General features: G+C 43.5%; 4 protein-coding genes and 1 long non-coding RNA gene across 10 annotated transcripts; 1 reads left to right on the top strand and 4 right to left on the bottom strand.

Moving 5' to 3' along the window:
- Positions 1–15,064: 15,064 nt before the first annotated feature.
- Positions 15,065–17,636, bottom strand: LOC115055748 (uncharacterized). Its single transcript, XR_003841719.1, has 4 exons — positions 17,500–17,636; positions 17,136–17,198; positions 15,743–17,006; positions 15,065–15,628 (listed from the first exon to the last, which is right to left on the bottom strand). It is a non-coding gene; the product is annotated as an uncharacterized LOC115055748 (long non-coding RNA).
- A 2,463-nt stretch (positions 17,637–20,099) lies between these two features.
- On the bottom strand, positions 20,100–26,941 carry LOC115057649 (kinesin heavy chain-like). Its single transcript, XM_029524832.1, has 25 exons — positions 26,816–26,941; positions 25,939–26,026; positions 25,678–25,751; positions 25,051–25,155; positions 24,912–24,960; positions 24,770–24,825; positions 24,609–24,696; positions 24,407–24,531; positions 24,229–24,333; positions 23,990–24,138; positions 23,439–23,587; positions 22,886–23,067; positions 22,735–22,803; positions 22,439–22,645; positions 22,200–22,352; positions 21,923–22,120; positions 21,718–21,835; positions 21,576–21,643; positions 21,390–21,490; positions 21,215–21,316; positions 21,077–21,137; positions 20,798–20,869; positions 20,607–20,711; positions 20,284–20,500; positions 20,100–20,185 (listed from the first exon to the last, which is right to left on the bottom strand). Exons 1-25 carry the CDS (start codon positions 26,939–26,941, stop codon positions 20,100–20,102), a joined length of 2,853 nt encoding a protein of 950 aa, XP_029380692.1.
- Positions 26,942–31,706: 4,765 nt separating this feature from the next.
- Positions 31,707–52,896, bottom strand: mbd5 (methyl-CpG binding domain protein 5). 2 transcript variants are annotated; one of them, XM_029520824.1, is made up of 11 exons: positions 52,791–52,824; positions 48,496–48,538; positions 45,649–46,279; positions 43,305–43,407; positions 41,111–41,282; positions 38,225–40,633; positions 34,608–34,828; positions 33,379–34,512; positions 32,761–32,834; positions 32,227–32,302; positions 31,707–32,108 (listed from the first exon to the last, which is right to left on the bottom strand). In XM_029520824.1, exons 3-11 carry the CDS (start codon positions 45,759–45,761, stop codon positions 32,046–32,048), a joined length of 4,365 nt encoding a protein of 1,454 aa, XP_029376684.1. In that variant the 5' UTR covers positions 45,762–46,279; positions 48,496–48,538; positions 52,791–52,824; the 3' UTR covers positions 31,707–32,045. The 2 variants fall into 2 exon arrangements, with proteins under 2 accessions (XP_029376684.1, XP_029376673.1); XM_029520813.1 differs by lacking the exon at positions 48,496–48,538 and having other exon boundaries at positions 52,791–52,896.
- orc4 (origin recognition complex, subunit 4) lies at positions 52,842–60,022 on the top strand. Of its 4 annotated transcripts, XM_029520847.1 has the most exons (15): positions 52,842–52,904; positions 55,466–55,471; positions 56,449–56,511; positions 56,621–56,697; positions 57,336–57,426; positions 57,553–57,628; positions 57,768–57,853; positions 57,935–57,983; positions 58,073–58,224; positions 58,334–58,507; positions 58,599–58,685; positions 58,791–58,899; positions 58,989–59,084; positions 59,309–59,376; positions 59,476–60,022. In XM_029520847.1, the coding sequence occupies exons 1-15, from the start codon at positions 52,842–52,844 to the stop codon at positions 59,656–59,658; spliced, it is 1,380 nt and encodes a 459-aa protein (XP_029376707.1). In that variant the 3' UTR covers positions 59,659–60,022. The 4 variants fall into 4 exon arrangements, with proteins under 4 accessions (XP_029376707.1, XP_029376724.1, XP_029376716.1 ...); XM_029520864.1 differs by lacking the exons at positions 52,842–52,904; positions 55,466–55,471 and adding an exon at positions 55,784–55,799; XM_029520856.1 differs by lacking the exons at positions 52,842–52,904; positions 55,466–55,471 and adding an exon at positions 55,784–55,872.
- A 1,611-nt stretch (positions 60,023–61,633) lies between these two features.
- Positions 61,634–105,391, bottom strand: LOC115051689 (activin receptor type-2A-like). 2 transcript variants are annotated; one of them, XM_029515265.1, is made up of 12 exons: positions 104,379–105,391; positions 86,263–86,470; positions 84,647–84,780; positions 82,789–82,943; positions 77,998–78,021; positions 71,983–72,126; positions 71,703–71,846; positions 68,653–68,798; positions 68,446–68,560; positions 67,753–67,891; positions 67,524–67,654; positions 61,634–67,259 (listed from the first exon to the last, which is right to left on the bottom strand). In XM_029515265.1, the coding sequence occupies exons 1-12, from the start codon at positions 104,431–104,433 to the stop codon at positions 67,065–67,067; spliced, it is 1,590 nt and encodes a 529-aa protein (XP_029371125.1). In that variant the 5' UTR covers positions 104,434–105,391; the 3' UTR covers positions 61,634–67,064. The 2 variants fall into 2 exon arrangements, with proteins under 2 accessions (XP_029371125.1, XP_029371116.1); XM_029515256.1 differs by lacking the exon at positions 77,998–78,021.
- Positions 105,392–111,768: the final 6,377 nt, after the last annotated feature.

The following is a 111,768-nucleotide window of genomic DNA, read 5'->3' as shown; positions in this document are numbered from 1 at the left end:
GAGTCTGTCCAAAGTCGACATCGCCACCAACACAAAACTAGAACACAAAAACAGTCTAAACAACACAAGGTGAGAATATGAACACCTCAATGTTTCCACATAAAAATACACACTTTAAACTTACCCATCTTCAACCCGTTGATTGGCAGCCCCCTCTTCTCCAGCACCAACAGACCTGCTTCCAGAGGGAAACAAGACAGTCCAACAGCACATGGTGAAAAGATGAACACCTCAGTGTTGTATTACATGTTTCCACATAGAATCTCATCCTCTGACAATGATTGTGAGCCTTTCCCAAATCATCAGCAGACCTCCAGCTGTGGGTTACGGCCTCTCTGAATCGACCAGTGTGAAGATGCAACATAGTACTCGTGCCCATTCATTCCGACAGACATTGCTTAGTGGCACACGATGCCGATAAAGTTTTTTTTTTTTTTTTTTTTTTAACTGGTGTCATAGTAGGCATAAAGATACCCAGATCATCCACATCAGTTACATTGAAATTTTGGAACACTTTATTTACTGTTGAAAACTTTACAGAGCTATTTCTGTGTTTAAGCTTTCATTTAACTTTATGACATGCTGCTGAGCCTGGGAGCTCCGTGCACTTTTTGGTAGAATTGTAAAACAAAGATGACTGTTGTCTAAGACAAAAAATAAAATAAAAAAAAAACAACCTATGACATGTTGCAAATCAACAACCAAACAGGGCTACAGGAGCACAGACTTTACACATAAGCGAAAACAAATGTAGGACCCACACCTACATTTCACTGCAATCACAAAAATAAAGCAATGCTTACATTTTTGCCTTGTACATACCCTACGCATCAGGATCTGCATCCAGAGGAGGAACACCAACAAGGTGATCAGCATAAAGAGGATGAGCTGCAGGATTGTCATGGTGAGGAGCAGCTGGAGCAGCCTCAGTGGTTGGGAGACAGTCTGCCACCTCAAGGCCACTGAAAGGACAAACAACCAGCCAAGGACACAAACCACTGCTCTGAATTGAATGACAGCCACTCACCACACCATCTAGTTTCTTCAGACAGGAGGCAGCAGTACTGCTGAAGAACACAACACTTAATGACTGTTGACATTTCACAGGAGGGAAAACACTTGCAACTGTCAACTTACCTTCAACGCCTCAGCACTGCTCCTACGCTAGGACAAAAAGGCATGTTCACGTACAACCACACATTTACTGCACCACATGTGACACCACTCGCTGTGTGGCTAAAGAAGATGCATGCAGAGAGGTGTGTGCAAACCTTCCGGCTCCAACTGCAGTCAGGGAGACATGATGATGAGTTCACCTAAGCGTCAATGGATCAAGAACAGCTCCGAAAACATGGAAATGAGACCAGAAAGAAGAGTAGTTCATGAACACAGAACATAAATTGTCTCGACAACACAACTTCTGTCCAAACACTAAAGCAGATCACCAAGACCAAAGCTAACCACCACTGGATAGACCGCATGCGCAAAACCTTGAGCCACAACCGCAAAACCACCAACCACCAAAACCACCAAAGGGCCAACACACAACGCGCTTTTCAACAAAGTTAAATGTTGGAGTTTCTATTAGCGAAAATTTTGAGGCCAATATTATCCCTTTGACTGCTAATTTATATCTGCCTCCTTGATTACTAATAATCAGTATGGGCCCTGAAAAAACCACATCGGTATATCGCTAATTTATACTGACCCCCAAAATAAATCTACTTCAGATTATTTTGCTCTCCATTAAAACATCTCCTGTCAATTATAATTAACACTTCCTAATATTAATGGCGGTGCAACATAAAAAATCAATAATTAATAACAAAAACAGACAGACAATATTGTCTGTTTTTGTTATTAATTGTCTTCTTGGGGAGCTGATGTCGCGGTAATTAATAAAATATTACAAAAACACACTCTGCCTACTCTTTTTACCTTCACTGGACTCCCCGTTGTCTTTTGAAACAGACAAAAGAAATTGCTTAAAAAACACGTTTTCCCAAACATGTTCAAATATGACTCACCGCCATTACGTGGCTGTCCAGCTCGGCACGAGACATTCACAGACATATTCATGTATACGTTAGCAGTTAGCTTTGTCATCAGCGGCAGCTAAGTTAGCTTGAGATCATCCGCCATTTTCACTTCACATCAACGTTCATATCCTGACGGGTCTTGAGCTTCACAATCACTCTCACTACATTAAATACAATAAAGAAATAACACAGTTCACCGATTTCTGACTAAAACTCCTGTCCAGTCAGCTAGCGTCAGGGAGCTAACTCACCGGGATGATCCGGACCAATGGAAGAACCGCCACCGGAGTTCCTCGCGGACACTTCGCACTCGGGAAGGTCCTCTCGGTGTGGACACCATCAGACTTCGTCCCTGTTCCACAAAGAAGGGGAGTCAGTGAGCTCACTGACCGACCACATGATACTTTGGCCCCGACTGTCCACCGTTCATGTGGACCTGCTGATCTCCAGCCGGATAGAAACTGATTCTCTGATGTCTATTTCACTGGATTTGCTTCAAATAAAATAGAAATCATGGATAATGATTACTTTCTAAGGAGTGCTGTTTTAGAGAGTACAGCTCCATACACACAGCAAGAGGCTGAAAATTAAAATGTACTTTCTATATTACTGACTGCTTCTGCAATCCTTGTGGGAACAACAAAGTTTGGGTTTGTGACTTTGGTGTGAAGGTCTTTTTTAATTTAATGTATCTGTCGGTGATGTCATCATCCTACTCTGCTCTATAACATTCCATCGCCTTTGAAGTGACTCTGTTGCCTTTGAAGTGACGCTGTGATGTCACTGGCTCCGCCATCATTCCTTGTAAATACCAGCTGGCACACACAGTCCCATCACAGTACATGCACAGCAGCACTACAGCGTTTGAGAAATCAGAGCACACACACTCAAACATCATGCCAAAGAAGACAAAGAGCGCACGGGGACGCCAAAATAACGCCGACGCAGCAGAAGAAGGCCGGCTGAGAGAATTTGAAATTCTGAAAAGGGTTCTGGAGAACGAACAGGCCCTGAGAGCGGCTGAAACGCAGAGGGCCCGAGAGAATGAGTCCAAACTCAGGGAGGAGCTGCACAGGGTGAAAGTGATGTTCTCCAACTACATCAGGTACGATGAGATGCTCAAAAAGACAGAGCCACCCCAGAGGAGATCATCTCCAAACACCTCACAATCCTCAAAGAAGGACGCTCAAGAGCCAGAGGACGACTGTGGAGAGACTCAGAAACCAACAGAGAGGGAGCAGAGGTTGATGACGTTGGTGGAGAATCTGACAGAGTCCCACAAAGAAATCAGCAAGATGTACAAAAACGCTATGTCTCTGCTGAAGAAGACCAGAGAGCTGAACGACGCCACTAAAAAAGACGTCGACTTCATTTTCACATTGGAAACGCAGAACCGATATATTCAGAGGCAGCTGCATTTGCAAAAGAAAAACGGCAAACTCCAACCAGAACACAGGTCCAGTCTGATGGAAATGAAGGCCAGCATACAGGAAGTGGCTGAAGTGACCAAAGCCAACAAGCCGGAAGTGGTTATCATGACTGAGGCCAACAAACAGGAAGTGGTTGAAGTTAAAGAGACCAACAAGCAGGAAGTGGCTAAAGCGACCGAGGCCAACAAGCAGGAAGTGGCTGAAGTTACCGAGGTCAAAAAACAGGACATGGTTTTAGTAACTGAGGCCAACAAGCCGGAAGTGGTTGAAGTTAAAGAGGCCAACAAGCCGGAAGTGGTTGAAGTTAAAGAGGCCAACAAGCAGGAAGTGGTTGAAGTTAAAGAGGCCAACAAGCAGGAAGTGGTTGAAGTTACAGAGGCCAACAAGCAGGAAGTGGTTAAAATGACTGAGGCCAACAAGCAAGAAGTCAATGACAACCAGACACCAGCAGAAGATGTGAGGCCTGGACCAGCACCTTCAAATCCACAGGCCAGCTCTGAGCCGCTTCCAGACGGACCAAGGAAGAGGAAGGAAAAGACGAATCACACCAACAGCAACCACAACAACTCCAGATGGAAGAGGTTCATTGGCTTTTTCAGCTTCAAAAAAAGAAACAACTGAGTTGCTGGAAATTCATCGCCTCACCTGCAGGAAATGACTGAGCTTCCGCCACCCAGTTTAAATCCAACTGACTGCACGCAGGAAGAAAGTCCATAACCAGTCAAACTGCAAAATAGGGAACAGGAGAAACATCCAGCCTTCCCACACAAAACCCCTTTTTTCTTTTTCTCTTTCCTTTTCCTCTCTTTTTATCTCTTATTTTTTCCCCCCTTTCTCTTTCCTTTCCTCTTCAAAAAAAAAAAAAATAAATATCTAAACTCAAAGAATGTCTTGCTTTCTATTTTGGTGTCCATGTAAGCAGCTTGGAGCTACCGTGATTTACTAAGTGATGAACGGAACCCCTTTATTTCAACTGCATTTGCATAGGAATGATTGCAGGCCAAACTTCTTGATCGCTACAACCCATTGATCACTGAAAGGGGAAGCGCACACACGCCCCAAAATACAAACGAGAATCCAGAATTGTTTACAAGTTGCTTGTTTTGAAAACTCATTGACATATTGAACCTGTAACTAACGACGTCTATAGGTTAATAGCTATGAAACAACATGAATTATGAAAAGAAATAAACATGTCATGGTGCTTGGTTTGTGTCTGTTACTTTCTTTGATTACAGCCACACTGTCCTCTTTTTCTTGCATTAACTTTTTTCTTCAACTTGAAGCTGGTTAAATACCTTCAATAATCAGGTAGCAATTTGTGCTTTACTGTTTCTAATGTTAAAATGCTTGAAAGGGGAAAAGAAGGCGGGGGGGGGGGGGAGGGAACAAAACACAAACAGAACAGCTTTGCCCCTTTATAGCCACAAACAAATGTGCCTCCCAGCTGTCCAACCCAAAAAATAAATAAATAATATAAAAAAAACAAACAAAAAAAAAAAACAAAAAAAAAAAAACACATTACATGTCAAAGTGGGGAAGGAGAGAGAGAGAAAAAAAAAAGTTTGGACTACATTAAAGTATGGCAAGACAGACTAAGACTAAAAGAACCAACCCCGCCCCCCAAAAAAAATAAAATAAATAAAAAATAAACACACCTACACAACAGCTGCTTTACAATCATTACTTTGGATTTTATTGGTTCCAAAAGGCAATTCACTTTCAACTTCTCAGACATTAAATAGCCATTATAGCACTCAAACATTTCACATTACATTTTCATTTACAAAGAAGATACTCAGTCTTTAACATTTCCCTAACAATAAGCATGCAGCTTTAAATTCTACCATTAAATTCTCAGACATACAGCCACAAACTAAACAAACCAGTCACTACTACACACAATACACTTGACATTTCATTTAGACCACAGCACATGTAAATGGGCCAATTTAAAAAAATAAATAAATAAAAATAAAATAAATAAAAATACAATAAATAAAATACAATATCCCCAAATCAAATGGCCTAGACACTACACACAAGCAGTAGCACGTCAGAGCCAAACAACGACAACTGCACTTTAAACTACTCAAACCATGAACCAGGCCACACCAAACAGGGCTACAGGAGCACAGACTCTTAACACGCCACAAGCCACATACATTTCACTGCAATCACAAACAAATCAATGCTCACATTTTTGCCTTGTACATACCTGATGCATCAGGATCTGCATCCAGAGGAGGAGCACCAACAAGGTGATCAGCATAAAGAGGATGAGCTGCAGGATTGTCATGGTGAGGAGCAGCTGGAGCAGCCTCAGTGGTTGGGAGACAGTCTGCCACCTACAGGCCACTGAAAGGACAAACAACCAGCCAAGGACAAACTACACCAAATTGAATGACATCAACTCACTACACCATCTGGTTTCTTCAGACAGGAGGCAGCAGTGCTGCTGAAGAACACAACACTTAAAGACTGTTGACATTTCGCAGGGAGAACACACTTGCAACTGTCAACTTACCTTCAACGCCTCAGCACTGCTCCTACGCTAGGACAAAAAGGCATGTTCACATACAACCACACATTTACTGCACCACATGTGACACCACTTGCTGTGTGGCTAAAGAGGATGCATGCAGAGAGGTGTGTGTAAACCTTCCAGCTCCAACTGCAGTCAGGGAGACATGATGATGAGTCCACCTAAGCGTCAATGGATCAAGAACAGCTCCGAAAACATGGAAATGAGACCAGAAAGAACAGTAGTTAATGAACACACAACATAAGTTGTCCCTACAACACAACTTCTGTCCAAACACAAAAGCAGATCACCAAGACCCAAGCTAACCACCACTGGATAGACCGCATGCGCCAAACCTTGAGCCACAACCACAAAACCACCAAGGGCCAACACAACACGCACAGTCCAAACTGACTGCTGAACCAGAAGACAGACAAACCAGACCACATTACTACGCAACCACCTATTACAGTATAACCACTGGCTATGCATGTACAAAAAAAAAATAAAAATAAATTAAATAATACAAAATAAAAAAAAAATAATAATTTTGCCCATTTACAACACACAAATCACACAATTAACAATGTCAACAGTTGATCTGTCCAACGACGATGCTGACTGGCCCCTTCCGTCACACTGGTACTCTGCAAGGAGGAAAGACGTTCATTATCTAACCAGTCACTGTTACTTCAACTGAAAAGAGAGCCTTTCTACTTCATTTCTTAATCAGCTACGGCAGAATTGCTGCTTGTACATACCTTCAGCCAACCCTCCCTGCTGAGGTTGAACCTGAAAGCAGACAGCGGCAGTAAATGGAAAACCATGGCTGGGAGTTTACCTGGCAAGTTACATAACGGCACCGACTCACCAAATGGACACGAGCAAAGCAGTCCATCCGTCCTGGACCGGGAAGGTGGACGAGGTCACTGATTCCTGGGACCACACATCATGCACTACTTCCATTGCGGGGAGGGGGGCTGTGGTGTGACACACAAAATTACTGTCCAGAAGAAGGACAAGCAGTAAATACTACAACCACCCCCGACAAAACAAAAGCCACGTGACTACCCAACACCAAAGGAAAAGTGACAACCCACTGATGCAATAATACAGCAACAGACATCTTGTAAACAAGTTCAAGCTCACCTGCTGGCCCCAACGACTGCAGCAGCACAGCTCCCACTTCAGGGTACAGCAAGTCAAGGTAGGCATTTACTACACTGCTATTTCTGAAAACAAATAAGACTCTTATCTGAGTGGGAGTGGAGGAGAGTCCTGCTCCAGCTTTGGCCCCTCAGAGAGGCTCCATCACAGCCAACATGAAACTGGGGGGAGGGAAAAAAAAAAAACAAACAAAACAACAACAGTCCAACAGCACATGCTGAAATTATGAACACCTCAATCTTGTATTAAAATGTTTCCACATGATTACACCTACCTGTTGATTGGCACCCCCTCCTGCTTCTTCTCCAGCACTAACAGAGGGAAACAATAGGATTAAATAAAGCTCATGTGCACCATTTAAATTTAACGACATTTACTCTACCATTACAATCTCACACCACTATCAGCCCACCCAAAACCACGACGCAAGCTGACGAGCGAGAAACAAACGGCACGCAAAGTGGAAGAGTCAAGCGAAAGTCAAGTCAAGCGAAAGTCAAGCGAAACCGAGCCAAAAAGAAGGGACCGCACAACCAACACCCTCCCTCCAACGACAACCACAACCCGTCAAATTCAGTGCCAGGTTCTTCCCTAAAACTCAGACATTATTTCATGACGACAGCTACTTCAGTGAACAGAGAACTCAGACTCTTACCTGAGGGAGGGTCCCTGCCCAGGTGTGCCCCTGATGGGAGATTCAGGGAAACTGCTCCAACATACATTACCATCAAAACATTAAGCAGCTGACTGAATTCATTTCAAGTCAACTGATCCTCATGTTTAGTCCTCCAGTTTGTTTCACCATTGTATTGCCTTCTCAATCCATAAAATAACCTGGAGAGAAAAAAAACAAACAAACACATTTTAGCTCATAACATTTGGTGCACGCACAACAAAATGCTAAACATTTCATAGCTCACAGAAGAGCTATGACATGACGTCACTTCCTGTCTTCTCCCACCTACCTGTTGGACTTCCGGGCCACGAGCCTGAATCCGGATTATTATTTTTTATTTTAACATGTGCTGCGGAAAAAACAAACACAAACAGAGTTAAGACCACTCGTTAAATCCGTGTAGACATCTGCATGTGACTGACAGCATCTGCTAACTGGAAACAGTGAGACAGGTGCCCGGTGAACCCCTCCGTGGTGCACACAGTGTGAAAAACACACAAACACTCACACAACAGCAGCATCATCTAAACGATAAAGAGTCTGAAACAAACAACGCTGCGGACACGGCTGAACTGGTTTGCTGTTGCCGGCAGCCGTAGCTTTGGCGGCTAAAGCTACCTGAAACGACACAAAGCCGACCTACCTGTCGTCCAGAAGCAGAGAGCCGAGCCGAGCGGACTGCTGGCTTGTTCTGACTGAACCAAGTTCAACGCAGCTCGGTCTGTTAAACACGCCGTGACAGCAGTCCTGGTTCAATCCGAGTGAGTCTCACCGGCTGCACTGACTTTAAGAGGAGCCGGCAATTAGCAATCAGCACACCTGTGGGCGTGGCGCACACGCGCGCATGCGCACGCTCTCACACTCACTCACTCTTCAGACATCTCAGTCGATCAAACGCTCACACGTCACTGTGAAGCTTTCATTCATTTCGTGCCCTCCGTCGCCATTTATGTTCAGGAAGGAAAAGCATGGCGGACATTTGACCGGTTCTCTCAGCCGGGATAAACAGCGATAAACATCGTCTCGCGCTGCTCCTTCACCTCGCTGCCCCCCGCTGCTGTCGAGGCACTTCGGAAGGAAGGCCTCTGTCTGAAATTGAACGCTGTTCAGTAGGAGATGAGTACGACATTTGATTTGGCACTCATCGTGCTGATAAGTACTGTTTGTATTCTTCCATTCAATAAAACAAGTTCCTCCGTGTCCTTAAGCCTGTGCACAACTTGGCCATGGTGGAACTCCCGGTTCCATTCCTGTCTTATTATATCAGGCAAAACACATATATTATAACAACAAAGGGGTGAGGGTAGGAGGGAGTAGTCTTTTCTCCAAACTCAACACGTTAGGAAAGAGAGGGGGGTAAAGTCCACATGTCAAGGTGAAGACAGAGAGTGTGGAAGAAGAAGAGGCTTTAGATTCCACTTCAGGGTACAGCAAATCAAGCTGGACATTGACTACACTACTATGACTGAGAATAAATAAGACTCTTGTCTGAATGGGAGGAGAGTCCTGACCCAGCTTTGTCCCCTCAGAGAGTCTGTCCAAAGTCGACATCGCCACCAACACAAAACTAGAACACAAAAACAGTCTAAACAACACAAGGTGAGAATATGAACACCTCAATGTTTCCACATAAAAATACACACTTTAAACTTACCCATCTTCAGCCCGTTGATTGGCAGCCCCCTCTTCTCCAGCACCAACAGACCTGCTTCCAGAGGGAAACAAGACAGTCCAACAGCACATGGTGAAAAGATGAACACCTCAGTGTTGTATTACATGTTTCCACATAGAATCTCATCCTCTGACAATGATTGTGAGCCTTTCCCAAATCATCAGCAGACCTCCAGCTGTGGGTTTCGGCCTCTCTGAATCGACCAGTGTGAAGATACAACATAGTACTCGTGCCCATTCATTCCGACAGACATTGCTTAGTGGCACATGATGCCGATAAAGTTTTGTTTTTTTTTTTTTTTTAACTGGTGTCATAGTAGGCATAAAGATACCCAGATCATCCACATCAGTTACACTGAAATTTTGGAACACTTTATTTACTGTTGAAAACTTTACAGAGCTATTTCTGTGTTTAAGCTTTCATTTAACTTTATGACATGCTGCTGAGCCTGGGAGCTCCGTGCACTTTTTGGTAGAATTGTAAAACAAAGATCTCTGTTGTCTAAGACAAAAAATAAAATAAAAAAAAACAACCTATGACATGTTGCAAATTCGATGAGCTGTTTCATAAACATATGCTTAAAGGTATTTCAACAAAGTTAAGTGTTGGAGTATGTATAATTTAAAATTTTGAGGCCAATATTATCCCTTTGACTGCAAATTAATATCTGCCTCCTTGACTACTAATAATCGGCATCGGCCCTGAAAAAAACCACATCGGTATATCGCTAATTTAAACTGACTAAATGCTCTACCAACGACCCCCAAAATAAATCTACTTCAAAATATTTTGCTCTCCATAAACTGAAAATATTGTAATTGTTATATTCCTTAATTACAGCCACATCAGCTCCACAAGAAGACAAACACACACTCAGCCTCCTCTTTTTAACGTTACTGGACACCCCGTTGTCTTCCCCGCATCTGTATCACATGAAATGGACAAATGAAGTTATTTTCCCAAACATGTTCAAATATGACTCACCGCCATTACGTGGCTGTCCAGCTCGGCACGTGACATTCCGACATATTCATGTATACGTAGCATTTAGCTTTGTCATCAGCGGCAGCTAAGTTAGCTTGAGATCATCCGCCATTTTCACTTCACATCAACACAACGTTCATATCCTGACGGGTCTTGACGCTTCACAATCACTGAGTAAATAGAAAAAAAAAAAAAAAAAAAATCAGTTCGGCGATTTCTGACTAAACCTATCCAGTCAGCTAGCGTCAGGGAGCTAACTCACTGGGATGATCCGGACCAATGGAAGAACCGCCACCGGAGTTCCTCGCAGACATTTGTCTTCCCCTACTAAAAAAATAAAAAATAAAAAAAATAAAACAAACCCACACACCCTTTACCTGGTCTATAAGGGTGTCGAACTCAAATGCATGGGCCGAAACTGAAAAATTGGTGAAAGGGTTCAACGGTGATTGAAAACTCACTGAACTGGAACTCACAAAGCCTATAGGTTAATGGCTATGAAACATGAATTATGAAGAGAAATAAAAATCATGTCATGGTGCTTCATGTCTGTTATATTCTTTGATGACAGCTACACTGTCTTTTGTTGCAACAAAATAAACAAATTACACACAAAGTGTCAAAGTGAGGCTAAAGAGAAAACAGAAGCAGAGTAGTGTGAAATAAACCAAGTGTGAGGACTACATTAAAGTATGACAAGACAGACAAAGACTAAGTGTGAAAATGCTAAAGGACCAAAAATACCCCCCCCCAAAAAAAAAAAAAAAAACACAAAAAAACTAACACCACACAACAGCTGCTTAACAATCATTACTTTGGATTTTATTTGTTTCCAAAACGCAATTCACTTTCAATTTCTCAGAATTTAACAGCCATTACAGCACAAAAACATTTCACATTACATTGTCATTTACAAAGCATATACTCAGTCTTAAACATTTCTAACAAGAAGCATTCAGTTTCAAAGTCTACAATAGCATTAAGTTGTCAGACATACAGCCACAAACTAAACAAACCTCTATTTCACTGGATTTGCTTCAAATAAAATAGAAATCATGATAATGATTACTTTCTAAGGAGTGCTGTTTTAGAGAGTACAGCTCCATACACACAGCAAGAGGCTGAAAATTAAAATGTACTTTCTATATTACTGACTGCTTCTGCAATCCTTGTGGGAACAACAAAGTTTGGGTTTGTGACTTTGGTGTGAAGGTCTTTTTTAATTTAATGTATCTGTCGGTGATGTCATCATCCTACTCTGCTCTATAACATTCCATCGCCTTTGAAGTGACTCTGTTGCCTTTGAAGTGACGCTGTGATGTCACTGGCTCCCCATCATTCCTTGTAAATACCAGCTGGCACACACAGTCCCATCACAGTACATGCACAGCAGCACTACAGCGTTTGAGAAATCAGAGCACACACACACAAACAAACATCATGCCAAAGAAGACAAAGAGCGCACGGGGACGCCAAAATAACGCCGACGCAGCAGAAGAAGGCCGGCTGAGAGAATTTGAAATTCTGAAAAGGGTTCTGGAGAACGAACAGGCCCTGAGAGCGGCTGAAACGCAGAGGGCCCGAGAGAATGAGTCCAAACTCAGGGAGGAGCTGCACAGGGTGAAAGTGATGTTCTCCAACTACATCAGGTACGATGAGATGCTCAAAAAGACAGAGCCAACCCAGAGGAGATCATCTCCAAACACCTCACAATCCTCAAAGAAGCACGGTCAAGAGCCAGAGGACAACTGTGGAGAGACTCAGAAACCAACAGAGAGGGAGCAGAGGTTGATGACGTTGGTGGAGAATCTGACAGAGTCCCACAAAGAAATCAGCAAGATGTACAAAAACGCTATGTCTCTGCTGAAGAAGACCAGAGAGCTGAACGACGCCACTAAAAAAGACGTCGACTTCATTTTCACGTTGGAAACGCAGAACCGATATATTCAGAGGCAGCTGCATTTGCAAAAGAAAAACGGCAAACTCCAACCAGAACACAGGTCCAGTCTGATGGAAATGAAGGCCAGCATACAGGAAGTGGCTGAAGTGACCAAAGCCAACAAGCCGGAAGTGGTTATCATGACTGAGGCCAACAAACAGGAAGTGGTTGAAGTTAAAGAGGCCAACAAGCAGGAAGTGGCTAAAGCGACCGAGGCCAACAAGCAGGAAGTGGCTGAAGTTACCGAGGTCAAAAAACAGGACATGGTTTTAGTAACTGAGGCCAACAAGCCGGAAGTGGTTGAAGTTAAAGAGGCCAACAAGCAGGAAGTGGTTGAAGTTACAGAGGCCAACAAGCAAGAAGTGGTTGAAGTTAAAGAGGCCAACAAGCAGGAAGTGGTTGAAGTTAAAGAGGCCAACAAGCAGGAAGTGGTTGAAGTTACAGAGGCCAACAAGCAGGAAGTGGTTAAAATGACTGAGGCCAACAAGCAAGAAGTCAATGACAACCAGACACCAGCAGAAGATGTGAGGCCTGGACCAGCACCTTCAAATCCACAGGCCAGCTCTGAGCCGCTTCCAGACGGACCAAGGAAGAGGAAGGAAAAGACGAATCACACCAACAGCAACCACAACAATTCCAGATGGAAGAGGTTCATTGGCTTTTTCAGCTTCAAAAAAAGAAACAACTGAGTTGCTGGAAATTCATCGCCTCACCTGCAGGAAATGACTGAGCTTCCGCCACCCAGTTTAAATCCAACTGACTGCACGCAGGAAGAAAGTCCATAACCAGTCAAACTGCAAAATAGGGAACAGGAGAAACATCCAGCCTTCCCACACAAAACCCCTTTTTTCTTTTTCTCTTTCCTTTTCCTCTCTTTTTATCTCTTATTTTTTCCCCCCTTTCTCTTTCCTTTCCTCTTCAAAAAAAAAATAAATAAATATCTAAACTCAAAGAATGTCTTGCTTTCTATTTTGGTGTCCATGTAAGCAGCTTGGAGCTACCGTGATTTACTAAGTGATGAACGGAACCCCTTTATTTCAACTGCATTTGCATAGGAATGATTGCAGGCCAAACTTCTTGATCGCTACAACCGATTGATCACTGAAAGGGGAAGCGCACACACTCCCCAAAATACAAACGAGAATCCAGAATTGTTTACAAGTTGCTTGTTTTGAAAACTCATTGACATATTGAACCTGTAACTAACGACGTCTATAGGTTAATAGCTATGAAACAACATGAATTATGAAAAGAAATAAACATGTCATGGTGCTTGGTTTGTGTCTGTTACTTTCTTTGATTACAGCCACACTGTCCTCTTTTTCTTGCATTAACTTTTTTCTTCAACTTGAAGCTGGTTAAATACCTTCAATAATCAGGTAGCAATTTGTGCTTTACTGTTTCTAATGTTAAAATGCTTGAAAGGGGAAAAGAAGGCGGGGGGGAACAAAACACAAACAGAGAACAGCTTTGCCCCTTTATAGCCACAAACAAATGTGCCTCCCAGCTGTCCAACCCAAAAAATAAATAAATAAATAATATAAAAAAAAAAAAAACAAAAAAAAACTAAACACATTACATGTCAAAGTGGGGAAGGAGAGAGAGAAAAAAAAAAAAGTTTGGACTACATTAAAGTATGGCAAGACAGACTAAGACTAAAAGAACCAACCCCGCCCCCCCAAAAAAAAAAAATAAATAAAAAATAAACACACCTACACAACAGCTGCTTTACAATCATTACTTTGGATTTTATTGGGTTCCAAAATGCAATTCACTTTCAACTTCTCAGACATTAAATAGCCATTATAGCACTCAAACATTTCACATTACATTTACAAAGAAGATACTCAGTCTTTAACATTTCCCTAACAATAAGCATGCAGCTTTAAATTCTACCATTAAATTCTCAGACATACAGCCACAAACTAAACAAACCAGTCACTACTACACACAATACACTTGACATTTCATTTAGACCACAGCACATGTAAATGGGCCAATTTAAAAAAATAAATAAAAATAAAATAATTAAAAAAATAAATAAAATACAATACCCCCAAATCAAATGGCCTAGACACTACACACAAGCAGTAGCACGTCAGAGCCAAACAACGACAACTGCACTTTAAACTACTCAAACCATGAACCAGGCCACACCAAACAGGGCTACAGGAGCACAGACTCTTAACACACCACAAGCCACATACATTTCACTGCAATCACAAACAAATCAATGCTCACATTTTTGCCTTGTACATACCGTACGCATCAGGATCTGCATCCAGAGGAGGAGCACCAACAAGGTGATCAGCATAAAGAGGATGAGCTGCAGGATTGTCATGGTGAGGAGCAGCCTCAGTGGTTGGGAGACAGTCTGCCACCTACAGGCCACTGAAAGGACAAACAACCAGCCAAGGACAAACTACACCAAATTGAATGACATCAACTCACTACACCATCTGGTTTCTTCAGACAGGAGGCAGCAGTGCTGCTGAAGAACACAACACTTAATGACTGTTGACATTTCGCAGGGAGAACACACTTGCAACTGTCAACTTACCTCCAACGCCTCAGCACTGCTCCTACACTAGGACAAAAAGGCATGTTCACATACAACCACACATTTACTGCACCACATGTGACATCACTCGCTGTGTGGCTAAAGAGGATGCATGCAGAGAGGTGTGTGCAAACCTTCCAGCTCCAACTGCAGTCAGGGAGACATGATGATGAGTCCACCTAAGCGTCAATGGATCAAGAACAGCTCCGAAAACATGGAAATGAGACCAGAAAGAAGAGTAGTTAATGAACACAGAACATAAATTGTCTCTACAACACAACTTTTGTCCAAACACAAAAGCAGATCACCAAGACCCAAGCTAACCACCACTGGATAGACCGCATGCGCCAAACCTTGAGCCACAACCACAAAACCACCAAGGGCCAACACAACACGCACAGTCCAAACTGACTGCTGAACCAGAAGACAAACAAACCAGACCACATTACTACGCAACCACCTATTACACTATAACCACTGGCTATGCATGTACAAAAAAAATAAAAATAAATTAAATAATACAAAACAAAAATAATAATTTTGCCCATTTACAACACACAAATCACACAATTAACAATGTCAACAGTTGATCTGTCCGACGACGATGCTGACTGGCCCCTTCCGTCACACTGGTACTCTGCAAGGAGGAAAGACGTTCATTATCTAACCAGTCACTGTTACTTTCACTGAAAAGAGAGCCTTTCTACTTCATTTCTTCATCAGCTACGGCAGAATTGCTGCTTGTACATACCTTCAGCCGACCCTCCCTGCTGAGGTTGAACCTGAAAGCAGACAGCGGCAGTAAATGGAAAACCATGGCTGGGAGTTTACCTGGCAAGTTACATAACGGCACCGACTCACCAAATGGACACGAGCAAAGCAGTCCATCCGTCCTGGACCGGGAAGGTGGACGAGGTCACTGATTCCTGGGACCACACATCATGCACTACTTCCATTGCGGGGAGGGGGGCTGTGGTGTGACACACAAAATTACTGTCCAGAAGAGGGACAAGCAGTAAATACTACAACCACCCCCGACAAAACAAAAGCCACGTGACTACCCAACACCAAAGGAAAATTGACAACCCACTGATGCAATAATACAACAACAGACATCTTGTAAACAAGTTCAAGCTCACCTGCTGGCCCCAACGACTGCAGCAGCACGGCTCCCACTTCAGGGTACAGCAAGTCAAGGTAGGCATTTACTACACTGCTATTTCTGAAAACAAGTAAGACTCTTATCTGAGTGGGAGTGGAGTCCTGCTCCAGCTTTGGCCCCTCAGAGAGACTCCATCACAGCCAACACGAAACTGGAACACAAAAAAAAACAGTCTAACAGCACACGCTGAAATTATGAACACTTCAATCTTGTATTAAATGTTTCCACGTAACATTACACCTTCAAACAACCCCATCTTCAACCTGTTGATTGGCACCCCCTCCTGCTTCTTCTCCAGCACTAACAGAGGGAAACAACAGGGTTAAATAAAGCTCATGTGCACCATTTAAATTAAGATGTTTAACATTACAATCTCACACCACTATAAGCCCACCCAAAACCACAACACAAGCCGACGAGCGCAAAACAAACAGCACGCAAAGCGGAAGAGTCAAGTCAAGCGGAGGTCAAGTCAAGCGGAGGTCAAGTCAAGCGGAGGTCAAGTCAAGCGGAGGTCAAGTCAAGCGAAACCGAGCCAAAAGCAAAGGACCGCACAACCAACACCCTCCCTCCAACAACGACGACGAGTCAAATTCAGTGCCAGGTTTTCCCTAAAACTCAGACACATTATTTCATGACAACTACTTCAGTGAATAGAGAACTCAGACTCTTACCTGAGGGAGGGTCCCTGCCCAGGTGTGCCCCTGATGGGAGATTCAGGGAAACTGCTCCAACATACATTACCATCAAAACATTAAGCAGCTGACTGAATTCATTTCAAGTCAACTGATCCTCATGTTTAGTCCTCCAGTTTGTTTCACCATTGTATTGCCTTCTCAATCCATAAAATAACCTGGAGAGAAAAAAAACAAACAAACACATTTTAGCTCATAACATTTGGTGCACGCACAACAAAATGCTAAACATTTCATAGCTCACTGAAGAGCTATGACATGACGTCACTTCCTGTCTTCTCACCTACCTGTTTGACTTCCGGGCCACGAGCCTGAATCCGGATTATTATTTTTTTTCATTTTAACATGTGCTGCGGAAAAAACAAACACAAACGGAGTTAAGACCACTCGTTAAATCCGTGTAGACATCTGCATGTGACTGACAGCATCTGCTAACTGGAAACAGTGAGACAGGTGCCCGGTGAACCCCTCCGTGGTGCACACAGCGTGAAAAAACACACAAACACTCACACAACAGCAGCATCATCTAAACGATAAAGAGTCTGAAACAAACAAACACAACGCTGCGGACACGGCTGAACTGGTTTGCTGTTGCCGGCAGCCGTAGCTTTGGCGGCTAAAGCTACCTGAAACGACACAAAGCCGACCTACCTGTCGTCCAAAAGCAGAGAGCCGAGCCGAGCGGACTGCTGGCTTGTTCTGACTGAACCAAGTTCAGCGCAGCTCGGTCTGTTAAACACGCCGTGACAGCAGTCCTGATTCAATCCGAGTGCGTCTCACCAGCTGCACTGACTTTAAGAGGAGCCGGCAATTAGCAATCAGCACACCTGTGGGCGTGGTGCGCATGCGCACATACTCTCTCTCTCTCTCTCTCTCTCTCTCTCTCTCTCTCTCTCTCTCTCTCTCTCTCTCTCTCTCTCTCTCTCTCTCTCTCTCTCTCTCTCTCTCTCTCTCTCTCTTCAGACATCTCAGTCGCTCACACATCACTGTGAAGCTTTCATTCATTTCGGGCCCGTCCGCCTGTTTATGTTCAGGAAGGAAAAGCATGGCGGACATTTGACCGGTTCTCTCAGCCGGGATAAACAGCGACATCCTGAGGGGCTCATCGTCTCACGCCGCTCCTTCACCTCACTGCTGCTGTCGAGCCAGGTCGGAAGGACGGCCTCTGACTGAAATTGTGGATTTGGCTGCAAAAGTAGCCTGGACACATATTTCACGTGTATACCGCTGGACGTCGGTATTTAGAGGACTCAAAGCTTTTTACTCCTTTAATCCTGGATCACACAGTCCAGCGTTTGTGTTTTTGGGATGGAAATGATCAACACTTCTTTTTCTCAAATGACTGTGTTCAAAGAAGTACAACACCCAAGTAAACATCTTGATAAACATCAGCTTCTTGACTCACTAAGTCAATAAAGAATAGATTATTTCTCTAAACCTGAGTCACTGTGAATCATCTCCTGCTGCTTCAGTCCATAAATCAAATGAAGCTCAATGTCCTGGTCTGAACTCATCTGATTCCCAGGGAGGGCTCTGCAGTGAACTGTAACTTAATGATGTCAGCAGACCCAAATTTCTGATTACATTTTTTCTGTACTGTAACAGATTATAGTTCCATTTGTTTTTTTTGTAACCTAATCACATAAACACTGTCAGACCCCAAGCCTGTTGACGAGTCAGGCAGTGTTGTGCCCTTAAACAGGGAAAATAGTGAAATGAGAAGGAAGTTCATCTTGATTGAATGTGTTAGAGATGGAACTGATATTTCTCCTGCAACTGCAAGTTAGTCCCGGCGCATCATTTAGAAAGTTAAATTGCTTGTGAAGTGAATTCTTTATCTAACGTGAGCTCGAGTCAATATGCGTGAACTCAGCCAAAAGAGTCGCTCCTTGTTCTCCTCCTGATTTATTTTCACTGTGGGAATTTGCTGTGTCGGACTCATCCAGGCCCAGGTGGAGGAGAGGAGGTGCAGGTGACAATAAACCTCAGTCCTGAACTTCTTCAGATCACAATCACTCCCTGCTCTCATCATCATGTTTTATTAAATGCATCACCCTATTAAATAAGGTGCTGCATACGCTGTACTGCTCCTTTTCTTCCCCCTACACTCAGTCCAGTTGCTGAGACTGATGATGATGATGATGAGGGAATACATCAGGGACCCCAACGATGAAAGATTACACCGTGGCAATCTCAACAAGTCGCGCCTCTCTTCTTTTACAACACACAAACCAAAGGTAAATAGATCTTTATTTGCTTTAATTGCATCTTTTGGAGATATAATGCCGCAACCAAAAGAAACAAAGGGAACACAAACTAACACAAAAACAACTCCAGACGTACACTGTGATGAGGCCCTTTGCCTCAGTCTGTCCTCCCTGAGCATGCCTTAAACACAAGCTCGAGCCCATGCAGTTACATTCATCTCTGCGTTCGTGCTGCTCGCCCAAAAAACTACAATCCGACGATTCCACGACAAGCAAGAGTCTCTGTGTCCCCGACACCTCGACGCGCTGTGCAGACTAATGTATCTAGGATTAGAGGAGGGCGGAGGGGGGGGTGTCTCAATCTACAACTTTTGCTTCAAATGGAAAGTTATCTGCTGACGGGAAGTTCTTTTGGTGGTCCTGGTGTTTTCCGAAGGCACGAGGTGTGGCCGAGTGACTTTCGGCTAATCTGGAAAATGACTGTTAGGTTTGTCTGCTTTTTGTCGTTTGCTCGTTATCCTGTCTCTTTGTTGTGAAAGTCTCTGAGTCGCCGATGGGGACATTTGCAGAGTGAATCCAAAACAACCGACTCTTGTCCATCGAAAGGGAACATCTGATTGGCTGGTCAGTGTTCCCGTCGACCTTGCGCTCGGTTATGTCGTTCGCTTTTGTTTAAGGGTAAAAGTCTTTTTTACAAACACAAGAACAAACTACTGTCAAACTCTTCCTGGCCGTTTGCTGTTGGAACCGTACAAATATATGTCACTTCAATCTGTTGGAAGGATTTACAACATAAAACACATTAGGACGTCATCTTATCTACGTGTAGCAAACGTCATATGCTGGGATTCTGGGCACGATGATCAGTCCGTGGTGACGGTCTCCTGCCGCTGATCCGGCAGGAAGACGGGTGGAGCGTGTGGTTCCGGAAAGGCATGCTTTGAACTGTTGATGGCGTGTCTGCGGGAAAAAACGCATCAAGTTAAGGTGTAATAGACGTGTGAACATTGTGGCTATGTAAAGGCCTTACAGGGCTGACTCTGCTTAGTCGTGGGCGTTGATGATCCCGGCTCGGACGCAGGTGCTGACGGGTGAGGCCAGAGGATGGTGGCCTGGCCGGATGGGCTTTGCTATAACACGCACGCACAAAAAGAAGATAAAGCTAATTATTTAACTGGACCTGTCAACTGTACTTTTCATCGGTGTGAAGAAAATAGCTCCATCTCACCGATCTGAGCGGAGAAGCCCCTCCTGGCCATGTTCTTGCCCCTCACGGCCTCTTTGATGCGGTCCACCTCCTGTTGGTAGCGCTTACGATCCCTCATGGCGTTCTCCTTGGCTTCCTTCAGGGCATTCTCCAAGGCTTTCACTCGCTCCGCAGTGGCGCGTAGGCGCTTTTCCAGCTTGGGCAGCTGGCAGCGCAGGTCTGCGTTGTCTCGAACCAGCTGAGGACATCAAGCGTATGTATTACTCAAGCGGGTTTGTTGATGGGCATCCCAAATTTGATGCATTGGGATGACAAAGGCGGGTGTCGTGAAGGGACGGTCGTACCTGCTTGTGGACTTTGGTCAGTTGCTCCAAGTTATTCTCCAGGAAGGAAATCTTCTGTTTCTGGGCAACATTGCCGAGTCCCTCCTCGCAGTCCAGTTCGGCGCTCTGTCAAAGATAAGATTAACGTGTTACGTTCAACTGGCTGCTAGTTCAGTAGTCCAGCCGAACCTTAGCGGGGGGAAAGAGCGTACTTTTTTAACCCGCGCGGTGAGGTCCTGGATGAAGAGTTTCCGGAGGCTGTGCAGAGTCTGCAGCTCTTTGGCCTGGAGGAAATAACAAATGATTATTATCCCGCTCTAATGCGCGGCAACAGCCGTGTGTTGGCTATTTCACCCAAACTGTGGCTTTCTGTGTGCGTGCCAATGAGTTGACACACCATACTAACCGACTGCGTACAATCCAATGTTGCCAAAGCATATTTACGCATACTATATCATTATAAATTACACTTTGTGCGAGAGTAAACTCACCACAGTCTCCTCCAGCCCCTTCAGATCCTCTCTGGCCTGTTCCCTCTGCTCATTCTGCAGCCTGGACACAACACATCTCATTCAAAACACAAACCTCACACTCAGCCAGTTGGGCTTCTGTTGACCTGTGCGACCTACATGAGCTCCTGCAGCTTCACTTCCTTCTCCTGCTCTTCGGCCTTCGCCTTCTCGTAGTCTGACGCCAGTCTCTCCTGCTCCAGTAACAAGCCCTGGTTTAGACTTGGAGAGAAACGCAAGTGGTGAAGAGCCCTCGCTATTGCGTGTGTCTAGTTCAACTTTGAACTGTGCTCACTCTGTCAGCTCGTCCAGCATCCTCTGCTTGTCTTCGATCTCGTCTCGTAGGCGGCTCAGCTGCTTCTGGTGAGCCTCCCTGTGGTTTTCCTCCAACGTCTTCTGGGGGAAAAGAAGAAGAAAAGTGCTACACGTCGGGTAGTTTGACCCAGCAGCCCCTGCTGTGAAAATTCTATTTTTAGGACACCTTGATCTCCTCGTCATCCAGTCCGCCGATTTCCTTCTTCTCCTTCTCCAGCATCTCGTGTCTTTTCTCTGAAAAAGAAGGTTTTCTCTGTCATGTGTGGATGTTAGGGTTAGGGTTAGATTACCTCGATATCTCTACCGACCCCGAGCGTGTAGTTTGGCCAGCTCCTCCGTCAGAGCGTCTTGGCTCTCCTCCAGCTGCCTCTTCTTCTGCTCCATGTTCTGCATGTAGTCCGTCAGAGACTTGATCTTGGCCTGGTGCTGGTCACAGATCGCCGTGGAGAAATGAGCGCGACTGTATCGGCTTGACGCCCGAGTCAAGTAACTCGTCCCTACCGTGACAGTTACCTGGGAGATGAGCAGCTGACAGGACGCCAGCTCCTTCTCGTTGACCTGGATCTTCCTGTGGGCGTCGGCCTGAGCGCTCTCCAGCTGCTTGCTGCGGTTGACCAGCGACTTGACCTCGGACTTCATCTTGCTAACGTAGAGGCGGGCGACGGTGAACTCCTCCTCCAACGCTGAGCCGTTCCCCTTTGTCTCTGAGGACTGAGAGTGGAGGGTTAATGTGCAAAGTGACCGACCAAACTGTGTGTGTGTGCGTGTGTGTAAGTGCATCTGTCCTCACCATGGCGGCCTTGACATCGCAGGTGCCGATGATGGCGCCAATGTCGGTGAGGTCTCGCAGCAGCTGGTTCAGGACCTCGGCGGCTCTCTTTCTCTGCAGGCCGTTCAGCTCCTGCAACTGACTCAGCTCCAACTGCGCCGCCGACAGCAGCGCCTGGCCACCAGGTGCACGTGCGTTAAAAAGCCTCTGTACAGGAAACATTTAAAAGACGTAAAAAAAAAAAAAAAAAGGTGACCCACCTTTTTGTGCTGCAGCTCCTCGGTCAGCTGCAGGTTGGTCTGCTCTCGCTCCTCCGCCTCCAGGCTCTTCCTGTCGTAGTTAACGGCCAGCTCCTCCAGCGCCTGCAGCACCTCCTTCACCTCCTCCTTGGCCAGCTCGTTCTCCGTCTGCAGCCGACACATCTCCTCTTGGATCTTGTCGTAGTCGCGCCGCGTTGAAGCCAGCAGCTGTGGGACGGGATGGCAGGGTGTGAATAATTGGGCGGACAAATCGAGCATGTGCGTGTATATATGTGGCTTGAAAGTCTTCTTCTGACCTCCTCCTGATCCATCATCTGCTCCTTGAGCTTCTCCGCCAGCTGACTGTGCTGGTTGATCTCATCATCCTGAAAAAACACAATTAGATATACGAGTTTGTGTATTTATATGTATGTGTGTGTGTGTGTGTGTGTGTCACCCCGGCCTCACCTTGTCATCCAGCTGTTTGTACAGGTTGCTGATGTCCTCCTCGTACTTGCTCCGCTCCTCGCTGGAGCCCGAGACGCCTCCTCTGGCCGGCAGCAGGTTGTCAATGACGGGAGTGTTGTCGTACGGCTCGGCGCTCTTCTGGTCTTTGGAGCTCAGCTGCTCCTCCTCCGGAACGTTCTCCCCTGTGGGAGGACGCCCAGCTCAATGACTGCATTGTTTTCAAAGCCTCTGTGGTTTTCAAGGCTTCGGTTTTGTGATGAGAGGAAATGAGAAGATGGAGAGCAGGGACTGAGGCGGTGGACTGCTGCTCGCAGGAAATGGCTCGGACTGAAGACAGCGGCTGACTCGTGTCAGAAAGACAGCGTCTGCGTTATGTGTGTGTGTGTTGTAAACAGCGTTGGCTTCAGAGGCTGCAACTGAGCAAATGTGTTGCTAAGGAGTGCGATCAATATCCAGGGGAGTTACAAAATAAAGAAACAGCGAGGGAGGGTGGGAGAGGGCACACAGAAGGAAATGGAAGTTTTTTTTTTTTTTCAGGCTTTTTGTATCTCACCGTTCCTCCAGCGGTTGAGCTCGGCCTCCAGCTTCTGGATGATGCTTTTGAGGCCTTTGTTCTTTTCCTTCTCCTTCTCGTATTTCTTCTTCCACTCCTCGGCCGTCAGCTCCAGGTTCACGCACACTGTGTTCTTGATGGTCTTGGCTCTAAATGGTAGGGGACGGAGAGTGGTGTCTTTTTCTTTTCGCTGTATTTATGAAACAAACTTGTTCACTGGACGCAAACTGTGCGTCTGCCAGCCAGAGGAACTCCAGCTCTCGACGTCTTTCCTTTAATAACGGAAATCTCATTTCATACCGAAGGAGCTGCACTTTTCTAAAGTGTCGTTCCGGAAGTACGACTAGAAAACTGCGCTGTCACCGTGTCGCTGTCTGAATTTGCGGAATTCGCGAAGGTGGCGGTTTGGTTGGCTGGCTGGTGTGAGCACAGGAATCTTTAAATAGCAACAATGCATGGCAGGAAACTCAGAGCCATCTGGCTGCTAGTTTCCAATAGCCAGTCACTCACACACACACACACGCATGCATGCATGCACACACAAAGTGTACCTCTGCCCAAACATGAGCGTGGACTTGGTCTCGGCTTCGTTGTAGATGGACGGTGAGCAGCAGATGATGATGGTGGTGCGACAGTTTCCTCCCAGAGAGTCCTGCAGGATCCGGGTCATCTTACTGTCCCTGTAGGGCACGTGGGTTTTCTGAAACATAGGATTCAGCGGGTTGCTCGGTGCAGATTGTGGTAGACGGAAGGACGGACAGACTGAAGGACAGAAGGACGGCGGACTTACCGTTCCCTCGGCCAGAGCTGAGATGACGTTTCCCAGCGCGGACAGAGATTTGTTGATGTTCTTGGCCTCATCCAGCACGGCTCCCTCAGCTCCCGTCTTGCTGACCTGTTCAAACAGCGGTCTCGTCACCCATAAAGCTCCTCTCTTATCAAACCTCTCCGCTCTGTTTAAGACTGACCTTCTCGCTGCCGGCCAGGTCGACCAGGTAGAGCTTCCCTGACAGCTTCTTCTCCGTCTCAACGTTCTCCTGCTTGATGTTGATGAGGAAGATGCTGTGGCTACGAGAGCTGTGCTCATTCATATCTGGAAAATAGATATAGACCTTTTGTTTGCTGCTGGCGGCAAACACAACGGTGGAAAACTCCCGCTGAGATACGTACTGGTCACAGCCACGTGCCTATTGGCCTTGCCTTCGTCGATAACGTCCATCACCTCCTCTGGACTGGACACAAAACGCTCAGTGCAACCCTGGAAGAAAACGGGAGGCGGTCTCAGTGCGGTGACATCAGCCTCGTAGGATTTTGAATCTCATCTCACCAACCTTGACGTAGGGCACCCTGTTTTTATCCTCGTGCACAGAGAGGTTCATCTTTGACACTGTCAAATAGAGCAAAGATCGCACAAGTCACAATCTATCGCTTGATTTAAATGACTGTGATCTGTCCTGAGCGTTGAAAACTCACCATCCAGCAGGTCTCTGATCTTGTCCAGGTAAATTTCAAAATAGGAGACCTGCACAGAGAAATAGGTCGGAAGCTCTAGATTGCTGTTTTTTCCTTTGAAGATTTAATTTGGTTGTTTTAATCTTTTTTTTTTTTTTACCTTGATGTGGAACTCCAGGTTCTCATCCATGGAGTAGATGTGGTCGAAGATGTCGTGGGCGATGCGTGGGATTATTCCCATCAGCTGGGGGTCGTGCAGTTTGCCCTGAACGCGGGACAGCGGAGTTGACACACAGGTTTAAAGAACAAGCTCAGGCTACTTGGCGGGATTCAAAGTCAACATGTGGAATTAAAGCTGGATGTAAAGACAGCGAAGCAGATCACATCAGAGAATTAAAGGGAGGCTTTAGGTGGATTAGTCCACTGGCTGCTGAAGCCATTTGCACTCATGATGATGCCGAACCCTGCCGACAGTTTGTCTGTGCCGCCAATTCTATTTTTCACTTTATCTGCAAATTACACTCAAACAAACACCGCGCTTTAGGGCGTCGGTGCCTTGCTGAAAGGCTTTGTTGTTTGAAGGAATCAAACAGGCCTGACACAGACTGAACTGCTCCGACAGTCCGTGCATGGTTTTAGTGTTTGGGATAGGTCTGTTACACAATGGCTGACTGGTGATATGCTCCAAACAAAGGTCGCAGTCACCCTCCATTACAATATTGACCAAATGACAGTAAATCCAAACAGGGTGGAGGAGATTTGGGAACTTCTCTATCATCGGTCCCACCTCCATGGTGTGCGTCTTCCCCGAGGACGTCTGGCCGTAGGCGAAGATGGTCCCATTGTAGCCGCCCAGCACATCTGGAGAGGCGTGAAAAACGTAAAGGGGGGAAATTGTGAGCGCAATTTGTTCACCGCTTCAGATATTCAACAACGGCGAGAAAATATCGCAGCGCCTGTGAAAGACGCTGGGATCAAAGATGGAAGACAGATTAAGTGTGTGCAGACATGCGGCAGATTAAGGTTACATAAGAACAATCGTACGTACCTTTGACTATCTGTTTGGCACACTGGTCGTACACATGCTCCTGCGACGTGTTTGGAGGCAGCACCCGATCAAACACGTACGGTTTCCCCTGTTTCAGAGCAAAACGGTGCACGTGAACAACAGGAGGACAACAGCTGGGCTTTGTGTCGTGTGCTACACAAATCCTGTCTATGGTAGAATTCGTTTAGTTCGATATCATGGAAATGATGATGTAATGTGCAGAGTCTTGAGCTGTAAATGCTCCAACAAGTCTGTTCGGCCATCCATCACTCCTCCTGTCCTTGTCCAACCACTGACACTTTTCCCTGGGGGGGGGGCTGAAAGCATGGCTGCTGTGAAAAGCAGCTCTCAGCACTTGGAGGTGGCGGCAGCAGCAGCCTGAAACCTGAAAAAACCCTCAGTAATGTGTTTCTGCTGTTTGATTGATGACATGCAGAAGTGAGAAGGGCTGCTCATGGCCGAGGTAGGTGGGGGGGGGGGGGGGGGGGGGGGGGATACAACATCGTAAGAATGAATCAACAAATAAACGACTTTCCAGTGAACGTTAGAAATAACATGAGACAGCTCATCGTACTGTGGGTCTGTATGACATGAAGCACTGTATTGATGGACCCCCCCCCCCCCCCCCCCCTTACTTCCTGCGGCCTCCTGAATCAGCACATTGAGGATGGTGAACTGGCGTATCACATCATCGCATCGGCCTTTGTAGAAAAAAAAAAAACCTCTGGACACAGCTGGACACTCTTAAATAATCCTGCAGCAGACTTTGACCTAAACAGATCAGTTCTCTGCCTGAATTTATCCATCTGGTATCGGGGGGGGGGGGACAGGCCGATGGCGCACTCGGCAGGGCCGCAGATCTGCAGTGAGCACTCACCGTGATGACCACCGTGTCGTCCTCCTTGAATTTGGGGATGTATTTGTCTCCTCTGTTGATCTCGGCCTCGTTGAGCGGCCTGAAGCGGCACATCACCCTCACCCCGCACTCCGCCGCATCCGCCATGGCTGCTGCTGCTGCTGCTGCTGCTGCACCGCCCCTCCGGGTAACGCTGGCACAAAAACAAACAAACAAACAAACAAACGGACAGGGAGGCTCAGGCAGGGTGGTGCCCAAAGTCCTTGATGGAGGTCCGTGCGGCGCACACCGTCTTCAAACACGGAGTCAGTTCATCATCTGCCACACCACACTGCCCCCCCCCCCCCTCCGGTCGGCCTCTCTCTCTTCTACACCGAGAGACGAACTTTAGAAACGTCGGCTGCGCAACGAGTCCTTCATCCCAGCTGACAGAGTCCGAGTCCCGCCATGACGAACCGGATCCACCGCAGCGCTGAGAGGAGCTGGCCCTCCCTCCCTCTCTAACCACCACCACACCGGGAATCAGGCCTCTCTCCGGGCACGGAGCTGACTCTGCGGTCCGTCGGTGCTGGTTAGCGGCGGCAGACTGGGGGTGCTGAGGCCGGCGTGCGGAGGGAGGAAGCCGGGGAGGATGCGCACAAACAGCCGCATCGTCCTCAAAGGCGCGCTCCCGTCACGATTGCTGCGGCGCGGTCCCGTGCTCCGCATCAGCACCATCACAGAGCTGCGAACGCGCGCGCGCGCGCGCACGCAAAGCTAACAAACACGCAAATAATATTCAGATGTTTTTCTAAATAACGTTGTTCATTCAGCTCTAAATCACATTTAAATGGAAATCCTGTTGCAGGAGCTAAACCAGATCATAAACTAATTAGCCTCGTCATCATGACTCATGAGGGGGGTCAAAGGTCACTTTAAACTCAAACACCGACGATGGGAACCCAAAGAAGGAACTCTGCAGGACTTTTTAAATCAGATCTCATGTTATTCAGCAAGACGTGCCTCTTTTTTTCCTTTCTTAAATATTATTTAAAGTTTTCGCTGGAGGGACAGGATGTGATGAACTTCAGCTGATGATGAAGATCCTTGTCATATTAGTGAGTCACTAAAATGGGTTATTTTGAAAGAAGACACGAAGGATGCTTCTTTATAAATAATGTAGATTCCTAATATTTCCAAACTACACTGTTAATTACTCACCTATTTCACACCTGAAGAGTGCATCTGCTGCCGTTTTCATGTCACATTTCCAACAATTATCACAATTTCTCATCTGGATTTCACACAACCACAGGCGAACCATTACAACAGCTCTGTACTTAGCCACTAGGCGGCAGTGTGCTACAACAAATACTGGATCTGCCACCAGCTTAACAAATAAAATCATTAGACAACTGAGGAGAAACGGACATAAAAACATGATACACACCAGATTGTTCAAGTAAGAGTGACCATGTTTTTAATATCTTAAACATCTGTGCAACATTGTTCAAAATGTTACATCACTGCATGACCTGTAATGTTTCACAATATTTACAAAAAAAAAAATAAAAATAAAAATGCTGCTTACATCAAACCATTAAAAAAAAGTCCAAACAATCTCAAAATAATGGACTCTGACAAACTATCCCTAGCCCACATTAATGCAAAAAGAAAAATAAACAAGAGCAATCAAGTGCACATCATACTTCACGCAAGTCTATTTTTTGTAAAGTATATATTAGTGAGAAAATATATACTTAATTACAAGTTGGAAAAATCAAATACTGACAAGGAAAGGGTGGAAAAGGGAAAATGAGATTAAAGAGCAGAAAAAAAAAAATCAAAATCAAAATCACACTCGCACACAAACAATTGCAGGAGAAGGAAGGAGGGTGGGTGGGGGGGGGGGGGGCAAAAAATAGACTGCACACAAAAAAAATTCTTTGAACTCTTGACCACAAATAACATGAAACTGATATAACAGATCCATAACACATGGGTTCCCAACAACAGACTGGGTTCCTGCATGTCATTGCACAAAAAAATGGGGGAAGAGGCAGAATGAACTTTACCGAAAGAGCTCACGTGTTCTCGACACAGAATGTCACATTTTGAAAAGGGCCGGAGGATTTCCTTGCCGCAGATTACAGTAAAAATTCAACTGAGGTTACTTAAAAGCGGGCACACTGGGGGAACAAAAACTGGGACATTTCGAAAAAGACGGACTTCAAGGTAATTTAGCTCAAACTGCATTTTTAGCGAGACACAGTTTGACTTCATTGTTTCAAAATGCTCAATAACCGCATTGGCTGAGCTGACACCAATGTCTGGCATTTGTCGGTGAGCGTTACATGTCTTCTTTACATTGCTACAACTTCAGGACAGAGAACAATCGTTTCCAAAATGTTCTCCAGTTTTTCAGTGTGCGCACAACAAAAAGGGTCAAAAGCGTTTTCAAATAAGTCAGATCTCGTCAGAAAATACAGTACAAAAGTGTGTACACAAACAAACTGCTGACATTGTTAACTTGGCTGTAGCATCCTAGTTTTCAGGTTAAAGAGATTTCTCTCCGGTTGACCGATGAACCTGATGTCTTTGAGTGACGACAAATGATCTGTTGTCACTCAGACGTCGCAGATGTGTGTTTGCTGAGTGTGAACGGAGAGAATCTTACAACAACGTACTGGACTGTTTTAAATCCAGCCTGTAACAGACTTGATTTTGGAGGCTTCAGGTAATTTGATCATGGATGATTAGTACATATTAGAATCAAACTTTTCCATCGGGGTTAATGTTTTTTTGCATGAAAAGCTGCAAATAAATACTACTCCTTGGCTCTTAGGACATGTGAAAAGGTGAGTACAGGCTTTACCATCCATTGATTATATTGCACAAGATAATTCTGTAGTGTTTTCAGGTTGTTGGTGGATTTTGATCTGGAAGAGCACCCATGTTTGTGTGTGTGTGAGAGAGAGAGTGTTTTCCGCCTCAGTTTCCCAATAATGTGTGTCACAGCCAATTTTCAGTCCAATCAAATGACGGTTCTACTTTTGGGCTTGAAACGTTCATGACGGTTTGTAGTGTTAAAGCTGCATTTATTACTAACATAAACACTGTCCGCTTTTTCACACGTGCATATTCATAAATAGTGTGATGCTTTCTTCAATTGAGAAAGCCATGACACAAGCTGAGAAAGCCTCACTGTAAAAAAAACAAAAACAAAACAAAAGGCGTCATCTGTGATGCTCACTTAAATAAAAAGGGAACAAGACCTTTGTAACGGACTATGAATACATGATCTATTCAGTTGTTAAAAAAAAAAAAAACAACCCAAATATACATATACACATATAAGGCTTGAGTTCTCAACTCTTGGTAGTATTATTGCCATCTAGCATATTTGTAAAGCTTAAAATAAATATGGAGTACTGTACATAAATAATTTACATCAACAAGCAAAACAAACAAAAGAAAAGTAAAAACACAAGGCCCCTAAATGTGAGAAATGCTTTCACCCCGCTCTCAAAAAGCGTGTTAGTGTTACTGTTTCTAGACTCTGACTGAGGTTGGTTCCTCTTCCTAAAGCTATGTTGAGGCGAAAACAAAACAAACAAACAACCCCCCCCCCCCCCAAAAAAAAAACAAACCAAAAAAACAAAAAACAAAAAAACAAAAACAACCAACCAAACAAACAAAAAACAACCCAACACTGTACAAATGAGCACTAGAACATGATCACAACATCCAAATGAAATCATTCATCGATGCAGACTGTGACTCGTGGTCGAAGGCGCAAGGGAAAATCCACCCAGCTGCACTGTGTGTGTCGCAGTTCAGGGTTTGAGGTGTAAGTCCAGGCGAATCTGACGACTCCAACATTTCCTGTTGCTCTTCACAATCGCCTTTTATCAGTCTGCCAATTCCTTAAACAGCACGTTTAGTTGAGCTAAAGCAGAGTGACACACGAGTCGCCTCCGAATGAGACAGTTAACACAGTTAACCTGCCAGAAAGAAGCATGTTGTGCTCCTGACACAGTTAAAGCGTGCAGGGGAGCGGTCTGAGCTAACCTGCTGCGCGCGCAACAGTCAGCAGGTGAGAGATGTCCCGATATGGCTACATGTTAGCTAGCTGTCACTTAACGCGCTGTACGCCGTTATTGCAGATGATTTCTCTCGTCGAGCCAACGACTGCAGGGTGGAGAATTTATCAATTTATGGATTTCGTTTCTGCAAAACTCTTGAAGCTCGTCCAACAAGACAAAACACAAAAGCGCCTGAAGGTGGATTTTCCCTTCTGATCATCAGGTAACCAGCTCGCTGTTGTCTGCCAGTTACGAGGGTTAGAGAACCCAAAGAATTCCCCTGCCAACCAGACTCCCTTCTTTTTTTTTTTGGTTGTTTCCTGCCCTGCTCAGAGGAACATTGGACACTCTCTGCTGGTAAAGTTCATTCTGTTTAGTTTTTTTTGTCTTTTTCCTTTTTTTTTTTTTTTATGTTTTTATAAGCTTTCTTTGTTTTTCTTGCTGTTCCCTTCCATAAAAAAAAATAATAAAAAAACAAAAACAAAACAAAACCCAATAACAACCAAAAAAAAAAAAAAGTAATCAAAGCAAAACTAAAAAATAAAAATAAAACAGCACGTCTTACAGTTCATCATATAAAAGCTTTAGGCTGTATTCTTATTTATCCTATGCATGCGGCCGTATGCAACCGCATTTCTGAATAGAAACCAAGACATTGGTACACTTCTTCTGCTTTGTTTTTGTACAATAAAAGATAAAATGTGCATTAGGTACGCTTGTACATGACACTGTACAATATTTACATACATTTCTTAATAGCATGAAATTTCAGGATTATCTATATACATATTGAAAATGTATCAGAAATATTTGGACTGTCTATTTTTCTTAAATATGTAAGGTAATGCTTGTAGCTTTTTTTTTTTTTGTTTATTTTACTATTTTATACTAGAAAAAAATAGTTAATTCAGTGAGCTGTAGACAAATTGCAACCATTTTGTTGTTTTTTTTTTCTCTATTTTCTCTATTTATTTATTTTTTTGTCTTCTACAGTTAAAACTGTATTGGTGATTGGAATATCCAGCACCTTCTGTGTTCAGTCATTAAGTCAAGTTGATATCATGGAACGAGGATGTACCACTGAAAGTCCATGTGTAGCACCTGTTAGAGAGCTCAGATCGCGTCGAGGCTGAACGGACAAAGTCTCCGAAGGCTTTGAGGACGTTCTTGGGCCGACACATTCAATGTTATCTGGATATTTTCCTCCTCTTAGGCTTGGGGAGCTTCGCTTGACGATCTCTCGACGGGATCTGATGGCAGACGGACACAAAGACGCGTCATGGTGCAGGTTGGACAGGTGGGTGGGGGTGAAGAGGAACGTGATTCGGTACATCTCTCTGACATCAGCAAAAAGGTGAAAATACTCACTGTGCCTGACATCTTATCCAGCTCGGTCATGGCCTCGTGGATAGCAGCTTCCAAGTGATTATTCAGTTTCCCTGGTCTGTTGGGTGACATTTACATGTTACATTATTTACATTTACGCCGATGGAAGGAGGGATTTGGGCGGGATGGGATGATGTTCTGGGACATTTCAGGACAACCTCAACCAAAGCCAGACCGGTCGGATCGGATCTGTTGTTCAGTGTTATTCCGATTATTAGACACTAATATAGATTTTCGTTGGCTCCTTTGTCCTTTGTTGCATTATTTGTAGGCAGAGGCACACAACGCTAAAGGTGCAAACAGCCTCTAACAATATAAATGCAGGTATTTGGCCATTATGTGATTTGGATCGTATTTCGATTCATCGTGCAGCTTTCCAACAGTCGCAAAAGAAATTGATTAGTGTAACGGACTGTTCTAGTGTCATGGAAGGTGACAGTGGTGTGTTGCAATAGTGTGATGTTCTTGAATCGTTTCTTGAAGCCATGGTAATAAATGTTGAGCGAGTTCACTTACTTCAGGCCTCTCTTGGCGGCTCGGTCGAGTGCCTCCAGGTCGTGAGTTAGTGTTTTTAGCTTCTCTGGCTCTACCTAAGAAGGAGACGAGAGTAAACATCAGAGTACCTTGACCGTTGTAGGCGCAGGCTGAGAAATTCTCAGCCAGCCCAAATGATGCAAAATAAATTCTGCGGTTCATCAGTTTGTCATGTCTACCACTTAATTCTGCAGTCAGAAGTCAAACCTTCTCTTTCCTGAAATTCTAATTTGGCAGCTTGTTGGCAAGTGTTAAGATCGCGTTGGACTCCATCTGCCGCTATGGCCAGAGGACAAAATCACTTCAGACTTTTCAGAGTTGCAATACATTTGCATCTGAGGAAAAATTATATATAGTCAAACACAACTTCATCTCTCGTCGTGACTTTTCTGGCAAGCAACCGCGTCACGCTGGAAATGACTTTGCTGTAATCCAAGACTCAATAGAACTTGTTTTATGGCTTTCTGGGAAATATTGCTGGCTGCTACGCGTGCAGTGTACCAGACGCTAAAATCTGCCATCGATGGGCAGTTTTATTTAGTCTGGAAATTTAAATTGGCTGGTGAAATGATGACAGGTGGTCACACGCGGGTATCTCACCTTGGCCTGCTCCCGCAACTGCATAGCAGCGTTGTGCACTTGTTCGTCACCGGCCAGCTTGGCAGGCCAGGGTGGAAAGCCCTTCAGCTGGCCCCAGACCAGCTCTCCCATGTTGAAGGTCCTGGACCGGTAGTGAAGCAGCTCCGAGGAGGGAGAGTCTGGCTGCCGAAGGTCTTCCTCGCTGCTCAGGCTCTTTGTGTCCGAGGGACTGGGCGCCATACCGTTGAAGTGGCCGTTGTAGTGGCTGTAGTCTTTGGCTGTCGACAGGGGTCCCTCCAGGCTCGTGGAGGAGCTGGGTGACTGGTCGTCTCCTGTCAGCTCCTGCCGTGGGGGGCCCAGGACTTCTCCGTAACCCCGAGCGTTGAAGTGGGGGGTGGCACCGTTGATGTGGGTGCAGCGTTCCACTGTCTGTTCCAGGCGTTCCTTAAAATTCGCCGGTGTCCGGCTGCAGTTGTTGAAGCGATAGCCGTCGTCGAGAAAGGCCTTATCGTGGGCCATAACCAGACCGTGGTCGTTCGACCCCTCGGCGGGGCAGGGTGGGGCGGGAGCGAGGCTGGCAGGTCGCTCCATGCAGGGACTGCTCCTCACTTGGGTAGAACACTCCAGAAATTCCTCGCCTCCCCAGGCGCTGCTGTTGCTGTGAGCGTCAAAACCTCCTCCGTGCTGCGTTTCCCCGTCCCATCCGCCCCTGGGAGTCCCACGGCCAGGAGAACGGAAGTAGTCGTTGGCCTCGGGGCCGTCTGGAGTGCTCTTCCCTGGATCCATGTTCTTCTGACCCCGTCCCGGTCTCACCTGCCTTGGCCTGCTTTGTTGGGGTAACGCCTCCGCCTCCTGGTGCCCGTGCAGGACTGCACTAACTGCTTGAGGGAGGTTGACGGGCTCCCCTATGGAGGCAGCGAAGGCACTCATGGCACTGAGGGCAGGCACCGGACTTGCTTGCGTGGTCCCACTCACTGTGGTAGTAATGGTAACGTGCATGCCCTTGCTAGCTGCGTCCACCACAGCTCTGTAGATGGCGTCCACTGACTCTGGGCCTCCACCAGATCCCCTATCAGAGCCAGGTGTACCTGCTGGAAGCCCCTCTCCTTGGGGCTGCTGCCCCTCCCCGAACTGCGAGTGAGGCAGCATCCCCTGCTGTGGACACAACAAAAAAGGTCAATATATGATGACAAGGCCTTTATGATTCATCTGTAAAAGTGCAGAGATCAAAAGCTAACTCGTTGCCCCACCTGGTAGTTCTGATAGAGGCAGGCCATGGAACCAGCGTTGGCAATGTTACCGTCCGTGTAGGGTTGGTTGTCAGGAAAGTGCTGCTGGCCCTGGTAGGCCGGGTGGGAGGCCACCCCTTGCGGCATGCCCTGGTGGACCTGCTGCTGGTACATCTGACCTCCGCCAGCGTTGACATGAGGCTGCAGGCCTCCCACGCCACAGCCAAGGGATGATGGGTTTCCTGCAAAACCAATGGGACACACAAGTCAAAAGGATGCCGATGCAGCACTGCATTTAACTCATAGTGAAGTCAATGCAGCTGTACTTTCACGAAGGAAAAAAATATAATACAGATGTATGCTATTATGTCTGATTGCCTATTATTTTTAGGCAATAATTACATTTAAAATAGTGTGCCAATGAGACGGTTTACCACCTTGTTGCCTGAAAATGATGCTTCAAATGACTTGAATCAGTTTCTCTGTATAAAGAAGTGAGCATGATGAAATTTGAATTTAATGAGTAAAGAACTTAACACTTCTGTTTTTTAACTCTTTTTTTTCCTAATAGAAGCAAATAAAACACATCCACGAATGTCTACTGAGCAGCTGGGTGATGTTTATATATTTTCAGCTTAACTGTGCCCACCGCAATCTGAGCAGCAAAGCCCAGTGTATGCTTCTCAACGGAGACTTTCAAAATAAAAGAAAAAGTTGTACATTAACAATCTGTCCCACCAAACGCACAAGCTGCTGGCTGTATGTTACACACTGACTCCGTCACAGAACGTGCAACAACAGGAAAGGAAGAAAACATATCAGGGCTGCAAATGTATCAATGAATGAAGAGAAAGCCCAGCAGCAATGTTATGCAGACAAAGCCCAAGCAGATACAAAATCTCAAAGGCCTAATGCTCTCTGTGTGTGTGTGTGTGTGTGTGTGTCTGTGTGTGTGGATGAGTGGCGACTGGAGCAGCTGGTGCGATGTTACGTAGCTGAAGGGCAGCTGTGTGTGTTCTCCATTTTTTTTTTCTCCTCTCGTCTTTCTTCCCCTCTCCCTCCTCTTCTAATGCTGAGAGCCACGACTCGGCCAACCCCCTCCCCCTTCCTCCCCACATCCTCCGCCACTGCTATGATATAGTGACGGCTGTTGCCGAGGGCGGTTGCCATGGCTACCTAGTGATGATTGGTGGTGCTGTCCGCTGCCAGGAAGCTTGTTGGGGGAGTTGGCTGGGTGGATAAGGGGGGTTACAAGGGTTGTGCAGTGTGATTTTAGCCTGCTGGGGGATGGGGGGCAGTCAGCTGGGTGGCAGGGGGTCTTAGGGGGTTTACAATGAACTTTGGAGTATTTGTTGATGGCGGGAGTGGAGGGAGGGGGGGTTTTCAAAGCTCGCTAGCCGTCTGGAAACAGATGCTTAGAGGCTAATGCTATGAAGCCACTGACTAGGCCTCTTTCAAAGAGGTTTCAGTGCTCTTAAGACCCCTAACTTGTCATCCAAATTAGCTCCAAGCGTAGGACAATCTACACATCTGAGCTACTCAGCAGCGTTACGGCTGCCATTTGGTGACAAAATATTCTTAAACCACAAGCGCCGCTGAGTGCTTATGTGCTTTCTACCAAGGACCCTGGACAGATGAAGGACCTTCTTCAGGGGAGAAGTTGACTTCATTTGCTGTACTGGTCATCTGTGAAATTTCTAATGGGTTTTTGTTTTTTGTTTTGGTTTGGGACCACCAGAGGCACGACAGAACAATGTTCTGAATCTCCAAAAAAGACAAAGTATGGGGCTTACAGTGATGATTAAACTGAGGGTACAAGAGGGTATTTTCACAGTTCTCGCAAAGCAGATTTGTAGCTACGGGACGCACGTTGTTGTCCGTGCTCTAAAACAACCAATTAGAAAAGTTGAAAAGAAGTGACCGGGGACAATTTGTAGGAGAGAAAGGAAACACAGAAAATAGATTAGCGGCTATATAAACCTAAATAATATAAACAGGCATGACTTAAGCAACAGGCGAACAGGCTGCCTCTCTTCCTCCTCAGTTGAACTCCATATGGTGTTGAGTCAGATGCGCCTGCATGCTGGTTCAGTTATAATGAGAAATATTTCACTGTATTTACAAATGGCTTAAGACAGATCAATCTTTGTTTCATTTTTAACTTAGATTGGATTGAAGTAGGCAGGTGTTGCTTGAACAAGTGTGTCTTTTTGGGGCGGTGGGAGGGTGCAATATCATATTTGAATGCTTATTAAAAAAAAGCACACGATTCCTTCAGGCATTGAATGCAGAAAAAACAAAAAAAAAACAAAAACAACAACTATAAACCCGAAATACATTAATTTGCCAAACTGTTGCTGGAGTTGCTATGTTAATATCAAATATGTAAATGTCAGAAACTACTATGTGGAATGATTTTTTTTTTTTTTTTGGCTTGTTCCTAGCCCACTCGCAACAAACGCCACGCTCTACCTCCTGACCCGCACAGGACCAGCTGAATTTCAATGACTTGACTTTGGAGAAAATACAGAACAGAATAACACGGCACCTGGTGATAAGAACAGGTGGCCTGGAGCAGACCATGGTGTTATCTCCATTATAAACCATATGAAGACACACAGATGCATGATGAATACATAAACTAAGCTCAGTTCCACCGCGGATGGGGGACGGAAAAAAAATATCATCCAGGGCTTTTCTGTGAATTTAAAACAAACGCCAGACAACGTGAATGTCCGTAAACAGACACGCACAAAGTTATTCAGATGCACGCAAACAAACAGATGAACGCACACTGTAATACACAAGTAGATATGTACACAGTCATTCAAAAACACACACACACACACACAGGCCAAAACCCTCATCAAAGGCTTCACTCTGGTCTCTATTCAGGGTCCGTCGTTACTATAGCGACCAGCTAGCTGGGAGAAGCTCTTAAGAGTACCCTATCTGGGCTGCTTCCCTTAAAGCGTGATGCAGATCCCATTTCCATCTTCTTACACCATTGACTGATGCTAGCATACAAATAAAACAAAGGGAAACACTGGCTGACTGACAATTAGCTGAGCTTCCAGAGATGAGGGGCCTGCTCATTAGCTCAAAGATACTGGAGGAGCCAAACTGTCCAGGCTCAGGGCCTATCACCTAAATCCTTTGGGCTTGGGTGACTCATAACCATAGAAACCACATCTTTATCCAACCAGTAACTTATCACAGCAAAGGGAGAGGAAAACACATTCATTAACTGCACAGGGTGTCGACACCATCCTCCAGCCGGAGGGTGGTCGATAGCTCCAAAACAGCCGAGCCAAGCATCATTTTTAGGATTATTTCCGTTACTGGGGTGTCCGGGATGATCAAAGTCATTTGAAGTATTTATATGTAACATTCAGGAGCTTACTGTTCATGAATATCATCAATACCAATATGACTTTTAGCATTTTATATCTTGCACTGCAAGATATAAAAGATGATATTGTTTTGGACATGTAGTGGAGGGGGGTTTGTTTTGTTTTTTCAAAATGAATACATCTCAAACTCCTCCATTTAATGATGCATGCGCACGTTGTAGATTTAGACTTTTGAAAAACGAATTCTGTCGTTAGACCTGGTGTGCTGTGGTGTTGCTGTTTCACCTGGATCAGAAATTGACTGTGTGCAGCTTCCATCACTGCCTCCGTGTGGCATCGCCACCATGTTAGTCCGCCCCATTCCGTGAAGGAGGTTTTGCTGTGAGGGATGGGGGCCCGGATGCGACAGTGGTGGGGGATTGGTGTTGGGACGTCCGAGTGGCATGCCATCGGGGCCCACCGGTGCGCCGCCCGGACCCATAGGCCCACAGTTACTCATAGAGGAGGCCTGCATCGGGGCCATCATGTCAGGGAACTGTCCTGGACGAGACCCCAGATGGCCCCCGGGCGTGTCCATGGCCTGGCAGTGCTGCATGGCATCTACTGGTCCCCGCAGCCTCTGCTGAGCAAGGAGGTTCTGCTGAGGGCCACCGGGCACCATGCCTGTGCTGTCGTTGTAGTGCAGCTGTGCGGCTCCTTGAGGACCCTGCCCTGGCCCTGGACAGAGACCTGGACGATGGCTGTTCCCAGTCAGGTTGTGAGAGCTCTGGCAGCTCATTGACTGGAGTAGCTGGGCCATGGAGGTGTTTGGGGGAAGGTTTCCAAGTCGGCCTACTTTTCGCAGCTGCTCAGTTGCGCTGGGGCCTGCGATGTGGGCTCCTCCCATGCTTGATTTGTTAAGCATGTTGTAGACCATGTTGTTACTGTCGTGGTTTGCCGCAGTGCTGCCTGATGACTGCTTTCGTTTGCGCATGGGGTCCCTCTGCTGGGCCATGAGCTTGTCTCGAAGAGCTGCCCGACCGCTCTGGCCCTCGGGAGTGGTAAGCAGCATGGTGGAGTTTGGAGGGAGCATGGGGTTTAAAGTGCTGTGTCCCTCCGTGCCTCGAGGGCCGCTCAAAGAGCCAGGGTGTCCGCCGCCCCCGCCGTTACCTCCGCCGCCTGACCCCATGCCTGCCATACTGACTCCACCACCAGCCATCCCAGCAGTGCTGTTGCCAGCAGTGCTGAGTTTGTTTTGATTTGCTAGCTGTGCTTTGGCTGCAGCTGACAAGAGACTACTAGCAGGGAAGGAGGCTGCATTCTGTTGGCTAAGGATCTGGTTGAGGGGCATCCCCAGGAGTCCCGGGTGGCCCTTCTGGGAAGCGCTCGGGGTTGCCATTGAAGAGGATGACGAGGAGGACGACGTGGGCGAGTACATGGGGTTGCCGTGCTGCTGGACGCCGATCGCGTTTCCCATCCCGGGAAGCAGCTGGGAATCTTTGTACTGGTGGAGTGGGTCTGTTTTGTTGGTAGAGGGGCTGGAGGGCATGGCTGGCCTGGGAGATCCCATAGCCGACCTCGGGGAACGAGGAGGGACCTTCATGGTGCCGCATGGGGCCTGGTGGCCAGAGGGCATTGCAAAGTTCCCGTGATCGGAGGACGTTGAGGATGAGCGTGAGCGATGAGGGGAGGCCTCCACTCTTCCGAGGGCAGGCCCGCCCATGTGGACAGGTGAAGTGACAGGAGAGGGGGACATGGAGGAGGCTGGACCGCCCTGTTGAGTCCTCTGAACGTGGCCACTGTGTCCCACAGGCCCAGGCTTCACCGTGGGTAAAGGTAAGTTGCTTGGCAAGGGAACAATGGCGGGAGGGGGTATGTTTACATTCATCATTGGTACCTGAGAGTGGATGTTAGGCTGGAAGTTGGAGGGGTTTGGAGCATTGGCGGGGGGCTGGCTGACTGGTTTGCTGGGGATGGGGTCCAGAATGCCTAAGGGATCTTTTTCAGAGGTCAACTGCCTTTTTTGAAGGGCACAGGAAGGTGGTATGGATGGAGGGGGTGGAACAGGGTGCACAGTGGGCTGTGTTTTATGGTGAAACGCCGCACGGGGCATATCCACACCAGGGGGGAAGTTCCCCCGTGGCATGTTCATGTTCATGACAGGACTTTTGGCAGTGGCCGTCGGGGAGAGGGGCGTGCTAGTCCTCCCTGTCATGGCACATGATGGCTGGCCCGCAGGGGAGCCATGGAGCATCACACTGGGTGGGGAGAGAGGCGTCCTGCCATTCCCATGGATGGAGGCTGAGCCGGGACTGCCGGTTCCTGGAAAACCACAAGGATTGGTCCTTGGAAAACCCTCAGGGCTGCCCAGAGTGTCCGCACTAGGAGACTGCGAGCCATCTCCATACAGTTTAGCACTGGAGGGAGACGGGCTCAGCATGCCTCCGTACCCTGCCCGGTAAGGGGATTTGGGGCCTGGCTCGCCACTGCCCAGCCTCTGTGGTCTGGAGTACCCAGAGTAGATTTCGGGTTGCTGCCCTCCACCCATCTCCTGGGGTGGATACAGCCTCTGCTGCTGCTGCTGTTGTCCAGCTGCCATCATCATCTTGAAAGGACTCTTGCAGTCAGGGCCAACAGCATTGGGCTGGCCATCGTGGGGTTTAGTCCTTATTGCTCGTTGAGTAGCGGAATGTGCAGCAACCACAGATGATGTACCTTTAGGCCAGACAAAGGCACATTTAAGTTAAATCAATACCAACACTTGGACAGAATGTGAGATAAGGCAAGAAAATCAGCACAGTGGCTATCAAGGTAACTACTGAAAACCAGTACTAACATGCTTGATCTCTAAAACACTCAGATCAGTTCAGAAAAACAATAATAATCTAATCTTCGTCTTTAATTCTTATGTGAGATTCAGAGGCTTGAAAACCCAAAAATCACTTCTTTTACTGATTCCATGTTTCATCACTCAGGAATTTTCAAATCCACATTCGAGAGGTTTCCTTCCAAGCCTGAAAGTTTCACAAATATTTGACAGCCCTGGTCTCTCACTCATTCAGTTGAAACACAGACTAAGTTACTGCACACAGGAGCACAAGAATTCAGCCTGCCTCTCCGAGTTTCACAGTCAAACGGAAACATTGATTTTTCAGTTCCCCTGAGCTGAAACAATTGTATTTGGACTCATACCTCCCCCAGGACTGGTCAATGTCAGAGGTGGGTGCGTCTCCATGCTCTTGTGCAACGTGGCCACAGCCAGAAGCTTCCTCTTGTGAATGCAGAGTTTGGTGACATCTTCATCTGCTTTCACATCTTCTGCTGTCCGCTGCTTGACAACCGCCCCTGGGTCGAAGTTGAAGACCTGAAATTAGAATAAATTCAGTTCCAATGTTATATTTTTATTTTCCATTCATACTTGGCGCCAGAATGCTCAGCTGGATACAATTGTCTGACAATCATCATTTACTCAAGTAGAAGATCGGGCTTCATGGCTTCAAAGATAAGTCTCATGGGTTGGCAAATCCCAGAACATCTGAGGATGCTGTGGGTCCAAGGCGAGGCAACACGGCTCTGTTATTAAGTCACCCTTCGTGGTGCCCTGTAAATATGCAGCAACCCACCCAATCTACATATGCTTGTGAAATAGTGTAGACACATTTTTTTCATCTAAGCATAGTTTGAAATTTTATAGAGAGTGTTTCACAGCGTATTAGCATAAAGCCAATACGAGCATTAAGCACAATATTAAATTAATGCCGTTTGGAAAATTTCTTTTCACCACCATCCCGGTTCAGAAAGGCATGTAAAGGCGCATGTAGAGGAGTGGAAGGAAGAGAGTGTTTTAGAACTGGGGAGGTTCATATTTGCTTTATTAAAAACATCAATAAGAGAAGCCAACATTTTCACTGATCGGATGACATCAGCCTGACAGTGGCTGGATCGGACAGACGGGGCATGTTGGGGACGAATTTAGCTTCAAGAGGGATAATCGGTCAGATTACTCTATGTAATGTGATACAGTGGATGCTTCAGAACACCCCGACGTTTGTAGATTGGTCCTTCACAGAGATCGGCGGAAGCAGCCAGTGTGAATTTATTTCATACGTCCTGAGCATATGAAACTGGAGCACAGAAGTGGATTGGGCTGCAGGAAGCGGTTTGAAAGCTTTCTGTGGGCATTTTAATACTTCTTCACTCCACCATGAAAACTGGTCGCTATTGGAATTCAATGAAACAGACATTAATTCAAGCGGACTCCGGCCGCTAGGCTCTGTGAAGGACAAAAGTCCAAACCTTTTACAGCCACCTTTCACGCTGACAGCAGTGACTTTTTGACACTCAAAAGACCAATTCAACAAAAACAAACGGCTCACTTAAACAATAGTCTGTCAGAAGTTGTATTCACCTTGGTTTAGCTCGAGTGACAATTTCCTCCTCACAGACATGTTTACTTCCTCCTCATCCCTCCCTGCATCTCCTTCCCTCTGTTGTAGCTGCAGTCATCAATGTCAAATGCGTAATGTGTCCTATCTTGAGGCCAAGAGACATCTAGACCTGATTGTCTGCTCTGAATTAAGATATCATGTACTCTGAAAAGTCATTTAGCCAACGCTCGTGGAACTTTGTCTGTATCACCATCATCATCACATGCGCCGTGGATGTCACTCAGTTTTCAAGCAATTAGCAACTTTAACAAAGTGCTACTTAAGTCATTTAAAATAAATGAAATATCAAAATTAACGAACTATATTAACTAACAGCTGTACAAGGCTTCCAGGATGTTAAATCAAATTCCCCCATCTGTGTTAAATTCGTACTGAAACAGATTGATAACAGAAAATCTGCAGAATAACAACTGAGTGGTCAAAACCCCTGCACAGGCAGTCATGCAGTGTCTTCATTGACCTTTACTTTTCCTCCAAGAGTCACTATGAGGTATTGAGGAAAACATTAAATCTTCTTACAATGTGGCTGTGAAGGTAACCTGAAAAAGCAGAAGCCGGAACAGATCCATGATCATCAAACCAAACAAAGATCCTGCTTGACTTGATCTGTGACTGCACTAAAATGACATCCAGTTCCCTTTTGCCTTCACCGTCACCCTACAGTGAACAGCTGATGAATAAAACCCATTATAAAAATAATGGCCAACATGACATGTACGCAAATGCCACCTACTCATGAACGTTTAGATTGGACTGGGAGATTTTTATTTAGCCTCAATTATTGGGCAACAGCATCGACATTTCATTTGCAGGTTTGGACCGCCACCTTCATCTTTCATGATGCTGTTGTTCTGGAGCCAAGTTGATATCCAGCTGTATATATATAAAAAAACAAACAAACAAACAAACAAAAAAAAAAGCCCACACATTGAATTTACCTTGTGGAGGATGAGTGGGCACTCCAGGCCACATTTGCAGGTTCCATCTGTCAGCAGGTAGGTCTTCACCTGCTCCAAGCTGGACAGCACAGAGCCACTGGGACTGCACACAGAAAACAACATCAGGCCTAGAGCAGACTTCCACCGCTGGAGCTCCACAGCACAGATACTCCAATGACATCTCGTGTTTATTAGCATAGTTTGAAATGGGCTGTTGAATATCACTAAGTGTTTTTGTGGTCCTGAAACTCAATAATGTTTCGCATGTAATTTAACATTTTTTTTTTTTTGCAGGATTATGTGAATGCTCAGTGTTCCCACCACTATTTTATTTTATTCCACAACAAGGGGGTGGAGGGAGGGGGGCCCATCAGCGTTCCAACAGATGTAAAAATGCAGCATGGTTTACAAGCTTGCGACCGTGACATCAAATAGTTCAATCCTCCCACTTCACAGAGCTACAGACATTCCATTGAACCAAACGCTCTGGACAACAGTGAATGGACATTATTATTTGGTCTTAAAAGTGCAAACTCAGCCAGTTTATCACATCATTATATCTATCTACCCCTGCCACTGCTGAACATCTAGACATGGAGCTTGGGCATCAGTATGGTGCCATTCATTGTTGTTATTCATGCATTTGATATTTGAGATTTGTCCCCTGACTTCTAATGTCTATTCATTACATTAATGTTGCACCCTTTATCTAAGACGAGTGCAGCACTTAAGTTGAGTCGAGTGAATGTGCTAGCTAAAATAGTTTTGATGAGATTGATTTGATTTTTACAGCGAGACAAATTACTTAACTCTTCTCCAACCAATTTTGGATGAGAAAGTGGTGACTTTTTTCCACCTCCCTGTGTGTGATGGTTCACACACAATGAATAAATCTGAGGTTTCTTTCCTTCTTTCTCTCCTTTTTTTGTCTAATCAGAGTAAACAAGGACTGTTAAGAAAGTGACAGGGAGGTGACAGATGCAGTAAAGCAGGCTTAATCCACAAGAAATGAAAAGCTGCACCGGAGAAAAACCTGAAAGATACCCCCCTGTGAAACATTCAAAACAAGCAGCCAATGACAGAACAGTATGTACCATTGGTTTCCATCAAACACTTAACACTGATAAGTTGACAAAACAACCCAGCGACTGAATCATTAGTCACAGCCGCTGTGAAAATATCTGGCATGAGGATCTGTTGCTGCACATCCCTGAAGCAAATGCACATTTTAAATGTTAACAATATGAGCAAATCCAAGTGTGCGGTGACAGTATCAGGCCACGGTCACAGAAGTAGACGGGATTCTTTCCAACACCCAAAATAAACCTGACACCAGCCCACCGCTTTCGTTCATTGGAGCTGGTAGATGCACACGATGGTGCTCATATGCCAGGAAGTATGATGTACTGTCCAAGGGCTCGACCATTTAGTCAAAATCCTTGTTGCACCGGCTAACAGATGACCAGTGCCAATAGGTGCAGGTTTGAAAACTACACTCAGGAGTTAGTTTTCATGAGGCCTGCTGTTTAAGGACCATATATAAGCCTAAACATACCCTGAGGCTGAGGCTATATATGCTAAAATACTGATAGAAAAATCTAACTGCCCTTCTAATGGTACATGTTGTGATTTGGGATTGCAGTTGGAATAACTGGAAATAAAAACAAACCAAGACTATGATATTTTTGTTGGGTCTTGCACCAAATACGTATTCCTTTCTGTCTGAAGAATATGATTCACAGGACAGGACGTTTTTGTAGCTTATGATGTTAACAATGCACAACAATGAACACCCTTATCAATAAAAATTGCAGTTTCTTGGAGCTTTTTTTTTTTTTTTGCTTGGCCAGATTGAAGGGGAGTATCTTTGGAATGACTATGCAGTGCTACAGGGGTACAGGGGGATATCATATGCATCTAGATTTCAACTGCTGCTTCCCCAGAGCTGTTAAAAGAATCTCACTGTGAACAACACCATCACAAACAGCTAGTATGTTTCTGTTCTCCTGCAGAGCCGATCAATTAGGATCTTTTCCATGCGGCGCAAGTAAACAAACTCAATGGTGCTCTTTGATTTAAAGGGAACGGACACCAAAAGCTGATGTTTATCACAAGTGGTGACATGACATTTGGACTGTTCACCTCATCTTTGTTGGTTTATTGCAAAAATTTGGTTCTGGCTTATGAGATGCGACGCTTTTTGGTTGAGAAGGAAATTCTAATTAATTTGATGACATCATAGGAAGAAAATGAATTCTACTGGCCTGTTTTTTCACCGTTTTTCCTCAAGTTGTGTCGAGTGTGTGGGACAACTAACATTCTGTCATCGATGGATTTCTCATACCTTATGTATATGACCCCTCCACCGTGCTCCGCCTTGCGCTGCCAGCCAATGGGGACCTGGACAGGGACAGCCTGCCGCTCATCTCCTGCCTCACAGTCCTTTCCGCCATTCATTGCTCCACCGGTTTTACGCTCGACACCTCAGAGGTATATATATCAGACATCAACCGGTGTCTTTGCAACGTACGTCATGTTCGTCTTCCAAAGCCGTGGTGGAGGTGGTGGTGGGAGGGGTGAAGAGAGGGGCTAGGGTATAGCGTTATGATTCAATGTGGGACTCTGTGGGTCTCAGGCGGCGCCGAAAGGGGTGGCGGATGAGCGGCTGGTCGGGTAGGGTGAGGCGAGCTCACGGCAGACCCTACCCTTTGAGCTGCTTCATGGCTATAGTGTTGAAAAGCGCACGGACTTCCATTACTGCATCTTGCTGTTCAGAGCCATCCAACTCGCAAAGATGCTGAAAACGAGAGGATCAGGAGTTGGCTTGTGCTGTGCTTTCACGGAAAAGTCCTTTATTAATAGTTCTTCACCATTTGTCTTGTGTCGCTCAGAGCACAGTCCCTCAGTCAGACAAGTAGAATATGTTCAACATATTGGTTCCCAAACGCAGTTGGGTAGTGGTATTCCCATGGTTCCTGTAAGGAAGGGCAGAAAAGAGGGCATTATTGAATCTGATGGGAGAACATAAATTACATCGAATCAAACAGTCATTTAGTTTAAAAGCAATTATGTATGTTGTCCTATGAACAGAAACACTTCAAAATAATCGTGGCAAAAGCTGTAATTAAGAGTTAAAAGGGCACATTGATGGCGTAAACGCTGACTGACGCATATTTTGACAATTGCACTCACTTTGCCTGAATCAAGTAACTGATTATCTCTCATTTGAAATATCATAAATTTATCTTGCATCCTGACTTTGCAGCTGTTTGTTTTGCACTGATCTATTGTATTGTTATGATTTTGTTGGAGCTGGAGTGGCTAAGGAGATAATCTGAAGGTGGCCAGTTCGATTCGACTCATTTAAAGTTTTGTTAATTGATATTGTCGAGGAACAGAAAAATAAAACTTCAGTTTTGTTTTGTTTTTCAAACATAATGTGAAAATGGATTTCATAAAATTAACCAAAAAAAAAAAAAGGGAAGAAAATCTAGAAAATGATTTTTCTGGAACTGGCATTCAAATCTACGTTTCAGGATCTAAACCTTTTCACCAAAATGCAGCCCTATTTGAGTCTAATCTGATATTTGTGTTTCCATAACAATAACTGGTATCTGCTCCAACAAAGGCCTGATTGAGCAGATACTTTGTCAGTCGGATAAGGCCAGTTCACCAAGTTCATCAAATTTATCTTTTTCATCATTGCCAGTACGTCTTACTCATGTGGAGTCACAGAGTCAGTTTTTACTTTTAAACCCAGTCCACGTGCTGGCAACACCACATGGCACCATGAGCTAAAGAATGAGGATTGAGAGTGGACAGAATACAAAGGATATACTGATTTTCAATCTTCAATTCTGACTCCAAATTAATGAGTTATCATCAACAGTAATTGTCTATGAAAACCTGAAGTCTGGATCCCAAACTGCATTTAACAATAGGCGCCAAAGGCCAGTTCCATGTTGGATCTGGTGACACGATGATTTAAAAAAAATAAAAAATAAAAAATAAAAAGTGAAGTTGTTAAGCTCTGCAACCAATTAAAGACATGAGGTAGAAAAGAGCGACAGATATGAAAGCATGATGCATGATGACAGCAAGCGTGGCAGACGAGCTTGAATGCACCAGTACCCAAGTCAACAAAACCACAGAATTGAATAGCCACAGGAACTCCAAGCCCACCGTTTATTTATCCGACATGTTTAAATAAGAACGAAATTTGGATTCAGATTCTATAAACTGTGCTCATTCTCTAATTGTGTGGAACTAATATCTAACCTTAATCAGGTCGCTACAAGGATTGATAACAAGCCAGCAAATCAGATAAATGGAGATAAATAAAAAGCTATTTAGAAAAGACACGTCCGGTGCAGATATCAACTCAGTCTGCAGGCCGACGTATACCTGTTCACCATACTGTGCAGTTCAATAGCATGATTGCTTTGAGTGCTTGTTTGTCAAAATATACTAAAGACTCAAGACTAGACTTGCACTTATAACACAAGTCTCTCTCCATAATGCCTAAACTGCCCCCCAAATTGCAATTCTGCAGGTCTGCTCAGGATGAACTTTTTTACATCATGTTATTTTAGGTCGATATTAAAACTTAAACGTTATAACGCACGTAGGCGTCTCATCAAAAGATGGCGTCAAAAAATAAATAAATAAATAAATGCATTGAATTTTTATGCAGTCTTGCCGGCAGTTTTCCCTTTCTCTCAGAAAATGGTCTGACTAGAAGGCCATCAACGGTGGCAAATCAGGCTGAATTCAGCCCGTGAATGACAGAGATACATGTAAAGCCTCCTCTCAGCCGCCAGTGCTGCTGACTCATAACTGCCCTGTGAGCTGCTGAGACCAAACCCAGCGACACCACCACAGAGGAAGAGAGGCGAGGAGGGTACCGCTCACAGTGGCACAGTAAAAATGAAGCAGCATTAAATGTATACTGTTTATTGAGAAATACGCAGCTGCAACACATGCACCTCTTCATCTCGGGAGAGCTGTGTTGCATCCTATCTGAGAAACCACCGCATCATTAAAATCTCATTTCCCACAACTCCATGTTTGGAAAATGCAGAGGTAACAGAGAAAACATGATTTCTATTGTTGTGTTCACACTGGAGGAAAAAAAACTAATTATTTTCCCCAACAATTGCTTGGATGTCTTGGGCTGTGACAAATCTCTCACCTCTATCTTTAAGACATCTATTTGGTGTTTTGTCTTTTCCTGTCTGGTTGTGACAGAAGAAAAAAAAGAGAGGAGGGATGATAAGAGAGGGTAGTAACGTACATTTTTAATTCAACCTTTGGCAAACCTTGCATTCTGTGAATGTGCTGCCTCGCTGACGTTAAAGCATGGATTTAAGCTCAACTTTCGCTATTTTTCTGCCACGTCTCGCCACCATTTCCTGACTCAATTCCTACACCCGAATTAAATGCCATATTTATTTTTGATTTACTATTCGAAGCAAAAGAGATGAACATGTGCAAAGAGGAGGGACACAGCGGAGCAGAGAAGGGGTCAAATTCGGATCGGCCAGAAATGCAGCATGAATTCAAGTGTTCCACTGGTATCGGATTCTTTAAATAAATTTAAAAGGATAGTTTTAGGATAGTTGTAAAAAAGTGGAGCTAAAAATGTATTTTTCATTGCATTTATGGGTTTTGACATAGCATTGGCTGTGTGCGCAGCTGTGGCTTGACATACATCCAAAAAGACGCAGTCACATGATGGGCTGCAGTGGCTATGGAGCGCAACGACACAAGTTTCACAAACCTAGGACAATGCTAACACCATGACTGCTGCTGATAGGATGGATGTAGGTGATGTGACTGCACTGGACTATTCAACTATTTAGCAACAAGAAGCAGAAATGAAGGCTCCAAGGATGAAGCTTCATCATTGCTTCCGATAGCAAAGTGCATGAAAAACACAACTAAAGCCCAGTGAACAATAAATCTGCAGGACTGTCATCTAATACTTCACATCCACGTGAGCTATAAATCAAACACACACTCTTCAAATGAAATGCATGCATACTCTTTATCAATACAATTGGACTTGGCATTACAATAAATGGCTATTGGCAAAATGGAGAATCTACTGTTATATATCTACATTTCTGCTTCGTCGGGACGCAAGGCATCAAATGTCGTCCAAGTTGTGCGTTAAGTGTGTGGCACCAGCAGTATTTAACTTGATTAAATGACAGCCCCTTTCTGGGTATGCATAATAAAACAAGTCACATGCAGAGAGCTCCACTGCAGCTTTTAAGAGACAATGAGTAGGTATGTTGCATTTAAAGGCTTTTTAATGATGTAGCTTACTTATATTAAGTAGAACAGAACATTCACGTCATTGTCCTTTTTGCCAAAGGCTCAGGTTTATAGGAAGTTTCAATTCAATAATCCAATGAATTTCACAGATCATCCAAATTACTACTAATGAGACATCCTAAAAGGCTTATATGGGAAGGGAAACAATGTAACGCTCTCGTAGATCATGGATGAGTTGACAAGAGCACATCACGTCAATAGGAGGATGTATGGTAAGTTCAAGGGAGTGTACTCCTATAAGACAAAAGGAGACAGTGGAAAAGGGAGACATTATAAATGATCTTACAGCAAATGAACACGTTTTCAGTCCCACTATTCTTTCAAAGTATGACAATGCCTCTGTCAGAGGCTTATACTGCTTATATAACTTTTTTCTAAATCACATGATAACTTGAGGGCTCACTGCAGTGACAAAGGTCTGAGATTTGAGAAGACTGTAAAAACGGTATGAGTGTTAAACATTTTGCAGCGACTAGGAAGGTAAATAAGATTATTTATTTACCATTTCCCACTTTCCTCCGCAAAATAATGTGAAAAGATAAAGCACAGCACCACTGGGAACATATTTTGGGTAGTAAACAACATGCTTTGGCACAAAAAAAAAAAAAACAAAAACCACCTTCCATGTGTTGGGAATTCAACACATTTTGGACTCAATCTGGATGTAAACGTCATAAAAGCAGTGCGTTCGAAGACTAGAAAAAGTTAACGCGAATAAAGACATAAATGCAGACACCGGGGAGTAATAGCAATGCAGTCTCAGAGAGAGAGAGAAAAAAAAAAAGGTTTTAGATATGAAATCACATCAAAATGACGAGTGGAAGCCAAAGCCAAAGGTTCTTGAGTAACTGAATTTGCGGTCCATTAAGGATGGCAGTTTATGTAAATGAAAATGTTCTAATGTCCAGATTTCAAAGAATATGATCAGACAAAGAGGCCTGTGTGCATCTCATTACATGGTCAAGAAGTAGATTGCTTTCTATTATTATCTGGCATCATTTAAGTGGTCCTTATTGTAATATCTGGCTTATTTTGTTATTTTTGCTGTAAAATTATTGCACCGTAACAGCTCTTCATTATTGCAGTGATTGTGCATCATCAAAGTGCGAGTCTGCTATTTACTTTGCCTGTAACAAAGGTCTAGTAAGCCCACAATTACTTTTAATTGTCTTTACTCATCCTGACAGGAAGAGGACAACAAACTTCATCTAATACCTGGTACAGCAGCTGGTAAACTTTATTAACTGCCTCATGATGCAGCTCTGAAAATAACGCCCCCTGAGGAACACAAGCAAAGTTAACCAGCATTTGGACTGCAATAAATTCTCACTCGATTCCGTCGCAATGGGAAGTCTTAATTCTTCAATGAGTGCCAAATGAATGAAGCAGATTAAAAGTGATAACAGTGAGAGGGCAGCATTTCTCCGACCGGTAAAATCAAGGCCACACAAACTCAGAGTGCCACGACCTTAAAAGACAAGCCGATCCCTAGCGTACCCCGAGTGTCACATATTAATATATAATTTACATTCTGGTTATTTGACCAAACACCAGTATTTAAAGCTACCTGACACAGATTGGCAGGCCACAGGTGCATTAATGAACCAGTTACGGTCAGATTTTCACCTGTTGGACTGCTATTAAACAGAAAATAAACATGTATTCCATCCCACCAAGTCAGAGGCTAATGTTGATATTGCTGTCATTTTGAATATGGAATATAAATAAGGGGGTATCATGTAATAGTCACAAGGTGAGGTCGTCCAGGGCATGGTAGAGTGACAAGTCACCGACTGCATTTTAGCATGGATCCTGGTGCTTTTTAGTGAATTCGTGTGTGCACGCTCAAAGCCATGCACTCACTACAATGTCCCTAAAATGCACTCAGTGCCAGGGTGAAGCGTTTGTCATGGGCTGCCAAATTTCAAGCAAGAGTTGGGAACAGGTAGCAGTGCCCGTAAAAAGCATTTAGTTTGTGAAGCATGCTAAAAATGGAATAGGACACAAAGTGTGCAACACAAACAGAGGTAACACAAACTGTCTGACTGAAGCCAAAACCAGCTGCCCCTGATCTTTCAATAACTGGCTTGATTAAAGCCATCAATTCTCAGCCTTGCATTTAAATCTTGCCCTAACGCCATGGAGTTAGCCAAAGCTAGCTCTAGGGGTAATTTAGCCGAAATTGCATTTACAGCAGCCATCAAAGTTGACAGCCACACAAGTTGGCCAGCTGGATGACAAGTCTTTCACCCCACAACTGGACAACATGACAAACAGTTTGTGTACAGTATCACGGCGACCATAGGTGCCTGGATGTTAGATAATGGCTAATTAGCTTGGCTGAACATTAGCCAGGCTGCATATCAACTGTGCCAAGTGTTGCTCTAAAAGCGTTTTAACCACAGCGGTGTGGCGTGTGTTATTGTTTAGCACACAACAGGGCGAGACGGGCAGCTCCGGCTCCGCCGTCCGCGGGGCCTCGGCGTGAAAAAGTGACCGTGTCAACAAGCCAGATCAGCCACGTCTGACTGGGCTTTTTGATGCATCGGACACAGCATCTGAACTAGCTGGGGGGTTAGCATGCCAAGCGTCAGCTGTCTAGCCACCGTTAGTTGGCTAGCCAACTAGCTTGTTGTAACGAAAATGAATTAGAGGGCGAGCTCCGGTGCGCTAATAACATTTTAGCATTTAATAGGCGGGTGGTAACGGCGGCCCCCGTAACCCCGAGACCCCCGAGTCCCGATTCAGACCTCAAATTGTCGAAGTAAAAAAAAAAAAAAAATTAAAAAGCAAACTAGGCCCCGCGTTGGGGGGTGGGTGGGGGGGTTCGAGCCAAGGGGGCCAGGCAAGGCCAGGGCCAGGCCGAGTTAGCACGGGTTAGCCTAGCATGCTAGCTAACATCCGTGCAAGCCCGTTGCGTTCGCAGGGAGCGAGAGAGCGAGAGAGGGGGAGAGAGAGAGCGAAGAAGAAGAAGAAGAAGAGAGAGACGCGTTTCAACCACCAACGTTTGTCTCTGCGTCAAATCAAACCGTAAACTGCCCGAGCTCGTCCGGGCGTCCCGGCGTGTGCGCACCGGCGCCGAAACACGGAGACGAGCGAGCAGCGGTGCGTTTCTGACCTTAGGAAAAATAAAAATAAGAAGCCTACCCATTAGTTCTCTTGCTTCTCTGCTGGTTCTCCTACACTGGGATATTGGAAATGATGGAGAGGCGCACGGCGCATGCGCCGAGCAGGAGCAGGAGCAGCCAGCAGATGGAAGAGGTGAAGCACGTTTTCCTCCAGAGCTCGGTTACACTTACACTTACACACACACACACACACACACAACCTCTGCACGGCCAAAGTTAACGATCACAAAGATATGACACCTGCACAGAGCCCAGACCGACACCGACACACACCTCTGCGGTCCAACAACGGGGAAACCTAATTATTAACGATTACATCTCATTTGTCCCACTTCCAAGCCTGATCTCGTTTTTGCTCTATGAATGGGTTCAACCACTCTTGGAACAGTAGTTGATTAACTTACCTCTTTAATCACCTAATGTTTTCTGCTCTAATTGTATACACTCTGAGCACCATCATACGTTTTGTGTAAAAAAAACCTTGTCATGTAAATTATTGTAGTGAAGTGGATGTGTAAAGTCTCATAAAATGGACATACTCAAACAAATAAATTCATCATCTGTGATTTTATTTGTCTGGTATGTTTCCTGTGATTAAATACACAATAATGACCTCTTATTACCAGGGTAATTTGTTGATTTTATTGTGAAGTTGTCTGTTTGGATTCCTGCACAAGAGCACAAAAGATATCTGTATTGAAGCTTTTGTGAAGTAAGAGTCCACGTGACGTGGAATTACAGCTATTTTGTTGACACACTAGGTGAAAAATTCAAAGAAGCGGTATTTGAATGAGGGAAATTTTCAAAGAAATGCTAAACGAAGCATGCAGGAGCCATAGCAAATAAAAGTGTCGACCCCGAAGATGCCTTCAATCTGGTTTTCTAACAAAAAATACATTAAAATGCAAAAAGAAATGAGATGGTCAGGTTAAGGTGAGTGCAGATGCAGTAGGTGAAAACAAATGAAGGGTCTGTGAATGGTGCTTGTTTAGGGCTGGGAGTACTGCGCTCATATCAACCTGTAGCCTGCATTACACAAACAGGGTAACAGGGTCTAAGAAAAGGAGCCAGGAGACTACATGTAACATATATGATGCAAAGTATCAGTCATAGTATGCTTTATCTGGATATAAACTGAAACATATCTAGTCCCAAAATTAATCTGCAGTGTTGCTCCACTTTGTTGATTAGGCTGAATAATTCTTAATTTTTGAGATTTTTGTTTTACAGATGCGTGATCACCTGGTTTAGTCTCAGATCAAAACCGCAAACGGCACGTACCAGCAGTCCAGCAGAGGTTTTTCCTTCATTTAACAAAGGTGAAACAAGAGATAAGCCTTTTCAATAAGAACATCTCTTACTGATCAAAAATTGTCAAGTATTAATGGTCTAAAAAAGATAGAAAATTGCCAGGCTTGCTCTTCAAAATACAATACGCAAAACTTCAGCTCTAAATCCTGAAGAAGTTTTACAGAATAACATCAAATTAACTGTAAAGAAATCCAAATCCACTGTCAGCAGTCCTTCATGTAAGAAAACTCACAAATAATAATCTCATTAACAGTAAAATAGTTATTTTGCCAGTAGCTAAGCGGTATTGTGTCACTGTTTAACGAGGCACATTGTGTTACAAGGTTATTACAAGCTGCAAATTGTTGTAATGTTAATAATTAATCACATTAGTTGGAAGGTTTCACATAAAAACTTTTATCACCCTGTGTATCACCTGGAGCATTTTATTATTATTTCATCAGCTATCATAGAGAAATGCTAAAATATTGCAAACGTATAAAGAGAATAATTGGTAAAGGCCACAGTTCTTTACATTGATACTAAACTGACATAATATAAGGATCAAAAATGGCAAACAAACAGTAACGGTCAATAATGTGTTTCTGAGAACGCCGCAGTTAGATTGTTGTCACTGAAAAATAAAAAAAAATCTGAAAATATGAAACAGAGTAAAATAGATGCCACAAAATATAATATCCCCAGATAAACAAAGATTGTGAAACCTAAGGAAGAGGGGGAAAAAAACAACGATTTGAAGTAAAAGAAGATTAAGCAGCTCGAGGTGCAGTTTCTTGAATTTTTTCTGAAGGTCAAACCTGAGGAGATGTTCAATTAATTCATTGTATGGCTGCTGTAAAAGGGCCACTTCATGTATTTTTAAGGGCAAACACAGAGCTGAATGCGAGAGCAGAGAGTCGTATTTTAGAATAATGTGACAGGCTGAACGTGAGCAGGAGCTGGGAGACAATTTGTGAGATATCTGGTGGTTTATGGTGCTTTTTTCATCAGTCAAGCAAAAGCCACAGGAAACATTTAAGTATCTCCAGAGCTTCATCATTATTGTGAATGAGTAAAAGATGTTGTTCTGCAGCCAACCGCCAAGCCATTCACATAAACCATCCCTCCTAATTTTCTTCAAATCAAAGCAGCGGTGGAAGGTATGGCCTTAAAAAAAAACAAAAAAACAATTAGCATGACATAATTACAACCATCAGGGTAATTAACTTCCCTGTTTTGATCACATCTCCTGATTAAGACAAAACAGCACAGATTTTATACTTCGTTGTTCTCTGCAACAATAATAATAAAAAAAAAATTCCTCAAACAGATGAATACTTAAGCAAACATTACTCAAACAAATGGAAATCTTTGGGGGGCCCTTTCCCAAATTGAACAACAGAGAGTGGAGTCATTGTGTTGTGAAGGACTGCAAAACAGCCTGAAGGTGGTGCAGGTATCAAAACTACAGACACTACTGCCTTTTCTCTGCAGGTGGCGATATTTACACATTCACACCAGCGGAGCTTCCCTCTGCTTTTACTGTGTGTGTCTGTGTGTGCCATTCTATCCAATTCTATCTATTTTACTTTGCCATCGGACCGCATGTTAGAAAATCTGTCGATCTCGTTCTCTTCCGGCGCGCAGCCAATCAGAGCCGCGCATTCAATAAATACAGGAAGCTGTCACAGCTGGATGAGCAGTTTTCCCGCGAAGGCCGAGTCCGCGTCTCCTTCAGGTTTTTCCTCTTTCTAACTTTATGTGAAGACGTCGTAGAAGAGCTGCCGTGTTACTGCCGAGTTATTTTAAAGGTGCTGCTTGTTTTCCTGTGCACACGTCAGCGTGGAGAGGAAAGTGTCTCCAAACTCGGTTGTTACATGATAAAGATTAGTGCTTTCCGCTCATCGCGACATAATAACGCATGTTTTAAACCAACCGGTGGTGTTTTCTGTATAATATAGAAATCAGTTGCTCATTCGGCATTTATAAAATTTTCTTAGGATTCAGCGATACATTGTATTGTTAAGTTGACAACATTATTATTAACAACTCGTCGGAGCACATCGTCAATAGTTTGAAGCGGTTATTTAAGTGGGCTTGCATTCAAATCGGTGTTTCTTGGTGCATTAGCAATGTGCCGAATTAAATGGTAGTTTATGTTGGTCGAGAGCAGACCTGAAGTTGTGTCACAGCGTAAACGTTTACGTGTAAACATCGAGATCACATGTTGTTTCGGCGAAGACTGAATCGGAGTTCGGCGGAAAGGTGTTGGGAGTCCTTGACAAAAGCCTTTAAAGCGGCTGTGTTATGAATTTCACATCACTCACATGCTGCGTTTTTGGGGGCCACTTCGCTCACCAGTGTCATTTTCCGTCTCTTCTGTTCAGAGCATCATGAGCAAGAGGAAGGTGAAAGATGCAGCTCTGCCTGTCGGAGAGTGCATCACGCAGGTCTGCATCAAGCAGCTGTTGACATGCTGGACAGCAGATGGCAACGCGACATACTGCTTCAAGTTGTTTCACTGAAATTTGGATTGAGTTTATTTGCCCTCTTTTACAGGTTCAGAAGATTCTGCGGGAGCGACTTTGCCATCAGCAGCTCCCTGAAAAGCCGGAGGGATTAGAAGCTCAGCACAAGTAGGTTGATTTCACCGGTGCTGCGGCGAAAGTTGAAAAACAACAGCTTGTTCAGTGGTACTCTGCATATATTCAGCATCATTGATGGACTTGATGATTTCCTCAGTTCGTGGGTCGGTCCAAGCCATCACTCACTGCAACCTCAGAAGTTTTGGCATTGTGGCTTAAAAAAAAAAAAAAAAAAAAAAAAAAAAAAAAAAAAAAAAAAGTATTGTTCAAAGTTAATCATTGACCCACATCGTTTCAGATAAGATTTCTCTTGAAGGCTTTCAACAACGGCACATGAAATCTTACAAAATGACAACCATGGAGTAAAAAAAAAAGTCTTATAAAAGAATGCAGTGACAGCAAAAGAGGCGGGATGAGGAGAAGAGTCATAGAATCTGTAGCAGAAGTGTCACGTTTTTTTCAGAGGCGAGGCGGCGCTCAGTGAGTTTTGGTGACCCAGTTCAGTCTTACCTGGCTGACAGCGCTGCTCCACTTCGGAGGCTACCAAAGCTCCCAGGTGCTGCCTCGCAGTGAAATGGCCCTCCAACGCTGAGGATTGAATCATTTCTCCAAATTCAATAATGCAGAGATTCATGTGTTGCAGTTGAAGGAGCGCAATGGGTACTGCAGTCAAAGATATGTCTTTTCAGACACCTCCTGGAGCTGCTGAAACGGACAGCTGTCCACGGGGAGAGTAACTCTGTGCTAATCGTCGGTCCCAGAGGTGCAGGGAAAACAATGGTGAGCTTAAAATGGGCTTCTGGGTAAAAGCGGTTGAGAAGATGATGAATTGTGTTGAAGTGCAATGAAATCCTGGGAGGCTTGAGGTCTCTGATGGGCTCGGCGTTTGTGCTTTTGTTCTCAAAGTTGCTCAAGTGCGTGCTGAGAGACCTGCTGGAGGAAACAGAAGCACAGAAAAACCTGCTGCAGGTTCATCTCAACGGTACCGACCGGCTCCTCACCATGCCTCATTTTACGCCTTCAGAACTTCTCTCATTTCCCAGAGCGATAAACTTAGATCTTTTCAGTGAAGCTGCTGAAATGACGGATTATCTGACACGCTTCCTGTCTGTTTGCGGTAGGTCTCCTGCAGACTGATGACAGAATTGCACTCAAAGAAATAACACGGCAGCTCCACCTAGAAAACGTCGTTGGTGACAAAGTGTTTGTAAGGAAAAAGAAATTCATCAGTTTTGTCATTAAGAATAGAAAAAAAAAATTGCCATAAAGACATTTGTTTCATTTTCAGGGGAGTTTTGCAGAAAATCTCGCTTTTCTGCTGGAAGCACTGAAGAAAGGTCATCTTCATTTTCTAAATTTGCTACATTTTCTAAGTTTCTCATTTACATTTAAGACAATAAGAGTGCGGTTTAATGTTCGAGTCCAGGTGATCGCAGCAGCAGTCGCCCAGTGCTGTTCGTCCTGGATGAGTTCGACCTGTTCGCCCACCACAAAAACCAGACTCTGCTCTACAACCTGTTTGACGTCTCCCAGTCTGCCCAGGCGCCCATCGCTGTGGTCGGCATCACCTGCAGACTGGTGGGCTTCACATCCTGCTTCCGTGTCCCAACAAGTCATAGAAAAATCTTCACCGTCTCTTCTCACCTTTTCTTTCTCTGTTGCTGCTGTTGTTGTCTTTTCCTTTCAGGATGTCCTGGAGCTGCTGGAGAAGCGGGTGAAGTCACGCTTTTCCCACCGACAGATCCACCTGCTCAGCAGCCTGACGAGCACTCAGTACCTGGAGCGGGTCCAAACCCAGCTCAGCCTGCCAGACCATTTTCCAGACGGCCAGTTTGCTCAGGACTGGAATGACAGTATAAAGGTGAACTGACCTGTGCTCAGTTTGGCCATGAAGAGAAAAACTTTATTTCATCGCAGCGACAATCATTGTTTTACTTCTTTTTCTCTTCCAGACTTTGTGCAGAGACAAATCTGTGGGGGAAATTTTGCAGAGACACTTCAACTCCAGCAAAGACTTCCGCTCTTTACACATGCTGCTGGTGAGAGTGACACAAAACATGGTTCCACATCGTACGCAAGCTAACATTTCAGGTGGCAGCTGCAGATGTCAACGCGGCAGGTTTGAATCTGTGTTTCTCTTGCAGATGTTGTGTCTGAGTCGCGTCTCCGTAGCCAAACCTACCATCAAACCCATCGACGTGCAGGAGGCCAGCAGGGTGTGTTTTGCCGACGCCACGGCCAACATGCTCCGTGGTAAAGTCTACGTGAAAAGAGAATTGTCCTCAGACACCTCCTCCAGACTGGTGAAATACAGTTTTCTATTTTTTTTATTTTTTTTTTAGGTTTGTCCATCTTGGAGCTGTGCCTGATCATTGCCATGAAACACCTCAACGATGTCTACGAAGGAGAGCCATTCAATCTGCAAATGGTTCACAACGGTACAAGCAGATACAAGCAGATGTGTGTTTGACATAAACAGAGAACAGGGAAGCAGCAGTTTTCAGTTCTTGCAAGTCCAAAAGCTGCAGGAAAAAGGGACTGTGTGGTGGCGTAATTAAGAAAAACAGCATATACAAGAGACGGCAAGAGTTTTTAGCTGCGAGGCTGTAAATTATGTCGGGTTGTCCGTCTAAACAAGTGTCTTCTTCTGACTTGCGTTCAGAGTTTAAGAAGTTCCTGCAGAGGAAGTCAAACTCCATGTACAACTTCGAGCGGCCTGTCATCATGAAGGTTTGTATGAAATCTTTTTGTTTTGTGAAAGTAGCCCTTCAGGGCAAGGACACGCGTTAAACCGCACTCCCTTATGCTATACCTTTTCTGTATACTCAGGCCTTCGAGCACCTGCAGGAGCTGGAGCTGATCCGGCCCGTCGATGGCTCCTCAGCCAAAACTCAGAGGGAATACCGGCTGATGAGGCTCATGCTGGACCACAGTCAGATCGTGGAGGCCCTGCAGAAGTATCCTCAGTGCCCTACTGAGGTCAAGCAGTGGGGCATGTCAGCGTTTGGCTAGTGGTCCACTGCACACCTGGACCCAATGCAGACATGGATCTGCTGTGCCGCAACGCTGCAAGAGAAAATGTTCTATTACCCCCGCGAGTTTCTGAAATTAGGACAAATGAAAGGATCTTGCGCAACAGCTTACCAAATTCACGTTTTCCACGGAAACCAGCACTACAGCTTGAAGCAAGGACTAACATTAACCTGGGGGAAGAAAACATGGCAGCTGGAATGGAGGATGATTTTTTTTTTTTTTATGTTTTTCATGGATCGATGCTGCGATTTATCACAACAAAAACTGTCATTGTGTTGTGTTGCTGGAGTCACAGTACGTTGTCGAAAGGTGTTACATTAATAAAATCAGGATTCTGAGTGAGGATCATCTCTAGATGGAGCGTTTTCTGCCTTGCATGTCTTTCACCTGGTTTGTGGTGCTCACCCCTCAGCTGGGGAACGCTGCTATCTAGTGGTGGACTTCTGCAGTCACAACCACCCTGGACGAGGAACACAAAGATTTTTAATTAGATGACAGCAGGGAGGGAAAAAAAAAATTAAAAGGTCATTTTGAAGCTGAAATCGTCTTCAAATAAAGCTGACAAGGGGCTTAAATTTTATTCCCTCCCACAAGCCTGACCACTGAACACAGAATATACTGATCATAGATGCAGTAAACAGGTCTATTAATAGCATTTAGTGCTCCAGGACATTTGTAGGAAATATAAACATGGTAGAAACCCTTTACACTCCTCCCGACTGAGCAGGGCTTCTGACCGCCGATGGATTAACATTAGGAAATAAAGGATTAGTTCAGGTAAAAAGCTCTTCTCTTGTGAATTCTGCCCAAACATCTAAAGTCAAAACGCCAACCAGTGAAACACGACAGACTTCCCCAAAGTTTAAAAAAAGTTAAAAAAAAAAAGAAAAAAAAAAAAAAAAACCCTCGAACTTCAAACAAGCAAGTTGTCTGATAAATGGGAATGAATCGATCTGAGTCAAACCATGTGATTGAGACGGCGGCAAAAAGAAAAAAGTCAGCATTCACAATCTCTAAAAACACATTTATTTACATCAAGTGGATTTCTTCAGCTGCTAAAAACCATGGCCGGCTAACATCAGCCGTGAGTCACAGCGCTGATCAGGGATCAATTTTGTCTCCTCTGATAATGTACAAAGGGTTTCTGAGGATTTCCTTCCGCTATAGTACTTCGCAAAGGGAATTCTCTTTCCTCCACACCTCAAAGGTAAGGAATCAGGGTGAAAGCCCTGGAGCTGGTGAGAACTCACTCTGGCTCAAGAACACCCAGGAGGAGCGTTTTGTTTTTTGTCCTGTTCATTTTCCAGTTTTAAAATTCCAGGTCTTTTTTTTTTCTCTCTCTCTCTCTCTCTTTCTCTTTGTCCTGTATTCACATTTTTGTCAGTAACATAAAAAGCAGAGTCACATGTATCAGGAGTAAAGAAACAAGCCATTTTTTAACATTTTAGACTTTTTTTTTTTCTTTAAACACCACCCACTAAAATATGATGTGTTTTCTTCCAGCCTTAAAAACCAGAAACCCTTTGAACACCAATACCATCGGAGGCTGCGTTGGCAGATCACCAATCAGCAATGTAACTTGGGAGCCTTGAGAAATGTCAAAAATGCTTGTAGTGTTTTTGTTGTTTTTTTTTGTACAAATTTCAGGCGAGGTCATTGGAGTTCAATGTTTCCTCTAAAATTCTTACCAACAGTGGGGAAAAAGCAGGAGACTGAGATGCTGGAAAGAAATAGCTTTTGTGGATGATTGTATTAACACATATGGAGTATTGCAACTGCTCTCCAAGAGCCGAAGGGGTTCTTTAAAATGTAACCTCACAGACACCCAAAAAAGTTCCTTGAAGAAGGCCTTGGGCCAGACATTTGTCATTCATTACATTTTTTTCTGCTGATGAACCCCCAAGTGCTTTCTTGTTTTTCTTAAGTACACAATGAGCCTCCAGCTTTTAGCTTACACAAAGCTCAACTTTAAATTTCTTTTTTTTTTTTTCTTTTTTTTTTTTTCCATAGTGAAGGACAATTTTTACACAGCTTGGCCAGACCCCCCGCTGCTGAGTCATAACATAAGAAAAGCATACATGAATGTAGAGGAAACACTGAAGTTCAACACGCACTTATAAAGATTCAGCTTAGAGTATATAGTTGATACAGGTATTTATCTTCTCATGTCTGTACAGATCCTAGACTGCTTAAAATAGTAGTGGTGGTGGTGGGGGGGGGGGGCAACAAGACACAAATGTTTCACTGGTAGTTTATATGCACAGCAATGTGAGGTGCTGGGCTGAGGGGGATCGATACAGAAAATCGTAAAGCCAGCACAATGAGAAACCCATTCGCACACCTGCTAATGAGAAAGCTTCGATTTAACATCACGTTGCGTCAAAACAGGTTTGTTCAGACCTGAGAGGAACCAGAGAGGTGGAGCTCACCTGTGACGAAAATGTTTTGAGGTTCAAATGAAGAGAAACCAAGCCAGATTTTTTTTTTTTTTTTTTTTGGGGGTGGGGGCAACTGAATAATCAATTTTATTGTGGAACTACATGGAAATTTGAAGAGGTGGGCCACGGCGATGGGAAGGCCTATAAATGAAATCCATCTTGGGAGTTGCCTTTACAGTTTCTGTTTTCTCTGGTTGCAGTGATGAGAGATGTTCGAAGGGATCTCCGAGTGTGTTGGTTTCACTAGTTTCTACAGCGACAGGGTACAATCACACGAAACCAGCCAAACGCAAAGCCCTCTAAAGTTACACAGGGCCGGGCTCAATCCATCAAAAGTACACACAATACTGGAATCCAGGAGTTTGAAGAACATTCATTCTCGGTCATTTGTCCATAGACTGAATAGAAAGAAGCATGTTACAGTTTATATCTTTTCTTTTTGAATTAATGAAAGTATTTCCTGAATTACAACCCAACACCCACCCACAACCCCCCAACAACAACCATAAATCGTGCCAACTCTTACAACTTTATTCTGAGTTGCACCTGAGTTCTGACCCCCTAAACCTCAGGCCTGTAAATTAAAAAATAAATACAACATATCAATATGCAAGATTACGGATTTAAAAAAAAAAATTAAAATGCTACAAGTTATTTGTGTGTGTGTGTATATTGAAAGTCACTCCTGCAGTTGATCCTACAGAAGTGTAGGGTAGTTTGCGGCACTGGTTGCATATAACTCGCTAGAACTTAGAAAAGCATAGTACTGAATCCCTGAATGGTATTTGTTGGTTTGGGACGGTTTCTCAGGCGCAGTTTAAACTCAAGTTTCCAGACTTCATTTACCTCCAGGACTGGGATGTGACCGTCAACTAAACATGGTAGTAATTTTTTTTTTTTTTTGTTTGTTTGTTTGTTGTTTCTTGAATCCTTTTTGCGGTGGCTGACAGGTTTGTTGACCACCAGCCAACCTTTAAAAGGATTTTTCAAAACCCACTTGGCTGCTAAAACACTGTTGATAAAGTTTCGCTCTTGAAGACAGAAACATGGAGGGTAATACTGATGTCTTTACTTGACAGATATGACAGTCGGCATACGTCGGGATGTCTTCCTTACAACACAAACATGGCCCTGTGCACTCCTGGAAAACTTTCAGAGAACGAGATAATGAGTCATCGTAAAACTGAGGAAACGTTTTGCTTCTTTCTCAAACATTAAGGGGAAACTGGAACTTAACCCAAAGCGGATCTTGGGATGGAATCCCTTTTTTACTCAAGGAGCCTGGTTGGATTTTGGTATATTTGCCATACTTTCTATCCTAAAGAAATCTCTGTGAGTGAGGTAGTACTTATTGAAGGGCTGCTGGGGTTTGCAGTACGGATCATCCCTGACTGTTCAAGCTTCAAAAAGGACCTTAAGATATTGGCTGTTTCTGAAGAGCAGTTAATTGTAAATCAGCAGCAGCAAAACAAAGCGATATCAATGCTCATATCGTACTTGTGCTACAATAAGTAAATAAGGAGAAGATGGCTTCAGCTTCCATCAAGGTTTGTTGCGTTTTTGCAATAGTTCTGTTTGCTGAAAAAAAAAAAAAAAAAAAAAAAAAAAAACATCAGTATGTTCTTCTGTCACAGCCTCCTGATTTACTCACTCTTCTCCGTTTTAGAGGTGTAGCAGGTCTCAGATGCACTCTCAAGGAACTTTCAGAGTTGCTTTTTACTTCTTCAAGTTCCGAGTTCCTTTCAGGTGAAAAATGGTCTATTATACTCAAGCAACTCTCAAGAAACCAATTTTTTCTTCTTTTTTTTTTTTTTTAGTTTTTTTAAGCTGCGGAGAAGGGCAGGATTTATTTTGACTGCCAACAAATCCCTAATTAACTCAGTTACCTCCACAAGGCATAAAGAACTCATTTCCACCAAACGTGGGGGAAGTTTGGGGGCAGGGGAGAACCCATTGCATTGGTTGAGCCAGTTAAAAGGTAGATCATGATATATATATATATAAATATATTTTTCACTTTGTAGAAATTGTACAATCTTGTATGACATTTTTGTCAGGAGGTGTGCACTGCCATTGCCAATCTCATTGCTTAGTGTTGTTTTACTTGGCTCTGTTTTTCTTAAGCACTGAAAAACAAGTTCAAATACAAGATAAAGAAAACATGATTATGTAGTGTCCTGAATGCGAAATTACTTGGAAGAGAGAGAGAGAAGTTTCAATATCTCACTGCACCATTCGATTGTATAATAAAAGTCTTGATTTTAAACAGCGTGCTGCGAAACCGTCCCAAAGCTTGAGGAGAGACTGCGGGTCTGCCGGCACCAGTGTTCAATGTCCCTCAGAGGAAATTAAAGACTCAAAAATGCCATTGCTACCTTCACAACAATGACAGATACATCCGTTTTGCCTGACATCTACAAGAGTAACTAATATGGATACGTAGAAATGGCACCAGGATGAAAGAGAGAAGGAGAGGTTCCTCGTCTAACTGCGGTTAGCCGTGCAACTGTTTGGTTAGTGTCAGGAGGATTTCAAAACCATTAATATCGGGCCTGTGTGAGGAAGAGAAAACTGCACCCAAGTAACAGTTTATCTTTGCTCATCACATGCATATTTTGTGAAGACTACTGAATCTGTTAAAATCAAAGCAGCGTGTGCTAAAGTCTACAGAAAGACATGAGACGTGCTGTATGTCCAGTTAGTTGTCCAGGTCTGATCAGGTTGACCCCAGAACACCACAACCCTTCTGTTGTTCAAAAGGAAAAAAAAAACAACAAACAAAGAAACAAAAAAAAAACAACACAAGCTATATATTTCAGAAAAAGTTGACACCGTTAAAATAGTAAAGACTGGTTAGAGAGACTGAGTCAGAGTTCAACATTATGTGGCTCATTTGTGGGCATGGTGAAGACAGGGAGCAGTAATTACAGTGTGTGGGGTCACGTTAGCACAACATTTGACCCAACATTACTTTAAGAAAAGCTAGGAATTGTCTCTCCTAAGTCCAGACCAGATGTTTGGACCACCAGGTTTGGTTCTTAGATAAACTAAAAAAATTAAAAACAGGGACGGGCAAAGTTTGAAGAGACATAGAGGACATTGTATGTCACCAGTTTTAAATTCAAACGGGTCCTAATGTTAGAGGAGATTCTGGTTTTGAGAGTGACAACACGGCTAAAACCTTAAAAGTGGAGACGAGGCAAGAAGGTGACAGAGGAGGCATAAGAATATCAGCGAGAGAGGAAGTACTCCAGTCCAAGACAGGTGAGGATGAGGAGGGACGAGGTGGAGGGTGTGAGGAGGTGGTGAGTAGCAAAGATTCCTGAGGTGTATCAAAAGAGAGCAGAAACTCTTGATAGTAATCCAGAAAAAGATGTGTGCAATCAAATCAAAAGCAAGCTGGCTCAGCTAAATACAGGTACAATTCCAAAGTAGGGCTGGGTACCCGTGAAAAATTCCTCAAATCTGCACTTCAAATCTGAAACCTTCCCAGAATTCATTATATTGGGTGATTTGTTAATCTGTTTTTTTCCCTAATAGAATCAGACCACACACAACTGATTTCACTAAATTTGAAGAACAAGGCTCCAAGAGTCGGGCCATCCTGAAGCATTTTGATACCCTCTGATTTGATTCTGATCCCAAATATGCAAAGTGTCACTGGTTGGTGCCCAGCGCTAATCCAGAGAGACATAAATACGTGAAGTGTATATCCAAATCTCACGGCCAAGATTAGAATTGTCAGCAGTGATAGATAAATACTCCGTTGACAGTTGACACGGCAAACCAAAACGGAAAAAAAAATCACTTTAAACGAGTAGGGGTCATAATTATTATTCTTTTTTTCCCATTTTCAGCATAAAATCTCCAAGAAAATAAAAGTTGCTATTCAGTCAAAAATCAAAGTGGAGCAAAAACTAAACGTGACACTGAGAAAGGGGAGGAAAAAGGGAGCAACACAGCCGTGTTTACGGCGTGTATGGCCATGCGTATCGGGTCTTCGCTGACTACGTTACCGATGAGTGTCATGGCTGACAGCAGATTGGTTGGATGTCATGACGAGCCAAGGTTGTGGAAAGAGTGAGCTTTGACTATGAACAGGGAGAAGGACTAATTTAAACTGTGTCCATCTGAACTGAGGTATACCTTGTTGAAGGAGGTTTATGGTTTTTATCATTGTAATGCTTGAAAATGGACCCTCCCCCCTCCCCCCTTTAAAATAAGCTTGATTACCAAGTTGTCTGGGTCCATAATACACTATGTACAGCAGCATTACACTATAAACATTCAGAAGCCGTTGCTTATTGGCAGAACGATAGTCGTTTCTTCAAAAAAACGCACACAGGAAAACAGCAAATGTATCGAGAGCTGGGTAGTTGTCTTTTTTTTTTTTTTTTTCCTTTCATGTCATTTTTTCTTTTTTTTTTTACACTAAAATGCACCGAGAGTTTCTGTGAAATTCATCTGCAAGATCTCCTCTCTCTGTAGAAAACCGAGCAGAACAGGTTGCCCTCTTATGTGTATGTATGTATAAAAAGAACAAGACATGATAAAAGTGTTGAGTGTCGTCGTCCCAGCGTGTCAGCACTGTCACTCTGTGACGTGGTTTGTCGTCGGAAATATCCTGAATCAGTTGCTCGGGATGAGAGCGTCGACCGTTAAAGTGTTAAATCCTTAGGCACACATATCAAAATGAGGTGGATATAAACTGATCTGGTGAGGTGGCCGCAGGGTGTTTCCTGAACGTGAGTAGCGGCCCGCACTTAAAGGAAAAAAACAAAACAAACAAACAAAAAAAAAAAAACCAAAACAAAACAAAACACAAAAACAGGAAACGTAAAGAAAGAAAGAACAAAAAACAAAAACACTGCGCCAACCAACCAGGGTCGGCTGTTCATCCCCTCGTGTTGATCCATCCAGCTCATCCGGTGTTATCTTATTGGCCGATCATAAGCTGGACTCTTTGGGTGGGAGGTCCACATTGGTCACCATGGTGACCACAGTGACTATCTCCTCTGGACCGATGATTGGGGCTTGGCGCTGCATTTGGCCGATGCGCTCCTCCACGCAGCCGGCAGACAGGCGAGCTTCGGCCTCATGGTCCCAGCAGTCCTCGATGGTTTCGCAGAGCATGGCCAGACCCTGAGGGAGTGAGGCAGAGCTGTGTTAAGACCGGAGGTTATGGTTCCCAAACGACACGAATCACTGCAAATGCGAATACATTTGATTATATCGCTAAAATAAACAAAAGTTAAGTGGTAAAAAATGTAATAATCACATTTCAGGATTATTTCTACATTCTAGACACTTTTGTTTAGAATGATTTGCCATGCAATCTGGTTCAAATAACGATTCAGTAAGAGGACAGCCAAACAGTGACAGCGAAAGGGCGTCCCCGCTGCTCACCGTGTGTTTCTGCCAGCAGTCTCGCAGGCAGGGCCGCAGTTTCTTATGCACGACAACCTCCTGCATGTCCTCCAGAGACGGATGCTGTCCCACCTCCTCTTCGAATGGGAGCATGTATTCATCCACTGGGCCTGTTGACACACAGCCACATGTCACAAGTTTGTATCAGTCTGAGGTAAGATAATCTGATAGCAGAGTTTCCTTGAAGCTGCGCGGCTGACGGTCTCACCATCAGCAGCTGTGCACCGAGACGCAAGCTCCCAAAGTACTAGCCCGAAGGCATACATGTCGATACGCAGGAAGGAGTCACGCTGGAAGTTTATGGCCCCCTCCAAGACCTCCGGAGCCATGTAGCGCCGCGTTCCCACCTACCGGTTCAAAGGGAACAGTTCAAGAGGTCAAAGGTGAGCATCGGGCAAAAATGTGAAGGGAATTGTCAAACACACACACACACACACACACACACAGAACAGTGAGAAAGGAGAGTCATCACACAGCCACAGACGGGCTGAAACAGTGAAAAGTGATGCCTGCCATCAAGAAGTGTTGCTGCTTAGCTGGCAGATCGTGGCAGTTCAACTTTGCTCAAATATCCTTTTCCAGCTTGTTTTTAGACCATTAGATCAACACGAGTTGAGAATGTGACCAAACATTTTTGTGTCAAACACAAAACTGTTAAACACAATAAATGATGAATTCTGTTGTAAATTCAGTTTCAGCTGCGATGGTTTGCTCCTATTTTTGAACAGAGTGGGTGTTTGTAAAAAATTGTATATATTGAGATCCAGTTTTTTCAATATCTGCGTGTAAGACCTTGAGAGGTCTTAAGAGCTTGATCTTGGCCAACACAGTCACCAATAGGTGCTATCAGATAATGTTGACTCAGTGCCATTACCCACAGTGCACAGGGCCTCAACTGTACCTGTCCATGTGTGTCTCCTGCTGACTTTCCAGCCTCAAATTTCAGGGCAAGGCCAAAGTCAGCTATGCAGGCTGTCAGGTTATTCTTCAACAGCACATTCTTACTCTTTATGTCCCTAAGAGCCAAAAAGAAAACCGGTCACTCAACACAAAGCCGCTGGGACCCCAAGATCTTGATTAAGCTGGACAATATTTATGGTAAGCATACCTGTGAGCAATGGAGGGTTTGTGTCCATCCTTGTGTCCTGGAATGTCTTCATGGAGGTAGGCCAGACCGCGGGCCGCCGTCTGGGCGATGTGGCAGAGTTCATTCCAGGACACCACGTTGGCTTTCAGGTAGTCTGTCAGAGACCCCTGGAGAGGGAGAGAGCAAGGACGAACGCAACAGACATCCAGCATTAAAATTTCTTCACCAGACAAGGACTAGAGAGTTTATGGCAGAAATGCTATCTGCCAATATCAAGATCTGTACTGGCTAAAACCGGAAAACTGACATATAGTCCTGCCAGCACCAGTGACGTGTGGTGAATAATGTTTACTATTATTTTTTGGTAAATATTAGTGCACAGGTGAGATTATCAAGTCAGAATGGACACATGACTTTCAGCATCAGATATTATCCACTTGCAGCTGAAAGGTTTCTAGAAAGGTTTAACTTAATCAATATACAACAATAGCTAATTAATTTCACTGCAAAACAATATGATGATACAATGCAGAAGCAAAGATGCTCACGGTAATACTAAGTGGAAGGACAACTAATGCTAAATACCACTATAGTGATGGTTATACTTGTACTGATTCCCACCTCTCTGGAACATGCAACGTTTCCATGGTAACAGCAATACCCCGAGCGGGTTGAAATTCATCTTAAGCTTGTGGGTAGTATTGTAATTCACAAGGGATGAAGCAATAAAACAATTTCTGTACGAGGGCTTCCACACTGGCAGATATGTGAGGTGTGCTTGATTGTACGGAACAATACTGAAACTTTTGGGAGAAAGAAAGACCCGGAGCTTTACATTTCCCTGCAGGGTGATAAATATAATTTATGACCCACTGGGGATCCTCCAAAAACCACAGTCAAGTCCTTTCATCGCCTCTGTTGCAAAGCAAACGTCTTGCACATTTACTGTTCATGGTGAATAATGGAGAGCTGATGAATGCTCTTTATTATTCCACCCGTCGACTGTTTGTTAATATCTATTCATCAAGGAAAGGCTTGCTGACCACACAATCAAACAATTGCATCAAAACAACATCAGATCTATTTATTTCTTATTTTTAAGTTTGTACAGCTTCATCTTAAGCTATGTCTTTGTGGACATAGTTCCTGACCTCATGGCTCCCTTATCCTTCATGCACCATCTTTGTTCTTACATAATGTATGTCAATATGATACAAGGTCACTTCTGGCAAAAGGCCACACAGAAGTAGTGTCACCGTGTCACCACTAGATGGCAGACAGTCCCTACAGAATGAGAAAAAGGCTCCAAATCTGCACAGCACAGGCTTCCTTAAGGGTAGAATCCTCATCCATAATCTCCCACCGTATATATGTACACGTTGAGTATTTGCAGTTTTGCTTATTTCTCTCTATTCATGAAAATGCCAGTAACAAATTCGACCACATCCCTTTGAAAATACCAGCTAATATTACCCAGATTTTATCGTTCAAAAACTGAACAAAGCTTTCTTGTATATTCTCGGGTTAAGATTGAAACAGATAATCAGATCCCTAGCACACTGAGCTGCTTTCATGCATCACACATTGAAGTGGGAATAAGCCGTCAAGGAAACGCTGAACTCTGTGATCACAGCTGTTACACAAGCTCAAGTCAGTCTAAACCCAGGTATCAAACATTTTGACACCTATACGGGGGGGGAGAACAACTCTCTGTAGGTCAGAGACTTCAAAAATAATTGCATTAAATGTTTCACAAGACATTTATTTCCTATTCCTGGACATACAACCTTTCCCTAAAAGGCCTCTAAAACCCATTCCTGCACATTGTCACTTCCACTAGGAAAGCTTGAATGAACCAAAATTGCACTTTTAGAGCAGTTCCATGGTTAAATAGCAACAAGTTGGACTGCTGAGTTCATGCGTCCTCATCTGCAACCTTTAATTTTTCAACCTTCATCCACTCAGGGAGTGTTTCTTAAGCACGCGGGTTCAAATTCCTGTCCTGGCTGGGAACTTCAAGCAGGGGAAGTGCATGAAAATCACTTCATTCTGTCTGTAATGACCCTTAAAACACAGAGGCACTTAAACCCCGAAAGCTGAAAAGACTGTGGTTAAGACGGTGAGTGGAGCACGACATGGTTAACAATCAAGTCTTCCTTCTGTGAGTAATCCTGGCATCAAAAAGCCAGTCTGAAAACTCCCAGTCTGACATATACTGCAATTATGATTTAGCTCCCAAGGCACAACTAAATCAATACGATATGGAAGTTTCATGCATAGTTTCTTCACAACTTTGTTAGCTGTCCGCTAGAGATTTTTAGATCTGTGAACAAAGCACTCGGCAAGCATGTCTCCACAGGGATAGTAATACAGATAAGAATAGATATGGCCAGCATCCGGTTAGTGGAAGAAATCAGGTGGGATATTCAGGGAATTTGTTGACATGCACTGTTGTTTTCAGGAAAACGTGTACACATGCAGCTGGTCAGAAATTGGACTTCTCCACCAAGATATTTTTTTAACCAAAGCAGCCCCGATCATTCGCTATTTTTTGCTTCTTACTCTGTGAATCTATTACGTGTCTGAATCAAAGAAAAACAAATTGTTCAGCTGTGGAGATAAGTACGTTGATGATTGTTTAGTTTAGTTTAGTTTTTTTTTTTTTTTGTAACATCAGATGGAACTATTTCAGATACAAGGACGCATCTCTTCTTTCCGCTCTCTGTTGTCTCTTAATGTTACAGAGATGCGTTCCTGTTGACTGCGGAAGCGTTGAATTACATTCAGCTCAGTATTGTCAGCTTTAACATAAAGTTCAGAAATGTTCTACTCCTTACACACAAACACACACACAAACAAACGTTAATTCAGAATATATAGCTATAGAGGAATATAGAGATCGTGAATATATTAGCTATCTCCTTCCCCTCATGTTGAGGCAGCTGAACTAATTTCAAGTGCAGTCATTTATTTGAAAGAGGAATATATTGCTTTTCCATGAAACGGAATGAAACAATTCAATAAACGAAGCGGTTAGAAGGTCGTATAAATCTCCATCCCTGACGGCCTACCTTGTCATGGTAGGCGGTGATGAGCCACAGCTCCAGGTCCAGGTTGTTGTTCCTCTTCTCCACACCAATAAAGTGGAGGATGTTGTCGTGCTTCATGCCGTTCACGCTGTAGATCTCATACTCGTTCTGCCAAGACAGTTTGTCCTATACAAGAGCAAGTTATTTCTGTTATCAAGATACCCAATTAACACGAGCAAATGCAGCTCGGAGAGAAAAAAAAAAAAAGAAAAGAAAAGAACGGGAGGTGACAAGTGGTGTTAGGAATAAGTTAGCAAAGCACCTGAATTGGAAAGATTTTCACGGCCACATATTCGTTCAGCAGCTGGGCCTTCCACACGCATCCGAAGCGCCCCCTCGCTTTCACCTCAATCAGCTGCAGCGGTTTGTGTCCCAAAACGGGTGATGGGGGTGAAGGGCCAGGATCCTGCAGAGGAAGGACAAAACAAAACAAAACCTCAAGGAGGGTTCATTTCTTTTCTTTTCTTTTTTTTGCAGAGCATTAAAGTAGCATTGGCTTACACCGAAGGTGAGCCAGGCCAGCAGATTCAAGATCACTTTCACATCTTAAATCACATCTTACAGATTGCCTTTATAGTCTTGCTTTTATGAGACAATACTCTCCTATAATTTTTTGCCAACATACTGTTTTTAGCCTCTTATGTCATCTCTTATGCTGTGGTGTCCTATATTTTAACTTGCTTCATTTATTTTACGGGTCCGTTTGTTTTATTCGATTGTTAAAGCGCAGTGGAAAGGCTGGCTTAGGGTGTGCTGTATGTTTGAATTTAGCAACATTATCGCTGTGAATGTTTTTAACAGCGAAGATACAGCATACTTAACAGGGTTTGGATTCATTCACTCAAGATTTTCAACTTTTCACTTCCCATGAGCAAAGCACACGAAACGCAGCCGGTGCATGAACATGAATGAACATGAAACAGGACAAGCTCAGTTTCTGATTAAAATGGAGAAACGTTGAAATAAAAACATTCGGGTGCCTTTGTTTCTGAGTCTGGCGGGTCGAAACCCCATGCTTGTATTATCATGCTAATCCCATAAACAGAAATGAAAGCAAGGAAATCCAAGGCATGTTAAACGCTGCTCGTGATCTGGATTAAGATGATCACTCTCACATATGATTCACAGGAAAGGAGAGAGGACAAGTGAGGATCGAGGGACACTGAGAGACAGGAAGGTTAAAAAGAAGCATGCCGTGAGGGAGTCACATTTCCACAGGAGAAAAGATAGAGGAAAAAAGACAAGCACATGACTGATGGCCTTGATGAAACCGGATATACTGATGTAAAATCCCATCTTTACTTGTGTGCCTCTGTATACCTGCTATCAGTAATGCCAGTAAGGGCCATGTTTTCACTGAAGACTTACAAGGTCATCGATAAGCTGGAACAAGTTTCAAGACCCGAGGCCCTCAGGATCTACTCAGACCTCCTGACAATATATCTAAAGTGCACACTTGTCAATCTGAGCCTGCTTTCCTGACGTCCAGTAAAATGTTTTCCCTTTGAGTTACAAGGTTTGCTCCTGATATAAGTGACAGAGAGGATTTAACAGACGGAATAAGCATTCACACCAGGCTTTGCTTGTGTGAGTAACAAAAGGTACGCTTCCGCACACAGATTGCATTTGCTTAATTTATCGCTTTGGCACTCAACCCCTTCGGAAAGACAGGCCTTGCTGACATCCGAGAGTTTGCATGATGCTTGCGCTGCATTTCATTGCATGTGTAGTAAAACTTGGGAAAGGTAGCTTCAGCTTTTACCACCTGTCCTGACAAGGTTATCGTGGCTATGGAAGCAAACCGTATATCATTTAGCAGCATTTATGGGTTAGATTCGTATCAAGTGGAAATTTTATGCCTGGTTATGCCAACTTTGGCCTTCAGTGCACATAAAAAGAAGATGCTGCCGAAACCAGGACAGCCTGAAATGTGGAGAGATCGTGCCGCTTCACACTTAGGATTTAATTTAGACTCATTCTACTTATTTGAGGGATTTGATATGAAAGCAAATTAAAAAACAAAATGATCCCTGCCTGACATTGATTCATAAAGCGCCGTCTTATGGTTTGTAATCTGAGGGAGCACAGAAAGGATCATTTCAGGGCTAGACATTGCAGGTGAAGCGCAGTCAAGCGCAACATTTTGCTGATATAATACAGCTGAAACGCTTACAAGTAAGAATTTATTCAAAATGCTGTTGCCAAATAAAATGTGGTGTGGAATTGTGTTGGTTAGGTCACTGCACATTTCATTTAATTAATTATGCTCTTTGTGACATAAATTGTATCATTTTGTTGTTCAAGCCAATGAGCACTTTTGTATTTACAAGGCTACAATGTGTTCTTGTGTTGGATTAAGTTCAGTTGATTCTTTCGTATATTGTTGTTCTTTAGTTTCAAATATTAATGCTTTTGTTCTTCAAGACTGAATTTGTATTTTACAGTTCGGTGTGAAATATATAATAGCTCCAGAAAACTTAGCAAAGTTTCATCCAATTTATCATTAAGGCTGTAGGGATGCACATCACGATGATTGTAGTTGCTAATTTAAGCTTTTTATTAGCAGAAGAAAAAGCAATTGTATTTAGTTTTTTTGTTTTTTTTCTGTGTAAACAAAAAGCAGGCTTTCCATGCAGACTCTGGAGGGGGGAATGGAGTCTTTGAGCGGGAACTGGTTTGTTTACTTAAAGCCTTTTCCCTCTAATAGAGAGCTGCAAGGCAGACCTGCTGTCTCTACACTCTCACACGGAATGGCCACCAAATGATGGGGGGAAATTGCACACAATGGTGCTGCGGTTGGATTACAGAGCGGCCAAAATGGTCCCAAGTTGGCACCCTGGAACAGAATATACTGGCCAAAATAAGGAATTTATAGAAAAGATTGCACAGAAAAGTTGGTCTACACATGTTTTCAGTGTTGTTTAAGAATGAGAAAACATGCATTGCAGGGTGATGGGGGAGGAAATCCAGATTACTTAGTTGCTGGCACTTTTTTGTAAAATATTTTCAGTAGTTGACCATTCAGGAACAAAGCTAAGCTAAATTTAGCTCGGATTTGACCGATTCATGACCAGAAAGAGAGAAATAAATTTAAGTTCTACTTATTTCATTGAAGCAGGAAGTTGCCACCCAGTTTGATGAGAGACCATTATTGATATATCTACTCAAATTGAAAGATTTGGTGCTTGGCAGACTGTAATTTCAGACCTTGTGCATGATTTGCGTTTGTCAGTACAGCTGGAAATTGCAAAATAACTGAGTGAGCTAATACCTGGTTTGATTCAGCATGAACTTGAGATATACCAGCAGCTGCATGTTTCGAAGTCAATCTTGATGTCGCAAAAGAAGAGAAAAATACCATGAACAAGTCCAGCTCCCTACCAGGACAGTGCTGCAGTGTAATTTGGATAATAGTGCATAAACACAGCACGCAGCTCTATCTCATACTTGTTAAATAAAAGATTTCTGCTTCAGCATGTAAACTAATGAAGTATAATCAGTCCCTCTATTAGCCAAATCCTCACTTATGAAACTGAGTAAGAAATATGTTGCAACATGTTTCTAATATTATGATATTTGTAAAACTACTGAAGCAAACACTTCATCGAGCCAAATTTCGAAAACATTTTTTGGTCATATTTCTCTTCACCTAGCTGTTAAAATAAGAAACAGTCAAATCCAGTGAACATGAGGTGAACCTTTTAGGTCTTTGATCCCCCCGTCAGCTTGAACTGTGACAGTAGAACATGCTTATAATTCTTGATTAGCAACGCTGCTATTAACAAATGCGAAAGAGTGCACAAGAATCAAGCAACTGTGACCTGACAGCAGATATAAAGAGGGCGATTCAACTGACAAGTGGGCACAAGGGAAAGGATGACCAGAATGGTTTCCCTGTGAATGTGGATACCTATCAGTGGGGCAACACTTGTTCCGGAAGGACTGAAAGAAATGTGGCCAAAGCGAGCTTCACTGTATTTACTGATCTGATTGTCTGAAGTGATTATAATTCTCATCATGATTTGTGGAGAAAATTGGGGCATTATCTGAACAACCTCATATACCAATGCCTGCAGACTTGTATATCAATCTATTTCTTTGTTTGTATTATTGTTCAAAGCCCTCTAGGTTTATTGTTATTGGTAACAACAGGATTATAGAGTCTGATTGTGATTTTGAAAAAAAAAAAAACAAAAAAAAAAAAAAAAACCCAAAACAAAAACAAAACAGAACACTTGTTTTGTCATTGATTCCGTCTAGAGGAATGGAAGTGAGAAAAGTTCCAGTGCATCTGTTATCCATCTATCCATTAGCAATACCTCCTATCCTTTTCACAGACATGGAGGGGGGGACTGCAGCTGATGACATTGCGGGTGAAAAGCAAGGTGCACCCAGGATAGGTGCACCTCACTCAATAAATAAGCAGGTTAGCATGTAGAGAGGAACAACCCCTCACACTTCCCATTCCCACCATTAACCTAACATGCATGTCTTTGGACTGTGGGAGGAAGCTGGAGGTCTGAGGGCCGCCTAAAAACACAAAAACACACCAGCCGCTAAGCTTGGTTTGATGAAAGCAATCATTTTGTGGAAGCAATCTCGTTGTTTCTATTTCTCATGGCCTTATTGATGAAGTATCTGTGATTCAGGATTGGGAAATCAGCAATGGCTGGAATGTATTTTCCTTTCCCTTCTTGTTGCCGCTGCTTTTTGTGACAAAGAAATGTGTAATCTGCACAGATGCCACTGAAGACAAATTCCTGCGCATCTACTGAGCTTGGTGAAATATGTGATTCAGCCTCTGATAATAATGTGCATGTGAAAATGATCACTGAGTCTGAGCACTCAGTCTGGCTCATTGGTACGCTGCGTTTCATTGTCAAGTCTAGGGCCAAGGTGAAGTTCTGCAGAGCTGCTATACCTGGCAACAGAGCGACTGTCTTTGACCATGATTGTGATGTGAATGATGACAGATGGGCTTGTGGGTGATGGCCCGATCCTGAATACCACAAATGTGTCATGTTACACTTCAAGTCTTCATACTTCAACTGGCATTTGAGATCATTCTCATGATGATGTGGCCTCAGAACAAATGATTGCGGGACCACTTTCTTCCTTTGTGCCTGCGTTTTTTTTCTTCAAAACTCTTGTGTTTTCCAGGCTTCAGCCCAACAAGACAGCCCGACCCGGTCTCCCCGAGGAGACACAGGATACCTTGTCCTATCACAGGGCGCCGTGGCCTCAAATGGGGACATATTACACTTAGTCAGCAGACCACAGGAAACAAGAAAACTAAATCTGCTGCCTCATGCCGTTCTTCCCAACCGTTAGGCGTCTCCCATGGCCTAATCAGGTTACACCTTCATCTGTTACACGCCAACAGGTCCTATAGGTCTGGTCTGGTTTGGTATGTCCTGGGCCCTTTAGCTACAGTAAACATTCAGAGATATAACCTATAATGTTCAATTCCAATGGCTCGTTACTCTGGACTAAAGCATTTAAAACTGATTATCTCAAGGTCATATGAAATACCAATAGTTATTGACATGACCTTAAAGAGATAACCTGCAATCCTAACTTCATAATCGGACAGAATTTAAACTCTCCAACAACGACGAACTACCTGCTGTTTCTTGCGTGAGAATTTCCAGAGATATTTGCAGCCTCACTTCTATTCCAATTTGTCCAATTTTGAGCCAAAGTACATTTGCAAAGGCTGATGCTCCTCTTGTACTTAAGTAATTTACACTCTCTGACTTGAAAAATGTTCCAGATAAGTGGCAATGCTCCTACTTATGCAAAATGTATCTGCACTCCTCCTCAGTCAGCATGTGGAATGGAAAAACATGCTGCAGAATCAGATACACCTTGAGATGAAAAACACGGTGAGCCATAGGTCGAGCAGATACCATTCTGGAAACTGGGTCACATCACAAACATTAAGTTACATAAACATCACAAATGGACATTCATACAAAAAAAGGGGGCTGCATTCAGAGCCATGTTGGCTGCTTTCCACCATGCACAATACATTTTCAGCAGGGAGCACAAAAAACATCCGTCCATGCAATAAATCCAGGCAAAAAAAACCAAACCAAAACAAAACAAAAAACAAGAGACTGAAAAGTGTTTCGAACTGAGTAGAAAAGATGCTGTCGAAAAAGCAAAGACAAGAACAAAATGGTGGTCTGAGATTGAGGCGGAGAATTCATACCAAGCTCTGAACCCAAAAGGGGGAAAACTAATAGTGTTTCAACTTCAGTTAAACTGCTCTTACCTCTACCATAATGTGAAAGGCGTGCTTGTTGAAAAGGAACATAAGAAGCAAACAGAGAAATTATTGCTATTTTCTGTCGGTTAGAGGATGAAATGGAGGCTGATGAAAGGCAGGGGGTGATGGGTTGTCCCTGAACAAACTTTTGTTCCCCTTCATACTCCAGACCAGGGCACCAAAGGTAAGATAGATCATTTTTCAGAAATGATTCAAAAGCAAAGGAACTGAAAATTGACTGAACACTCCCCTGAAAAAGGGAATTAAACCATATTCCTAGATCACAGTAAAACCAAACACACAATACAATGTCAGCACCCTGTGGAGGGTTTGTGAAACTGGGGGACACAAAAATGATGGGTTAAGAAAGTGAATGACAGCTTCAACTGAGTATGCAGCGCTCAGACTGAGCAAACTCTGATGGCATATTTGAGACATATGAAAAATGATTTCAAATGACAGAAAATGCAAAAAGGTCAAATGTTAAAAAAAAAAACAAGAATTCATATTCAACAATTCAGTTTAAATCAGGAACTATATGATGAAAGAATAAGAGGATAACGCAATTCTGTTGAAATAAAAGAGTTTTTTTGACACCCGTGCAAATCTTAGGGGGAAAAAGGCAAATTAAAGTCTCTTGCTGAGTAGATGAAAAGCAGAGCTCAACCGAAAACCGCAGCTTCCTAAACCTGCTTATCCTTTGTTTTATAATGTATAGATTTCATTGGCACTTAGCGATACTTTTGTCTAACAACTGCAGCTGACTGATGAAGCAACAGTCAAGTCAAAATAAAATCAGGACTATAAAAAGGGGGAAAAAATCATTTCAGCTTCTTTAATGTGCACAAAGTCATTTGCAAGCAATCAAAACTGGACAAAAAGCTGCATCCAAACAAACAAACAAACAAACAACAAAAAAATGTAAGTAGCTTCATGATAACGCAAGTGGTGAGACTTTGATCAGATTCAATTAGCGAGACAGGTAAAAATAACAAGATATATTTTTAAGTGCTCCAGGTCTCACCACGTGAAACCTGTGCGTCTGCGTACTCAACAGAATCAGTTCCAGTTCGCCTCCACTTTGTACTGTGGTGTGAATATTGGAGACTTAGGGGCAAATTTGCAGCCCGTGATGGACGACAATCCCGATGAGATAATGACGTGTGTGCCGTAAAGTTACTTTGCTATACATCCTTTTCTGCATATCGCATTGGATTAAATATTTTTGCACTGTCAACTGAGTATGTGTGCTCGAAAATCAAATGTGCTCAATTGGAAGTCATAAAAAAAAAGCCTTCTTCTTTATGAAGTGCACCCGCTGCCCCCACCTCCAGCCTGCCCTAATGTAAAGCTGACAACTGTATGAGAAAGCACAGCGGCAGCTCTTTTCACTGGGTTGGTTTTCTTTCTTTCTTTAATGCCTTTCCATCATAAAATAAGAGAGCCATGATAATGGGCCCATTAATGATCATTAAGTGGGAACAATTACTTTTGCATCATGGAGACTGCATGTTTCATTAGCTTGCAAGGGAGAACTCATTCACTGAAGAGAAAGATGCTACTGAATTCAGTGCTGGAAATGTCAACGGTGATAAAGCAGGAGATGTCGGGGTGGGAGTTTTCAGAGCATGTTGTTCTCTTTGGGGTTTTAGCTCGAAGTGTCTATTTATAGTTTGCACCTATTTCTCTTAATGTTGTTTGAACTTCAGTCTTTTACTTGACTTGTCCCATTCCCTATTCCCACTATTTAGCTGTTCAATCACAAACAAGCTTCAGTGCCATACTACCCTTTGGATTCACTCAGCAGTCAGTGTTGTGTTGTGCACGCTATGCTTTTGTCTCCGTTCAGACGCCTTTACTTGTTTATGACATAACCACATTCATACTCCATTTAATTAGAAATTTAGATTAAATGTGCAGAGTGTGATGCAGAGCCGGTATTGTAGCTGCCTCCTGGATGTTGTTAGGTAACAGAGAAAAACAAAACATCATCTATTACTACACCTATGACGAACGGTTATAATGAGTTCCCATCCACACAGGCCACTTTAAAATCTAACAAGCAACAGGTGTGGGCAATCTGTTAACTTCAAATTAAAAATACATGACTAACAATGCAGCATTATTCTCCCGTGGAAGCAGCACAGAAACAAATATGAATAGGCATAAATGAAAGTCTAATTGGTTAGTGCTATTTACCCAAAAAAATAACAGAACGTCATCTATGACGTAACTTCTGTTATTCCTAGCTTTGTAGAGCTGGTAAAAAAAAGTGTAAAACCAAGAGACACAAATTTTCACAATGCCTGAGGTGTTATAACAGCACTAACAGAGTGAATTGCTTGAATCTTTGGACAACACTTGCACAGAGAGCAGCTTAAAGTTAAAGTTCAACATTATTTGTTCGTTTGCCAGGAGTTAGATGATCACCTTGTTTTGAATTCATACAATCAGTCATTATTGAAAATGGCGGATGCTTTTCATTTTAAATTTCACATGAAACGCCTTCTTATATCTTATGGTTTCACTGGACAGTTGTGTGTTTACTTTTAACACTCGAGATTTGCTGGTGGCTGTCCTTGATGACTTTGCTAGTGAGTGATTGTGAGTCGCCTCTGCTTCTTTCTTTTTGCAGCCTGTGGTGCAACAGAAAAAAACAAAACAAAACCATACTCTTCCACAACACAACATCAAAAATATCTCTCCCCCTGCTGCTTCCATCTATGAACTCTTTCTCCATTTACAGTATTGAAAAAAACTGATTTAATCAATTGTGTCTGTTTTAGCTTCTCCTCAAATAGCAGGCGGGTGGGGTTTACTACTTTACCTGCTCCCGGAAAAGCATAAAGCTGATTTTTAAACATATTCATGTACAAATTACAACCTTCTCCTCCCTGTCCTTGCAACACACCTCTGCATAGACACACGTCATTATACAATGCGGCATGACTTAACTTGTTTCGTGCTGGTTATTTCATTTCATTTTGCTCCCCTTGTGATTCAATCAATCTATTAGCTGTTCATTTTTTTCTCCACTGTATCATCATTTGATATCTGAACTGCTCTTATTTGGCCCTGATCTCTTTTTGTTTTATGCTGTTTATTTATTCATTCATGTGTTTGCAGGTAAGATGGTTCATAAGCCTCTTAGCGGTGTTACTTTTCCACTGCATATTAGCATTTGTTTCCTGATTGTACTGTGGCTATGTCTTTTTATCTCTTCCCCTCTGTGTTTTAGCACTGTGCAAACAGAATAACTAAGATGAGAGAATAGCATGTCTCCCCTCAATCCCTCCCTCGCACTCCCCGTCCACCCACCACCACCCACCACCTCCATCCTCTGAGGCAGAGCTGCAAGCGTCTCTGTGTTTAGTTTTGTTTGCCTATATAAAGCCTCATCAATAATGCAGAGGCCCCTGACTCCTCTTCCATACGGTGGAAGTTCTGCATGGGCTTCCTTTTCCCCTGCTGCTGAGCAGTAGAGTATACTATAGCTGTGCTGCTGTTAAATTAAAACTGCCTTGCAGTCAAAAAAAAATCTAAATTAATTTGGGTAAACAGCCTTATGCTCACTCCTACATGAATGGAGATTCAAGAAATGTTTCAAAGGTTTTGTAAAGGTGATGAATCTGGCTGAATCAAGTGGAGACATGAAAGAATGAAACAGTTGTAACAGAAAAGAGGACTAAGTGAATAAGGGAGGAGTGATGAAAGGTGAACGAACACGCAATCCGATGTAGACAAAACTCTTTGCCTGCAACAATTTTAACCTGCACAGCACAATATTCACTCCAAATGCATGCGTGAACCCAGGCCTCTGACACAACATTCATTCATATTCGTTCAGAAGAGCCCCAGGCCTGGGAACCGCACCCACAACCTTCTGATTATAGGGCAACAGCACTAACCACTATGCTGCCATGCTGCCCTCTGACACAGCATGAACAATCAAAATTTAAAACCTAGCACTAGTCTGGTGCGTCTGAGACCTGTTTGCCCTGAAAAAAGATTATTGGAAAAAGAGAGAGAGAACCAGAACTCCTCTTATCCTTCAATACACCTCAGAAAGAACTCAAAAGGCATTTATGCCAACGTAAACTCTGCACAGTTTCCTCTCTGCTGTGCAGGGCAGGAGAGGCCAAGGCTGTTTCAGCCCACTGAGAAACTGGATCAGCGGTGAAGTTTAGGGTAGGTTGAATAGAGAGCAGGGAAGTGTTTTAAATGTATCTCACTGCAAACTTCAACAATATCAGAGTGGTTTTATGGGAGCATCTAATGTGCATTGACTCATGTGGGAAATAAGTATCAACGGAATCGACCAGAGCTGAGTCAGACATTTTCTACAATAAATGATCTTAGACTTTATTAACCTGCTTGTTGGATGTAGCATCTGGTGCATAGCGATGCTTCAGCAAATATCATTCTGCATTTTATGCTTTGAACCATGTTGGTTATTTTTATGTTCATCTCTTAGATTTTTCTGTTTGCATGCATGTGTTTCCAGGAGAAAAAAAAACAAAACATAGTTTTAGCATGGAAACCAATTAAGTTTTACATTTTTAGGATTATCAGATGAATGGTGTCAACAGCCGATTAGTCTAAAAACGCAACTAACTGCATCAGGAACAGCGTCAAAAGAAAGAGGACACCACAGGACACACATGCAGTGATTTACGGATGACTTCAGGATGAACGTTATAGAGTGAAGATGAAGGCAGGAAAAGAAAGATGTGCTCATGGGTTTGATCTCTGTCAGAGTAAAGGGGAGTTTTTTTTTCTCACCCTGGTAACACTTACATGTGTGGGGACGAGGGCAGCAGGATACGCCAGTTTGTGATGTCTCCACATCCAGAAAGAGAAGAGGACAACCGCAGCCAGGCCTATGATGGGAACCAGGGAGTAAAGCAGAGTGCTGAAGAGCTGGGGCTTCTGGGAAAATGGATTGGAGGTGGCTGTGGGAAGAGGAAACAGAAAGGACAATGGAGAGAAGAGGAAATGTTTATAGATAAGACTCAGAACTGCCTTATGTGATCTGGATGGTGAAAAAATACAACAATTAAATATAAAAAATTGTGGCCACTGTCAGGGAGAGAATACACAGGGAAAAGATAGAGAGCAGCATGCCTTGACATTGTGCTACTTCATCTATAAGTGCAGCACTAACCCTACTTAACAGCAATGCTCGCACACACACACGCACGCACAGCAGGATTAGCAAATCCATCTCGTGACATAACGTAATCCGCCTGCCAAAAATAACAGAGCTCTGAACTGTGTCCGACCCCTGTAGGAGTCGCCTGGTGACGCCTGCTGGCTCAGCCTGTCCTCCCATCACAAGGTGTGACAGTCTGATTCGGCAGCACTGTCAAAACGCCGACACTCAGACGGCAAACACCGCCACCATCCTTGGAGCGAGGATTGGAAGACAGGGAGGGAGGAGAGAAAGGGCACAGGCCGAAGGGGCTGCATCAGCTGCATCAGCTGCATCGTGGGACTCTCAGGGTGTTTGACATAGACATGGTGAAAAGTCTGCAGGTTTCAGAGAGTCAAATTTTAAAGAATAACCAAACAGCAACAAAATATTAAAAGACCCAGGTGACAATTTAAGATGTCACTGCCATACATGGACCAATCTATCATCACAAAAGACCCATTATTGTTATAACTCATAATTTTAATTACGCAATGTTGATTATTACTGTGCTTAAGTTAGGCAGATATGCTCCCTTACAGACTATCTGGAGTGGTTTTTCCTAGCAATGTGAATGCATGCTGGCATTTGAGATTACGTTATATTATGTAATAGTCACCTCCAAGTTCACTTGAGGAAAATCTATAGTTTGCTTGAGGCAACATTTTGCTGTCAGAAAAGAACATTTCAACTCTCGCAGAGCAAACTATGCACAGATGAGTCTTTCTGAAATCTAGATTGTGTTACTATTATTCTTTCATTCAGCTTCTAACGCTTATCCGTTTCCGGGTTGCGGGGGTGCTGGAGCCAATCCCAGCTCATATTGGGCGTGGGCTGGGTACACCCTGGACAGGTTGCCAGTCCATCGCAGGGCCGACAGACAAAAACAAACAACCACTCACACTCACACTCTACGGACAATTTAGAGTCACCAACTAACGTAAACAGGCAAGTCCTTGGACGGTGGGAGGAAACCCACGCCAGCACGAGGAGAGCATGCAACTTCCACACAGAAAGGACCCTGGCCCGTGAACCGAACCTGCGACCTTCTTTTTGTGGGGCAACAGCGCGAACTACTATGCCGCCGTGCTGCGTTACTATTGTTGTCTTTCCTAAAAATCGTTAAATATTTTTGAAAGACTTATACATGTCGGGCTCAGAAGCTCAGTATTTGGCAGTCATCCAGAGCACAAGTATCTTACATCACCCACTTTACACAGTAACACTGCAGGTCTTCAAAACAAAAGTCAGGAGGTTCTACCCATGGCATTAAATATGCATATTTTAAAAGAATTATTTAACTGAACACATTATATAGTACCATGACTGCTTGTTTATCTGAAGCTAAGTGGTGCAATATATCAATAAGAGAAAATAGAGGTGTGACTGCAGTGGAAACCTGCTGTGAAAACTGAATGGAGTTGTCAGTGGAATACCACGGTGTGCATGTTGGGCTGTACTTACTGTAGGCAGTTGACTGGTGCTGGTCAATCGGTTGGGTCGCTTCAGGGACATATAGGAACCTCTCATTGCACATGTTGCCTTCACAGCAGCAGAAGAAAACGTCCGGGCTCTCCTTCTTCTCCACACACTCATTACTGCACGAGATGTGGAGATGGAAATTGAAAAATATTCCACACAGGCACATACACAAACCCTCCCTTTCCTCTGTGCTTACTGTAAAGGACATGAAAGCAATTTATTTTCTTAAGTGTGAGTAAGTGCGTGCGCACACATACATTACATGTATATGCACATGGACAAAAGTTGTTTGTGTACAAATGAAGCTCTCACACGCACACTGCAGAGGACATGTTGTTTTCTGTAAAGCAGGAACACACACCAACACACTTTTGGACCATAGACACAAATACACACAAACATACACTCCTCGACTTCCTCTCCGTTCCCTTGCTGCCTCCGAGGACATGAAAGAAAAGCATTTATAAAATAACTCCTACACACGCCAGTATACAGACATGCAAACAAACACACACACGCACACTAACAATTGCACACAGACACACACACTCTCCCTCACTCTCCCTTTCACACTCACACAGTCATCAGATAAAAGCCAAAGGAAGTAGCAGCCGCCCTCGACTTGCTCTGGACTCTCCAGGGAGGCGAGGCGGCGCCGGCTGAGCAGAGGTACCCAAACTGTGCGGGCTGCGGAATCTACATCAACTTCATCGCTCAGGAATCAAAGGAAAAAAACAGGCACAACTGGCTCAAACCAGCATCTGAAGCCAGCTTGATGTTCCAGCCTGGAACAAACTACAATAATACCATCTATTAATAACTGCTTACTCTTCTGGGTTTGGACACTTGGTTGGAGACACAGCAATTTAAATTTCATCTGTCTGCGGTAATTAAAAATGTGGCCTTGTGCAAGTCACTCAGATGGGGAAGCTCACAGAGGGACAAAGACTGTGCTCAAGGTGATTTTAAATCCATTTACATTTGAGCCTTCCTCATGACATGCTGGCTTTGTCCTGCGCTGCTGCTGCTTCCTGTCTAAATCATGCTGCGGCTTTAGGGAACGATGTGTGCATTGACTAACAGAAAGTGATTGATCAATAAAACTCTTCCTTTTTGCAAGCAAAGGGGGAATCATTTGGTCGTGTTTAATATGCTGTAAATATACCAACAGGATACAGTGACTTTTAGCCATTAGCATGTTGAAATGACACCACACACTTCCCAAAAAATAGCTATTTTCAATGCAGCCTTGTATTTACAGGTCTCTGGAAGCAAAAACAAAACTCCAACAAGGAACTTTCCATACCACTTGAATTAAGGAGACATTTCGTTTTTGTTTTTTTTTCTTCTATCTGAAAGGGAAAGTGGTGGGAACAGGAAATGCTGTCAAGAGAGTGGAGGAGAGCCGGGAAAAAAAAAAAAGGGTCTGGCCGATTGGGAATTGACCAGGGGAACTCCTGCTCAGGTCTCAGCCTGCCCATACAGCACGCACCCTACCCACTCACCAATTAGCCCACTGCTGAATCGGACCGAAAATTGTGGCACCAAAACGTGGACATTCCTACGATGTGTTTTTTGTGCTGGATACCCTTGCTTACCTGTCGTAGCAGTTGACGTCGTCTAGCCAGCAGCCTTGCTTGACGATCTCCACGGTGCCGGAGACGTTCTTCCATGTGGCGAAGCAGTGCCGCCGCTTGTCTTTCTCGCCATAGCAGGGCTCGATGCCACTGCGGTTGGTGCGCTCCTTCTCCCAGCTGGAGTTGTAGTACACACACTCCTGAGTCTCTGAGCGTCCTAGGATGGCACCTGCAGAGGACAGAGAGTCCTTTTTCTTTACTATTATTCAGAAAGCACCCAAGAATTTATATCTGAGGATGATTAAGTTAACAACAACAATTTTGCTATTGACCATTTTTCCATGCAAGTCCTGAAAACCTTGTGAAAACAGCTCCTTAGTTTGTGGATTTACAAGCTGCTGTATTTAGGAAATGGAAATGTTACGGTACTGCTGTCATTGGCAAAGAAGAAAATTTAGCTCTGTATTCAAAGGACACTTTTTTTACAGTCTCAGAGTGTGAGATACAGTGAAGCTGATAAACACTAATAGTGTAGTACCAGTAATAATACTATCCACTTTGATGGTACTTTGGTTTTTTTTTTAATCAGAGGTCCCTTTTGCTTCAGTCAATACACCAATGAAAAAAAAAAAAAAAAAAAAAAAAAAAAAAGCTTTTTAGATGGAACAATAAAAACCAGCCAGGCAAGGCTGAAAGAAGGTTGTAGAGGAGCACACAAGGAATGGAGAGAAAGCTCTCTCTTCCAATGCTCTGCCCTCGACTTCCTTCCTCCGCCAAAATGAAGGAGACTCTGGTTTCCTGCAGATGAACGCAGGCAGCAGGTTTTCGCAAAACGATATCCAGGGAAATGACTGCATGACAGCTTGTCATTTTAGTGATGCTGCTGCCGCTTCTCATCACCTGTCAGGCAGTTAGTCCACTTTAGACTGCTGACAAGACCGAAGATAGTACCTCTCTGTTTCCCTGCTTCCTCAACAAGCCCAACAGTGCAGAGACACAGGAAGGCAGGTTTGCTTTTCTGTGCTCTGTGGGGTGCAATAAGGTCTCTGCTGTTACTGTTAATTCTCACTCACTTACATGAATCATGAAAGCAGAGCATGTGTGGTTCAAATGGTTGGATAAAAACAGGCATTAGTTATAACAAGTCAGAATAATCACTCACTGCCCAAAATGCAATTTAATAATGGCCACTTCTCATCTAAAGAGCTAAAATGCATTTTAGCTCATTGATATACTATTTTAGTTTTAATGTGTGTTAACTTAAGAAAAAAAATCTATTACTATTGTGCATCTATTCCCCCTCAGATCAGAATATTTGCCAAAAATAGAAATAAAAACTGTATTCCCATTTTTTTTTTAACTTATTATTCTTTATATTTTTCAACCTGCTAGGATTTGAATGCTTCAACAGATTTTTATTGTTGCTTTTAGTGTTCAAAATGCTCCATAATTTAATATAATAGCGCATCAAATAAATAGAAATGCTCCAGTTTCTGTAATCCTCACCCACTGTTCTGCTGTACAGCCGGTGAAAGACACTGAAAGAGAATTGTCCAGTCTCCCCTGACTGTGTCTGCAGTCACAGTAGCTTCCAGAAATTAGGGTTTCGCTGGAATAATGGAGGTTAACTTCAGGAAGATCATGTATTTTTCAATAACATGGCTGCTTAAGTTAATTTGGTTAATGCCAACCCAAAGCCTGGAAGTGCTGCAGTTCTCTTTTCAATGACATTAACAGCTGCAGATGGGGGAATGAGAGGAGAGTGGCTACTTCGCTGGCAAGCGAGGTCACTGTGCCTCTTAACGGCACTGACAGCATTTTACTTTCGTCACATCCATTTCCCGTGAAGCCCCAAAGTATTTCATGGTAACAGGTGCAACTGTGAACTGTTGCCCGTGTGATTGAGCAAATGGCCGAAGTAACGGGAGAGGAGAGAAAAAAACGGCCTGTGCTGATGAGTGGCGCCCAGGAGAGCTGCAGCTTGATAAAAATGCAAAAACAATTGGCTTAAATAACAAAGCAGGTCTATTCACACAGAAACATGTGAGAATAGAAGATAATATATAAACCAAACAGCAAGTCAAAACGGTGGCAAAGGCAAACACAAGTAAACCTACCCACAGAGGTGTATTATGTCTGCTTCTGAATTTTTTTTTAGTTTGCCCCAACCTGCACATCAGCACAAACAGTGCCACAAGAAAGATTACATAATTTCACATTTGGTACTTGAAGTAATTTACTCCTCCTAGAGACTCTGTAAATTCCTTCAATGCCAAACAAATCAACACTAGATTTCTTTTTTATGGTTAATTTGACTGCAGTGAATGCATCAAGTTAAGGTTCGAGCACAGAGACCAACTGACTGACCAACTTTTTTTTGATGATGAACCAGACATTCAAATCTGCTTAAAATAGGTGTGAAGAAAAGCTCTTGCAAAGGGAACTGCTTCCTGTCAGAACCAAGAAATATCTGCACCACATACAGCAAAAAAAAACAAACCCAAACCTTCAGATAACAAAACATACTAAATTGAACTCAAGTGCTTGGAGTTAACCATATTAGAACCCATTCTGCCTTTAAGTTATTATTTGGCTTCAGCTGAGTTTTGAGTGCATCTGGAGATTTAGAAAATAATGGTGTTTTGGTGGCAGGTGATGAACAATGGAGGGTAGGCAACTCACCTTCAGGGAGTAAAACATAAGGATATGTATTTGATATCTCTCTCAAAAAGACTCTGTCCTCAAATAACCTACTTCAGTGTTATATTGCTCTGGATGTATGGGCCACAAGGTATTTGTCTAAAAATTAGGTGCAAAATCCCTGGCTGTGTTCAGTCCGTTTATCCACTCTATCAGGCCACTTCGCAGTTGAAGTGTCAGCTCTATGGCGCCTTGTTTCTATTCTTTCTGTTCTTCCTTGATGGGGATGAATGCATCGTTCCCTTCAATAGCTCTCGTGGGAGTTGAAGGCGCTAATGGTGGAGAGGTACACAGACGTAAAACGGAGGGCCAGCTCATTAGCCGGTTCTGTAGCAAATGCGTCAACCATGCAAGCACCAAACCCACAGGTGATACATCAGGGTGCATGGCTTGTGCGTTTTCATTTTACAAGCAACTGATAATGAATGTGCAGAAAGCAGAAAACAGGTGAAATAAATACTGCAGGCTCATGTTCCCCGAGACCAACAAATTCCAACGGTTCATTTATTATTCACAGAGCTGCAGATTCATCAGTTGTTGCTTTAGCCTCGAGATGAGGTGGTTTCTATTGATACCCTCTGTCCCCTGAGCAAAGCACTGAATCAACCAATTTTTTTCACACTGAGACCTTCCCTTCATATCAAAGGCTTCAAATATTAAGTGCATGCACCAGGAGAAGCTGAACCTTATATAAATCGTCAGCGAGCTTAAGTATATCTAAATATGACATATGCTGGACAGAGAGCGTCGTCTTTGTTCTTCAGCTATGGCATGCTGCAACACCTCAACGACTCCATTGATAACGCCTCCATTCCAGTATTACACTGTGCAAGAAAGAGCTGCAAGCCGTGTGAACTGCAAATACACAGCTCTGTTGTAAATACAGTGGTTAAGCGGTCAAATCAATCACTCCCCTGAAATGAGGTGACAGAGCAGGCCAGCTGCCTATAGCGTCGTGTGCCAAAGGTGGGCAAGAGCTCCCTGGCGGTATGGCGGATATGAAGGGTGTAAAGCAGAGAAATCACTCTTCTGACTAAGTCGCAGCTCACAGTTCACCAAAAGCGGATAGTGTCACAGAGTGCAGAGCCTTGACAAGCCATTGTGCAAGGACATACAATAGGGCTTCCACCCACAAGCACACATCCAAGCAATAAAGAGAGAAGCCTCTTTGTCTTCCAAAGATGTTTCACTCATAGAAATGCCAAACTGAGTGGCACAGGCTCACTTTGTTTGCCTTAATAAAGTTGGCTGAGGGGAAAGATTGAGAATGAAAAAGCACTGCAAGACTACACACATGATGGGAATGCTGGGTCATTTTCTCACTCATGACAAGAGTAATGTGTTTCATTCATTCTACAGCAGAGGAGAGAATCAAAGAGAAGCAAACAAGGAAAATCAAATCAAGAAAGCAAAGATGGCAAATACACTGGCAGAAGGAGGCGTGCTATTTTGTCTTAATCAACATGTCTTGTTTAATGATAATGGAATGGATGGAAAACTATACATATTAGTTATGAGCCTCATATTGAATCGATGAAGACCTGCATTACTGCAAGGCCACTTCTGAGACACCCCAACAATAAACCAAAGAGCTTTTGTGATGGTTAATTGATATTCTCCCACAAAAGGAAAGGCCCACCTGTCATTTACCTCTTAAAGATGAACATTTGAACACCCCTTGCACACTTTCCTCTCCAGGAAAGAAATGACCACATAAACCACAATTCATAGCTTTCTTTCTTTCTTCTAGTCGTACAAGAGATTTATCAAGGTTAACCGCGACCTACTTTAGCTGCGGATATTTAAGCAACCCCCCCCACAAAACGTCTACTCCCGACCCACTTCTCAATCCACTGGGGCTTTTTGAAAAACTGCTTCCCATCCCTCACTAGCTGCCTGGTGGCTCTGGAAAATTCACTCTGACATTTTAAATTTTACATTTTGGGCTTTTAGCCGATGCTCTTAGTACTCACAGAGATTAAGCTCCCACTTGCTATAGCACCCAACTAAACAGGAGTAAACTGGAAACCATTCCTGTGAGCACAGAATGATCCGAAGAGGCCATTTCGAAAAAGAACAATTGAGCTGCAACCAGTGGATGAGATTGAGTAAATGTAGGGAAGGAAAAGATGGTGAACTTGGCAGGGATACTGTGACTGGAGGAGGATACTGATTATCTGCCAGCTCTGAAAATGCGATCTTGACTCGCAGCCAAGAGGTCACATTAGGTGGGGGCAATTCAAAGCACCTGAATCTGAGATGTACAGTGTAGGCCCTGACACTACGTGAGTAGGAAGACGCGGAGGGTGATACTTTTTACCTTTGATAGCAAAGTACACGGCGACAGACTGGAAGGCTGTCAAACTGCTGAGCTGCTGCCATATTCACACACACACACAAATATGGCATACAACTCAGCTGCCATATTTATGTATGTATTCATAAATCTTTCTATATAGAAAGATGATTGATAGATATAAAGAGAGAGAAAGAAACTTTTTTTTTGTCATTATCAACAATTGGAAGGTAAACAGTTGTCTTCCAGAAAAGCTTGTGCAGTAATATTTAAATAAATTAACAGACCATAACACATTGTCTGTCTGAACGGGGTTTTAGTATACATTGAAAAATGACTTATTAAAGCATGAGATACAGGTTTTGCTGCTCAAACGTTGTCTCTTAAAGCTTGCATGGAAATCCAAAGATTTAAAGTTTGGGGTTTGGAAAACAGAATAATTTTTGTTGGCAGCTGGGCAGCACACTGAGGTGATTCGTCATTTCTCTGCACCAACTTCAGTGCCCCCCCCCCCCCCCAGAATGATTTCAAGCAGCAGTGGGTTCAGCCCTGGGGGTTGGACGGTGTTCACTCTGGCACAGTATTAATTGATGAAGTACCAAGTACCTCAGGGCAACTTTATCACACACGCGCGTGCACGTGCACAGCTGAGATCTGGCTCGTCTTGATCCTCGTGTAACCTCGGTTTCATATGAAGATCATTTATATTTGCCAAATAAAACTGACCACATGATCAAATGAAAGACTGAATTCAACAGTTTCGTCAGAGAATATCACCAGCAAGTGATCAGTTTCAGCAGCCTCTGTGGACGCAAGGAAATCTTTCCACATTTAACAGACTGACGTTTTCACGTGTCTCTGGAAATGTATCACAAATACAGAAGCCATCACAGGAGTGTAGGAGGAAAAAAAGGATGTCCCTTCTGCCTCTGTTGTATGAGGTAACAATAGCTGGGTAGAAAAAAATAACCCTAGTCGCTGTGCTGCTTTAAGACTACCAGAAATTTTTAAGGTGGAATGATTACTTGACTATTACTCAGTGCATGAGTTGACATTGTGCATCAATTAACACTTTTTAAATGTCAGTGTGAAATGAAAAATGTCTTATGCTGACACACAAAAGGTTGGTAGAGTCAAACACAACCCAGTCAGCGATGCAAGGGTTTTGATACACCTGGAAGCAGCAGAGTGAAAATCCATAGGTAGCTTAATAAGATCTATTTAGCATAATGCTAAATAGTTAAATATACTGTCATCTGGTTCCTTCTTGCTGAAAGTCTCCCATTTTCTCCCTCATTTCAAATCAAATGCTCTCTGTCGACTGTAATTGCGACTTCATGAGTGCAGCAGAAGCGATCGTTTTGCAGTGGTAGACTCTGCAAAATGTATATAAGGGTAAAACTGAGCTTGGTGAAAATTACCGTAGGCCATTTCTTCTCCACGCATTTTCTTCTGACATGCACTCTCGACGACCACTTCTGTCTTAAATCCAAGCCAGACATCCAGATAACAAACAAAAATCATGGGGGAGAAGTACATCAGGTCCTGTGAATTGGCACATGTCTCTTCATTAGCCAAGTGAGAGAGCTGCAAGGTGGGAGCAACGTAACAGAGATGGTTCTGGTCTGATCTGCAGCCAGGCCACTGAGGTGCATGCTGGGTGGGAAATGACCATCAACCACCTGCCAAATATTGGAGAAATTTTCGACTAAGGCAGTCTGGCCAGTAGCCAGTCTATGCCCCAGGGTTTCGTTCTCTCTACTCCAAAACTAAAGTGTCTGATTAATTTAGGGAGCCCTTGAGCTTGTGTGGCAGGAAGGCAAGGACAGCTTTTGAGTCTGAACTGCAACACTGACTATAAAGACAGAAAAAAGACAAACATCTGTCATTCAGGCCATCCTTATTTAAAAAAAAATGTATACACCGCTCCTTCGCATCAGAGGTGTATTAACGCTGTAATGTTTCCACCACAGTCATTTCCAGAAAGCTTTTCACTGTAGAGTCTGGGAAAACCACAGCAGTGAGTTCAGTTCCCAATATGCAGAACAAAACTAAAGGAATAAAAAAGGAACAGGTGGGTTTAGTGCAATGTCAATGATTGCATTTAAATGTGACATTTCAGACTGAAGAACTGTCCATCAGGCAGCTTTTGCCTGACAACTGCTGAGGAATACAGGAGCTAATATCTAATTTCCTCTCAGTGGCTGGTCACAGGGGCAAGCTGTGTTACACTCAGCTCTGTAGCCTCATAATGAAGTGGCATTTTGGCGGGCCAAGCCTGCACTCGGCACTGCGTGCACCGAGGAAGGTAAACAACTCATTCATCAAGGCTTTTTTGTGTGCCTGCCAGGAGTGGGGATTGTTCGTTATGATGGAATTTGTTCTAAGGATCAACTTATCATCTGCGTCCGGGCAGACATGAAATAGATTTGAGGTGATGTATGGTTGTTCGGGCTGCTGGTTTGTGTGGGAATATGTGCAACCAGCACTAAAAACAAATGTGAGTGATGGCTGGTTTTGAATAGCGTCGAATAAAGAAGTTAGGCTGAAGCCAGGGGTCAAAACGCTGTCTGCAGAGCTGGCCTCTTGGCTTGGCAGCAATACTTGTTGTTGCTGCTGATGCAATTTGACACACCTCCCCCACATAACTGACTCAAGACACCACTAAATACAGCTTTTGCATATGTGAATAACCGCATACATTTAGTGGAAAACCTGTTTCAACACATTTTAACACCTTGCTGCATCAATTGCAAAAAGTACACCGTCATTAAGGATCCCTTTCTACATATAGTGTACAATAAAATCTGCACTGGCTCTCCCAAATGCTGTGCAACAGAGCAGTAGAAAAGATTGTGCAACAGAGAGACAAGAAGGGGAGGAAGAAGAAAGATTTGATGCAGCTTCAAGGTCAAGTTGGGTTCAGTCAACACATTTTGTCAGCCATCGGGCTTGGATTGAGCTACAGCCTTAAACAAATCAGGCTGAAAATGTAGGCCTATGTTGTTTTCTTCCTCAAAATGTGGTTTATTAAATAGGTAAGTAGCACAAAAACAGGAAAGTTATATGTGCAATTTTTTCTGCGGGAAAACAGAAATAATGCTTGAGAATGCAGCATGAGTGGATGCTGAGCTGCTCAGCCACGCGAGTTCGCATTTTAAAAAAAGGGAAAAAGTACAAATCATTTAATGAACGAAATGTAGCTGTAACTCTCCATAACCAAGCTCTCTTTTTATACCACCATCACTTTCTCCCTGACTTGACAACGTGGGCACTGCCGGTTAGAAATGCAACCCACCACTTGCCTTTAGGGCAGCTCCTGGGCAGCTTGGATAAAGATTTTTTTACACCATTTATAGCTGTTTGACTATCACAGGCATTAGGCACCGGAGGCAGCATGGGAGACCAGTGGCCCACGGCGAGGTTATCACCTAGGTGTATACTCTGTACTATTTAAGAGCCAGGCAGTGGATTCTGAAGTCCCAGCGCACAGAGTTTATTAAGCAGTCAGTCTTGGTATTTAATCATTATCAAAATTTCATCATCTTCAAGTATGTGATGGTAATAATCATAAAAATTATAATAAGAGTATAGAGAACCCCAGAGACAAGATTTTGCTCTTCAATTAAATTCAGTTTTTAAAAAGGTATGCCACTCAATCCGTGGTCATCGGTGGCAGCATGCAAAGTGGTGACAGTGATATGTGTGCACCCGTTTACTGGACCCATACAAGCGCTATCTACAGTCATGAGTTGCAAAATAAGCCTGAAGTTACTAATGTAACTAGCCAGACAGGAACAGCTAAGTCCTCCCCTGGCATTGTTATTGATGTAAACAACACTTCGGTGAGCCTGTCAATGGTTTCTTCCCCTGCTATAACATCTCTCAGGGCACAGACACACACCTGTCACCTGTCCAGCACAGCAGCACAAAGACCTCAGCTATACTGCTCTGGGAGGACAGAGCGAGCTGGAGCCTCCATATAAGTTATTAACAGACGCCATCACTGATCTGAGATAAGCGGTATTACAAGATGAAACAGGTCTGAGCTAGCATGTTAGCATGCTATTCTACGTAGATGGATATCAAACACAATACAGGGGTCTTGGTCTTGGCTCCTTTATCTTGTTTTTGATTGCACAAGTTGATGTTAAGAGCATTTTCAACTAAATTTCTTACAGATTACACCATTAAAAAGATAAATACTGTGGCGTTTTATAATTATAATAATTCCATCTTTTCTCCAGCAGCTGTGATGAACTTTGTTGCTGCAGCTGAATGAACAGAGGCAGCAGCGTAGGCTACACATCGAAATACTGTTTTAAAGTAGACTGTAATTTCACAGAGCACTCCGGGTCTCGCCTGAGTGCTACATTAATGCTCAATCAGATGGTGTCGTGACATGGTGGGTTGGTCGGGTTGGCTTGGGTGAGCCGGTCACAAAGACTGTACTCTTTCCGCTGCTGGGAGGAGGGGATAGGATGGAGGTGGGGGCATTCAAAACCACCACACTCAGCAACTGAATCCAATCCCCTTAATCCTCGCTGGTATGCACAAGCGACAAACGCCCATTGGTCTCTGCCTCAATTAGCGCTGATGTGGCCGGTTGCCGGACAGGTCAGGAGAGCGCCTGGATTTCTTGCCATGAATCACTGCAGACTGTACCATTCGCACAGGGAGCACATACCACCGTATCCCTGTGTCGCCTGTGTGAAATGGGCTGTAGTCAGCCATTGCATATTTTACATTCTTCACAGGACGAGCAATTTAAAACGCCTCACTATCTTTTGCTATGTAGAAGGGTCTGGAAAACCCCCTTCTACCTCTGCCCCATCCCCCCCAATCCCCTCTGTGCTTGGATTATTTGGATTTATTTGAAGGGTGTGTTAAGTGCCACTTGGTCTTAAAGCCGAACTGTGTATTGAATTTGCAGTGATATTGCAATAGCACAAACCCTGCAGCAGCAGTTCAATTCATTTTTATGAAACAAGGAATCAGTGAGTGAAGAACGGAGGGATAAAGAGGGAACACAAAGAGGGGGAGAAACCATTTTATTTATATATATATGTATATATATGAGGAGATTGGTCCTTTGAGAGTCCAGTTCAGTGGGAAAGATTTTGCATAATCCATTGCAGTAAAGCTATGTATTTGCTTCAAGCACCTATCGCAAGGTAACACAGACAGAAATGGAATTTTGCAATTCACATCCCAAACACTGTTTCTGTAAGCGCGGTCACTATCAGCAGCTTTCCTCACACTTCAAACCAAGAGGAGAGGAAAATCTCGTGAATCTACAAGTGCTCAGAAATACACTCTGTGGTCAAGGTTAGTCCCAACTAGATCAAAAGCTGCTGCTGATGTGCGTAACTGATGCGCGGCCCCCGATCAGTTCACATGGCCCAAGACATGCTGGCTGCCGTTCATTTACCTTCCCTGTTTGCGCCTGCCGGCTTCGCATTTGTACAAGACAAACCAATAAACGTTAGGAGTCAATAAATCCTTCCTTTCATCTATCAAGCCATCAAACGGCCTTGCTGACTCCTGTCTCATCTTTATATTTAGTGTAAACTAATGACACATACTAGTCACAAGGCATCATAGCCAAAATAAAGCACCAACACTTGCGTATTTTTAATTGAGATTATATTACAGGTGCAGTGAGCTACAAGTGGACTCCCCATATTTCTGTGCGTGACTTTGGCTTTGCTTATCAATACCAATGGTGATGACTCAGTTATTACCAGGACAGCTGAGATTTCAAAACTATTTTTCCCGTTAAAGGTGCTTGGGAAGAAAAACACATCAACTTTTTGAGTTTAAAGGCTCTCTAGCATTTCAAACAAAGGTTGGTGCTCAGAGTGAGCCACCACTTGTCAAAGCACCAATCAGCTACAAGAGTTTAAAAGCCTCAGAGTCAAGCAAAGAAAGCAGTGACAGACAATGTTGCTCTTCTGGCTGGATTTGACTTGCGATCTCCTTCATTGTTTGCGTTGATTACAGCACAATGAATGTCAGGCCAAAGACCTTGTGATGTTTCTGCAGTTCACATGCTGCTCACTGCATCCTCAATGACATTTGTGGTTTATTAGATAGTGATGCAAAATGACAGCAACAACATCGTCCTGCAATATCACCCCAGCCTGCCGAGTCCCGAAGACACCATTACCCTTTAGTGGTTTTGGTGATAAGAAGTCACAGTGACCTTCATGACGGGGAGGTGTCTCGGCTCTCAGATGGAGATGAAGGAGAGGAAGAAGAAGAAAGAAGGAGCGTAAAGCAGGCGAGGACCCTTGAGAGAGCCTGAAACAAGAGCATGATGAATGTACAGCTCGCAGTTTTTAATCAAGGATCAAAGCAGGGCTTCTATGCCTGAGCAGCCAGTCTGTCTAGACTGAAACTATCCACAGCACATAAAGCAACATCTGCAGGTTGCATTAATTACAGTGAAGGCCCATTCTGGTCTGTTCTCTGGGGTACCGACACATCAAGCTGCATAGACTAAGATAACACGGGCCTGTTTACATGATCTGTTTTCTCCAAAAAGTTACTGAAGAACATCTACATTTTGGGACTCTCTCAGGTTCACATGGACAAAAATACAGGCATATTAAAAGGTGATTTTTATTTATTGAAGCCTGCACTTATCATATCACCCATCGTTTGTTTTAATTCAGTCAATAATAGTTACAGGGGCAATTCATTGACTTCCCATTACAGTGGTACACACGGTCTGCATTTACATTTCAGGCTTTTAGCTGATGCTCTTATCCAGCACAATTTACAATGAGCTGAGCAAGTGGGGTTTTGCTCAAGGACGCGCTGACAGGATGAATGCATGTAGTGGATGTCATACATGTGACCTTTTGGTTGCGGGGGGGGACTCTGTGGCCTCTGGTTGGCCATGACCATGACGTACCTGTCTGCTACAGAATTAATCAAGCAAAGCCATAGATCACTTCAAATGACTGAGTACAGGCGCTAAATATCTTGTTTTATCAGAGCATATGGCCAGCCATACTCTTTAAGTAACATCTAATTTATTCTATCTGGATCCACAACTAACAAGACAATTAAGAAAAGATGAAAAAAGCTAGAGCTATGCTCCATCATGTGATTGATACCAACAATTACAATATCAAGCAGAGTAAGCAGAAGCTTCATTTTAGCCAGGGACATTGGCACTTAAGCGTCTCACTCAGTTTCTTTCAAAGCCTACACCTCTTATTCCTCTAAGGAGGTGAAAGCTGAATTAAATATGTATGTTATTTTAGTCCCTACACTGCTTCTACGTTCTTGTTATAAAAAGACACAGAGCTTCACAGCATTTGCAAATAATCCTTTACATTTGTTTGACTTGTTTGCAGTATCTAAGATTTTAAGCATCAGACAGTGTCAGCCTCGAATAAACTGGCCTTCAAATGATTTCCACTAATTACTTAACCTCTGTGGAGAGTTTTTAGTGCACTGTCCTGTGTGGCAACACTCAATGATACTGAGAGCAGGTTGCAACAAATCACTGCATCTGAAGAAAATTCCCTCAATAATAATAATAGTGTTTTGATGATTCGTAATTGTAGTGAGAGTTTAGACAGTCATTTATGTGGTGAGTGTGTTTTAAAAAGCCTTAGGCCTTCCAATCTTGTTGAAACCACCAGTCTGAATTTTAAAAGCTTACGTGCAATGGCTTCAACACATGGTAAACATGATCACAAGAAATTGATTTATTCACAGTAACCAGAGAAACTTAGGCAACAGGTAAACAAGCTGAGTAAATGAACCTTCTCAAGGTCACCTGAACAGCCCCCCCCATTGCCTTTTAGTTTCATGAACACAGAAGTCATACAAAATAACTGACATGAAGTTGACCGCTATTTGACAAAAGTTTACCATTTTGCCACGTTTTTTTTTTATTTATTTATTTATTTTTTGGAAGGAAAAGCTCTGGCCGCTTTCTTAGGCAATGGTGTGCTCCCAAGTCCTTTTTTTGAGAGACAATCATAGGCTTCCATCTTACAACACTACTGTAGCTCAAAAAAAACAAACAGCAATTTCCTCACAGTCAATACCAATACTGTCTACATGAACAACAAATGCCACGATTGCACCGATTCTCTGTTTTCAGTTTGCCAGCAAACTGCACACAAAAGCTACTCATGTTGCCTGCAGTGTGTGCAAAGCATAAAACACCTGGCTATGGTCTAAATTTAACCAGCGCTCTGACTGATGGTAGGTTAAAACTTCCCCAGCTGGACCAAGCACCATGCTGTCTCTGGTCACCATTTTGCTTCCATGACAGTGAACTGGTTCGGCACTTTGTTTTTATAATATTGAAGCCAAAAATGACGCATGGTCCTGGAAGGTAGCAGTCTGGCTAGTTGGACCCGATGGGAAATCGAGGCTACATCTGGCCTTAATAAATACACCTGTGCTTCTGGAGCCTAATGCATAATGCAAGAGAACATATTAGAAATAGATAGCGGGGAAAAGGGGGCAGAACTGGTGGGCAGCCTCTGTATGCTGTAGGATTCACCAAAAACTCTGCAGCACAGTGGTCGGGGATGGTAAGCAAGAGTGGTTTAGTCACAATCCAAAGCGATTGAATATGGATTCAACATACCAACCATGCATACATTTCCAGAGGATTTTACACTTTGAGTTAACTGAAACAGTAATTATTGAAATAAGAGTATAAGTAGTGTTTAAGTAGCCGAGAGAGTGAAAGTGGAAATGGCTCTTTTCATTGAGTGCAATTTTTAACCACTCTATAAAGTTTGCCAGTTTTAGATTTTAATAACAGTTTTGTTTTCTCTTTGTTCATAGCATGCCGGGGGTTTTTTGTTTTGCATTAAAACCATGTTGAACTGTGCCTGGGAACACATGCTGGAGGCAAACATTTCACCTTGTCTGAAGAACTAAATTTTATTGAATTGTATTTCAATTATTAATTGACTCAAAGAAGTTCTTAACTCCTACCTGAATTATTAAAGAACTGTCTTTAAATACGTTGAACTTATTTAAATTGAACATCAATAGGATGTGTCGTGTTTCAAAATGAGGAGCTTTCCAAAACAAAGCTGCATAATTTGATCATTAATTGCATGCTGGAGGGAAAAGTCTCTTATCTCTTTAAATCCTCAACAGGAGGGTCAGAGGTCATGGTCAACTACAAAACACTGAGCCTGGAGCTACAGAGTTTTAATATCCTGCTATAAAATGCTTGATGAATAAGTCACAGGGAGCATTTGATGACAGAAAGGCTTAATCTGGTGGCAGTTAAATTAACCTAACTGGTAAATGTTAGTTTTCCCCAGTTCAGTGCGATGGAACACAGACGCCACAGACCAATGATCAACTTAGTTCTGATACCATTTCAAGTTGAGTTTGATGTGTAGCAGAGCTGAAACTGAATCATCAGATCTGTTGTGCTGCTCAGTATTTATAAAAAAAAAAAAAAAAAAAAAAACAAGAGCCGCTTCATCCTCACCATATTGATGTAACCTTACACTGGCATGCAAAGGATCAATGTCTGCGTTAAAGTGCTGCAGTGTACAAAACGGGGGCCAAATGTGAAGGCAGAGCACGGGACTCAACTTATCTATCTGCTGGCTCGGACACATGCAGAAATCTAAACGGCCATTTTCCTGAAACTACCTGTCAAACAAGACTTTTAGGATGGAATATGACCTGGAAAGAAGACAACTGACGAGTTGACTTCAGTTCACAACGTGTCAGAGGAAGAGGAGAAACAGACCAGAGTCTTATACCCATTCATTCTCATTAACTCATTAGAGAGAATGAGATTGTCATGCGTCAAATGGTCATATGACAGGAAAACACGGCCTTTAACAACTTCATAGGAAATACAGCAGATATGGCTTGCTGCTAAAATGCATAATGGTGTTAGCACAAACATAATTAACAATTTGGGTAATTATTTAATACATGTGTCAACACACTTTCACAGTTTCTGACAGCAAATATGATCAAACATCAAGGCAAAAAAAGAAAAAAAAATATCTGCCACATATCAAAATTTTAATCAAGGCTCTCTCAGGCTTCAGCCCATATACACAATAAATTACATGATCTGATGGTGCTGTAGGGCAGCACAATAAATATTTACCAATTTTCAGCTAAAGCTCACACGGAATCTCAGGCAGAGGTCACCTTTCAAACAGATGACCTGGGGCAAATATGTGGCTGCTGCAGCGTCACATCAGATCCTTGGAAGGAAAATGTCACTCTCCAGTTCATCACAGGGGAGTTTTCAAACTCAACCCAAATCAGAAAACTGGACGCAACAAGTCCCAATTTACTGTGCTATCGCGTCAGCCTCATCCCAATAATAAACCACTGCTAACTTCACATTCATGCCTCCCCTTCCAAAACAAGAGGATATCAATAATCAGAGCAAGTTCTCCATGCTTTAAAAGCTTAATTAAGCAATTATGAATATTCATAAATATCCCAAAATCCCATTAAAGGAATTTATGATCTGCATACAGCATGCTAATAATGATGACAGTGGCAGCAAAATGATGACTATTTGCCGGGAATTATTTCTTAAAACATCAGATTATTTACAGATGCTACCAACAATTATTTTATTACTGATTAATTTACTAAATACTTATTTAATGACCAATTGTTTGGCCTTAAAAATGTCAGAAAATAGTGAAAGATAACAATGACAAGCTCGTGGAGGGTCTTAAATTATCTCCCAAATGCCTGTTTTGCCTGAACAACTGTTAAAAATAAAAAAGATATCCCTTTTTTTAAATACAGACTAAGCTTGAATTTCGACTAGAAACATCAATTAAAGAATCCCAATTTGCTTTGTGTGATTTTCACCCATAATATTTTTCCTTGCATTTCAGCCTTTATGAATATTGTAAACTGCATGTATGTATATATTTCTGACAGCTGGGCTTAGCCTAGCACTGTGACTTAACTTGAATTACAACTAAAAGACAGTGTCAGTTGTTGTGTTGCTTTGAAGAGAAATCTAAATGTTAACGCACATTTTTTGGCATGTTGCAGTAAGCCTCATCAAATAAAACCACTCTGGAGTAAGTGCCCTGCCCTTATCAAAGGTTTCTTGGTGTCGCCTTGAGCTGTGCCAATTCAACTTGGATTTCATAGAGGATTATTATTCGTCCTCAAGTAGGAACCGTTCATTCCCCCACTTCAGACAGTAATGAGCAAGTGGAATAATCATGTGCTGCACCGCGCAATACTGACAGCACCTGGTTTATACTCCATCCAACCCCAACTATTACCCTATTTGAGAAGCCTTTTAATTTCTGCTAGACTGCTCAAAGACACCCAAGAGCTCACTGTTAAAGGACTATTCCACTGTGCCACGAGCGTTTATGTCACCCTTTTGTATTTCTCAAGTCCTAATTGCCTTTACAAAAAGGTGCACTGGATATTTCACAAACCAGTTAAAATCCTGCTATTTAGTTCCAACCATAACACAAAAACAACACTAATAACATTTTTAATTCTTGAATGAAGCTTGAAGTCAACACCAGGAAACATTTTGCTTGCAGGTGCGATTTTTGTTTTCCTTCACAAATAATCTTTTAACCCATCTTCTGTGGTTAGTCTAAGCTCTGTGCTCTGTCATCACAACTAACCAACCATAGAAACTATTGTTGCCTGTGTATTAACGGCTGTGTGAAAGGTTGCTCTTGGCAGCGTGTTCATGTTGGCATTTCAAGTCGTTATGCAAATTAAAGGCACTGATTTACTACTTGTCACCTCTGTGTCATGTGATGAAGTGCATCACAACAAGTTCAGGTATCACGACACTTGTCTCAGCTTCCCATTATAACGCACACTTTGTTGACCCTTTTGACAAACTGCCCGGTCATGAATGTGGCCATTTTGTTATTATGTGCAGCTGGAGTGTATCCTAAAGAAATGGAACAGGCTCACTTCTATGATGCACTAATTTTCATGGGTTGGAACCACCAGAAGGCAAAATTCATGAACACAAACAAAAAACAAACAGTAATTTTAATATGATGAGTTCCAAATGGACGCCCTCCTTTTTTGACTGATGTTTAGAGAGACTCTTTTGGTAAATATGCAGCCTAGTTAAGACATCAAATATGTCCAGGCATGAAGAAAACAGGATGAAAATGCCTTTTGATGTTATTTACCAGCAAAAGCACGTGTCCTACAGAGGAACTGATCTTTAGGTCCACCCACAGCCATGCAACCAATATGCTATGCAGGAAAAACAGCACTCCTGGGTTGACCCTTTTCTCCTTATTACCACCTCGCTGTCCCCCCACATTCATTATGCATCCATCCTTGGGAAAAGGCGAGATATAATGGATATTGTTCACCACCTCAAGGGCAGACAATTGCTTTGCTGTGATGAGATTTTACCATCATAATATTACAATGCTAACTGTGTGTGCGGAAAAGAGGGTTAATCTTCCTTCCAAACTTTCAATGACCTTTTGCACTAATGTCCTCTTTTGTCAACAAGCTATACTTCCAACAATGTCATAACTGTAAATAAAGGCTTTATATGGGACATTTGAGACAGCATTATTTCATAAATACAACACTCTGCGATGCTTGCAGCTATGGTTTCTTAGAAATTAACCACTTATTATGTACACTTATTTACTTGTGTTTGCCCATTGTTCATTAAATTACCCAGCTCATGCTAGATTTGACTTGGTAGTTGATAAATGTAGAACTAACAATACTGCAAGTTGGGAGTGAAGACGAAACCAGCCTCATGCATTTCCATACTACACATTTATTCTATTGTACTAGAAATTAAATTTAACCAAGGAGAAAAAAATGTATACATTTGTACTGATCGCAGCTTCTCAAGGGTCCTTTAAGGTCCCCTGGCCCCATCTTGGGCTCACTATTGACATCTGCAACATGCACACCCTACACATGCAGGATGGAGGATGCTGAGAAAGGACACCAATAATGAGGCAGAGTGGGACCCCCCCCCACTCCCCTCAATCACAAAGGGATTGCATTGGACTGCATTCTCCCCCAAATGAAAAGAAGCTATGCATTGCATTCTGCAGGGGTAACAATGAGCACTGCACTGGATTCTCCACAGCTGTCAATAAGACATGCACAACCTTTCCACACCCACCAGAAGAGCAGGAGATGAGGAAAACGGCGAAGGCCAGTTTGGTGGCGTCTCCCATTTTCCATCCGAATCCGATCCTCTGGCTAAAAAGAGAATTTAAGAAAAATAAAAAAAAATAATAAAAAATTAAAATAAAAAAACAAAAACAAAAACAAAAAAACAACAACCTCCAAAATATCAAAACGACTGAGTCAAATTAAACGTCTCGCTGCTCCAAGGAGCACTGTCTCTGCAAAAAGCACATCTTGAAAATGCCGAGATCGAGCCGAAAGCCAAAATATCCCAGGTAATGTGAGCCTCACTGGTCCAAAAAAAGAAGTGAGGAAGAGGAGCGGGATGAAGATGAGGAGGGGATGGTTGGTGGGCTTTCCAGGTTTACAGGCGAGCGATGGAGGTGCACAAGCCCGGGCTGTCATGTACTTGCAAGGTGTGCAGCATTGTCCTGGTCGGACGTGTTCAACCGTGCCTGTTGGTTCCCAACCTGTTATTGTCGGAGCAGCGGAGCGGAGAGCCGAGCCACGGCCGGACAGGGCTAACATCCATCGGACTGGAAATCAAGCGCACTTCGCTCTCCGATCAAACTTCTCCTCGGTGAGCTCCGTCGCATAGCTATTTAAAAAGAAAAACCACACACACACAAAAAAAAAAAAAAGAAAAAAAGAAAGAGAAACGTTTCACAAACGCCGTTCAAACAGGCATCTCCACTCTCCTGCGGCGCGAACGTCGGCTTTTAAAAACCGCCACTGTGGTTGTATTCCGCGTCGAAGTGTTGTTTTTCGTCCCGACAGTTCGGCGGGGCTGCCCGGCCACAACCGGAGAGCACCCCGTCCGCTCCGGCGGTGGGAAAACAACCGACGGCGAAGTGGGACGGGCGGCCTTCCGGCGGTCAAATGGAGCGAAGTAACAACACTATCATGTGATAGCAATAACCGCTAAGGCTGCCGATAATCCCCGCGGCTAACGCAGCTATCGAGTTCAGGACGAGCTGTTTCCCAAGTCCGTCTCCTCCTCGCCTTCTCTGCTCGGGACGATTTCAAGATGGCGTCACCGTGACCCGAATCAAGTCAACCGGGCTGACGTCTCGAGCTTCTGGTGTACGATTTCAAAATAAAATCCGACACGAAACCAGCAATGGAAAAGCCTTAAAAAAAAGGCTAATCCGTGTTTATTATCTGTGAATTACAACCCACTCGGTATTGTCACTCCTTGTCTTTGGGGATTCACGTTAACATGTATTTACTTGAAAACATAAATATTGATATATATTAATATTGTCCATTTAGACAAACTCCACCTTAGATTACCTCAAAGATAAAGAGAGAAACTGGATTTCCGTTTGTGTCTGTTTTCGGTTTATAATTCGCTGAAATGAAATGACTTTTCTGGAATAAAACACGATTCAATAATATTCCATAAATATGCTGCGACTTGCAATCAGCATTTCTCGTCCTGCGCTTCGCACGTTGAGCTCGTACGATTGGTTTGCTCAAAGTCTGAAGAGTTGTTCAACTTCCCTGACTGATTTAGCTTGCTCTGGCCAAGCAGAATCTGCTTTACGAGCTCAGGATTGTTTTTGTTGGAGAGGGCTGTTCGTTTTCCACCTCAGCTATGCCCATGTAAGAGAAGAGGGGCGGGCAGAGCGAGAAAGTCACCTTTTCAAAGTAAGAAATAACAAATAAACCACAGCAAAGACAGTATAGAGTAAACAAAGAAGGTTTACAAAGCATATAAAACGCATCCTTTACTAATGCTACTGTTACTAAAATCAACTACATGTTCAGAACGTGTTTCCTACTGCCCCATGTAGATCAACACATATTGAACCTACATATAGTTTCGTGCTGTGGCATGTGCTACTATGCCGCTAGATATCAGATTTCAACATGGGTTGAGTGCTCAGTAATAAATGCTGAGAATACCATGAAGTACAGATATAGGCTTGGCCCGTTCCCAAATCTGCATGACACTAATCTCTCTAATAGCCTGGAGCAGATCTCCAACCATAAGCGCTGCTAAACGATTAGGAGGTCAAAGGTCTCAGGGGATTTTTCTGCCAAGCGGGAAGCTGAGTCACCTGTTCTATATTGGAGTGTTGGCGTTCATCTTGAGTAAAACACACAGCCCTGAATGTCACTTCATGGCGAGAGCTCGAGGCACCAACATGGGGCAAGCGAGAGGTTCAGCTCCTGTGGATGTGATTCCCCTGGCAGCGATTTTGAACTTCTATCCCAAACGAACTCTCTCCAGAAAGAGCAAGCACAGGCTGGCTCCATCCTGGAAATGTGTGGGATGTTTATCATTTCACACATTACTCACTGAACAATATTAGAACCATGCCTTAAAAGGCTTGCGACCGATTATATACCGGTACACTGTCGCATAGTTATGTTCAACAAATCCTTGCATAATTAGATTACGCATCATTGTTTCACTCCTTTGCCTTGTGTTACAAATGACTAATTAAATGATGAGAATTTAGAGTGAACCCTGCATACACCCTGAATCAGCATGGCTTTACATTTTAACAACTGCATTCAAGGAAATTAGAAATATAGATAAGGGCTTTAACAATAACACAGTGGCAGCTGTCAATTGTCAAATGCTGGAAACATTGTTTTCAGAGACCTTCATTGCCGGATATCTCAACACAAGGTTTTGTAATCTGGTAAACATGTTTACTTGAAATGGAATCGCATCAGACACAGCACAAACAATGAAAAGAACCATTCAAAATAGAATATTAAAGTAAGGTAAAACAAGGTCATTGCTAAAGTGCAGTTTCATTAATGAGCGCTCTCTTCACTTTAACTTTTTTTTTTTTTTTTTTTAAAAGGCTCTCTGTTTTTCACAACTTTATGTCTAATCAAAAGCTGTTCCACAGAAAGTATTCAATAAGCATCGACAGGATGCACTGGGATCCTTTCAGGTCTCACAAACATACACCCTCGCACAGGCGACCCAGCCAGTGTTGATCAGGCCCTGACTTGTGTCGCAGCAGCTACGCACAGATCAGCCCTCTTTAACCAAAGCCACCTAGTGGCGTTTTTGTCGCGGCCCTCTTCTCAGCTGCTCCTGCGACGCCCAGCCGAGTGAGGACCTTGCAGAGAGAATGTCCTGCGAATCTTCTGCAGCCGACTTCTATGGGCTCGTAGACTGTTTTCCAGCCTCTGCCCCAGCACTCCTCCACTTGTTCCTGATACTTGGCCCGTTTCCTCTCGTTGGCTTCCCCTGCGTTCTTCCTAAGGCACTGTCAGTTCCAGCATGATCAGGTGTTTTTTGGGCCTCTGAGGTGATGATCATGTCTGGACGGAGCAAAGTTGTCGCAATGTGCTGTGGGAATGTCAGCCGCTTTCCCAGATCAGCCTGCAGCTGCCAATCAGAGCATGTGTAGAGGAGGCCTGTTGTTGGTTTTGCGTGAGTCTGGGTTTTTTTTTTTTTTTTTTTTTCTCTCGCTTTGACGAAAGGGACTGTTTTCTCTGGTGCGTGGTGGTGTTTGCTAGTGTTAATGGCTGACGATAAACTCTCAGCAACTGCCTTAAACATCTGGTCATGTCGCCAGCAATCGCGGCCATCTGCCAGATCCTTTGGGAAGGTGCTGAGGAGATGTTCTAATGAGCCTCTTCCAGAGAAAAGCGGATAGGGGGGCGTCTTGCTCTTTCCCCAGGTGTGCAGGTTTGCGGGGTTTGGCAAGTCGTCGTAACCCTGGAAGCGTATGTGAAAGAAATCTGCCTGGATGACCAGAGGATCCTGCGCTGTGCTGCCTTGCCGGCCTGGGTCCGTTAGAAGTAGCCCAAACCCACTCTTCCACAGTGCCCACCAGCGCCTTTTGTCTCTGGCGCTTTTAGATGAGGTCGAGTACACTGCTGGGGCCTGAGGTAGATGCTGATCGAGCTGCCTTGATGACCTCTATAAACCTCCTTCAGACTTGGTTCCTGCTGATTGAACTCTGTTGCTGGGGGGATGAAAGCATGTGGAAACATGTGACATCATCGTGATGGAAAGCACCTGCACAAAAGGACAGCAGAGACCATGGTGTTATTGTGGAAGGATATTTATTTTTCAGTTCCAATTCACAATATACATAAATATAACGATAAAGGAAATTATTGTGTCCACGAATGAAATACCTGAAATACTATTTTATTTAACTGTGATGCACGCTGTCTCGTTTACAACTAGATGTATACCATCAGTAGGGATGACACTGATGCAATCATCCAACCAAAATTAAACACAAGCTTCATTCCAGGATCATCATATAATGGAGGATAAATACATTCACCCTGTTAGCACAGTACACGTGCTTCTCTGGTCTGCGGTTATTGCTGCTAATGGAGATGCAGATAGATGCATCGACTGTTTTGTTTGTCTATCTGTAAGTCGTCTACAAGGTTAACAAAGCCTGAACAATATAAAGATTAACACATCATAAAAATTAAGAGGATTTGTCAAAAAAAAAAAAAGAGAGAGAGAGAGAGAAAACAATATAGGCATGCAGGCAGCTCTGTCTAGCTGCACGGAGTATCTGACGGCTCACAGTGAGAGAGCTGACATGCTGGTGTTAAGCAGGATTTCTTATTCTTAATTGAAATTTGGTACAAATTGACATTTTGACCGGATACAAAGTTTGAGGATGCTTAATGCAAATCAATGACAGGGACATACATGCCTGTACCAAATGTTGGGTCAGAGGAGATGCAATGGGATCACTCATGTCAGCAGGAGACATTGTCTTGCCATGAACCATGAGGGTCTGTATAACATTTCACAGCTATTCAGCAACCAGCTGTTGAGTTATTTTAGTCTCGACCAAGTTAGTGCACTGACCAACAGAGTGACATTGGCGTCTCTGGAGTCATGCCCTAAAAAAAAAACAAAAGAGCAAAAATGGGGCTTGGGAATGTGGAAGAAAGTCCAATACTATCAGGAAGAGCAGCAGCAGCATTCAGCCATGGCACAGGGATGACTTTGCATTGTATTAATTGTGTGCAAGAGGGCAGGTTGGACTGTGTTTCTATCTGTCTTCCTTTGAGTGGGGAAGACCTACAGTTCTGATTCTGGAGACTTACTGCCCAGCTAATCCCATTACTCAACTATCAGATGCCAAAACCTCTCTAATGGCATTACACGTGCCAGAATTACGTATGATGCTTGCTAATGAGAGTTCAGCAGATATACCTTACTGGAACCAGTGGCCCTCGTGCACAGAGTAGCCCCATGGCTCCGCGGCTTAATGGACTCAGTATTGAGTGTCGAGGGAAGTCAAATTTATCGACAAAGTGCTTTTAACAAAAAGCAGGTTGCTCGCAGAGTGCATTGCAGAGCAACAAAAGATGTAAATACATCTAAAGCTGCGAGCGAATTTTGATAGCTGCAGCGCGTGTTCGTAGCGGGGAGGTGTGCACGGGACAATGAGAGCTGCAGGAAAACACCAAGGGCAAGCAGACACTTTAAGATGCAAGCATGAATGATGAATGCACGGATGGTGTTTCCCACACAAACCTCATGTCAGGCAGGTGATGTTCCGTCCTCTGCTCCTGCGATGGGATTTCTCCAAATGTAAACACGCTCGCGAATGGTGTTGAATTCGGTTCAACGGTCATTTTTAGTTGAGGATAGGAAAAAAAACGTGTTCAAAAACAGATGCGACCAACTTTCACACTGTGCCGGAAGAATTCTCAGACCTTTTATTAAGGAAACAGCCCCAACCGAAAATTACATAATTGAAGATACTGTGTGTCAGCTTTTAAAATGTCACTTCAATCAAATTATCATGAAGAAAAATGCGCTCAAATGATTGAGAAAAATTACCCTTGGGTGTCGTATTATTACACCTCACAATGAAGGATTATTATGACCGATGATGTGATGTACGAGTAGCATTTCACTGTAGTGAGCAACAACATACATTAGACTTCAGAGGGAAGAAAATCAATTTCAAAGTAAATGATCTGGATCGGCTCCACGTACCGCCCACCCCCCCCCCACCAAACTCAGTGCCAAAGTGGATTCAAACAAACCAACAAACAGACACAGGGGAAATCATTAGCTCTTCGAGAGAGCTAATTACATGATGCGGCCGAAAGTATGTGCAACCCCCCCCCCCCCCCCGGCTCCCTCGACTGAAATCCTTGTTGAACATGTTTCTCCAGAGCCACGGGGCCCCACTTCTGACTTTTCACTACATTTTAGCACCTGGTTTCAGGGATTTTCTCCCCTTCAGCGACAAGACCGTGAGTGAGTTCCAGCATCGGAGTTGTGGAGAAAAGGATCTGGACTGTAGTTGCAGTTCCAGTTAGCTGGACTTAAGGTCAGAATTATTTGTGGGCCAATCAAGACGTTTTGACGCCACACAGGGAGGAAAACCACATCTTCGTTGACCTGGTTTCATGCTTGGTTGGCATTGTCACGCTGAGACAGGAAAGGGCCAGTTGACACAAGTTGGAAGAACACCATTGTCTGAAATATCCTTTTGTGTCGTTCCGTGAAGATTAACCGTGTTTGGAACCTGGACCGGTCATGGAACATCGCGTTTTGCTCTACCTCCTACACTAATAACCTAAAATAATTTGGTAAACTCGCCAAAAGTGTCGTTTGAACGCCAGTTGTTGTTATCAGAGTGCTAAATGAACTTATCTACCGAGATTAAGAGGCTGCTTTGCAAACATAAACACTGCAGAGGAAATATGTAGCTGAGCACAGGAGCAAAAAATAGAATCAAAGTGGCATCAGAGAGACAGTGAAGTCCTACGTGTGCGTCTCACCAGGCAGGAGTCCAATATCAAGCCAGCAGCCGCTTTGTCGGCCGGAGCTGTTTAAACCCTTTTTTAGATACTTCAGCATCGCTTTAGACTCAGCAAGAGAGCACTGCTACATCATATCTTCACTGCACTCCACAAAGAGACAGCCTCACACGAGAAGCCCCTCTTTTCTAATTTAACACTCATGATTAAAAACAATACTATCAGCAGGTAGTTAAGTGGTTGGGCAGCTTGCCGGGTATTTCAACTCTATCTGAGCAGAGGCTCCCACTAAAATCAAAGCCTCTACTTTTACTCTTAAAGCACCCGGGAAAATGATTTATATGCCGGCTTTCGGCTTGTCGCGATGCCACTCAGAGCGATTTATCTTGTCTTGGCTCTGGCTCTGTGTAGCAGGAGCCAGCCAACCTCCCCCTCCCTCCTTTCTGTTGTTTCAGCATGAATGATCTTTTCCATTGACAGCTTTGTTCGTCCCTGCAGGCAGATCTACACCTGTAACCAAAGCCCGGTGGATACCGGCCTAATTACCGTTCTCATCTGGCACCCAGCTGCCTTACTTGTCCTCACACGAACCCACACAGCAAACCTCAGCAGAGGAGGCATTAGTGAGTTAAAAATGAGCCTTCGTTGCT

The sequence above is a fragment of the Echeneis naucrates genome, chromosome 2 (assembly GCF_900963305.1).
Source record: "Echeneis naucrates chromosome 2, fEcheNa1.1, whole genome shotgun sequence".
Lineage (NCBI taxonomy): Eukaryota > Metazoa > Chordata > Actinopteri > Carangiformes > Echeneidae > Echeneis > Echeneis naucrates.
Note: the sequence above shows the minus strand (reverse complement) of the source record. Positions and strands in the feature narration are given on the sequence as shown.

What these genes read in the sequence shown, in the direction of transcription:
- orc4 (XM_029520847.1), top strand. Translation starts at nt 52,842, where the DNA reads ATGATGGAGAGGCGCACGGCGCATGCGCCGAGCAGGAGCAGGAGCAGC. An exon ending in GAGGTGCAGGGAAAACAATG is followed by an intron (nt 57,427 to 57,552) that starts GTGAGCTTAAAA and finishes TTGTTCTCAAAG; the next exon opens with TTGCTCAAGTGCGTGCTGAG. An exon ending in ACTGGAATGACAGTATAAAG is followed by an intron (nt 58,508 to 58,598) that starts GTGAACTGACCT and finishes TTTCTCTTCCAG; the next exon opens with ACTTTGTGCAGAGACAAATC.
- LOC115057649 (XM_029524832.1), bottom strand. Translation starts at nt 26,941, where the DNA reads ATGGCGGATGCGGCGGAGTGCGGGGTGAGGGTGATGTGCCGCTTCAGG. An exon ending in ACCTGGAGTTCCACATCAAG is followed by an intron (nt 24,961 to 25,050) that starts GTAAAAAAAAAA and finishes TTCTCTGTGCAG; the next exon opens with GTCTCCTATTTTGAAATTTA. An exon ending in AGGAGCTGCAGCACAAAAAG is followed by an intron (nt 22,353 to 22,438) that starts GTGGGTCACCTT and finishes CCTGGTGGCCAG; the next exon opens with GCGCTGCTGTCGGCGGCGCA.
- LOC115051689 (XM_029515265.1), bottom strand. Translation starts at nt 104,433, where the DNA reads ATGGGAGACGCCACCAAACTGGCCTTCGCCGTTTTCCTCATCTCCTGC. An exon ending in CTGCCCTCGTCCCCACACAT is followed by an intron (nt 78,022 to 82,788) that starts GTAAGTGTTACC and finishes CTTTTCAACAAG; the next exon opens with CACGCCTTTCACATTATGGT. An exon ending in AAACCCTCCATTGCTCACAG is followed by an intron (nt 68,561 to 68,652) that starts GTATGCTTACCA and finishes TTTGGCTCTTAG; the next exon opens with GGACATAAAGAGTAAGAATG.
- mbd5 (XM_029520813.1), bottom strand. Translation starts at nt 45,761, where the DNA reads ATGAATGGCGGAAAGGACTGTGAGGCAGGAGATGAGCGGCAGGCTGTC. An exon ending in GCCCACTCATCCTCCACAAG is followed by an intron (nt 41,283 to 43,304) that starts GTAAATTCAATG and finishes TTCTAATTTCAG; the next exon opens with GTCTTCAACTTCGACCCAGG. An exon ending in ATTGACCAGTCCTGGGGGAG is followed by an intron (nt 40,634 to 41,110) that starts GTATGAGTCCAA and finishes TCTGGCCTAAAG; the next exon opens with GTACATCATCTGTGGTTGCT.